The sequence below is a fragment of the Barbus barbus genome (genome assembly GCF_936440315.1).
Source record: "Barbus barbus genome assembly, chromosome: 49".
Lineage (NCBI taxonomy): Eukaryota > Metazoa > Chordata > Actinopteri > Cypriniformes > Cyprinidae > Barbus > Barbus barbus.
The window spans coordinates 6,360,632-6,504,810 of NC_136727.1; the positions used below are offsets into that span (position 1 = coordinate 6,360,632).

Genomic DNA, 144,179 nt, shown 5'->3' on the forward strand with positions numbered 1-144,179 from the left:
CCTTGAAAGTGGTAGTTGCAGTGCTGTCTATGCAGGGTAAGAAAGCTCTCGGATTTCATCAAAACTATCTTACGTTCCAAAGACAAAAAAAGGTCTTACAGGTTTGGAAACGACATGAAGATGAGTAATTAATAATAGAATTTTCATTTTTGCGTAAACTATCCCTTTAAGTCCCTTGCTAAATGATATTTGTTTGTTGTTCTCCTCTTCATTTATCTTCCATTCCCGCTCTTTACACATGCAATTCTTGTTTCCATCCCTCTCTAAACCTGGGTTACTTTCTCACAGTCTCTTCCTGTCCCTGTCTGGCTCTATCTCCAGAGATCTCTCTGCTTCTCTTTCTACATCTTTGTTTTATCTGCTTCTGTTGCTAAGGCTAAAGGGAGACCGAGAGGAGTTAGCTTTCCTCTCGAGCGACTGATCACGTCACAAGTGTGCAGAAATCACACATGATACATAGAGTACCTAAATCAGAGATCCTCAAATCTTGCTCACGAGATCCACTTTCCTGCAGAGTTTAGCTCTAACCCTAATCAAACACACCTGAGCATGCTAATCAATGTCTTAAGGATCAACAGAAAATCACAGGTAGGGGAGTTTGATCAGGGTTGGAGCTAAACTCTGCAGGAAAGTGGATCTCACGAGCCAGATTTGAGAATCCCTGATCTAAATAATACAAACCTCTCTCTAAGGCACTCCATGCACTACATAAGAACATACAAACATAAAACTGCTCTATGCTTGCTACAGTTTTTTAGCATGTTGCTACGCATTATAGTGAATAATCTGTTCTAGCTTGACTTGAATAATGTCAATAATTGACTTGAATAATTCCTTTGGCACTTACTGACTTCTTCAGGTGGTGGTTTGTCTCCTGTGGCGAGCTGGCCCACCCCTACATGTTTGTTTCCTTTCAGCCAGCCTGTTCTTCACACCATTCTAGTTGTGAAAAGGAGCCTTTCGTTCGGTCCATGGCACGGCGATCAATACAGATATGAGGATAAAAGCGCCGAGATGGAATGTTTGAAAACTGGTGAGCCCCGTTCGCGCGAGACAGCTGCATTTACACCAAAACGAGTCTCCCCAGGTAACTGTGACCTGTGAAGTTTGAACTTCAATATGATTTGAATTTTCAATGGATAATTCTAATAGATAACCACAGCACAATTTTACCTCAAAAAACGCAAAAAGGGGGGGGGGGGGGGGGGAATAACTAGCTAATACTGCTAAACTGTTGAAATACTGACTAAAATGTAACAACTAGAACATAGTTGAGCTATAGTCAAGTGAACTATTAAGTGATTTGGAGTTCTACATAAACTACACAAGTCACAAATAATACAAATGAAGTGAATGAAGACTTGCCTCACTGTTGACTGCAGGTTTTAACATTAGCATGTTGCTAAGCTAACAGTTCAATGCCCTAATCAGCATAAAAGCAAGAGAGACATTAGAAAGTTACCTTTTGAAAGCCTACGATTTCTTAAAATTATGTGTTGATTGCATTATAGGACGCACCCTTCGATATGCCCTGCTCCAACTTCCTGTTGCAGTAGGAAATTTAGACCAGTTTGCCCAAGCTGGTAGAACTTCATCTAGGTATAGAACTCATTGGTTTTAGTACAAATAAATGAATATTTAGATCATGGAGAGATGGTAAATATTGTCAAATACACACAAAAGTTGGAACCTATAAATGTTTTCAAATGACAGTTGACAAGATTCAGAAGAACTTCAAACTTCGAGGCATGTTGTGATTGCACAAATTCTTTAATTAAAGGACCAAATTGTACATTTTGACAAGCAGTCAAATGACAAAAAGACAAAACTGCATTTGTACCTATTATCTCTGCTACTTCAGTGTGTTAGAATATTAAAATAAATCCAAATATGACTGATTAAAAAAACAAAAACATGGCAAACCATTGACATGGATGACAATTTCGAAGCAAATAGTAAAACATTTAAATTATGGCACCATGTTCTTTTTATTTAAAGTGTAAAACTTCTTCTTAAAATATACAAACACATAACCTGAAAGTAATTATACAATATTTACTCCAAAAACATCTCTCTTGAAGCCTACATCTTGTGCCGGAAAAAAGTAAAACCTGGTTAGGTTGCAGTGCTCTTTAAAATGGTGCTTACAACAATATGAAGTAACTTTTTTTTTTTTGACTATTTACAAACTCTTTAAACATTTTGTAAATGATTGTCATATTGTTTTCTCATATACTGTATGTGTTAAAGAAATTTGAATCCATAGTCAAGCCAGTGGTACCTCTTATAGCAAAGTAAATACAGTATATATATGTATTTAAAAAAGAAACATAAAAACAAAGAGACTGGCCTGGAAATTCATTTTCTCTGTGACTTCACAATACTATAACATTTAACATTATTATTCATTAAACACCTTGCAGCACCAAATATTCTTTTCTTTTTTTTTTAACTGCTTTACAATATACTCAACACATTCAACAATTTCAGCTTCCAGAATCTCTTTTCATGGACAAAACAAACCTGGTTTTTGAAAAGCATAAGTTCTGGACAGCATGGTCTCGTGTCTAACGCAGAATAATTTGAGTTAACCTTATTAAAAATCATAGTAGATTGTACTAGTTTGCTCCTGCAAAATGTATGATTTTTACTTCAATTGAGACAAATCAAAACAAGTAGTATGAGTTAACCGTGGTAAAACTTTTAATATATTGTACATGTTGGAAAATGTTAAATTTTTACTCCAATTGATTGTTATATTTGTATAAAATGCAAATTTTTTACTGTAATTGAGACAAATCAATCAAATTAAAGGCAATACAACATGTACAAGTCCACTTGCATGTACATATTTTATGCCTTTATCTGATTTAACTGGTTAACAAATTATTACACATTAGTCACAAGACTGGGTTGGTTCTGGATTCACTGTACACATGAACACCTGTATCTAAAAGGTAAGTTGAATTTGATCTAAAATCATCTTTCCAAAATCTAATCTCACAAAATGTAATAGCGAGAAGGGTTCAGATCTGACATCTACAGAAGAGTCTCATTCTTTTTCATACTGCTAAACTGCTTTATTATTGACATCGCACATAAGCATTCTTTCAGTAAACGGAAGGTAACAACCTTGCTTTTTTCCCATAAATAAATATGCATCCCAATCTTCTGTTTATATAAACATTAGTCATTTACTGCGTTTCAGGACAATCAGTTTTGTAAGAGCTATACGTTGCATATGCTCCTACGTGATTTACAGACGTTGCATCGCAAGTCATGCAAACAGTTTTATTAGTAATTTTGAATAAAGCCCAATTAATGGAGACTGTCATCACACATACATACACACAAACGTATCCCGACACGCACCTGTTACAGACGGACCATCTCAAATAGCGATCAACTGCATCTGCCAACTGGAGAAATTTCCCTAAATCTCAAAAAGCATGAATGACACTGAGAGAAATAATCCAAATGTAATTGATACATAATTCATTCATAACTGAATTAATAATATAAATGAGAGTGCTATCACATTATCTTGGGAGGAGTATTCAGCAATTGGTTTGATATTCCAGAGGTCAGTCTGGCTCATTTTAATTAAAATTAATTTATTTAAGTGGATGAGCAAACCTAAAAAAAAAATATTTTTAAAATTATTTTATTTGACAGACTCATGATTAATGGCATCTTTTCAGACAGATCTGTTTTTAGTGTGTTCAGAGGTAGAAACCAGTGGTTTGAGGGTCTGGGGGAGGTGGGAGTGGCTCAGGAAGGGGGTGGGGACTGTTGCCAGGTGTGGCCACTGCATTGCCATTGGGGACCAAGCAACTTCCTGTGTAGGCCACACTAGCGGAGTTGAGTATAAAGCCCGTCTCCATCTGGAAACAAACAAACAAAGAAATGTTAGAAGTATTTATCTAAATGGCTAAAAGTAACAAATATAAATGTTTTGTATAAATATATAAAATATAGATAATATCTTGGCATATTCCTATTCTATTTAACTCCGTCTAATTACATAATTTTATAATTACATACACGTATTTATCTATATCTATATGTATAGACATATTTATATATCTCATATACATATATAAATGGAGACTTTATATGTAAATGTATAGATGTGTGGATATGTGTATGTATATGTACATAAAAAAAAAAATATATATATATATATATACATTTACATTTAGTCATTTGGCAGACGCTTTTATCCAAAGCGACTTACAATTGGGGAATACAAAAAGCGATAAATCTTGAAGAGGCAATCAGACAGAGGAAGTGCTCGTAACATCAAGTCTCAGTCATTGTTCAAATAAGTACAAGCTAGTAAGCGGAGAGAAAGATAGAGGGAAAGAGTTTTTTTTTTTTGGAGTTTAGGATGAAGTCAAGTACTGCCGAAAGAGATGAGTTTTCAGTTGTTGCTTGAAGATTGCCAGGGATCCGGCGTTCCGGATAGGGGTGGGAAGATTATTCCACCAGCCAGGAATGGTGAACGAGAATGTTCTGGAGAGCGATTTTGAGCCTCTCTGTGATGGTACCACAAGGCGTCGCTCACTAGCAGATCTCAGACTTCTGGAGGGGATGTAGGTTCGTAATAGTGAGTGGAAGTAGGAGGGTGCTGAGCCTGTGGTAGTTCTGTACGCAAGCATCAGTGTCTTGAACTTGATGCGAGCTGCCACTGGTAGCCAGTGCAAGGAGATGAAGAGAGGTGTAACATGCGCTCTTTTGGGCTCGTTGAAGATCAGTCGTGCCGCTGCATTCTGTATCATTTGTTGAGGTTTGATTGTGTTTGATGGCAGACCAGCCAGAAGAGCATTGCAGTAGTCCAGTCTAGAAACAACAAGGGCCTGGACAAGAAGTTGCGCAACATGCTCTGTCAGAAAAGGCCTGATCTTTCTGATGTTGTGTAGTGTAAACCTGCAGGATCGAGCAGTCTTTGCAATGTGCTCTTTGAAGGTCAGCTGGTCATCAAAGATTACACCAAGATTTCTGACTGAAGTTGAGGGGGTAATCATTGATGAGCCTAACTGAATCGTGAAGTCATGCTGTAGAGTCGGAGTGGCAGGGAAGACCAGAAGTTCCGTCTTTGCCAGGTTGAGCTGTAGGTGATGTTCTTTCATCCATGCCGAGATGTCCGCCAGGCAGCCTGAGATCCGTGCAGCTACCGTTGGGTCATCTGGTTGAAAAGAGAGATAGAGCTGTGTGTCATCGGCGTAGCAGTGATAGGAGAAGCCATGTGCATGTATGATGGGACCCAGCGATGTAGTGAATGTGGAGAAGAGGAGGGGTCCAAGAACCGATCCCTGAGGAACTCCAGTGACCAGTTGATGTGGTTTGGATACCTCCCCTCCCCAGGCCACCCTGAAGGATCTACCGGTGAGATAGGATTCAAACCAGCGAAGTGGAATCCCAGTGATGCCCAGTGATGAGAGGGTAGACAGGAGAATCTGATGATTGACAGTGTCAAAAGCAGCAGAAAGATCCAGCAGAATGAGGACTGACGATTTGGAATCAGCCTTTGCAGTTCGCAGGGTTTCAGTGACTGAGAGTAGCGCAGTCTCTGTTGAATGGCCACTCCTGAAACCTGACTGTTTAGCATCCAGTTTGTTGTACTGTGAAAGAAACCGTGAGAGCTGGTTGAAGACAACTCGTTGGAGTGTTTTCCCTACGAATGGAAGGAGAGAGACAGGTCTGTAGTTATCTAAAAGAGATGCGTTTAATGTAGGTTTTTTGATCAGTGGGGTTACCTGAGCCTGCTTGAATGCTGTGGGGAAGATGCCTGTGAGGAGAGATGTGTTGATAATGTGTGTGAGTGCCGGTAAGAGTGTGGGAGAGATTGTTTGGAGAAGGTGTGTATATATATTTTGTGAATATTCCTTGCGGGGGGATAGGGTTGCCCTATGCTGGCTGACCCTCCTGAGAGTCCTCGTCCTGACAGCTTGGTGAGATATGCCTGCCTGGAAGGAATTGTTTTTATTCTTTTTTATTTTTTATTAAAATGCTCCCTCGCTGGATTCTGAATACTTTTTTTTTAATTTTTAAAAAATATATAGATAATAATAATTATAACATACAGGATGATTAGCATTGATGATTTTGTTAATGTCAATTAAGAACATGAGGTGCATCCCAAATCGCATACTAATGCACTATTTTATGACGTTTTTTTAGTATAAATAGTGTGAGCAGTGTGTTCATTGAAAAATTCCGAAACTAAATAGTGCACTTTAAATACCTGGATGGTACACTTAAATAACCGTAAAAAAACCAAAGTGTGGAATACTGAACACTTCATGCACTCAACTGTTGCAGCTTTAATTACGTCGCGAAGGGGGAGGGGCTGTCAGACTCCAATTATGAATGACAAAGTAACCTTATATAATTCATACACTACATGGCTGAGTACAGAGTGCTTAAGTACATAGTGTATAAGCATTGTATAGTGTGTTATTTTGGATGCAATTATAATACTTCTGCTAGCCTAGTTTAAAACAGTTTTTGAAAGTCATATAATGTAAATACAGATTAAAAATGATAATCCACAGCGAGCAACAAAGACCTTTCATTAGCATTAGACCAACTTCTCTGCTATTGACCCAAATTAAAGAGCTCACTTATGGTGCTAGCTTATAGAACTAGCACAGCAGTTGCTTATTTAAGCAGGTTAACGGCAGCTGGACTGCAGATGTTGTGTTTGTTGGGGTCAAGTCAAGTCAAGTCAAGTTGAGCTTTATTGTCATTCTGCTACATGTGGGGACATACAGTGGAACGAAATGTAGTGCCTCGCAGGACCACGGTGCTACATAAATACAGACATACAACAATGAAGTAAAGAAACAATATAAACCTATACACAACTAACCTACTGACAGATTTTAACTATAAGTATACTATATATAAATATTTACCCTATACAAACTAAAAAAAATAAAAGATAAAAAATACAAACTATACGAATGCTTCACATAAATACTGTACATGTGCAAAGAGAAACATTTTGAGTCAAGCAGCTGGTTGGGGAACAGCGCAGGATGATTTGTAGTGCATGAGCATGTAAACATACATATATTGCTGAGTCTTTTGTGGGATTGTGTACACGCAGCAGTGCGTGTAAAGTGTCTAGTGCACATAGAGGAGAGTGTGTTACTACAGGTGGTTTGTACAGGCCCACTCACCTGTGTGTAGCACACTTCGAATTGCACAAAAAAGTTCCATACAGTTTTTTCTTTGGTGTGGGGGGTGGTCCATGTTTCAGGAGGTAGGGGTTTGCATGGGGTTTCAGAGGGGGGCGGGGGTTTCAGCTGTTGAGCAGTCTGGCGAAGCGGGCTCTGATGCTCCAGTACCGTCTTCCTGATGGTAGGAGCTGGAAGAGACTGTGGGAGGGATGGGTGGAGTCCTTCACGATGCTGTTGGTTTTGCTGGAGCATCGTGTAAGGAAAATGTCCAGGATGGAGGGGAGAGGGGCACCGATGATCTTTGCAGCTGTGTTCACTGTCCGCTGGAGGGTCTTGCGGTCAGCAGCACTGCAGTTCCCGTACCAGACAGTGATGCAGCTGGTCAGCACACTCTCAATGGTGCCCCTGTAGAATGTGGTGAGGATGGGTGGAGGGAGACTTGCTCTTTTCAGCCGGCGGAGAAAGTGTAGGCGCTGTTGTGCCTTTTTGGAGAGTGACATGTTGTTGGTGGTCCAGGTGATATCCTCTGTGATGTGCACCCCCAGGAATTTAGTGCTGCTGACTCTCTCCACAGTCGAGCTGTCGATGGTCAGTGGGGGGTGGTCAACGGAGTTTCTCCTGAAGTCCATCACAACCTCCTTTGTCTTCCCCACATTGAGGGAGTGGGGAAGACAAAGGACAACTTCCTCTCTGTAGTGCGTTTCATCGTTGTTTCTGATGAGACCTACCACTGTTGTGTCATCAGCAAACTTGATGATGTGGTTGGAGCTGAACTTGGCAGTGCAGTTGTGGGTCAGCAGTGTGAAGAGCAGCGGGGTGAGCACACAGCCTTGTGGGGCACCTGTGCTCAGTATGGTAGTGCTCGAGGTGTTGTGGCCGACACGGACTGACTGAGGTCTTCCGGTTAGAAAGTCCAGGATCCAATTACCAAGGGAATTGTTAAGGCCCAGCAGGTTTAGTTTATTAATGAGCTGTTGTGGGATTATTGTGTTGAATGCCGAGCTGAAGTCAATGAACAGCATTCTAACATAGGAGTCTTTATTTTCTAGGTGGGTAAGAGCCAGGTGGAGGGTGGAGGAAATTGCATCGTCCGTAGAGCGGTTTGGACGGTATGCAAACTGGAGTGGGTCGAGTGTGTTGGGGAGGGTGGTTTTGATGTTGTGCATGACTAACCTCTTAAAGCACTTCATCATGATTGGAGTCAGTGCTATGGGACGGTAGTCATTTAGATAGGACACAGGTGATTTCTTTGGTACCGGTATGATTGTTGTGGATTTGAGACATGTGGGGACGACTGCCTGGGTCAGCGAGGTGTTGAAGATATCTGTAAGCACATCTGTCAGCTGTGCAGCACAGTCTCTCAGAACACGGCCAGGTATGTTGTCAGGACCCGCAGCCTTGCGTAGGTTTATCCTAGATAGCGTCTTCCTTACGTCGGCTGGAGACAGACAGAGTGCCCGGTCGTTGGGAGGTGTGGGCAGTTTTTGTGCAGGTGTGTCATTCTGCATTTCAAACCGTGAATAAAAGTGGTTGAGTGCATCGGGGAGGGATGTGTCATCATCACAGGCCTGTGGCGGGGGCTTGTAGTCATTTAAGGTCTTCACAAGATACATTAAACATGATCATGATCAAAATGTATCTTCACAAGATACATTAACCAGGATCATAATCAGAAACAAAAAACTACTTCCATGCCATTTTTGGAGGTAAACTCATCAAAATAAAGTCCAAACTGCCACATATAATATGCTAATCAAATAGTTTTTTAAAGATTAGCTGGGTAAAAGCTTTAAAAAATGACATCACTTGGCATAATGTCAGTGCATGTTATTTTAACTCCTCATAATTCACTCATTGTTCACATTTGCAGATGATAAGTAAATCCTTGGCTATATCATAAAGCTCCTATAGTTATAGTATATGAAAGTGTAGTGTTAGTATGCATGAGGTAATGTTGATGCTGGATTGTAGGTCATGGCTACTCACGCCTGACTGGGCATTTAAACTCTATTCTCCTTTCAGCTGAGAGCTATGACCCTGAACACATACAACTCAGAAAACTCAAAGCTTAGAATGTAGTGCTGGAATGAATTGTCTCTCTTTTTTCTAACCTTGCCCTTCCATTGATGATTGCCATTCCAATTTTAGTACTATTTCTAACTGTGCCTCCCTCATCTCTTTTTCTTTCAAAAGTTGCTCCAGCACTTTTTGCAAAAGTCACCACCACAATGCCAAGCATAAGTCAAAACAGTCCACCCAAAGTATCTATGATAGTATTTGGAGTCTAGATCTTCAGTCTATGGGATTATGTTTCAGTTGTCTGCCAGGTGAACTGTAATTGTACTCAAAAAGCCACACTATTTGAGATATAATTCATGCCCGTAGCACAAGGGATGAGTTATGCACCAAATTTGTCTTAGCAAGCACTGCTAACCATTTACAGAAAACACAATCCCTACATGTGGAACCACAGCATGGTGCCCTACATGTGGAAAGACAAGATCGTCTGGATAAATGAGTGCAGACAGGGGCCCATGGTCTCTGAATATTGCCTGCTGCATGAGCGGTCCTTTTGTGGAGGCTACTCTTCCTCTATCTCTCGCTCATAGCCTCAGGCTCCCATTTCACAATGGACTAGATGCTACAGTTGGCTGCCATCGGAAAAGCCTGTCTGATGCTGGTGGGTTGACCTGAAAGCTTACACTCTTAAGATGAAGATTATGATCTTAATCACAGTCACCATAATAAATCAACACAGCAGGCAAAGCAAACATCCACCTGTGTGGGGCCCCACAGCGAATCTCTAGAGACTGCCAAGACTTTGTACTGTAGGTCTGTCCACTGTGCATTATGCAATCTCAGCACATTAGCCGTGACCTAAAAGGTCTTGGCCCTGTATACAGAGCACAATTAGAACAGAGTGAGCATTTAGGCCAATGGAAAAAAAGATAGAGAAATATGGAGGGGGTGGAGTGGGCCATATCCAGAATATCTTTTAAACTACACTACTAGACAATCCGGGCTGTTTCAACAGCTCATACACATAAAATCTGAATTTGTGAGGGGTGGTCAAATGGTCCTTATGATTATATGAATTTTTCACGTCACAAATGAAAATTCTGCCATTACTGCACACGCATGTGTGGAAGTCGTGGCCTAATGGTGAGAGAGTCGGACTCCTAATCTAAAGGTTGCGAGTTCGATTCTCAGGTCCGGCAGGGATTGTAGGTGGGGGGAGTGAACGTACAGCACTCTCTCCACCCTCAATACTACGACTGAGGTGCCCTTGAGGAAGGCACCGAACCCTCAGCTGCTTCCCGGGTGCCGCAGCATAAAATGGCTGCCCACTGCTCCGGGTGTGTGTTCACGGTGTGTGTTCACTGCTGTGTGTGCACTTTGGATGGGTAAATGCAGAGCACAAATTCCAAATATGGGTCACCATACTTGGTCGTATCTCACGTCACTTTCACTTTCATGCTTCGTGGTAAACACACGGCAGAGAATGACACGGAAGAGAACAAATTCTTGAATAAAGTTTGTTCATCTTCGGAACACAAATTAAGCAGCACCACAAGCATGCATCGTGGTACTCTCGTGACCAGACGTTCCACTTTCCGGGGACACATTTTGCCCAGGATTTCTAAATTGCCTAAAATAACGATCAAAGTACCACAAGAGTGATTCAAAAGCATAAGGAGCAGTCTGCTCTGCTCTCTATCACCCGGAAAGTGGCACGTCTGGTCACCTTAATCAAAGGCTGACACGGAAGAAAATAAATTGTTGAATAAATTATTTTTTTTTTTGCCCACAAAAAAGTATTCTCGATGTCTTTATTCGCGGCATTTACAATTGTCAACAACAATTGATTGAAGCTGTTTTTGTTTGCAGTGTTACAAATCATCGAGGTTCAGAAAAGAACACAACACTGCAGACAACAGGCATCTAAATGCCACTATTTCTGTGTTTGTGGAGTAAATATATTTTTACATTGTTTTTTAAAAATGCTGGGTAACCAGTGTTTCGTATGCGTTTGGCTAATCAGTGTACACTTACGTAGAACTGTTTTAGACCCTACTCTGGAGTAGGAGCTAATGTAGTTCCCCCAAACAAAGTTCTTAGAACTCAATACGTTCCTAGTTCCTGTGGTGTGAACACGCCAAAAAGCAGGTATCTCCTATGAAAAGTTTCCTCCTTGGCAAAAGCCCCTTTTGATAAAATTTCTAGAGGACAATATTTCTAAGCCTGCAATAAATACCATCTTGACAATGTAAATAAAATAAAAAAGAGGTTTCCCCTAATCCATCCTTGATGGTTGTAGGACAACATTTCTATCAACCAATCAGTTTTTAAGGGTCAAGGGCTTGACACCATTTATATTTTTCCCATATGAGATCAGGATTTGAGGGTGTACTTGGGGTTGTGGATAAGGTTTGGCTGTTATATATTTTGTTGATCCAGGAGCTTGTCCAATTTGGTTAAATCACATTGCGCAACTATATCCTTCCTTAATTCTTACCTTACTGTGGGTGGCGTCATGGGTCAGTTCCGAGCTATAATCTGTCAACGACGGAAGGTTTGAAGGTGGGGCTAATCCCAGGATATGCTCCAGAGAGGAGTTCTGTTTGGTATAGGAGGCATAATAAGTGGGTGTGACCTTTGGCTGCTGCTGCCGTTTCTGATAACTCCGCTGATAGGATGCAGACGAGGCCATGGCTCCCTGAAACTGCCCTATATCCCCAGCTGTACTGATGTTCAACTCCACCCCTGAATTGTCAGTTACATTGTAATCAATATGTGTGCCCACTGTTTGTGTGTGTGCCATCTGGCCATTAGGAAAACAAGGTCCATTTGAGACCAACTGGTTTGTGAAGCATCCATGCTGGGGATCACTGTAGACCCCGTTTGGAGGGGTATCGCTCCCCACAGCTGTTTTTTGTTTATACTGGAAAGGATCAAGCAACCGGTTGTACTGCCATTGCTGTGATTGTTCTTTACTAGTTCTTGTTATCTTGTCACCAAGTTGAGAGTTCAAGTTGGCTTGTTCAGGGACCCAGTGGCCATTGTGTACAGAGTCTGTTGTAGACACCTGAGGTATTGGTGCCTGGATCCAGCTCTCGGTTTTGTGGCAAACTGACTGGCCATTGAGATGTTGCTGCATATTCCGTGAGAGATGAACTATGGGTGTTATCTGTTTTTGTGGCCAGAAAGGAACATGAGGATTAGGCATGGAGGAAGTAATCTGAGAAGCTGACTCGGAAGCAGGACATGGCTCAGGGGGTTCAACAGAATCTAATGCCACAGCAGGGTTTTGAGCATCCGTTGAGTCTTTGATCCGGTTCTCCAGTGAGTCTTGAACGTAGGAAAGGATTTCGTAGTTGGTGAGAAGATCGTTCAGAGATGGGATGTACTCTGGTTCCATCTCTACCTGGATCATCCTCTCATCCAAAAGCAGCAATTCTAGGTCCTCTGCATTGAGTCCAAGGTTTTCCAGGGCACTGAATAGCTCACTGTTGGAGCAGCTTTCCTCATTTTCAAGGGACAGAGAGTCTAATGTTGCCAGTAGTGGGTCAAAACTTGATGGCTCCTGTTTGGAGACTGCAGTTACACCATTCTGCACTGGATTCCAATTTTCATTTTCCACAGAAGAGAGGGTACTAGTCTCTCCTTGCTCACTGAAGAGGCTACTGTGGAATGACATTCTAGGCTCCATAGCAGGCTGGCAAACATAAACAGACTTGTCTTGTCTCATCATGGCTCCCAGCAGAGAACTTGGGTCCAGATTATCCTTTGAACTTTTGTCCACCTTGCTCTTTTTGGTTTTGTTGTTCTTGCTTTTTCCCTGAAGGGTGTCGGGGAAGCCTGGCATGGGGTAGCTGATTTGGTACAGCAGAGCTTCTCCAGTAGCAAAGGTGAATGGTAGATGCATAGATCGCTTCCTCAAATGCTCTCCGCCCTCTTCTTCTCTGAATAAATGGATAAACAACCTTGTCAGCGGATATGTAAAGATTTTCATCAATGTCTTGCTAATTTGCCATGCTATTTAATAGTTAGCATGCTAATAAACGAAATCTATATTTTATGATTTATTAGTGCAGAAATATAAATGAATATTAGCCTTAATATGCTTACACAAGCGGCCTCTGGGTGGCAATGATGTAGTCAGGCTTGCCATTTTTGTAGACGAGTCTAGCGTTAGCTTGTACCCATTTCCAGCGGTTTTCCTTTGTAAGCAATCTAAACACAGTCAGGCCACTTTCTCCAGTCTTGATCACTGCAATAGATAATGCAACAGTTTGTAAACCCAGTTATTAGTTGAAATATAAAGACCAGATTTTTCTGCCTTGTTCCTTTTTTCTGCTATAGGCTGTTGGCTCCATATTGAATTACTGCTTTGACTGGATTTAAGGCTGTAGTTCTACTCCTAACATCAAGGATTTATCAAATCTCCTCCATAATCTTTGGGATTATGGGAAAACATTCCTCCTCCGGTCTCTTCCTCTGTCTGTCTGTCTCCCTTTCTCCACTTTTTAATTCAAAATCTGAATTCACCAAATCCATTCAAGTCCTGCCCATACAATTGATATTATCAGTTGATTTCACTTCCTGTCATAACCTCTATGGATTATCTCCTGTAACCCACTCTGAATAAGAGTACTGTCACTTGTTCAAGCATTTGCCCAATAGCACAGTGCTAATGTCTTTTAGTGTCACTAGTTTATTTTAGAAACAAAGCCTTTGGCAACAATGTCAGCATGCATCAGCAGGAAAACAGCTCATCATAGCTAATTCTTAATCTTCTCGTAATTCAGTCAATCATATTATTAGTTATGTAGCATCTTCAAAATAGCTTCTTTAGCTGGACCTTTTTAAACAGTATTAAATTCCAAAAGGACAAATCTGAAGAAATATGAAAATCTTACTTCTGACATGGTTCTCAGCACAATACAGCATATCAGCTGCATGGATGAACTGGTACCCAGAACCTCGAACTCGCAACTCTGCCTCGGTGTAGCCAAGAACAACTTTACCCCTAAAACACAGGCAAAATCAACATCAGTGATTCTTACACCATTTTCTATTGTACTAATGGAGATATAAACATATGTATACAGTGCATGTTACAAATCTTTCAAAATAAATGTCCATCATTACTTAGCATCACAGGCCATTGGGGTGAAGTCCAACTTGTGTTTGGTTCTGAAAATCATGTTCTTGGTTCGGATTTCCATTATGGAAGGAGGCTGTAGGGGTGTCGCTATGGCCAACAGGGCGAGCTGGGGCGGCATTTGGCCTCCGTCATCCAATCGCCTGTTCTGCCCATGCAGGAATTTCAGACGTCCTTGAAGATTCAAGGCCTTGATGGGGCATAAATAAAAATAAACACTGGAATAGCTCCTATTAAAAAAAAAAGCATAACTTGAAAAATGTCAAAGTGGAATTTAGTTTAGAATAATGTTTCAAATTGTTGCAACTACAACAAAAAAAAGCTAATAAACAAGAATAAGAAAAATATGACACGCAGAACAAACAATCATGTCATAATGCATTTGCATGAAGGACGTACATAACCGACACACGTAATGTATGAACATACACAGCTGCAGCTGATGATTTTGTTGGCGTGCCCTTGGCGAACCACATAATTTGTCTCTGACTCAGTGTGGGCAATAGAGCTCAATTCAGGTCATCTATTAATGAAGGCTATGACCTGTCCAGAATGTGAATGTTTGCTTGTTTGTGATTGGTTAGTCAACCTTAGACTTTTTGCTCTGACTGGTGGAGATTACAACATCTAAAAGTGAGTGTTTTATGTATGTTATCCGTGATTAATTTATTGTCACTTATGAATATGCACAAACATAAAACTACAATGCACATTTTGTGGCTGGAAAGCTCTCTTGACAACCCATTTTTTTTTAAATGTTTCATTTCTGGGTTAGCTGTTCCTTTAGCATAATGCCTGATTTAAAATAGTTCTGCTTATGTACGGCTATACAACAAGTGTCTCAGCAATGACTGTTCGGCAATGACTTCACAAAACATTAATACAGAGATACGCATTCACATATACAAACAGAAAACATTTGTCAAACTGTATTTCATTTGGTGCAAGATAAAAACGGAGCTTTCAGCATGACTTTCCGAGTTGGGGGCGTGTCAATTAAATAATCACGGAGGAAGCTAATTGGCCATAATTATATTTTCATTGTGAACCTCCCAAGAGAACTTAATGGTTGCATTCAAAAACGCCAAGAGGACAACAAACAAAAAATACGTAAATGGAAAAGCGTTGGAAGTTTCTTGTATTTTTAGCTCATGCTAACAAATTTCTCTGGGCACATGGGGAGACCCCTGTTAGCGGTCCGCTCCTGACAAGCTAAGTGTAGTCATGCTATTCTTGAGGGAGATGGATTTGGTAAAGATGGAGTGGAGTGGAGGGGAAAGAAAGTAAAAGAGAGAGACTGAAAAAATAAAGAGCAAGAGTACAGAGCTTTGCACGCATAATTCTTCAAATTAGCTTTAATTTATGCTAACAAGAACCGGTTCTTGCTATTTTGCTCTATTTCTTTTAGGATGAATTAAAACCTGTTCCCCATGACCTTACTGCTCCTTAAAGACGGATTACAGAGGTGTTCCAACAATTCAGTTCTATGTGGATGCCAGAGGCGCAATCCAACACAAAGTTGCGCTAACCTAGATGCTAACTCACACTGTAATTTGGAACATCGTGGCTTAGAGACTTTGAATAGCAAGACATTTTCCATCATACGCATATTAAATTCCAAGAGCACTTCTCAATCAGTCGAAGTACAATGTTCCTGTGTAGGTTTTGAGAGCAAAATGAGAGCTTTAGCTGTTTAACACTGACCAGGAATCCCGAAGAATTGTCTAGGAGGCATCGGAAACGACAGATGAAATTTCTCTCCAGGAAAGAAGAGTTTTCAGGAGGCAGCTGGTCAGGGTTGCACGTCACCAGTGATATACTTGGGGAAGGATCTCCATCTAAGAGAAACAAAAAAGAACTTGAGACTCGGTAGAATGTCTAGACTTTTTCATCCAAGGTTCATCATTGGATTATCCACTAACCACCGTTTCTGTTTTCATCCTTTCTGTTTGCTGTTATTCTTAATTAAAATGGACGTTTTAGTGACAATAACATTTATTTTGCAACTGCAGGAGCTTCCATTAAAGGTCAAACCACCCTCCTCCTCTCAAAAAAACCCCCCAAAAAAACCCTCTCTCCTAACTGTTCTTTTGGTCTTTTATCACGAATTTGTTATGGTTAATCATATTTGTTTATTTGCATCCATTAAGTTCTTTCTAAAAAGTCAATGAAACTAAGTACCTTTCATTTTTAAAGCATGTAATTCATCAGTGTATCAAAACATCAACACTACCACATGGTTATTTAATAAATAAACACTTTTTTGCTAAATGTCTGGCAAAAATAACCCTATATAGTGGTATCATGATATAAAATGAGAAATTTCCTGACCTTGTGGGGACTCTTCTGTCTGCGTACTGGTTGGAGGCGGGTTCAAGGCCCAGTGCAAGTTGCGTCTGAAGGCCTGCTGGTCTTCAGTATGAATGAGTTCGAACACATTTTGATGCATTACATCTGTCTGGGAGACCGAGGGAGAAATGAAGAGGAACATTGTGAGAGAATTAAGTTTAAAGGATGAATAACTTTATGGGATTAAAAAGTGTTTGAACCAACAACAAATATATACACTACCATTCAAAATTTTAGGGTTTGTAAGATGTTCTGTGGTGTTACTGTCTTTTCTGGTAACACCACAGAGCCTATAGTAACTTGCAATATAAAGTCTGTGGTGTTACATCAAAATGACGTAGACATAAGTGGCTGTGTCAACAGTGTTTGATTGAAATCATTTAAAAATCTAAATGTTCTTAAGCTTTCATTTTAATGGATATATGATATTAAACTAATTTTAAATGCATAGCAATATATTTTATTAGAAAAAAACAAACAAGCATTTTTACAAATTCTGCCTCTCATTTGCCACCCCAACTGAAGAATGACTTTTTCAGGATTCTTTGATGAATAGAAATATAATGCATATTTGGTGAATGAAAATACTGTCACACTCATATTTTTCATCATTTTTCTTGTCAATTCTTACATCGTATTCATTGAAAAATCCCATGTCTAACAGCATAAACTTTGACCTGCCATCAAACTCCCTCTTTTTTCGTCTAAACACATTAAACCGAACAAAAGAAGGACATCGTAAGCACATAAAGTAAACAAATATAGTGACGTCTCAGTTGGATACTTCATAAGTAAATTATGATGAATTGGATTACGCCGTGCCAGACTGAATCTCAGAGTAAAGCCTATTTGATTAAGCGCATTCAATTTCTACCGCATTCAAACTGTTGCTCGAGAGACTCTGCAGTATTAATCAGTATTAGGTAGATCTGATGAGCACTTGTGTGTGTGTGTGAGTGTGTGTGTGCGCACTAAGAATAGAGGTGAGAAGCATGGAATGATTATCCAACAGCTGAGTCTGACGTAATATTGATTCTGGGAAAGTGTACGTACAGGGCATACTCATCAATCAGATTAAAACTGTGTCCTGACCACTGAAAACTCATTAAGTCATGCCTGGTTTGCCCATAATTTAAGTAGCCCTACAACAAAATAGCCTATTTGCATCAAGAGCGACGTGACAAGTAGCATTTTTTTTTTAACTCTTTTTAAAAGATAAACATGTTGAAACAAAATCTTCTGAAATGTTTAATTCCAGTCTAAGTATGTTTAGTGAGGAAATATATAGCACCATCCAATCTCATAATTCATATCCCAAAGATAGTGACTGTAATTCAGCTGTATATTGGATTAGTATTAGAACAGTGGCTGTATGATACATATGTGTTTATGTAAGAGACTGTTGAGAAGGATAATTACCTGGTGGAATCCCAAGTAATCCTGGATGGTGTGAGAACAGTAGAAAATGATCCCTTCAGCGGTGACCACCAACACAAAGCCATTGAGAGCCTGTGACCATAAACAATTGAACAAGCAAAGCCAGGAAATAAAAGTATTAGTTTATTAGTCATAAAGAAGGTTATGGAAGGTTACCACAGAATAAAAAAAAAGAGTAACTGCGACTTCTCAATTCTGTTCTCAATTCAATTCAAATCTCAATTCAGAATTGCAAGATGGAAACATAGAACTCTGCCTTTTTTTTTTTAAAGTCAAAATTTATATCTCACAATTTTAAATTATATCTCACAATTCTGACTTTTTCCCCTCAGAATTCTAAAATGAAAATCTTTTAAATAAATCATCATTCATACATGCACACCTGGTCCAAACACATTCAGAAAACATGGCCGAGTAGCAGCGCTTAATATAAATATTTCTGCTTGTTGGTTGGCAGAACAGCCCACACGGGGCTCTCATGGGGCAGGAGGGGGAGGGAGGACGGCAGTCAGGAAGCATTACTATCAAATATGTACCACTGCATCGTTCACAGTCCAGCACACACAACACACACAACACACACAACTATACACAACACACAGAGAGAGAGAGAGAGAGAGAGAATGAAGCAGAGAAACAACAGAGCTAAGATAGATAGATAGATAGATAGATAGATAGATAGATAGATAGATAGATAGATAGATAGATAGATAGATAGGCGGGCACACATATAAGGCGTTTCTCAATGTCAAGGAAGGATCCTCGGAAGCCAGAATTTCGAGGATGCTAAGTCATCGACATCCGTCGAAGGACTGTTCCAATGTCGAGGATCCTCGGAATTTCAACCAAGGATAGAGTCCTTCGTTCGAAAAATATCCCATACACAGGAAAGGATGCATAAGTGTAGCCTTCGCGCTCTTCGCGCGCTAAAATCACCCACAATCCTATGCGCGCAGCTTTGCTATCTTGCTCAAAATGTCGGACGTTAGCGGAGTCGGAGCGGCAACGGGGCAATATGCGTTCAAATGTAAGTATATTTACAAATTACTTAAAAAACATTTTTGTATTAAAAAGTATTACTACCGTATTGATATTATAAATTCTAGAAATTACGTTATTGATAGCTAACTGAACCGGACCTGTCATTTCATTTCACAATTATTAGCCGTCACCGGCATTTCTTTAGTAAATAACTAACTTAGTTAAGTTGTCCAGAGTAAAAGCGGACCGTTTCACTGACGTAATGACGCAATAACGTGCACTTGCTAGCCTGTTCCATTTACGTGTTCTCCGAATGCTTAAGCCTCGCCTAGCCTCTGAAGGAAGTGACTTGGAAGGACCAGTCCTGCCAAGGACGTATCCTTGACATTGAGAAACACCTATAGACAGATCGAAGGAAGGAAGGAAGGAAGGAAAGAAGGAAGGAAGGAAGGAAGGAAAGAAGGAAAGAAAGAAGATAGCAGGAAGAAAAAAGGATGGAGCATGACAGGAAGCAAGAAAGAAATAGACAGGAAGGAAGGAAAGAAAGAAGAGATGGATTGATAGAAAGAAGGAAGGAAGGAAGAAAAAGTGATAAAAGGAAGAAAGGAAGGGCATGACAGGAAGGAAGGAAGAGATAGACAAAGGATGGAAAGAAAGAAAGAAAGAAAGAAAGAAAGAAAGAAATAAAGAAAGAAAGAAAGAAAGAAAGAAAGAAAAAGAAAGAAAGAAAAAGAAAGAAAGATAGATAACAGGAAGGAAGCATGGAGCACAGCAGGAGGGAAGTAAGGAAGAGATGGATTGATGGATGGAAGAAAGGAAGGAACAAAGTAAGTAAGGAAGGAAAGACGAAATAGGAAAGAAAGAAGATGACAGGAAAGAAGAAAGAAATAGACAGCAAGGAAGGAAGGAAGGGAGGAAGGAAGAAAAAGATGGATCAACGGAAGGAAGGAAGAAAGGAAAGAAGGAAAGAAGATAACAAAGGAAGGAAGGAGCATGATGGGAGGGAAGTAAGGAAGAGATGACTGGATGGATAAAAAGAAGGATGGAATAAAAGAATGAAGGAAGAAAGGAAAGAAAAAATAGGAGTAAAGGAAGGAAGGAATAGACATAAAAAAGGAAGCAAGGAAGTAAAAAAGGAAGGATGAAACAGATAGGAATGAAAGATAAAGGATAATAGGGCCAACGGGAATGTGAAAGCATTAGTGAGGAAATGAAAATGTATAGACGTGAGTGGACAGATGGTTCAAACTTCTCAGAACTGCTGTCGCCGGATGTACAGAGCAAAACTTTCAATATAAAAAAAGAGACTACTTTTACCTCTTATTTTATCCTTCCTTTATAATACATGAGAGCTCTATCTGTGCATTATTCATGCCTAAGTGTCTGAAACGAGAACAAGGCCGGGCAGAAATAGCCTCTCCTCTTTTCTCCTCTTCTCCTCCTCGAGGACATCGCTTTAAACGACTCTTTATAATATATACTTATGGCACATGGACACCATCTAAATACACACACACACACACACACACACACACACACACACACACACACACATCTGTTTGTCCTTCTAACCTGTAGTAGTAGCTCTCCCTCATGTAGCCAGCCGTCAACCAAACCTGTTGCTTTTATGTTGTCATGGTTACTGTTGTTTGCCGACAAACCATTGGAGCTGTGGTTTTTCAGAGCAACTGTTGACAGAAAAAAACAACTATAATTAGTAGTTTTTATTAAGTGAAGCATTACTATTACTACTGTATTTGAACAAACCACTTGCAAAGTTGAAAATTTTGAACTTAAGCCGCAAGCAATGGCAGCGGCGCGATGCAACAGACCCACAATTCAGTTCATGATGTCACCCATTCAAAGTAAATGAGAAGTGTTAATGTGTGAATGCACCGTTATAGCTCAAGAGACTTAATGGAGATCTCATTTAAGTATCAACTTCTACCAAAATTCATTACGAGAAATTCACAAATGAGACATTTGTTGACATTCAATAAGAGTTCAGAGATTAATTAACATGGTTAGCATATGGATAGTTCAACTAAAAAGGAAAATTCTGTCATTTAATATTCACCCTCATGTCGTTCCAAACCCTTTGGACCTTTGTTCATCTTCGGGAATTTTTTTTTGATATTTTTGACAAAATCCGAGCGCTTTCTGACCCTGCATAGACATCAACACAACTACCATGTTCAAGGCCCAGAAAGGTAGTAAGGACATAGTTAAAATAGTCCATGTGACATCAGTGGTTCAACCGTAATTTTATGAAGCTACGAAAATACTGTGTGCAAAGAAAACAAAAATAACTTTATTCAACAATTTCTTCTCTTCCATATCAGTCCAAGGTCGAACCATTTCACATGTCCTTACAACCTTTCTGGGCATTGATTGCGTCAGTTGCGTTGCTGTCTATGCAGGACCAGAAAGCTCTCGGATTTCATCAAAATATCTTAATTTGTGTTCTGAAGATGAACGAAGGCCTTGCGCCTTTGGAACGACATGAGGGTGAATTAATGACAGAATATTCATTTTGGGTGAACTATCCCTTTAATATTTGTGTGTGCATTCCTCTGCTTGTAAACAAGCCACAGTGCACAGTACCACTAAGTAATATGTGTAGTGATACTCTTGTGTGAAGACTCACACAGAAGAGAAGAAATTTTTGAATAGAATCATTATTTTTGTTTTCTTTGCACACAAAATGTTTTCTTGTAGCTTCATAATATAATGGTTCAACCACTGATGTCACATGGACTATTTTAACGATTTCTTTACTACGTTTTTGGGCCTTACATGTGGTAGTTGTGTTGCTGTCTATGCAGGGTCAGAAACCTCTTGGATTTGTGTTCCGAAGATGAACGAAGGTCTTACGGGTTTGGAATGAGGGTGAGTAATTAATGATCATTTTCATTTTTGGGTAAACTATCCCTTTAAGTGGTCAAATCTTTGTAGTTATATTGAGATCTCTGACTTTATTACAGATTTTACAGAAACTGAGCAGAATTTGAAACAATGTCGAGAAGTAACATAAGAATTAAACAAAAATCAAACCAAACCAGAGAATCCAACCAAAGTCTCCATTAGTTAAATTATGATATATTCAGTTAAAATACAGTTTAAAATACTCTTCCACTTTGCCACTGGTCAGGCAGACAGATAGCCCCGCCCCAAACTCACGCCATTGGCTGAGCCACTGTTGCTGTGCCAGGCTGGTCGGAATTTTTAAACAAACAGCAGTTTTGAAAGCGCCACAGAAACACATTGTTTTAAGGATCTTAACCTACAAATAGGTAATGTATTACTTATTAAACTTCTTAAAAAAGTATTTTAATATCTAAAAATCACTTCAAATGTAATTTAAGGCACTTCATACTTTCCTCTACTTAAAAAACGCTCAAAACGCGCTCTAAAAATTAGTCTGTGCTGTTTTCGTTTTGGCCAGTAATGGATTTGCTCTGTGTGGCCCTCTCAGGACAAGACAAACTCTGTTGAGCATTAGAGGAGGAACTGACCTACAAATGACAAGGGAAATGGAGAGAGACAGGCCAGGCCAGGAGAACAGGGATATAAAAAGCTTTTTCACTGATAGAGAGAAAGAGAGACAGAAAGACAGCGAGACAGAAAAGGAAAGAGGAAGCACTTTTCACTTGTGAGAACATACGTGGAAAACGCATTTGGGCACGGTGAGAGAAAGGTCACCTCGCACTCGCTCCTAACCGCCTGCCAACAACATAAGCAAATGTATTATATTTTAGTTGCATCTTGTAGCTGATATTAAAACTGTGAAGTGCTCAGTACAGTTTCGAACATTTGTTTGTTGTCATCATCCAAAAAGGTCCACAATAGCTGAACTACTATTTGCGCCAATTATTTCCACAACCATGAACTCACTCAAGCAAATGCCTCTAGATGTCATGAAAACTAGAATTGGATGATTATACGTGGCTCATTTTATTCTCTTTTTATAATTAAAACAAAAATATAATTAAGATAAATAAATCTATATCATTTAAAAAAAATTTGTTTAAAAATAAAGTAAAAATAATTTACATAATTGGTCTGAACCAGTTAATCACTTCATAATAAAGTGGTTCGACCACCACTGCTTCAGTCTTTTTCCCATTTACCATTCAAAATCATCTCAATGTACTCTGTTGTAGCGTGAAATAAGCGTGATCAATATCAGCGTTTACATACGCCACGGTGTCAAACTCATTTAAGTGAAGTGAAGTGAAGTGAAGTGAAGTGACATACTGCCAAGTATGGTGACCCATACTCGGAATTCGTGCTCTGCATTTAACCCATACAACGTGCACACACACAGCAGTGAACACACACACCGTGAACACACACCCGGAGCAGTGCTGCGGCGCCCGGGGAGCAGTTGGGGGTTTGGTGCCTTGCTCAAGGGCACCTCAGTCGTGGTATTGAGGGTGGAGAGAGCGCTGGACATTCACTCCCCCCACCTACAATACCTGCCGGCCCGAGACTCGAACCCGCAACCTTTGGATTATGAGTCCGACTCTCTAACCATTAGGCCACGACTAACCCCAACTCATTGGAGTTCAAAGGCTGTGTAGAAACAAAACATCGCATTGGGGGGGCCACAACAATTTTTCGAAATATTTATGGTTTTTGTTAAACCTCAGTGGCCCCATTGAGAACTCATGCTCTTCTGGAGCGAATAAAGTCCAGAATGAACTTTAAAAGGGTAGTTCACCCAAAAATGAAAATTCTGTCATCACAGAGCTTGTGCAAGACGAGCATTTGAGGTTAGAAGTGTATAAATATAACAAAATGACCAATCATTTCGCTAGATAAGACACTTATTCCTCGACTGGGATTGTTCAGAGCCCTTTCAAGCTGCATTGAAACTGCCATTTGGACCTTAAACCCATTGAGCGCCATTTAAGTCCACTATAAGAGAGAAAGCCTGGAATGTTTTCCTCAAGAACTTTAATTTCTTTGTGACTGAAGAAAGAAAGACATGAACATCTTGGATGACATGGGGGTGAGTAAATTATCAGGAAACTTTTATAGAGGTGAACGTCTTTAATTACTCACCCTCATGTCGTTTCAAACCCGTAAGACCTTTGTTCATCTTCAGAACACAAATTAAGATATTTCTGATGAAATCCGAGAGCTTTCTGACCCTCCATAGACACCAAGGGTACTACCACGATGAAGGCACAGAAACATAGCAAGGACGTCATTAAAGGGGTCCAATTATGCTCTTTTACAAAGTCTTGATTTTGTTTTGGGGATGTACTAGAACATGCTCTCATGCTTGGTGGTTCGAAAAATTCATTATTTTTCACATAATTTACATTTTTATAATACCTCTCTCTCCAGCCTGGCACAAACGGCTCGATTAGTTCTGGGTTTGATGAAGGCCCGCCTTCCAAAAAACGAAATGTGTTATGATTGGTTAGCTGTCCCATGCGTTGTGATTGGCGAACAGCTTAGACGGTGTTTCAGTACTGCCCCGCCCCTTGCCAAAGCAGCAAGTTTGTCAATATTGCCATATCAATTCAGACCCCGAGAATATTGAGGATCACGCAGAAACTTTGCACGCACGGATATTGCAAGACATATTAAAGTGGTAACGTTATTGTTGTTGTTTTTTGGCTAAATCACGTTTTAGATAGGATGTCAACAACAGCTTATAAATAACGGTCCCACTTTATATTAGGTGGCCTTAACTATTATGTACAAAGATGAACAAAGGTCTTATGGGTTTGGAACGACATGAGGGTGAGTAATTAATGACAGAATTTTCATTTTTGGGTTAACTATCCTTTTAAAATTTTGCCCAGGCAGCCGTTTTGATCTAGCGCATTTGAATGTTCACAAGCAATCTTGTTCACAGGGCATAAGCACACTTACCTATATAAAGTAGCTACCTGTCAGTCACGCAAATGTTTTTAGCATAGCATATTTGAGAAGATTAGTCTTTGTTATGACCATAGCAAGCATAGCAGCAGTTAGCGCTGAAAATAGGAGGCTAAGAGCATTTCGGTGCCCCTGACAATCCTTCTTATATGCTTCAAAGAGAGACGGGATGTTTAAGGCCCCTTTCCCATGATCTTTAGCTCCTGTCTCATAGAGCTGGAGACAAAGGGTGAAGGGCCATGGCAAAAATGAGACCCAACTCCACACGCAACCACATATGCATGTATGCCAATGACACTGTGTCATATACACAAACAAATGAGCAACAAAAGCCTGAAAGAACACAAAATCAAAATAATAACAATAAAAAGTGAAGCAAAAATTGCAAATAAAAACAAAGCATAATAATACATAAAATAAATTATAAATAAAAATATTATAATTAAAAATATTTTAAAAGTTAGTTAATTCTTAGCATATTTAAGAAAATACATATTCTTAGTATATTTATATGACCATTACATATTCTTTAAATGGTCTTAAAGGCTTTATTTTCTTAAATGCATTGTTAATGTACGCTATAAGCACTTGAAATTAATATAGCCAAGTGTCATCGTACATCAGGGGCCCGTTCTTCGTACGTCGCTAACTCAGATCGGTGGATTTGATTGTTGACGATTTCGCTTGATCTTGGATCATTTGGTTCTTTGAAGCTCATCCTGGACTTGCTGTCATAGCAACAGGTCCGTAAGCTTAAACCTGCTCGGGAGCAGGTTTATTTCATGTAAACAGGATTAGATTGCATCTTTTTAAGCAGAATTGATACTTAAAATATGTCCCAGCCAACGCTACTTTATTACAAGAGTACCCCACTAGTCCAGGGACAATCATTTAAAATAATAATAATTAAAAGATTTATTAGAAAATAATGTCGTGTTGTCTATAATACTATAGACACAGCCTGTTAAACTCATTGAAAGATTTATTAGTGATGAAATAATTACTTTATAATTGTATTGGAGTCTTACACACATGCTATACAGTCGTGCATTAATTTGAGTGGTCACATATATTATGGGAGTGGCTTGATGGAGCCAGGAGATGCAGATAACTTAATCTCTAAGAAACTTTAATTAATGCTGTCACATAGGAAATCTGCTTCAAATATAAAATTAAATGAATTGGTAATTACAACATTGAAATAAAAATGTAAAGCCTGTATAAATACTAGAATTTTTTTTTTGTAATAAATAAAAAACAATTACAAATAAATTCAAAACAGTGCACATTTCATTTATCTATTATAACATTTACATAGTTTTGTTCGCTTGGCTGTTTCCTTATAAAGGACCAGAAATTTGTCAAGTTTTTGTCAGGTGTCTTTTTTAAAGATATGATGTCATTACTTTGCTGTCTTGCCGCCAGCCAATCGCTGCATTACTGATCGTGGTTTCGAGTATCGATACATCTGCCCTTTCCTAATACGCAAATACGTTTGAAGAACCAAATTAGCCAGAGATCAGTTATCAGGATTAGAAGGAATCTTTCAAATAATCTGCAATAATAAGGAATCTGGAAAATAAGGGAAAATAATAAGGAATCTGGAATCTTTCAAATAATCTCAGATGTAATAAGCGACGTACGAAGAACTGGCCCCAGGTGACAGATGAGTTAGTGATTCCCATCGGAGGGATTGGGAGGGTTTCCGGGCTTGTCCGCATACTCGTGCTGTGGGGTTTTTACTGTGTTTATGTAGCTGTGCCGTTGTGGGTCACTGCACATCATGCCCCTGAGCGTGCAGCATCTCTGGGGACAGAGGCTCTGGAAAACCTGCGCTAAATGTTTTGGCTTGATTTACAGGCAGAGTCAAAACAGCTGAAGGGGAAATATGAATCAAGTACACAGTAAAAAAATTAAAATAAAAGTTCACTCAACAATTTTTTTAGTTTTGCTTTGATTCTAAGTACTTTCAACTTAAAAACTTTAGTTGACATAATAAAATAGTTGACCCAACTACTTATTTCAAGTTACCTGGACTTGAGAAGTTTAGTTGAAATGTGTTAACTTAATTTTTCAGGTTATCTGTACTACAATTTAAGTTCATTAAACTTAATGTGGCATATTTTCTAAACTTGCAATAGCACATTCAACCAAATAAATAACACATTTTGTTCCATATAAATGACTTTATTGTCCCTTGCAAATGACCAAATTTTAAGGACAAATTCTTAAAACATGTTAAAAATCATACAGAGATTCCAGAAATCTGTCTAAATGACATTTCAGTTACCTAGTGTCTAAAACTATTAACACATTGAAAGTGGATTACCATGAAAAAACAAAAAACAAAAACAAAGTCATGCCACTGATGAATGAAAACTTTAAAAACATGCAGAAACCACTTTTTAACTGTAAAATATGTCTTATTAGAAATGCACAACACGATTCTAAATGTTTGTAAATACAAACTAAGAAACAAATTATATAGAAATTACAGAAAGAATTACAGAAAAATAATTTCTCAAATAAATAAGATAATAATAAAAATTTACTTGAAACAAATATACAGAATATATCCCAGGCCCAGAAACGTAGTAAGGACATCGATAAATAGTTCATGTGACATCAGGGGTTCAACCGTAATTTTATGAAGCTACAAGAATACTTTTTGTGCACAAAAAGCTAAAACAAAAATAATGACCTTATTCAACAATTCTTTTCTTCCCTGTCAGTGACCACGACGCATGAATGCAAGTGAATGGCGGCAGATGGTGACGCAGAAGAGTTGTTGAATAAAGTCGTTATTTGTATTCTTTGCGCACAAAAAGTTTTCTCATAGCTCATAAAATTACAGTTGAACCACTGATGCCACATAGACAATTTTATCTATGCCCTCACAACGTAGACTTGCTGTCTATGCAAGGTCAGAAAGCTCTCAGATTTCATCACAAATATCTTAATTTGTGTTCCAAAGATGAACAAAGGTCTTGTGGGTTTGGAACGACATGAGGGTGAATAATTAATGACAGAATTTCGATACAATTGACCATCTTATTCTTATTTCCCGCCTTGAAATATATGCTGGCATCTCTGGAAATGCCTTAAATTGGATTAAGTCGTATCTTTAACATAGAAGTTGTTCTGTTCATATGGGTGAGTGTACATCAGCTTCAGCACCTTTATCATGTGGTATTCCACAAGGCTTTGTATTAGCCCCACTCATCTTCTCTCTTTATATGCTTCCGTTAGGTCAACGGTAAGATTTGCCTGTTTCCTTTTTTAAAATACTTTGTCAGTGACGCGCGAGTCAGACAATTGTATTTACACTGCAATAAATGGCTTACCTGTTTCCACTAAAAATAGCTAAAAGATGTTCAACTTTTCAGCAAAACTATATAAATTTAATTTTATTTGAGTTGTTTAAAACAACTGAAATACTATTTCAGAGGAAAGACTGTAGTCAAGTATATTCTAAAATAGGCTATTTTTCTGAGAACTTTTGTTTTTAGGGATATTTTGATACATTTTAAAACATTCTGGATGATTTTGGCAATAAAAATTAATGTGGCACAAATAGCATTTAGTCCATATCTCATATTTCCTTAACGCCTTGTACCTTTGACGGTGTTAAACATGGTGTCACATGGATGGGAATATGCATGGAAATTATATGCAGATGAGGTTATGCATTGTTGTAAGCTCCATATATGGTGATTTCTGGGAGGAGACGGGGTGGAGATGCACGTACGCACATTCTTCCCCTGACTGGGATTTATAAAGGGGTTTTTGCGCATGCTCCTGGAGTGTCAAATGCAGTACACAACACCACAACGTGTCACAACCCCAGATTACCTAGATTTCTTCTTCTATTACCAGGACCACATCACTGCAGATTGATGGTGCTCACTCTGGTCACCCACAACTGTAATTCCAACAGTCATTTCCTTGATAGTCTCACGTAGCCAGACCTTCAGACCGACGGCTGAAGGTCTGGAATCCATGGCAGCTTTTATTGGCCAAGGCCCGCCCATGAGGCCGTTTGACCGACATATCAAACAACCAATCACAGTTTGTTTCGTTCAGCGTCATGTTTCTGGGTATGGAAATGTTGAAACAATAACAGACTGGAGTATAAAACTCTCAGTACTTTAAAGATTCTATTCCGTGAACTTTAAATATTTCACATACGTTTGAAAATATAGCGTTTAGTTAATCCTGATAAGTGCTCGTCATCACAGTTGTAAACACGACGGCTTTCTTCTTTCGTGAGGGGGTTTGGGATCACGGCAACTGTACTTGGATAAAATAAATGCAGGCTTGGTAAGCAGAAGAGAATTCTTTAAAAAAACATTAAAAATCTTACTGTTCAAAAACTTTTGACTATTAGTGTATGTCTAATGCAACATACTTACGACCGTATATTCATGCAGCATTACAGTGGGTTCCGGTGAGGCACTTCAATAACTAACTTTATTTCAGAAATCTGAAAGAAGAGTTTAACTTCGCCTGAACCAAGCTTGTCAGCAATATCAAAGGCACGCACTCCAAACAAACTGCTCATGCGCTTTGCTTATAACTTGAAGAAAGAGGACAGTTCGAATAGTTATCTTTTTTTCCCCTAATTCATCATCTATGTATAATGCATTTGACGGACGTCTTTTTTTATTATAAATCGCTGTCAAAGTTTAAAGAAGATTTTTAAATTCCCGATGTTTTAATCCATACAGTTGTCCATTGAGCTCCATCTCGCGCTCTGTTTGAATGGTCTCTAACGCAGCACTGGGCTCAAATAATACATATCAAACTGTATTTTTATTGTTCTCCAGATAAGTTCAGCTCAGTACCGCATGGGAGAATATGTATTATAATATTTATGTGGAAAATACTGTGGAACTGCATGTATTTTGAGGCTTCATAGTGCCGTGAAAATAACACTGGCATACAAATAACTAGCAAATATGGCGCTTTAAACCACACTTGTATTTTTCTTAGACAGCATACGTAATTTTACACACATTAAACCAAATAAATACAAATATTTAATAAATTTGTTGATAGAGAAAGTTTCCAAACTTTGTAGCGAAGCTCATCAAGATGGCTGACAAACATCTCGCGATAAGTGACGTTGAGAACGTGACATCGTTATTGAATTGATTCAACACATTTTTTTAAGTTGCGGCGGGGGCTAATACTCTAGTTCAGTCAACTTACAAACCCATTGAGACCGTGAAAACTTAAAATGTTAAGGTGAATGAACAAATTCAGAAGCTGCAAGTTGTGTCAACTTAAAAGATATCATTCAACAACTAAAATGCAAGATCATTTTTTACTTCAAATATCAGAATTACGTTATTAGTAGGAAAAATGAAGAGATGCAATAATTTTAACAAATAAATATTAAAATATTATTAAAAATGCCATTTTTTTAATAAAAAAAAATAAAATGTTAAAAATAAATAAATATAAAGGTTTATATAAATAAACACATAAAATACATTTATATTATTTTAAAACATTTGAATATTTTGTTAAAAACAAAAGAGATAAAATAATTAACAGCAGAATTACTTTTTTAAATGAAATAAAATCTTTATTTACATTATCACATTATTAGTAAATTAAATAAATTACAATAAATTAATTATTAACAAAATATTATATATATATATATATATATATATATATATATATATATATATATATATATATATATATATATATATATATATACACATACATACAGTCATGGCCAAAAATATCGGCACCCTTGGTAAATATGATCAAAGAAGGCTGTGAAAATTAATCTGAATTGTTAATCCTTTTGATCTTTTATCTGAAAAATTCACAAAATTCTAACCTTTCATTGGATAATAAGAATTTAAAATGGGGGGAAATATCATTATGACATAAATGTTTTTCTCAAATACACGTTGAACTCAATTACTGGCACAGTAAAATATCTCTGAAGTATATTCCCATTCATATTCACAATTATGAGCACTCCAGGGTGATTATGAACATGAAATTATCCAGCCATGGCTTCCTGTTTCACAGAAATATAAATAGGAGGGGAAACAAAGCCCAAATTCCCTTAATCATCCATCACAATGAGAAAAAACCAAAGAATATATTTCTGATGTGCAGCAAAAGGTAATTGAGCTTTACAAATTAGTGAAGTGGCTTTAAGAAAAGAACTAGAGCAGTGAAAATTCCCATTTCCACTATCAGGGCAATAATTAAGAGTTTCCAATCAACATAAAATGTTATGAAACTGCCTGGAAGAGGACGTGCGTCTATATCGTCCTAATGCACGGTGAGGAGGAGAGTTTGAGTGGCTAAAGACTCCCCAAGGACCTGGAGAATTGCAGAAAATAATTGAGTCTCGGGGTCAGAAAATCTTTAAAAAAATGTCAAACAGCACCTACATCACCACATGTTGTTCGGGAGGGTTTCAAGAAAAATTCTCTTAGCCATCCAAAAACAAACTCCAGCATATTCAGTTATCAGACACGACTGGAACTTCAAATGGGACTGGCTTCTATGGTCAGATGAAACTAAAAAATGAGCTTTTTAGCAGCAAACACTCAAGATGGGTTTGGTGAACACAGGGATAAAAATTACCTCATGTGTACAATGAAATATACTGCTGTATTTTTGATGTTGTGGGCCTATATTTCTGCTGGAGGTCCTGGACATCTTGTTTAGACACATGGAATTATGGATTCTATCAAATACCAACATAAATAATCAATAAGTGACTGATTCTATTAGAACATGGGCCTTATAATGGGCCATGTTTGGATCTTCCAACCGTACAATAATCCAAGCAAAAACCTCAAAAACAACACAAAAATGGGTCACTGAGCACAAAACCAAGCTTCTGCTATGGCCATTCCAGTCCTCTGACCTGAACCCTGTAGAAAATGAGTGAGGTGAACTGAAGAGAAGAAGCACCAACATGGAGCTGGGAATCGAAAGGGTCTGGAGTGATTCTGGATGAAGGAATGGTCTCTGATCTATTGTCAGGTTTTCTCTAACCTCATCAGGCATTATATGAGAAAATTTAGAGCTGTTAAACTGGCAAATGGAGGTTTCAAAAAGTTTTGAATAAAAGAGTGCCGTTAATTGTGGCCAATGTGTATTAGAGAAAAACATTTATTTCATAATGATATTTCCCCTCATTTTAAATTCTTATTATCCAATGAAAGGTTAGTTTTTTGTGAATTTTTAAATAAAAGATCAAAAGGATTAACAATGCAGATTAATTTTCACAGCCTTCTTTGATCCTATTTACCATAGGTGCCGATATTTTTGGCCATGACTGTATATATATATATATATATATATATATATATATATATATATATATATATATATATATATATATATATATATTTTTTTTTTTTTTTTTTTTTTTTTTTTTTTTTAAATATAATTAAATATAATATATAAGGGAGTAATATATTATATAATATGTAATAATATGTAAGGGAAATATTTAATATAAGTACAACCCGAATTCCGGAAATGTTGGGAGATTTTTTAAATTTGAATAAAATGAAAACTAAAAGACTTTCAAATCACATGAGCCAATATTTTATTCACAATAGAACATAGATAACATAACAAATGTTTAAACTGAGAAATTTTACAATTTTATGCACAAAATGAGCTCATTTCAAATTTAATGCCTGCTACAGGTCTCAAAATAAAAAAAATAGTTGGGATGGGGGCATGTTTACCATGGTATAGGATCTCCTCCTATTTTCAAAACAGTTTGAAGACGTCTGGTTATCGACGTTATGAGTTTCTGGAGTTTTGGTGTAGGAATTTGGTCCCTTTCTTGCCTGATATAGGTTTCCATCTGCTGAAGAGTTCATGGTTGTCTTTGAAGTGCCAAATGTTCTCTATAGGTGAAAGATCTGGACTTCAGGAAGGCCAATTCAGCACCTGGACTCTTCTGCTACGAAGCCATGCTGTTGTAATAGCTGCAGTATGTGGTTTTGCATTGTCCTGCTGAAATACACGTCGTCTGGAGGGGAGCATATGTTGCTCTAAAACCTTTATATACCTTTCAGCATTCATACTGCCTTCCAAAACATGCAACATTGCCCATACCGTATGTACTTATGCACCCCCAGACCATCAGAGATGCTGGCTTTTGAACTGAACGCTGACGACACGCTGGAAGGTCTCCTTCCTCTTTAGCCCGGCGGACACGGCGTCCGTGATTTCCAACAAGAATGTCAAATTTGGACTCGTCTGACCATTGAACATTTTTCCACTTTGAAACAGTCCATTTTAAATGAGCTTTGGCCCACAGGACATGACTGCGCTTCTGGACCATGTTCACATATGGCTTCCTTTTCACAAGATAGAGTTTTAGTTGGCATCTGCAGATGGCCCGGCGGATTGTGTTTACGGACAGTGGTTTCTGGAAGTATTCCTGGGCCCATTTAGTAATGTCAATGACACAATCATGCCGATGAGTGATTTAGTGTTGTCTGAGGGCCCGAAGACCATGGGCATCCAACAAAGGTCTTCGGCCTTGTCCCTTACGCAAGATTTCTCCAGTTTCTCTGAATGTTTTGATGAGGTTATGCACTGTAGATCATGAGATTTGCAAAGCCTTTGCAATTTGACGTTGAGAAATTGTTGTTTTTAAAGTATTCCACAATCGTTTTACACACTCTTTCACAGATTGGAGAGCCTCTGCCCATCTTTACTTCTGAGAGACTCTGCCTCTCTAAGACATCCATTTTATAGCTAGTTGCTAGATGTTCTCTCAGCTGAATCTTTTCAAAAGTTCTTGCTTTTTTAGACCTTTGTTGCTCCCCCCTGCCAACTTTTTTGAGACCTGTAGCAGGCATCAAATTTGAAATGAGCTCATTTATTGGATAAAAGTGGATTTCTCAGTTTAAACATTTGTTATATTCTCTATGTTCATTTGTGAATAAAATATTGGCTTTTAGTCTTTTAGTTTTCATTTTATTCAAATTTAAAAAACATGCCAACATTAATTATTTAATTATTGATGCTAAATTATTAATAAATTAAACCACTAAACCTCTCTCTCTCTCTCTCTCTCTCTCTCTCTCTCTCTCTCTCTCTCTCTCTCTATATATATATATATATATATATATATATATATATATATATATATATATATATATATATATATTTCAAATATCAGCTAATAAATATATATCAGCCATTAACCCTCCATTAACAGGCGTGGCCAAAAAAAAACAAACAACTTTTAATATACAATTACATTTATTCTAATAGCATTCTTTCTTGTTTCTCTTTGTTACAGGTAAAAGACTGTAAAAGAAAGTGCTCTGTCTTTTGTTTCTTGAGGAAGATAAAAGGAGAGAATGAGAATGAAATTAAGAGAAAGAGGCTATGGTGGGTATCAAATATTAACACTCCATCCAAAGCGGCACGTCACGTGTTGATGACATCACGATGGCAGATGTGGGCGTCTGCGAGTGGCCCGAGGGATTGGGAAGATCAGGCAAGATTACTGAGGCCGGCTGAACACAGATTTGAGAGCGACAGCCAGCAAACGATAAAAACATCACAACACACGTCTCTCAGCGCAAACAGATGAACGACTCGCAAAAACAGATGAATGACTCGCAAGTAAAAGAGTCACACTAGCTCTCTTTTTCACTCCCTCCCCCTTCTATCCATCTTTCTTGGCAACATCTCACTCAACTGTGGCTTAAATGTTCGCTAAGACCTTAGCGCTGGCATACAGAGGCCTGCTAAATGCTAAAGGTGCGCTAAACTCACTCATACAGATGCTAAAACAAAACAAAGGCAAAGAACATAAAACTGGGATTGTACAAACATTGCTACCACACGCTATTTCAATCTAAAAATGTTGCTGTTTAGTTTTTAGGATCAGTTTACGCACCTCAGTTTAAGGTTTTGTTGTCCAACACAGTTAGCATGCTAGTAACACTAACAGTCAGGTCTAAAGAGAAACTAGATGTCAAACCGTCAATTATGATAGCATTAGTCTTGCATAATTAATGATTTATTCATGAAGGGGTGAGATTGTGCCAGAGGGCAGAGAAAATGATCTCAGTGACAGGAAGTTATCTTAAAAACAGGAAGAAATGGCTACTGAATCATTAAAGATGGAGATTTAATGGACTCTGATCAGGAGTTATACTTTAAAGCTGCTTTTATGAGTTTTACCCATTGATATTTTTCATTCAGTTTTTTAATCCAGTCTGCTTATTCTTAAATTTTTCTTAATTTTTTTTGCATGATGCCTTCTGAAATATAACTGTAAGTGACAATATTGGATTAGCTTCACAGTATGCGAATCAGTAGGCATTATATATTGAGAAACATATTTATATATGAAGAAAAAGCTGAAAAAAAATTGTGAAACCATTCCAAGGGCAACTGCAATATAAAATATAGAATAATTAAAAATATAAATTAGCCTATCTGTACATTATGATTTGAAATTCAACTGCAATACAACAGCTGTGTAATTGTATAACAACTACATCATTTCAATTAAATATTTTAATCAGTTGATAGCCTTCAAAAAATAAATAAAAATTGCCTAACTAGTCTAGAAGAATTATGCATATAATCAAAGTGCATGAAAAATCCTTTAAATATTTGAATTGGTTAACAACAATAAAATAAAATAAAATAAAAAGAAATTAGCCTAACTAGAAATAAAATAAAAATTCATAAAAACTTAATCCCACCATACCTGCAACAGGTGTGGGGGTCTTTAGCTTGCGATATGTAGAGCAGAATAATTTGTATTTCTGTCCGACAGCTGCACTGCACACTGAACACCAGCGAACAACATCTGTCTCCTTCACTAAACACTGTAGAAATCCAGCTGTAGCCACAACACACACACACATACACACACACACACACACACACACACACACACACACACACAGTTAAAAATCCAGTGTGTACATGTACACGGCGAGTCCCTCCACTGGATGTGCTCCTAATTGTGTGAGTGTGTGTGTTTACAGTGTGTGTGTTTCTCCCTAAAGCAGAAATCTCGTCCACATTCCGATGTATTGTAGTGTGACAGCGGGGCGGCAATGAGCGGAAACACATCAAACAGAGGCAGAGGTCATGACAGGAGCTGCTTATGGATTTTTTACTGCAGTGTAACTGATGTAATTACCCAAGAAAAACAGCAACGCTCTCCTGATTGAAACAAAGCAGTTTGTGGGCTACACTAAAGTTTACTAGGTTGAATTTACTAAGTTTACAAAATGTATTCTATTAAGCAAATGCATCCTAAATACAATCATAAAAAATATTTTTTTTGAAGATAATGTGAGATTTTTTAAATGAATAATTATTTGATTAACCTATATTTTATTTGGTTAACAGCTGTAAAAAATAAAAAAAATAAATAGTAATAATAATATATAAAATAATAGCTTACTATATAATTCACATGTAAGTCCAATTAAATATATTAATAAAATGAAAGCCCTAAAAATAAGAAATAAAACATTATAAATCAATAGTACAGTAATATACAAACTAGAAAAAATTATTAGATTGGTATGCATTCATATCATCATGTGTATATTATCAATATAATCAAATTGTTTTAAACATTTTAATCAACTGATAGTCCTAAAAATGTAATAATAAATAAACTGAATGAAAATGTAAAAAAATAAAATCAATAATATATAATTTAGTATAAATTTACTTTTTTATTGAATTCAATTGACAAGCATTCACAGATGTGTGTATATCATCAATATAATCAGAATTTAAAAAAATGTTTTGATCAATCGAACGGACCTAAAAATAACAATCAATAACATTAGCACAAATTAAATATAATTTTGAATAAATTAGCCTAACTATACATCTATATACTTTTTTATATTTTAATAATAAGAATAATATAAAATTAATACAAAGAACAAAATTGACATAACTAGATTTGTATTAAATTATTGTGCATTCACAAATCTATGTAAAGTGCATCAGTGATATATATATATATATATATATATGTATATATATCACAATTAATTTCTTAAATAAATCTTAATCAATTGCCAGCCCTAAAATAACATAACAATTTTAAAAAAATTAAATAAAATAGAAAAATAAAGTAGAATAAAGATGTAGATGCCAAAGTTTAATAAAATAGTATTAGAGGTTTGTTTTAACCTTAAAATGTTGAGCGTTATGGCAATTTTTCAGCTTTTTCTTCCTGACCAGCACCGTTCACAATAAATAGTTTGGCAGGGTCAAAGAATAAAATAGGTCCAAAAGGTGTCGGTTCCCACTTTGAAACGAGCTGTAAAGATGTGAACCGTTGGTTTTATATGATACATCACAGATGTTAAAGTACTCCAGTAACAAGGTGCAAAAAGAATGTTTTTCATTCCAGCTATCCAACTATTGGGTTCATAAACTTGTATTTGTTGAATTCACCATGGTATCCGACCGAACAGATCAGTTGAAATCTCTTCATCGGCCTTGACCAGGGAGCGTTTAGCTCGTCAAAACAGAGAGATATTCAGTCTGCCTGTCCAAACGAATGGACAATTAAGTTCAGATGTGAATCGTTCCAGACAGGATTTCTGTTATGTGGCAATTCAGCGAATCTGATCCAGTGAATTACATCACAGCTCATATCATTCCTGGAAGAGCAGATGAACAAACAAAACACCACAAATATTCTCAAGAGGAGATCTGTGAATTAGTGAGGTTGTTAGCCTTATAATCTTTTAAGTAACTATGATAAATAGATTTTTTGTAAGGTTTTGCCTGTCAATCATTGTTTTTTCAAGACATTTAGCACTAAATTGTGCCATTCCAGAGGTTATTTTTGATATTATTTCACCAAGGTGGCTGCCATGATCATTAAAGCTAGTCAACGTAGCATGTAGCTTAGCATTAGCGTAACACATAATTCTCTAGCAAGAAACCAGGCTTCAAATGTAATACCAAAAGACAAAGAGAACAGAACTATACACAATATATTTAAAAGGTTCATTATTAAAAACCAAACGACGGCTGTCAAGGAGCCAAACAACAAAAAGCATAGTCTAGCGCTTCAATCCAAAGATGTCTATCCCGAAATTTATATGACTGAGCTTAGGTTTAGCTGTCTTTAGTTGTGCCAAACCAGCTAAAATGACCAGCGCATGAGCTCACATTATGATCGTAACACTAAAGTACCTAATAAAATGAAATTAATGTAAGGACAGTCCAGAGTACAGTTACAGTTTCCCCGCTGTTTTTAAAGTATGAACATGTGGAACGCATTTAAGGAACTGTTTGACCTAAAGGGCTTCTAATTTGCTGGGAAAGATTACATGGACTAGAGAATGGACAATATTATTCATTAAATACACAGATGGAAAAAATTAAATGTACTATTAAGAAAAATTGCTGCTAACATGGTAATAGATTTTTGTTAATAAAAAATTATTATTGGAGTAGGTTTATAAGAAAACACTATTTCAGTTTTCTACTTAAGAATTCATTTTTAATTTGATGTTACTTGACATTTCATGTCATTAATTGTGTGTGAATTGTTTTTTTTTTTTGCAATTTCTGAGTGAAAATGATTTTTACACCAATTTGATTCCATTTACTTATTTTATTATAATTTTTTTAATTTGTAAAACAAATCTTGACAAATTAAAATAGATAATTCAGCATCTGTTAAAATAATTTCACTTTTAGGATTCTTAATACATTTCTTGACATATTCTTTATGAAATCTGAAATTAAAAAGTATACAATAAATAATAAATAAATCAAAATTTAAATACATGATTCAACATCGGTCTAAATAATAATATATATATATATTTTTAAATTTATTTGAAAACATTTCTTGGCAGATTCTTTATGAAATCTTAAATAAAAGTAAATTAATAAATACTTTAACACAAATACTTCAACATCTGTTTCTATATTTTAATAATAATAATAAAATTGATCTCATCTCTGATTAAATAAAGTAACATGGAAAAAATGGTGGAGGACCAAATACTTGATTTTAGTACAAATGTGACAACACAATGTAAGAGATGGCTTTGACATGCTTACACATACCACGCTAAGGCCACAATCAGAGTACAAACTTGGTAAAACGTGTATCCACCATATAAACACAGCTCTGTTAATGTGAAACAGTTTCTTCTAGCGTGTTACAAAGGATTGCTAGAGGTCACAATGTCCTTATTCTCATTCAACAACAGCCTTTCTTGATTAAGAAAAACACATTCATTTTCCTCTAAGCTGATCACGGAGTCCTTCCCACATTTACTAACTCCACCAGCTCTCTCTTTTCTTTTCCTCACCTCATTCAGCCAAGGGTTCAAGAGTTCACTGCTGCCAGACTGTTTTTGCAGGCCCTCTTTCGTTGCTGCCTTGCCCTCCCTATTCTCTCGCTTTTCAAAGGGATTTCGGCTTGAATGTAAGTGGATTAGCTCTGGAGTTGTTCTACCAAAACACTTTCATCTGGCACTACTCGTTTGAGGATCGTTGAGTTTAAACACGAAAGGTGGGAGAGAGACACATGGTGTCATGACTGGTAGAAACAGAGAGAGTCAAACAGGTAGATAGATAGATAGATAGATAGATAGATAGATAGATAGATAGATAGATAGATAGATAGATAGATAGATAGATAGATAGATAGATAGATAGATAGATAGATAGATAGATAGATAGATACTGTAGACAGACAGACAGACACTGTAGACAGACAGACAGACAGATAGATAGATAGATAGATAGATAGATAGATAGATAGATAGATAGATAGATAGATAGATAGATAGATAGATAGATAGATAGATACTGTAGACAGACAGACAGACACTGTAGACAGACAGACAGACAGACAGACAGACAGACCGACAGACAGATAGATAGATAGATAGACAGACAGACAGACAGACAGACAGACAGACAGACAGACAGACAGACAGACAGACAGACAGACAGACAGATAGATAGATAGATAGATAGATAGATAGATAGATAGATAGATACTGTAGACAGACAGACAGACACTGTAGACAGACAGACAGACAGACAGATAGATAGATAGACAGATAGATAGATAGATACTGTAGGTAGACAGACAGACAGACACTGTAGACAGACAGACAGACAGACACTGTAGACAGACAGACAGACAGATAGACAGATAGATAGATACTGTAGGTAGACAGACAGACAGACAGACAGACAGACAGACAGACAGACAGACAGACAGACAGACAGACAGACAGACAGATAGATAGATAGATAGATAGATAGATAGATAGATAGATAGATAGATAGATAGATAGATAGATAGATAGTAAAGGTAAACTCTGGTAAAGTCTATCAAATCCAATTTAAAAGACAAATGAGCTGCTAATTTTTTAACTCTATAACCTCTTAACACCAGGTTGTCAATCAGGCTATTCTGAGTCCTAGGAGAGGTTCAAATCCAGCATCTCTGAACAAACCCAGCTTTGTTTGCTGTTCTTTGTGCAGTTCACCCTTTTAGTAGCTTAAGGGCCCCAAAGGGTCAACACAAGTGTGTTGAACAGTAGAGCGTTTCCTGACACACAAACACTAATCCCAGATAAAGACACACCTAAAAGGCGTCCAGTGCACCACCGTTGTGAAAGGAAAAGGTCACATTTTCTTGAACTGAAGAGGGTCGGTCTAATTCGTCTCTCACCGTGGAGGGAAGTCTGGCTATTGTATGAATGGGGCGCCTAGCAACCGGCGACGGGTGAATACAAAAGGACAATGAGGAAAAAGTGTGCCAATTCAGTCAATTCAAGAGAACTTAGGGCTTGATGTCACGAGACCTTATAAATAACACATTATCACTACAGAAATGACCCTCATAATAAAAAGAGAATTTTTAATAATATCTATCTATAGATATATATGAATAGTACAAATTCATATTATAATATGTTAAATATTATATTAATTATGATTTAATTATTACTATTATATGCCTACATGTGTTTGATTTTAATTAAATTCATGAATTAATCATATGTTTATTTTTAAATCAATTGACAACCCTATGTATTTTTTATATGTCCCACATTTCCTAAAACATTCAAATTTTATATTTGTCCCACATTTCCTAACTAAACGAATTAAATATAAAATTTTACTTTTGAAAAATCAGGATGACATGATGAAAACAAAAAAACGGATGTTTGGAAGTCACTGTTGTATAACTTTCTAGAATTTCTGGTGTTTTTGAGGCAGGGGAAAAAAGCATTTGCTTCTACTGCAGAAACTGCGCAAAGTGTGATATAATCTGCTGTAAAAGCAGGGACAACCAGTCAAGAAGTGATCTTTGCAGTGGATGTTTTGTGGAAAAAGCGATCAGAGGCTGGTTTTGGCAGGGTGGCTGGTGATTAGAGCAGAGCTCTTGTAAAGCAGGATGCTAATTGTGCTAATACACGGACTAGACTGGAATAATGTTTACGCTTAGCAGGGATTTCTGCCTTATTTCAAACATCCCTTTTCATCGTAGCAGATTACTTTAATGAGAAAGAGTGGACAAAACGTCAGTCAGGGAAAATATTTATATTTACAGAGAGAAATAATTTCATAATATCAGCTATTTACTTACTGAACTCGCACAATGACAATTTAAAATATCTACATTTTAAACAAATGAATCAATTAATAACCAAGAAGAAGAAGAAGAAGACAAAGAAGAATTATATATAATAATAATATAATAAATATAAATGTTTTTTATGTTTATATTAATATTAATATATTATATACACTTTTTCAAATAACATTAAATAAAAATTTGACATAAAAATCAGATTTTAATAACATTTTAATATCGAATAATATTATTTGTTGCTAACCTTTTATGCAATCAAATATCCTTAAAACCTCTTTTAAATATGAATGTTAAATATAAAACAATAATAATAATAATATAAATTATTATAAGTTTTAATTTTAATGTATTTAATTATTAAACAAATACATTAAATAATAACCAACAACAACAACATTGATAATAATAATAAAAATCATAATAATTATTATTATTATTAGTTTATGGCCAAAATTATTTGTTAGATCCTATATATAACAAGAATTATAATAAATAAATATAAATATAGGTTTACATTTTTAAATGACTAAGAAATAATAATCATAGTAGTAGTAGTAATATTAATAATAATAATTATTATTATATAAACCTTTTAAATAACATTAAATAATACAAAGATAAAATAATATTAAATAAAACAAAGATATAAAAGACATAAAAATGTTATTTTAATAATAAAATAGTTTAAATAGTTTTAATAATATTATTTTTAAATACGTTTTTACACTCCAATATCATAAAAGTTGGTGAAATTGCCATTTTGAGAATGGGTCCTATTCAGAAATGAAAGGAAAAAAAATGCCCTTAAATTTACACTAAATACTGAGATAGTGTCTATTGAGAGAATATGAACTTGGCATATAAAGTAGAAAATAAATAACAGAAATGCATGATATTGTTCAACTCGAGTCACTACCAAACTCTATTGTATGATGATGATGATCACATTTTGCTCATGCGGCCCCAATAATGGGATTCTGTGTAGACGGAAATGCCACAAAATTAATAAAAACACTTATTTCAGGATATGTTTTCCCTTGACCCGGGCCGGGCCTGATCTCAGATGACGAGAGCAATAGCTAACTGCGTCTGCAATCAGAACCATACGCGTAAATGTGATAATCCCTTTAATACACATACAATCACAGCACTGTTTATGTCTACGTGTATTTTAAGCCAAAAATTAAAACAACACGACATTGTTACGGCATCAAACTAAACAAACCACAGGCATCTGATTCTGTGAAAACATCTCATGACACAATGAATCATTCTAATCAGGGTTTGACTAATGAATGCTGGCAAGACATCCGCGACTTTTTATTGCTGTGTTTAATAAATGTCATAACCATAAGCTTTCCATAAATCAGCAGAAACCTGCCAAGATGGTGTTCACAATCCACTATCCATCATGGCGTAATTAATGCCTCCCTCCTTCATCTCCTTTGCTTTCATATGAGTCAGACTTCCCATGGTGCCTTAGTGAAGGCCTTCTGAGACAAACCGGAGAGAGGCATTTTTTAGAAACAATTTGTGTCTTTTTATACTCCTCGTGGCCAAAATCATACTGATACATTTTTTCTATCATACGACACGGAAACATGTGATTATTTTACAGTTTGCTGGTCTGGCATGCTGAATTCATTCACAAATCAACCAAAAACTGGAGAAATATGTAACATCTGAGCACACCCAAAGCAATTTATTGAGTTATTGTTTTTAAACAACAGAATACAGAATTCCTCTGGAATTAAAAATAGGATTATTTAAAAAATGCTAAGAACCTCGGATGAGGAGAGATAAAGAAATAAACAGAGAGAAAAGCTAAAAAGAAAAAAACACTTTTCAGTGGCTGAAGTTGATCAAAATGAAGAGCTCCTGTGGAGCCATCTGGTACTTAGTCCTAATTCGTAGTTATCCAGCATGCATAGAAAGATTAAGGATTGCCCTGCATTTACCTGATAATACAAATAATCATAAAAAATGGGGTAAAAGATCTTCTAGCTGGAAACCGTAATCCAAATGTGGCCTCTGAATTAGGCTTTCAATTCTATGTCCAATCATTAAAAAAAATCCTTGCTTGCTTTATTTATGTATAACCCATTAGTGGGCAACATTTGTGACCCTGGAGCACAAAACCAGTCTTAAGTCGCTGGAGTATATTTGCAGCAATAGCCAAAAATACATTGTGTGGGTCAAAATTATCGATTTTTCTTTTATGCCAAAAATCATTAGGATATTAAGTAAAGATCATGTTCCATGAAGTTATTTTGTAATTTTGCCACTGTAAATATATAAAACTTAATTTTCGATTAGTAATATGCATAGCTAAGAACTTCATTTGGGCAACTTTATAGGCGATTTTTTTGTACCCTCAGATTCCAGATTTTCAAATAGTTGTATCTCGGCCAAATATTGTCATAGCCTAACAAACATCAATGGAAAGCTTATTTATTCAGCTTTCAGATTATGGATAAATCCCAATGTAGAAAAATGTACCCTTATGACTGGTCTTGTGGTCCAGGGTCACAATTATTTAAAAACAAAGCAAAGATCATCATCGTGTTCTAATAAAAATGTGACTAAATTAAAAATTATTATTAAAATGTATTAATATTCAAATAATTTATTATGCAAAATAAAATGTTTTAGCCTTATATTATAAAATAATATTATATATAGTATATATATCTATTAATTGTATTATATATATATCTATTAATTGTATTATATATATATATATATATATATATATATATATATATATATATATATATATATATATATATATATATATATATATATATATATACACACTAGATACACAGTTGTGTTCAAAATAATAGCAGTCCAACATTACTAACCAGATCAATCACTGTATTTGGTAGAAATTATATTATATTTTACTAGTAGGTGTGGTAGGGTGATAGAAAACCAACAGACCCAACAGTCATGACATGCATGCTATTGATTCTGTGTAACTGAATTCAAAATAATAGCAGTGTGGAGTTTAATTAGAGAGGTAAATCATTCTGTGAAAAAACTGGTGTCAAACAAGTGGCCCTTATTTAAGGACGAAAGCAACATATGTTGTACTGTGCATTTCTCTCTGAAAAACTAAGTAAAATGGGTCTTTCCAGACATTGTTCAAAAGAACAGCGTACTTTGATTAAAAAGTTGATTAGAGAGGGGAAAACATACAGAAGTGCAGAAAATGATAGGCTGCTCAGCTAAAATTATATCAAATGCTTTAAAATGGCAACCAAAGCCAGAAAGATGTGGAAAAAAATAGAAAACTACCATTCGAATGAATCGAAGAATAGCCAAAAAGCCAATGATCAGCTCCAGGGTGATCAGAGAAAGTCTAAAGTTACCTGTGAGTACTGTAACAATTAGAAGACGCCTATGTGAAGCCAAGCTATCAGCAAGAAGCCCCCGCAAAGTCCCATTGTTGAAAAAATTAAGAGGTTACAATTTGCCAAAGAACACATTGACTGGCCTAAAGAGAAATGGCGCAATATTTTGTAGACTGATGAAGCAAGATTGTTCTTTTAGGGTCTAGGGGCCGCAGACAGTTTGTCAGACGACCCCCAAACACTGAATTCAAGCCTCAGCACACTTGAAGACACTGTGGATGTTTCTCATACTAGGTGTTGGGCCTTTTTATCGTATTCCAGGGATCATGCATCAGTTTGAGTACATTAAAATACTTAAAGAGGTTATGTTGCCTTATGCCGAAGAGGAAATGCCCTGGACATGGATGTTTCAACAAGACAACAACCCCAAACACACCAGTAAGCGAGCAGCATCTTGGTTCCAGACCAACAAGATTAACATTATGGAGTGGCCAGCCCAATCTCCAGAACTTAATCCAATAGAAAACTTGTGGGGTGACATCAAAAATGCTGTTTCTGAGGCAAAACCAAGAAATGCAGAGGAAATGTGGTATGTAGTGTAATCGTCCTGGGCTGGAATACCTGTTCACAGGTGCCAGACTCCATGCACTCCAACACAGATGTGAAGCAGTTCTCAGAAAACATGGCTATACAACTAAATGTTAGTTTAGTCATTCACAAAAAAGCTAAATATTCAAGCTTTTTTCTGTTTCTACAGTAAATGTTTGACTTTGTAAAGAAAAATGCTGAGACTGCTATTTTTTTGAACAGCCTAATATTCCTTTTTCTTCACTTTCTGTAAAGTAATAACAAATTTGCTAATTTGTTCTTAATTTTTTGATTTAGAATAGTGCAATGTTCCCAATGCATTTGTGTGTATTGAAGTAAAAGTTATTATAAGGATTTTGAGCTCTTTTTGAACACAACTGTAGTATATATCTATTAATTTTAAATCCATTCATTATTTTTGACTAAAGAAACTTTCAACAATCATCGTGATGTTCTAATAAAAATATAATTAAAGTATGACAAAACAAATTTAAAATGTAAAATAAACTATTTACTTGAATAATAATTACTTAAAATATAAATAATATATATTAGCTATACAATTATAAAACACTATTTAAATTAATATAGTATATATTTATTTACATTTTAAACCCATTATTAGGCAACATTCATCATTTTTTGACAAAAATCAAACAAACAAAAAACATTGTGTGTTGGAATATCCTCGGGATCAAAACAAAACAAAACACAAACGAGTAAAAAAACAAACAACAAACAAACAAAAAACATTGTGTGTTGGAATATCCCCGGGATCAAAACAAAACAAAACACAAACGAGTAAAAAAACAAACAACAAACAAACAAAAAACATTGTGTGTTGGAATATCCCCGGGATCAAACTAAACAAAACAAAAAACATTTGTCCTAAGCATTACTATTCCTAATGCATGAGGCCAACTCACTGCATGAGAAGACAGAAAAAGAGAGAATTAAAGATATAGCCTATATAGTAGACTCCAGCATTTAGCTCAATTTACCAATATTTACAAGCATTTTATTGAAAGCTGGAATCTAATATTCACACGTCAAAGAGCATTTTTTTCGGTTTACTCATAACAAATTATGTTTTATTTACGCATAACAAATTGTTATGTTTCTCTGAAGGATGGAAGAGAGAGGGGAAATGTAACCGCTGGTGCCATGACCCGGAGTTGAAAAATATAAATAGTGACAGAAAGAGGGAGGAAAAAACAACACTAAGAAGTGCACAATGAAGAAGGGCAAGTCTAATTGGGGTCTTGTTTTAGTTGCCGTCCCTCATATAACACTGAAAGCTTCCCGAGGCATTATAAATGCTGCAAACACTGACCTACATTCAGTCGTACAACATCTCTGCCTCCCCAGGGAGGCCTTCAGAAGTTGTTTATGCTGATCCAGAGTCAGTCGCTACAAAAAGGTGAGATCTGAGATCATTTCCATACTAATTTGTACACAGGAAAGTATAAAATAAAACAAAGATAAACAATTTAAAACAAATAAACAAAACAAATTTGTCTTTTTCATCAAAAGTTTATAAATTGCTCCACTTCTGAAACAATTTTCCTTTTCTTGTGACATCACCAAGTCCCTCCCTTCCAACTTTCACATTTTATAATTAATAAATAAAATCTACAATAAAAAATGAAATAAATAATAAAATAAATGCTATATATATTTTTTTGTTGTTGTTGTTGTTTGTTTAATCAGCATTTCTCTTTTAAGAAACTTCCTATCAGATACTGTATGTGATGAAGTTTTCAATGTATAATTTAAATAATGTATTAAATAATAATACATTATTTATAAAACATCAATACATAATTGGTAAATCTATTATCTGATAGTATAAAATAAGTTCTTGATTGTTTATGTAACAATATAAGTTTAAAAATGATAAATAATAAAGTTATTTTATTGCAATTATTATTAAATATATAAATACGATTACTAGCAATTTATGTAAAAATTACGTTCTAATAAAAATTTGACATGATTGTATGCAAAATATGAATCCATTGCATTCACTGGCTAAATAAAATAAGTAAAGAAAAATGTATAATAAAATAATATTTACATAATTATATAAACAAATCAAATATATGAACTATTTTATAATTATAATTTATAATTATAAAATAGTATATATTAAATAAATATTTATTTATTATTTATTTATTTATTTCAAGATAACAACTAATGATTTTAATGTTTAAAAGTAAATCGAATGACAATTCACAATAATGATCCCTGCAGTATCATAAACAACGTTATCATTGATGTTGCAATGACAATAATTGTACAATCCGTCATTGTTATGAAACGACAACACAAGATGATTCATAAGCTCAGCTACTTGCACATAATTCATCAGTCGTTCACCTGAACAGCCATTTTAAACTCCACTTACTTAAATAAACACACCCCTCCATTTGATAAATTCTTTAAGCTCGTTATGTTGAATTATTCATGCTTCAGAGGAGGCCCGCTCCTGCAGTGCAGCGCAGCACGTCCGTCTCCATTCATGAGTCACAGAGACAATGACATATTAATCCAATAACACTGCGGTTACAGACGCAAATTTGCTCAGAGTTTGTTATTTGTTGTCTGAAGGGAAAGAAATAGTAATGCATGCGCTGAAGAACTCGTGGATGTATTGTTATGATGTTTACTTCATAAGCTGGAAGGGAAGGATGGGCAAAAAGAGCTTCGGCCAGAAGCTTTGTGTGTGAATGGAGAAAACGACTGTTAAAGTTCTGACGCCAATGCTTTTCTACACTCAAACCCCAAAAACAAACCAAGGAAACTCCTGGAGGAGACGGAGCAGCACAAATGTGGCACTAACAAGCAAAATAACAAGCTTGAGTATGTAAATATGGGAACATAAATACATATTTAAGAAAAAAGACTATTTACTAACAATATGTTTGTCTGTCTGACTATTTGTTTGTTTATTTATCAGTCTGCTCCCCTGTCAATCTGTTTACCTATTTATTTTTCTGTCCATTTCTTGTTTTTGTGTGTATCTGTTTATTCATCTATATATCAGTTTGTTATCTATCTATCCATCCATCCATCCAATATTGCTTTATTGGCATGACTATAAAAAATACAATATTGCCAAAGCTTGAAATATACAGTATGTTGAGAAATATAATAACAATGAAAGATCAAAATAATAGAATAAAAACATTATAACAATATAAACAGTGTAATAAATAAGAACTTGTGTGAACATTTCATGCCACAGTGTTTATCATATAAACACACACAGGCTGAGGGGTCACTGTGGTGGACAGTAAGGAAACACATAAGGTCAGACATAATATACACACACACACACACACACACACACGTTCACCTGCTGTCTCTCAGACTGTAGCACACACACACACACACACACACACACGTTCACCTGCTGTCTCTCAGACTGTAGCACGCACACGCACACACACACACACACACACACACACACACACGATCACCTGCTGTCTCTCAGGCTGTGGCACATCCACACGTATCTCGCAGCTAGTGCTGCTGTCTGTCCCTCTCCTAGTATTATCTTTAATTGTTCCTCTTCAGTCATGGCTGTAAAGTTCTTTATAATGTTTGGGAATTTGTTGATGTATATGTCTCTGATTGATTTCAATTGGTAACAGTGAAGTAGGAAGTGTGTCTCTGTTTCGGTTTCTTGATGTTCCAGATATATATTTTTAGATATATATTTTTATTTTAATATATATATATAATAATATATATATTTATATTTTAGATGTTTGATAATTTGATTTATTTTGATGTTTGGGGGTCGGTTGGTCGGTCTGTCTGTCTGTCTGTCTGTCTGTCTGTCTATCAGTTTTTCTTTATCCATCCATCCATCTATAGTGTACAACATTGTAGTCTATAAATTAAGGCATATTAAGTTGTTAGGATTTTCAATTGTCTATAGCATAATATGATTTTTCTGTCTAAAATGTATCTAAATAACAGACCGTTCTGCCTGAGGTCACATTATGGCGCGGTGCTAAAACAGTACTGTCTGTCTCAGCTACACACACATCCAGCCACATGGACAAAGACACACCGCGTCCAACAAAGTCATGGACGTGAACATGAACTCACCACTGAAGAAGTTCTTAGCACGCAGATAACTGACACTCAGCCGGAGGATGGAGAGTTTGTCGAGGCTGCCTGTGACCTCCTCTGGAAACGGAAGGAGACTGGCCAACCGGTCCAGCTCAGAGTTCAACCGATCTCGATGACGCTTGGACGGGTTAGACTTCACCCCTTCAGCTGGGGGCTGCTTCACCCTGAGGACATTTCGTAAAAACACATCTTAAGATCGCATTCAACAGTGTTTTTCAAATGCAAGGTCTGTTTGGACAGAATCACGGGTGGCATGAAAATACAGAAGCCACATTCACAAGTCTCGCATTGATTTGCACAGGCTGTTGTTTTTGCTAAATTTACTCAATTGTCAGCTTTCCTTTTCTGCTTGTCATGTTAATAATTTTGCATATTGTTGTGTTTGTGCTGTTCTTGGTCATACTAATAAGCTTCAGTGTTTGATTTTAAGGAAATTTGTGTGAACCTTTGTACAAAATATAAATTTGGGTCACCACCCTAACGTAAAATCAGAGCCCTGATACACACGTCACAGATCCACACACACAGAGCTGTTACGAAACAATTAATCTGTTACTGTAAATATGAATGAAAGATTTTATTATATATAAAAGATATCAGTGTAATTCAAAGATAAATACAAAAAGGAAAAACTGTAACAAAAAAATCACTACAGACACTAAAGCGAATTTAGTCAAATGTAGCTGACATTAGATAAAGAAATATAATGAAAAATATTTAAAAAATTAGTGATTCTGTGATCTAAGAGTATAAAATAAGCTCTGAATGGTTTATGTAAAGATATAGGATTATGATACCTATTTGGTCTACACTTAAAACAAATGACAGGTGGCAAAATTCTATATAATCAAAATTATTTAACAGATACATTTAATTATTAACAATATAAATTCTAGGCGAAATCTAGAAAGCTTACATTAAAAAAACAAACAAAAAAACATTGTGTGCTAATAAAAATGTACGCAAAATATCAGTTTACTGCATTCAAAGTTCAAACTATTATTCAAAACTAGCTTTATAATTACAAAAATATATTTTAAACAATCTAGTATCTGTTTATTTTGAGACATCTAACTCCCATCAAAATATCGTGTTGTAATAAAAAAGTGACTTATAATTTTGCGCAACATAAAACACAAAAAACAATAATTTAAATAAAATATTATGCAAAATAAAATATATTAGCTTTAGAATTATAAAATAATATAATGAATATAATACAATTATATAACATGCTATATACATTATATAAAATTAAATATTTTCCAAGAGGATTGAGGTTCACAACTGAGTTTTAGGGGTTTTAATATAATATAATATAATATAATATAATATAATATAATATAATATAATATAATATAATAGCATGTATTTGTCCTCTGTTTGAAAAGTTTCATTTGATCAAAAACAGAAACGAAAAGGACAAATATAATATCACGATGCACATACATTAAATAATAAATATGGCAGCACAGGGTTCTACTAATAACTGCTGCTTTGATGATCTTAATAACAGTAAATATAAATATTTACTTCACACAGATGGGCCTAAGAGAGAAGATTACACATGCGATTTGGGTTTTGAGTCAGAAACAACAACAAAAACACAAATGATCAATTATAAATCAATAACAGTCTCTCTACACATTCATTACACACACAAACACACATTTATTTTGATAACTTACGTTCTTTGCACTGGTTTTCTTCTTTTTCGTCCTGCATACATGTTTAAGGCGTCTGGACCATCCAGCTCTTCAGTTCCAAAGAATTCAACCCACAATTCACAACAGATGCAATCCCAATCCTTCTACTCAAACAAAAAACTGTACACAAGAAAAAGCAGTTTTCTTGTGCAGGTCATGTGTGTTAAAATTCAAAAATCCCCAAGTATTATAATAAATATAATATAGTATAAACTGTTCAAAAAAAATCCCAACTGCCTCAAAGATGATTTAATACCAGTCTAATAAAATTAAAACGCCAAAATAGCGTTAAAAAGTGTAATTCCTCTTCAAATATACTTCAGCATTCATGTGAGAAGTGACAGCAGGTCTTCTTCATCATATTCCTCATCCTCAGTACTGCTGAGCTTGTATAAACAGCCCTCCAAAGTCACATGTTTGGACAAAACAGTGCATTATAAACTATATTTACACAGAATAAACCAAAACCACAGTCATAATTTGTTCCAGCTTCGTGTGCAATTCATTTTTGTCTGAGCTGCTCCACTAAATCCCCCAACTGCGCGCCCCCGACATCGGCTTGCAGGGCACGCGCAATTGGTTGACCAGGGAACCGGCACAGATTTGCGCAGGAGCGCGCGCAGAGCATCAGAGGCCAAGGCTTAAAGGCAAAGGGGGAAAATCTCCTAGGATACTGGACGTAAGGGTTTATGTCTTCTGTGATTGGTCAACCCACTTCAAAATTACGATTAGGCTACTTGTTTATGAATATTAATAACGAAACGTGACGCCAGAGGATTTTCAGAAAAGCAGACGTCGGCCGGAACGAATCACACTATCGGGATTATGAATATTAATGAGATTATATGCCGGAAGCGAAGGCTACCAAGATTAATATTAATTAGACTTCTGGACACTTCTAACCAATCATGAAGCAGAGGACTTTTTTTTTTTTTTCTTTTTCTTTTTTTTTGACAAAAGTGTGACCCTGGACCAGTCATAAGGATAAATTTTTCGAAATTGAAATTTATACATAATCTGAAATCTGAATAAATAAACTTTCCATTGATGTATGGTTTGTTAGGATAGGACAATATTTGGTCGAGATACAAGTAGGCTATTTGAAAATATGGAATCTGAGGGTGCAAAAAAAATCTAAATATTGAGAAAATCACCTTTAAATTTGTCCAAATGAAGTCCTTAGCCATGCATATTAGGCAACTAATCCAAAATTAAGTTTTGATATATTTACGGTAGCCTATAGGACATTTACAAAATATCTTCATGGAACCCGATCTTTACTTAATATAGGCTAATGATTTATGATTTTATTTTATTTTTTCATTTTGACCCATACCATGTATTTTTGACTATTGCTACAAATATGTTTTGTATAAGAATCATAAGAAATCTATAAGAATTATTTGTAAATTCAATAAAAATCCAAACTAATATTTTTTTTTAAGTAGCCAATTGATAATACGACAAATCCGCAATTCTCAATAACATAATTTATTTTAATATAAATGTTTTAATGGTATGAAAAAACAAAAGTGTATTCACCATTAACCATTTTATTGCAATATTACATGTCTCATGTGTTTGCAAAGAGGGAAAAAAGAACACGGTGAAATCCCGGGGTTAATTTCCTTTTTGCAAGCTTCTGTTATGACATATCATTTCCTGCGCTCTCGGAAGCTTTTTTATATTTGTTATAAGGCTGTTCGACATTTATTGACTATAATGTCTGTACTACATAATGCTTGTTTATGAACCACAGCAAATTCCCTTTTAAAGCATGCAAGCTACTGCCTCTTTCGTACACATTGCACACATCTGTTTTATACGCATGCATTTAAAGGGCAGTAATGAATAAAAGATGATTCGAAAATGATTGCATATCTCCCCAATTTGGTTCTAGGACACCCTATAAAACTGTGGGCGAACACACAAGTAAACCCATATGCAATGTTTATTTCTCTTTCTCTCTCTCTCTCTCTTTTTTAATTTTATTTAGGCTATTTATTGATTGTTTTGCCAATTGAACACGCCGAAAAGACTCGTGTCAGTTTACCTTCCTAAAAGCAGTGGCGAGGCTATAGCCCCATCAGAAACTTATCATCTTAGCCCCGACACAACACATTTTTCAACAAATCACATTTTCAGTGAGGAGTAAGCTAACAGCCTAATCTTTTATTATCCAGTGCATCATGCGGGGCAATAATTTCAGATATGATTAAAAAAACAACAATAAATAAATAAATAAAATAAGATTAAAAAAATCCCTACTTTCTCTCTTTTCTATAGGAGTTCATAAATTATATTATTTTAAGTGTAAGTGTCATATTTGGCAGTTGGCATTAGAAGTTATATTAATAACCACAGGAAAAAAAAAAAAAAAAAGTAAATATCCCAATATAATAAGAGTAAAATATGCCTTTTGCGAAGCTGCAGTATATGTATATATATATATATATAAAACTGATATCTAAAGTTTAGGCGTTCATTATACTTTCTCTCAATTTTAATTAGTATTTTAGCACCCCTCTGAACTGTTAAGCCCCCCATTAGCAACACCAACAAAAAAATCCTGGAGCCGCCACTGCCTAAAAATGCACTTTTATACTAGTTTAGTATTTAAATAGTGTATACTGGCACACATTCAAAATATATACATTAGCGCCCCCATGTGGCTAACATATCTATCTATCTATCTATCTATCTATCTATCTATCTATCTATCTATCTATCTATCTATCTATCTATCTATCTATCTATCTATCTATCTATCTATCTATCTATCTATCTATCTATCCATCCATCCATCCATCCATCCATCCATCCATCCATCCATCCATCCATCCATCCATCCATCCATCCATCCATCCATCCATCCATCCGCATTTACACAGATGTCTTGTAAAATAACCAGTTAAAGCCATTTCGTTGAGTCTTTGACCCCCTTTTAATATTATAAAGATATCAATGAGGGGCACAAAAAACATGAATCATTTGAAAATACAAATACAAAACAAACGAGAGCTATATTTTATATATAGATACACATTATATATATATATATATATATATATATATATATATATATATATATATATATATAATGTAGATGCGTGTGTATATAACCTGTATTTGTGGGACATACACATTTTACAGTTGTGCAGAAGAATGTACAAAATAAGATATAGGGTACACATATAAGCATTTGCAATGCTGGGTGCACAAGCAAAGAAACAAACATACAATGATACAACAAATAAACAAAGATACTGCATTTAGAGAGGCCTCACAAACATGTCGTTATGCAAGAAGCAGGCATCTGAAGTGTTAAGTGCTATTATTTCTTCCAAAGGGATTCGTAGTTTAGTGGTGAAGGGGAGGACGTCCTAAGAAGTGCGTGTATGAATGATTTTTTGGCACTGGGGGATTTCAATGCTGTCAGCGAGGTCAATTGGTCATTTACTGGTGCTTAATCCACTCCTAACCTGTTTTAGTCACTTGAAGGCACAGGAAATGAAAGGTGATTTTCTGGACTACTAAACCTTAACTAATACTTAAGCACCTTAATGAAGTCATGAAACTACTTTCTTAAGTAGATATACAGGATTTAATTTGTAGTAATTATAACTGAAAACTACATTTCAGTAACAAATATCAGATATTTAATACAGTGGTTCTCAACTGGTAGGTCGCAGCCCAAAAATCGGGTCGCAGGTCTGTTTTAATAACCACAACGTGTTTGAAACAATCTTACTGGCTGCAGAAATGAATATTAGTTTAGTTATTTAATATTAAATTAACATTATTATAACATCTTATTAAATTGTGGGCATTTAAGTAAGCAAAGCAAAGCCAAGGAAATATATACAGTATATTTTTTTTTCAATTGTGCGTCATTTTTAATTTCACAAAAAAAGTGTGAAAAACTTTAACTGAGAGTATATAAGATACATAAAATGCCAGCTATGAAATGATCAAAACAAAGGAGCCATTTGGTACATTAATGGCTAATGGCTTTTGTACAATAAACGGCACTGTAAAATCCTGACGCAAAGCCATTTGAGAACCACTGATTTAATATACAGCACTATACAACCTGGTTAGCACATGGCATAGTAAATTTTAAAGCATGAAAACAAACATCAGCGCAAACCAAATCCATCGCTATTATTTGTGAGTAATCAATCTGTCAAGTGATAAACGGATCAATCAGCCAACTGATCATCCATTAACCAACCATCAATCAAACAAACACATCTTCTAGCGATTACTTACCTCCTCTCTTAGCCAGCAAACATCTGGCAATAAAATACAGAACGCTCTTATTTACATTACAACTCCTTCAGCTTTCAGTTCAAACGAAATCAAAGGGGAAAAAGTGGCTAATCTCAGAAAACGAAAGCTGTTTGGAGGCACTTGAGAAGACGGGCAGAAAGTGTCCTGTAACTCTTGAACTGTGAGGCTATGTACAACACTTAGCAAACTAGCATAATCGATTCCGTCCATGCAAACAACAACCAGTTGTTAAAACATTGCTTCTCTGATTCAATTATAGCTGCCATTTAAATTCCTTTCCTCCTCTGCAAGCCACGATCATTTCATCCAAAGAGGGTGAAGACGGGAGGGAAATAAGTGGAATATCCTTTGGGCAGAAAGAAATTAATGCACACAGTGATCCCATTTCAGATGATGAAAGGAAAAGGCTTTGGGTGCATGAGTTTGAGGGTTGTATATATTCAGTTATTATCACACCATACACTGTTCTTACTGCAGGGAGAAAGAATAAATCTCAGAAGCAACAGCGTTTTTCAAAATTAAGGCCTTTTCAAAGAGTTCATTTTGCACAAAACCAATCGGTCATATTTCTATAGCTACAGCATCTCATACAAATATGTTTTGGTATACATACACATTCAAAGTGCTGATACAATCCAATCAAATGGCTTTATATTCTTTCAAAATAAGGCACAAAGGGGCCTACAAACTTTTGCCTGATTCACGAAACTGAATTTCTGTGGAAATCGCATTCAACTTATTTTCTGAATGACATCACATGAAAACATTCTTTACACTGCACTTGTTCTAAACTTTTTGGCTGCTGCTGTATTTCCTGATTGACCAAGAATGAAACTACAGAAGATTAAAGACATTCACTGTGGCCATTGAAAAAAAAAAACAATCAAATTTTCTCTCAACAAACATTTACTCTTGTTTGGGATCCTTCTGGATGACTAGTCTGTTCTGTCTGTACAAGACATTCGATTTGACCTTTCTTCCGGAGGTGGGATATGCTGGCTGCTGTGATTCTCATGGCACACAAAACGATTTAAGAATTCCTAGAATTCTTCTATTTAAGCGTTAACGCAAACAGAGAGCAAGAGGGAAATCAGCAAATTAAAAGTGGACAGATATGGCTCAATGGCATTTCCATAATTTCGATTATATGCATAAAAAAGTACAAAAGACAATTTTTATACAGACAAAAAACAAAACCTACAATAAATGATAAGCGATAACATTCAGATATTGTTGTAATACACATGAAACATACGGTTAACGCAACCATAAAAGCCTGGCAAGAGCAGACGGTTTTTACTCTTAAAAGTGTTGTTGAGAAGATAATGTAGCCTGGGACTATTCATTTTTTCCTTGGGCAACTTTACAGCTTGCAGTGGTGGAGCTTCAGGGAAGTTCTGGGAGAATTTAGCAGTCAACAAATTCAATGATTTGCTCTGAAAGTCCAATGGTGCCACAGAGGCCATCAGTAGAGTACTAATTTCTTTGGAGAAAGTAGGGTACATTGATAAGGTCTACAGATAACCAATTTCACGCACAGTTGGCAAAATAAAAGGGCCTTCTCTGAGACAGACTTTCCCTTTTTGAGTCGAAACTTACCCCAATAAATAGAGTCTTGTGTGCACCTTGAATTTCCTCAGAATCTCATCCCTGCAATTAAAAGTTTCCACCATTGCTTCTGCGTACTTCATAAATGACCTCTAGGCTACCTCACACACACATACAAACAAACACACACTTGCTCACACACCTCTCCTTGCTAATACACTCGCTATTTCACTCTTTTTCCGTGCCAGAATGGCAAAACAAAATAATATCCTTCAGGGATGAAATGACGCACTTAAAAAAAATAATAATATATTTTTCTTTGTGCCACTGCTTATTTCTCATCAGAGAGGGTATGAACAAGTGAATAAGTAGATAAGTGTGGAAAAAATGTGGTAAAATTGCTTTTTAAAGTTCTGTAATGTTTTCAGCCAAGAATGTCTTTAGAAGCAGATGTCTCTCGAGGGACAAAGTTGCTGTATTTATGTTTTTTTCCCTAGAAATAGGTACAGCACTGTTGATGTGTCAGTCACTGTATTGAGTGTGATCTAATAGTCACAGCAATTGCTTTGGTTGTTCTCGGAAAAGTAGGGGGTTTCATTGGCCAGCAAGGGAAAATGGAACGTTCCTTTCTTCTCAAGTGGACGGTTTGCGATCTGTGGAGGGACAAAATTGAAACCATTAAAGGAATGTTTTGACCATTCTGTGGCAATCATGTCATGATATTCATTAAGTTGTGCATGGAAAAGAATTTAAAGCAGAACTCTCTCCATTTTGAACTTTTGCGCCCAGCCTGTGGTTACTGATGCATTGTTTTGATGGCTTCCTATACTATTCAGGGTTTTGACAAAAACTTAACATTACAGCATGACTCTAATGTAGGGATGCACCGATACCGATACTGGTATCGGGTCGATACTGAGCTCATGTACTCGTACTCGTTAAAATGCCCCGATACTAAACGCCGATACCACGCATGTGATCAGTGCCATATTCAGACAAAGAAACACCAACAACAGAAAAACAGACAGCATAATGTAGTTATTAGAGATTAAGGATGTCTAAAAATGTACATGCAATGAATATAATGTTAAACATTCAGTATTAATGCCTGTATAGCTGATGTGAGCAAGCTGATAAGCAAAACACGCTGAGTGGATCCAGCGCGCGGCGGCGCAGATGCGCGAGCTTGTCGAGTGAATATCCCTTTCTCACAGATATCACTGGAAAGTTTGTACTTCGGTCGGAAATGTCAAAAACGAGTAAGTAAAACAATGCACAAGTTACTTAACAGTAGGGAGAGAGAGAGCGATAGAGAGAGCGCGCGCGCGCATTTCTGTGGTGTGATCTTTATTGATGTTCGCTCAGCACGCATCATTTGAATTAAAACTAAATCATAAATATATGACAACATATAGGGGCATTCATTCACTTTAAACATCATTTATTTTTAACCTTAAGCATTGAACACGAGTGAAACACAAGTGAAACTATCAGCCTGTGTGAAATGCGCTAGGCTGTTCTGTACTTGTCCCTGTCATCTGCTCCGGTACACATAAGTGCGCGCGCTGTGCGTGTTTTCCTTGCTTCATGCGTGTTTCTGCAATTATATGGCTTTGAAATCTAAATCGCAGCATGTTTCAGATGAAAAAAAAAAATTCTATATCTGAAAATGATTGATTTATAACGAGTGGTTCCCTGCATAATTACAGCAAAAAGCGTGGTTACAGCACTGAGCCTCTGCAATGGAGCAGCTCTAATGCTATTTAAGATGATGTACCATAGAGCAAATAAATAAATAAAAAATTAACAGTGAAAGTAACAAAACATTGTAAATTACATTTTAATGGGCATAATTAAGTGTGAAAAATAACCGAAGGATATACAGTCAAACCAAAAATTATTCAGAGACCAGATATAATTTTTTTATTTATTTTTTTACTAGTGGGTACAGGACACTACAGTTAATTTAAGTAACTGAGGATAGCAAAATAAAGTAAACTGTGACAATTTATACCCAAAAATTCTTCATACAGTGGACTATCAGTAAAATTGATGCAAAAGTGAGACCAAAAATTATTCAGACCAAATAATGGAAAAAAAAATTAAATTCAGGCTTTCATGAAGCTGGTTGACAGCATGCCCAGGAGACTACAGGCTGCCATTAAGGCTAAGGGTGGGCCGACAAAGTATTGATAGTTGTGTAAATATTGTCATACCAACAGCTGTCTGAATAATTTTGATTGATAGAAAGGTATTATCAAGCTAAATTTGTTCTGACACAGTTTAACTTGGAGTTCTTGTAATATTTTATTAGCATTTTCTAAACTATAGCGAATAAAATGTGAGAAATGTTGAAGGTGTCTGAATAAATTTTGGTTTGACAGTATCTATTTGATAAATGAAGTTAATCAACTAACATTTTACATACTCATTTGTTTTCTTTACCCAATATTTAAAAAATGTACAAATACAATAAAAGTATCGGTATCGGTACTCGGTATCGGCAAGTACCAAAAATGTAGGTATCGGGCGAGTACTGGAAAAAGTGGTATCGGTGCATCCCTACTCTAATGAGCCAGTTCTTTTAATGAACAGTTTTAAAAGACACTGCTTTGTGTAATTTACAGCTCTAACAAAGAGGATATCTTCTTCATATCTAAGCAAAATGGACAATATTACTGAAAAACACCCAAATGAATCAAAATCGAGTTTGTATATCTGAATTGAATTATATCAAGAAATATGACACCCAGTCCTACTCTGAACTGCCCTTGATTGTTCCCTTCCACAAGTTGAAAGAAAACAACTGATCATACTGTAAATTAATTCATCTTGAGAGTCTCTGTCCACCACAAAAAATATATGTTTTTTCTTTACACATGGTGGCAGTACTAACATCCCAACGTGTTGTTTCTCACAAACACTTGTGACTGATGGTAGAGCTGAGATAACCCAACCTGTTAAAAAAGAACTGGATGTGTGATGACACAATGAGCCTGGGGAGAGAACAGGGTAGTTCCGCTATTGTCAACAAAATTCAAGAGTCAATCTAAAAATAGGGAGTGAGCATACACCTGGAGCTTTGATCACTGAAAAAGAGCATGCTAGTTTGAAGTTATAATTATACCATGGATTACATTAATACAGTTTACCTGTGTCTGGCCGTTGCAGGAGAGATACTGCTGAGCAAGTATGCTATCTGGAGTTAACCCAAGTGGGACTTGACAGGCCATAGGGCTGATGTTGGTGTCTTCTTGTGGGATGACCGTCGTGCCCACGACTGACTCGCTAGGACCTCTTTGGTAGAAGCAGGATGCTTGTGTAGGACTCTGGGTTACCAGACCTTTAGCTCTCTGGCAGGATGACACTGAAGATGTCGGATCTGTAGAACCATACTGCATCCCGTTTACTGACGGTTGAGGAGTGCCTGTGAACATGCAGCTGTTGTTGGTCTGATGAGGGCTGTTGTTGATAATCTCTCCTTGCTGAGGATAGATGCTATTTGCAGTTGTCTGGGGCAGGAAACCAGACCCGAATCCTTGTGCGTTTGTGTGCGACATCATTTCTCTTTGGAATTCTGTAACTTGGCTGATGAAGCCCGTCATATTCTGTTGCCCACTGGAAAACGATTTAGAGACCTGCTGAGGCTGTGATTGCTGCCAGCTAGGCAGCCCTGGATTGGCAGTGTTTTGAGTGCGAAGAGAAAACTGTCCTTGTAGTTGGTTAGTTGGGCCAGAGTGCAGTCCTGCATCTTGTACACCTGAAATGTTAGGGGTGCAAGAGTTCAGCAGGTTATCCACCATACTGTTGCTGTTGGACACCCACTGAGGGTTTTGATTAATTGACCCTTGTTGAGGAAGGGAATTCTGGCCGTGGAAGCCCATTGGCTGGGCAGAAGTGCCCTGCAATAGAGGACTTTGAAGAGAGAGTGTCATTGCGTTGTGATGGGCCTGGCTTCCAGTCTGTACGTTTCTCTGGCCACATGGCACCATTCCGTTCTCTTGCATGGCACCTTGCAGACCAAGCCTGACTTGGGCCGGCTGCTGACTCTGCATGGCAAGAGGAGGATTAAACATAATGTTATTATTGTTGGGCATCTTCTGAGTTGTCTGTTCTAGTCCGAATGATTGGACGAATGTGTCGCCAGGTAGAATCTGTGGCCCCATATGTGTGAGCTTCACCATCCCTCTTCCAGGGCTACTGGCATCCACTTGGTCTTGGATGTTCATTGCAATGAATCCACCCTGAACTGGGGATCCACCAAGCATCTCTGCCTGGCAATTGAATGCCTGGTTAGCAGCTAAGTTATTCTGTAACTCCATCTCAGGAAGGCATTCAGGCACCTCGACAAACGGACCATGGTTCTTGTGCTGTTCAGGCAAATGAACACCATTTTCCTTGAAAAGTGCATCCTCGACATAAGAGAGAATATCACTGGTGATGATCTCATTTAGTTCCATATCATTGTTGTGGTTCATCCTGAGCAGAGTGTTCTCCCACTCCTTCAAGTCCGATTCATTCACATCAAACCCCTGAAGGCTGCAAATACTGCTGTCCCCTATAATCTGTTGCAAGGTTTCCATCATGTCCTTTACCACACCTTCCTCCTTTATCCCAGCCACAGTGTTTGGGAGTGACGGCTGCCAGGTGTTCCCAGGGACATTGAGCAGGGCGTGGCTATCCCCGAAAGCCTTGTCAAGGGTAAACTGGGAATTGGGGTCATTGTTCTGGTTGTAGACAGAATGATCTTGTTTCAGCATGCAGCCGAGAAGAGAATCTGGGTCCAGAGATGGAGGTTTGTGCATCTTCTGGCCTTTGCTTGAATTTTGAATGTCAGCGATGTCCAGTGTGGGGCCAGTCTCATACAAGACACCCTCACCAGTGGTGCAGCTAAAGGGTAGCTGCAACTTCCTTTGACGGAGGTGTTCCTCACCCTCCTCATTACTATAAAATACAGATATTATAATAATGAGAGATACGAAGAGATTAGAGCAACAACAACATTATTGCAATGCTGGTTTAACTTACGTTAGTGCTCTTTGTCGAATAATAATGAAGTCTGGTCTTCCTCCTTTATAAACAAGCCTAGCATTGGACTGCACCCAGACCCATGTACCCCCTTTCGTGAGAAGTCTTAAGACAGTTAAACCAGTTTCTCCCGTCTTTATCACTAGGAGAAAGAATAAGAGAAAAAAAACTTCTAGTTTCATGGAGTTCCTAAACAACAAAATGGATGGACATGACTTTGACTTAACAATAAATATCTGGTCAAGATTTGGCATAACTCACTTCTGATATGGTTGTCAGCACAGTGCATCATGTCAGCAGCGTGAATGAACTGATAACCGGAGCCTCTCATACACAGCTCAATCTCAGTGTAGCCAAGAACCATCTTTCCTCTGCAAAATGTGAAACAGATAGGAAAAATGTTAACACTATGTTTGTACCATTTCCCAAAAATGTGTTGGCCCAATCTGAAGTTGCTTTTGCTTCTAAATCAAAGCTACCTTGTGTCAATAGCAGTAGGTGTAAAATCTAGCTTGTGTTTGGTTTGGAAAAGAAGAGTCTTGCTCCTGATCTCCAGGATGGAGGGTGGCTGGAGGGGTGTAGCTATAACAAAAAGAGCCAGCTGAGGGTGGGCCAAGGTCCCATCTTCCACCAACTTTTGCCCATGGAGATATTTCAGCCTCCCCTGGAAGTTCAGGGCCTTAGGGCAAAGGGAAGGACACAAAAGTCATTTTAGCCCCATGAGGGTCCGACACTGAGTGTAAACAATTCACAGCAGATTTATTTATATAGCTGTTCCTGTTAATGCATCGCGTACACAAAAAAAAAAAAAAAAAAAAATCAAACATAGTTGAGTCTAGCTCAAAAGGTTAATCTCAAAATAATTCTAAAATATTGATTCTTGATAGGCATAAAGTTGCAATAGAGGTCTAAGACAGGGGCTTTCAACCTGTTGGGTGGGGGCACGAGCATCTGTTAAACATAAAATTGATTTAAGCCATTTAAGCGCAAGACATCTCAATGCGGTACTCACGCACTGTGATAGATCGTTTCTATGTGCGCCTCGCACAAACAGAAAACTGTCAAATAGCAGGTGAATACCAATGGCTGTCTTCTCGTAAGCACAGTCGGTTATGTCTAAAGTGAACGTAATCAGTAAAGAAAATATCGAATGTACATCAGTATAATGGATCCTTGCATTTCTTATGCTAATAATGTTAATCAAAAAGAGCAAAAGAGAATAATTTGCTGCTCTTTACTAAGTAACATCTGTAGCTTTAATGCATTTGTGTATATGTTAATGTTAATAATTAGTTTTTGTTCATTTGGGGTTTGGGGGTGTGAGTCAAATTAGACGGGGGGGGGGGGGGGGGGGGGGAGGTAGGGGGGTGTGTCCTGAAATGTTGAAAACCCCTGGTCTAGGATGTTTACCAGGAAGCCTGATGAGTTGTCAAGGAGGCACCGGAATCGGCAACAGAAACTTCGTTCCAAGAAGGATGAGTTTTCTGGAGGGACGTGTTGAGGGTTGTAGTTTACCACGTCTCTGGTGATGTCACTGCTGCTTTGAATTGCTGGAGACCGATTGGTTGTGCCAAATAAAAGGGAAAAAAAGTGATGTAATCAGCTGTGAATCACTACCAGTGTTCATTATCCTGGGTTTATACAAGTCTCCATTTTATAAATCCTAATGGATCCTCCCACAGCTGTCTTGTTCTCCACAAACATACTTTCTTGAATCAGCAATAATAACAGCAGAAGTCTGCTCATTCACAAAACATTCAGGGCTGGGCACTGAAGTAAAAGTTGACGACACTTTACCAGAAACTCAATGACCCTACTTAGGCATCACCGTCAAGGATAGAGTTACTACTAACCATCAGATCCTTCGCTACCATCGCATGAAGAGGGATTGAGTGCGAAGTGTAGTTGCCTTCGAAACATTGCCCGATCGTCAGTATGGATGAGCTCGAATACACTTTGATGGACCACATCTGACTGTGAAGACAATAAGAGAGGACATTAAGGATTTTTTTTCGCAGAACATGTTCTGCATCCCCTAATATTCATTCCCATTATAACCTGACTGTGAAATTTGATAAGGGGTTTTCCACGGCCACATTCAAGTTCTGTTGTAATTGTTTATGCCAACCAAATCCTCATTGCATGCAAGGCAAAGGGGTTTATTTTTGTCTTTCTGTCAAGATTAGAGAAGTGATTTTAGGTCAAAAAAAATAAATCTACCTGTTCATAATTCTCAAAAGCATTGTCTTATTTGCAATTTGTGTGTGGTGCTGCTGATGCAGGAGCCAGCGTTCTGTCATGAGCACACATCGAAGACTGACACGGAAGAGAAGAAATTATAGAATAAAGTAATTCATTTTGTTTCTTTGCGCATAAAATGTATTCTCGTAGCTTCATAACATTAAGGTTGAACCACTGATGTCACATGGACTATTTTAACAATATCCTCCTTACTACCTTTCTGGGCCTTGAATTTAGTAGTTGCATTGCTGTCTATGCAGGGTCAGAAAGCTCTCGGATTTCATCAAAAATATCTTAATTTGTGTTCCGACGATGAATGGTCTTATGGGTTTAGATCAATATGAAGGAGAGTAATTAATGACAGAATTTTAGCATGAACTAACCCTTTAACAGACATTATTAATTGTTTGGAGTCTAATTTCTGACTTCTGAACTGATTGGAAAGCAACTGAAAACTTTAGTTTCCTGTGGCTCAGATTTGAATAAGAATGCCTTAAAATTCCCACATTTGCGTCCTCTTGCATAGTTGAAGAGGCGATATCTCTTTAGATGTTAGGCTGTATTTACTGTACATCCAAATGAAGATGCTTCCCTCTAGAGGCTTGGCATAGTAACTGCAGCTTGTCTTGCATTTTGCCTTTCTGCCTGTTTTTTCCTCCTCTCTCTCTCTCTCTCTCTCCTCAGCAGGCCAATGAAAAGAAAGTGTTTGCACTGTCTGTGTGTGTTAATTGCTGCAGGCTGGATGGTGTGGGATGAAAACCAGACAAGGTCCAGAAACCATTCATGACAACTTGAACCAACAAACAGACATTTAAAGGTTAATGAGGACACACAGGCAAGGGAGTAGAAAGACAATATACATATTAATTGCTCTAAAATATGTATACATGTCTCTGATATATTTAAACACATATCTTTGTAAAAACTACATATATATATATATATATATATATATATATATATATATATATATATATATATATATATATATATATATATATATATATATATATATATATATATATATATATAGTATGCACAGATGGATTTAACAGGGCACACAGTGCACAACGTTTCACGCACACAGTGATGTTTGACTAATACAAAACATAGAGGCATTCTTTTATACAATATTATTAAATCTTATGACCTGGACTACATGATAGAAAAAAGTAATTAGTAGAATGCGAATAGTTATTAGTGACTCAAATCACAACAGGTGTTCAGACCGCTGTGGCAGTGGGTATGTATTTATGCATTTATGTGTGCAGGTGGCACAGACCTGCCTGACTGTGTAACCCTGGCTACCTGGACTGGATAGAGAGGGAACGTCACACTCCAGGGAAATTGATTTAGTGAGGAAAAACAGGTACGCAATAACAAGCACAGACTATTTGCATATCAACAAACACACATAGACACCACAGTTCTTATTCACATATCATACAGGTACATATAAATATTCTTTTGGTATGTTCGTACTCTCTGTATTGTAATATTTGTGTGTGCTTAGAGCGAGAATGTATATTTGAGTAGACATTGTGTACTGTATAGCTTACTTGCTATTATTGTCAACTACAGTATTAAGGCTATTGTTAATGGGATCTATACATGCAGTCTATAAACCACAGGAACACACACACACAAGATCTCTAGCTGAACTGGCTGCAGTTCACATACAGACAAACAGGTTTTGCAGGTTTTTTAATGAAGTATCCAAACATTCAATTTGCCTCTCTTTGATGTTCTTTTTCTGAGCTTCTCCTCTTTTATAAACAAAACCAAACTATGTCTGATACGCACATTACAGGCTGAAAGGGTGAAAGAAAAAAACACTTAATGGCTAGGCATTTGCAAATATTAGCTTACATAAATTATGAATAAGCCTTCCAAACAGGACAAGGAAGGAAAGCGATGCTTCGAACAACATGGACTAGTTAAACTATTAAAAGCAAAAAAACAAATCCTCACTAACGCCAAGGTTATTTAACAGTAAACGAACACCTTTCTGAATAAGTAATCGAACCCAGACACCCTCAGCACTTTTTCCACAGCCTACTTTTGGTTACAGAACAGTTCGCTGTTATTGAGGCCCAGAGTATTATCCTTACGATAAGAGAAATTCATAACCGTAGGAAACAGCACGGCATGTTAAACTCTCGCAAAAGCCATTAATCTTCCTCCAGGGTGAGGAAAGTCGAACCAACAAATGACTGAAGAATGATACAAATGTTTCCAGGTGAATGACTCGTCAATAGATTTGACAACTATGCTGGATTTATCAATTGTCAATTAAATGACAAGCATTGTTTGAGGCTGGTATATGAACATCAATTTTCTTGGTAAACTGTACAAAGTACAGAACATTTTGACGTACGACAAGATGACTAATGTTAAAAAAAGCAGAACTTCCTATGGGTGCATTTACACCAGGAAAGTCCGCTAGTTCACTTGCTTTGGTCCGGACCAAATACAATGTTTTTTGTTTGGTGCGGTTCGCTTTCACACTGCCCTTTTTGCAAGCGAACCAGAAATTGTAAACAAAACCACACGTTTGCAAAGGTCATCCATTCATTGGAGAGAAAAACAGGAAGTGCAAACACAGGCTAATCATGGAGATCTTTCGTAGTGCAATGTTCGTGTTTTTATTTGTCTGCACTCACAATATAAAAAAAAACGTGTTTTTGTAAAGTAAAGAAAACAAATAGGATGCGCTTGCCATCTCTGTGTTTAACAGGAATGCTTCACAAAAATGAACCGAAACTTATCAAATATTTTCCTTACAGACACGATGAATATATCTATAGAAAGCTTTAAATGACTACAAAATGAAATAATTAAAATCCAAGACAAAAACTCTTTCATTATGTAATCCGTAAAGATGCATTTATTTCTAAAAGCACGTCCATGATGAGATGGCGAGTCAGGATCATCTATTACATCTTTGCGACACTGACTCGGAAAACACTAGTTCATTAATAAATCATTCAAATATTTCATTACTATTTCCCCCAACACATTCATGGTAAATTTTGCGCCAAGCTTTATCCTATTTCGCTCACGTCACGTTGCTGTGCACTATGGTCACGAAAACTCATTATTTGCATGCATTTTGAAGCATTGTGGTTTAAAAAACAAGTGATTAAAATGCAAATAACAGCACTACATGTGCGAGCTGTCTGTTTCTGCGCGTGATTTCTGCAATTGGGTCGGATCGATTTCGGGTCATATTCACACCTTAAGCGAATCGTACCAGAGTTTGTTTGGAAACAGACCGAGACCACCTCTTCAGCTGAGTCTCGGGATGGTTGTTTGGTGCGCGCCTGAGCGCGATTGCTGTATTCACACTTGCCCAAAAGATCGGCACCAAAGGGAGAAACGAACTTGAGTTCGATTCAATCTAACCAAACAAGACAGGTGTGAATACACCCTAAAAGAAAAGTTTTAAAGCAAACTCACCTGATGGAAGCCCAAGTAGTCCTGTATAGTTGGAGATGCATAAAACACGTAACCTTCGGCGGTGACCGCCAGCACAAAGCCATTGAGGGCCTGAAAATGAAATTAGATAGAATTGTTACTGACAATACTAAAACACATTAACTTATAGATTAACTTATAACATATTTTATGGTTGGAATATTTAATAAAGAAAAACAGAAATGTTTTGGTTTGTTTCATGCTAAACACGGTGTCTGGGATTGTGAATGTAAGACTGTGGATGGGTGGGGATAACGGGGACATTTTTCTTTACATCTTTTTTTTTTTTTTCAGTAAACATCCCATGTAATTAGCCAAGCTTTTGTTAAGGTGTTGAACATGACAACAGACAGGGGGTGAATATTGCCGCTAGTCACGCACAGGAACCAACAGCCCTCAAACAATGGAGAGAGAGAGCAAGAGAGACGGAGACGGAGATGTGGCTAAAAAAGAAACACAATATTTGTAGGTGGAAAGTAACATGTGATATAGTTTACAAAGAAAAGATAACATTGCTCAACAGTGGAGAATGTCGATTGCTCAAACTTAATTCCTTTTCAACGAGCATGACAAGAGCTACAATAAATAAAATGTCAACCAAAATTTATTTCATGAGTTTATGACATGGACGTGTTTTGTTTGAGCGGGTATGGATGATTTCATGGCTGTTGTTTATTTTATCATCTTTCCAGGGAATCAGGAAACATTTATACTTTTACCTGCTATGCACACACACAAACATACTGGGAAATTACCAACTTCTTTGCACAGCCCACAGTGACAGTTTGCATAAATTCATACAAGATGGAGCAAATGAGGGTGTCCAAAAGTGATGGATGATTTAGAAAGTAGACCGATGCTTGGCCACAACTTTTCTTGAGTTGGCAGAAACAGATTTAAGAACCCTGCATATAGCAAAGTGGTCTGACCTAAGACTGAAAAATGGGAAAATGGGAAGAAATCCCAGCAGATGATTTTGTTCACACAAACCTGGGCATTTTAGGTGGGAAATGAGGTACAAGGTGTTTATATAGAATGTACGTAAAAAGTGGGAGATCAGGATAACGATTCCTGGGAATTTGTAAGGAATAAGATCAAGGAATTGGCGCGTTTACATGCATTTTACCTGCAACAACAGTTCCCCTTCTGAGAAACTGACTCCATCCAGACTGGTCGTTGACTGTCCGTTTCCTCCAAATGTCCCTGACCGGTCGTTTATCCATCCATTTCCTCCTGTCTTTTTGACTGTGGCTAAAGGGAAGAAGAGAGGAAAAAGGGCATGGTTACCACCATGAGGGTCATTCTGTGTCAGTTTGATTTAAACCATTGTTTTAAACAATTTTGTTTTAAAACAATTATTTTAGACAGCTTTGAACAAAGTGCAATAATTCATTACTTCAAAATAGTCCATTACCAGGAATAGGACAGGCAAAACGCATAAAATAATTAAATAACTTATCCAGATTTGTACCAAAGATCTTACAGAAATGTAAAAGTAAAATCGGCACCAGTTATTAACTGTGTAAGCTACAACATTTTGCTGAAAAACCTACAAAAACATCACATGGCCAAGGAGCAAGTCACTTCCCTTTCACAGCATATTCTAAAGAACTAGGACTAACACAGCGTTTCCCAATCCCCGCTCTGCGTAGCGCAATCCGTGAGTGAATATCCCAAAGGGGAGGGGGGGGGGAGAGTTGTAAAGAGAGTTTACAAAGACTATGGTTGGTTAGGACTCTGTATAAGCACACGTCATCAACAGTTTCCTCTCCAGATGTCAGAACTTTTTTTTTTTTATTATTTGCCTTCTCGTATGTGTTTGAAAACAAGGGACATTATTGTCAAGTTTACAAGCTGCTAGTCAGTGAAACAAGCTGTTTATTAGCTAAAGATCCTTTCACTGAACATCTGAGTCTTGCCACCTTAGGTTACACAAGCTACAACTTCAACATCACGTCCAAGAGCAACAAAATGTGCAAACATGTTACAATATCAATAAGGAACCATAAGGGTAAACTGTGAGGCAAACTCTGTGGGAAAATAAAAAAATAAACTGAAGTAGGCTTTAAGTAGGTTTTAAATGTGGTAAACGTGAAGAAAATTATGTAAACTAAAGTCAGACGTAACATTTGAGGGAAACTGAAGTAAAATATAAGGTAAGCTCTAAGGTAAACCTGCAAGTATGTAAAGTAATGTAAACTGATGCAAAACCATAGGTAAAATCTCAGGTGAACTAATGTAAAAATATGAGGTAAACATGACCTAAAGTTTGAGAACGTATGGGGTAAAAACCAGTCAACTCTGGGTTAAAAACTGAGGCAAACTGAGCTATAATCTGTGGTGAACTAAAGTAAAATATGAAGCAAAACTGAGGTAGATGTGAATTAGTTTGAGATTAAATGATGTGAAATCAGTGGTAAATTGAGGTAAAATATAAGGTATAAATCTGATGTACAATTTTTGACTAAATGTGGTAAAATATGTGGTAAACAAACTATCAGTAAATGCTGATGTAAACTAAAGACAAACTCTGATATAATCTCTGGAAACCCACTAGCTTTAGGCAAAAGTAATGTGTGTGGAAATGTCTAGCGCTAGGTTAGCGCTGAGCTAACATAAACCAGTGGGTGTGGCTCGCTAAGACATTTCCTCCCTGACTGGTGCAGATTCCGTGCTATTTCTAGACCTTATCAAACACTCTCTATCGCAACCCTTGAAAAAAACAGAAAAGACTGAAGTAAAGAAAGAGAAGCAAGGGAAAGGCGAAGAAGAAGTGGAGGAGGGGAAAGAACGGCGTTTGTCTGCTAGGGACCAAAAATATCATCCCTACAGGACGCAGATGTTGAGAGATTATTTGGCGGGGGGAAAAAGTTGAGGCGAACACAAACCACTTTAAACATGGACTGCTGTTCGGTCTGGCAGTTTAAATTGCAGACGAATGTAAAAAAAATAAAATAATAAATGACAAAAAGGAAGAAAGACAGAGACAATGACAACGTTCTGTAGACGCTCACCACAGATCTTGATGGTGAAGTAAATAGGGGTGTACTACAAACTCTGCCACCACACCAAAGAAATAACTACGGATAGCAAAGAGAGCAAGGGGAAGAACTCTTGATGAGGAAAACAGACCACTTGGCCCCTAGCGCTGTCGCCGCTAGGCTTCTGAAGCTAAAGAGCGCTAACACACACACAAAGTGAGCCAGCTGCTCAGGAGTCTCGTAGTCTACTGACTCAAAACAACTCATTGACAGACCAACACACAATTGTGAGCTATCCAAAATGGGTTTGTGTTTGGTTTCGCCCCTGTTGAACCCTTTCCAATGGTCTGGACACTTCTGGCAAGCATGTCCGTCAAGCATTGGCAGTCTATTGGCTGTGTGGTCCCGTTCTGACTCTGTATTTAAAACTCGAGTCTTTCATAAGCATATCGAGCCTGTTATTAAAAATGGAGGTTGGTGGAACATCTATGTAATCATGATCAACATCTTTTTCGCAGATCACACTGGCCTCCACTGACCTGTTTCCAGAGATGAAAAAAATAATGAAAACGAAGTCCGGCAGGCGAGTGGTCACAATCTCAACACACACACACAAACAGACAAACAGAACCACCAATCAATTGCCGTCTGTTCATCTGCCATTACAGTAATTCAACACACATGGCCCCTCAATGCAACCACGACGTGCTCTTTCCCTTGTGCTCCCTCCTTCTGTCTGCTGTACGTCTTCTTTATACTCTTCAATTTCGTATTGGGCATCTCTTGACTGCAATCTCTAAACCAGTTCTCCACTCGCCGGGTGTAACTGGAGAAAGTGGGAGGTCTGGTGTGGATGGTGATCAGGAACAGGGTGAACTTGTCTATTACGGGTCATTAAACCTACTGAAAGGCCCGTTCTAGGTCCAGATGCCTCCCACATGATGAGATCATCTTTTATCAGCCTCTGATATTTTCTGTTCTGTCCTTTCTTTCAACATAAAACTCTCAGTAATTGTGCTCATATTGGGCCAGTGGTTAATTTTACACAATGATTACAAAATTGGTCCCATTTTTAAAAAGGTTTCTATTTCATTAAAAATTTGCCTTATTAAATTAACTATTATTTATAACTTTTTTTTTTCCTTCTGGGGCCTGGAATTTTGGTCAATATTGATAATTAATCAATATTAATGTGTTTTTGTGCTGGCACCTTGGCTGGTTTAGGCTTGTCATGGATAAATAAATATGACAATATTACCGCCAGTAGGTGGCAGCAAGTCCCTGTTTTAATAAATGACTTACTGAATCATTCAAATCAAACTAGAAAAAAAATTAGAAACTAAAAAAGTGAGGCCATCTGAATGGACCGTTGAATGACTGGCTCACTCGATTCGTTCAAAAACAGATTAATTCACGGAATGAAACACCGTGTTGCTATAGTGCATAGCAACACGGTGTTTATAAAACTAATAGCACATTTGTGCTCGAGTACATGTGCTGATTTACAGAAAAGTATTGCTTGTGCAATTAAAATAAAAACGTAAAAACTCATACATGGGTATTTTTTGTTTAATTGCTGGAATTATAATGGCATTCTAACTGTATTCAAATGGGCTTCATCGCACAGTGAATGTTTATGGACTTTCGAGACGTGTTTTTTATTTTATTTTTTTCAAAAAATGTGGATAATGCCAGCTCTAATGCCGTCTCTCAGTCCCTCACAGTCACACATACGTCAGGAGAATGTCTTTAAATTCTAATCAAGGAAAAATCATACCTTCTGTTGTCTTCTTTTTAAAGAACTTCAAAAGTTGCGCTTGAACCATTTTGCGCTAAAAATGACGAAACATTGCTTCCGCTTGTGCGCAGCTTGGCCAATCGCCGTTATTTAGTTCATAAATGATCACAAGTAGAGAATATTAACATTTAATGTGCATGATAATTTTTACGTAATACACTAAATTGATAATCCAAAGTGGATGGTTAGGGGGCATGGTGGTTTTACAGAGGGGATGCTTTTTGTCATTTTTTTTCACCAGGGGAATGCCACCCCCTCGCATCCCCCCTCAATTCGAGCCCTGCTTATATCCCCTAATTAAGCTAAAACATATAACTTGAAAAATTTCCTAAATTTTTTAACAAAACCGAAAATGGATTTCAGCCAAATATTTTTGGTTGCCAGAATTTTCTATGGAGCACTACCTAGAACATTTGTGGTTTTAACCAATGCATGGGGCCCCTACAGAGTTTTGTACAGATGGGGCCCCAGGTCCCAACATTGCTTAGGGTTCCTAAAATGGTAAACATGCAACTGATTGGATTACTCATTAACTACCATCCATATTTTAGTATTAAATAGAGCAGTAATTGAAAACAATGCCAGAATACAAAGAGTCATTTCAAATGCAGAGCAAGTTTAAAAAACCAAAAAACTAAATTGACAATATATAAAATAATTCGTCGGCAGAGAAGCACTTACTGTTTCAGTCAATGATTTTGGACCTCCAAAACTATTTTGGTTAAAACTGCCATTTAGTTTTTTGCTTTTTCAGTCAAATATCACATCATTGGATTACTCAATAAATATTATCAAGATTTTAGTATCGCAACGGCAACCATAAAACAATTCTAGAATACAACAAATTTGGAGCAAGTTGAGAAAATATTACAAAGCCAAATTTTGTTGACAATGTGTGTCATTCACATAATGTCAGAACCACTACTATTGCTAACACAGCCTGGATTCACTTTCCTGTTTTCGTCTTCATACTCTACAATACTTACAATGCAAACAGCGCAGTGTTTGGGGCTCGTAGCTAAAGGCATTAGCAAATCATCAACACAACACATTCTGCTCTCTCTCTCTCTCTCTCTCTGTCTGGATAGTGTCTGCAGAAAATGAGAAGGGAGGTACACTGTGCGTTCTGAGGGTTCAAGAGAGTGAGAAATGAAGACTGAGAGTGAATGAGCAAGGGAAACCCACTGGACTCTTGTTTGGCCTGTGGTTTAATAACCGCGTGTGCTGAGAATGACTAAATCCTTGACAGCACCTGAAGCCTATTAGTTAACAAACTGGACCACTTCCCAGACGTTTACCAATCATTTTCTTTGCCTCACTTGACACTGTAAATGTTGGGCTACATGAATAATAATCTCTCCTTCTTGGTATCGTTTTTTTCCTTCGCCCCATTTAACAAAATTCATAAATACGTAAACCCTGAAAGAGGGTAAAACTGGACTGCGAAAAAACACAAAAATGGTAAACGCAGAAAGTTTGGCGGCAAATTCTGCTCGCCATTTGCTAGCCGTCGTTTTATACAGAACAAACAGTCTTTGTATGCATGCATAAACACATAGTTAAAGTTAACATGCTCTTGTCAGGTATTAACATTGCTCGATCTGTGTTTTAACAATTCATGGAGATTTCAAGTTTTGCTGTCAAGTTGTTTTATTGAATTTGTATGCGCTACACTCGAACATGACTCTGTCGAGCAAAGTAAACAGTCAATTTTTTTTTTTAATATAGCTGCTCGCAGCACTAGAAGATTTTGTGTGACAGGTATGACTCGTCTTATATTCTGCCAAAATGCGAAGTCTCTGTACACCCTCCCACTGGGATTTTAAAGGCTTTGAAACTCCAGTGTTGAATTGAGCCATTGTTTTCTTCCCCTCCCCGTTGTCAGGAAAACCATGACTCTGACTTTGATTCTCTCTCTGTCTCTGTGGTGGGGGACAGGTTTGGACTTGAAGGAATGAGGATTGTGGTATTGGTGTCTTCCAAGATACCTCTCACTCTCACACACACCATCAGCGATCGCCGCAGTTTCTGTCTCTTGACAGAGTGCCAAACAAGCGCTCTCGTAATGTATTTTCTAACCAGGACTAATTCAAAGTCTATGGGGGGGAATTCATTAACATTGATGCCACTGTTAATGTGCACATCCAAAGTTGCAAAAAAGAGGCATATTGGTGCACAGATGATGCATAGTACAATTCTTGATCTTGAGGGAAAGTTGCTAGGTTTTAAAAGATGTAGAAGACAGCATGTCTGGATATATGACTAGTCATAACGGTTTTTACCATCATTTGATGTATAAATAAATGAAGACAACATTGTACCCAATTTTGATCTGATTTCTGTGGCACATTTAAACATTTAAAAGTGCTTTATTTAAATACTTATAAAGAACGCTTGTTTATTGTGTGTGCATATATATATATATATATATATATATATATATATATATATATATATATATATATATATATATATATATATGAAGTGTTTGGTTCCAAAATGCTATAAATCTATTTTGATTAATTTGAGTAAAAATGTGTTTTGTCAAACTTTCACATAGCATATTTAGGTTATAATAACTTTAAAAAATGCAACAGGACACAGCTGATCACTTAGAAAGACCTGTGAGGCAACTGTCCCAATACTTATGCTCACATCAATGAGTGGGATGAACTCTAAAAGTGCTGTTCTTTTTATTTGGTAAAACATATATGTGTTGAAACGGCTAATAATAAAATGTGACATTCTGTAGTTTATCGTAAAACGATTATTGCGATTAATCATATCCAAAATAAAAAAAACATTCTTTACAAAATATATGTATGCGTACTGTGTATATTTATTATGGTTATTTATTACACGGCTCTCTGGAATGCTCGATTCTGATTGGTCAGTTGAGACATTTGCATGTTCGTTCTTTTCAAATAATAACCGCTCCAAAGTAATAACGCATAGCCGGTACTACTTGTATGTTTAAAATCCCTCCGCGCCAACAAAGATTACCGTTTGGCGTCATCTTGTGACAAACAGAATGTTAGTCACGTGGTACTATATCGTTTCGCGGAAGGATAAAAATGTTAATTTAAAACAAATATGCCAATAAAATGTTTCAAATTCATATTCATGTCCAGTTTTTTTTCCTTATGTGGCAAGTAGCCGTGTAATAAGCGGGATAATGTACAGGCAGCCTGTAGTTATCGCGAAATAAGCCCCTTCAGTGTGATACAAGACCCTCCGCTTCGCGTCGAGTCCTGATCACACTGTCGGAGCTTATTTCGCGATAACTACCGGCTGCCTGTACATTATCCCTTACATAAATACACACACATACAGTATATATTATGAAAATGTTTACATCTATATACAATTATATATTTATATTCTTATATTTTATATAAATATATTTAATATATGAACATTAAACTATTTTATATAAACAATATTTTTCTGAAATATTTACATGCATGTGTTTGTATTTATATATATATAATAAATATACACAGCACACACACATACATTATGTAAACTGAAACTTTTATTTTGGATGCGATTAATCGTTTGACAGCACTATATATATATATATATATATATATATATATATATATATATATATATATATATATATATACACACACATACATACATACACACACATACATACGCACACATAATATATGTATTAGTGTTAAATTGTAAAATAGTTTTATACTGAATATACTGAAGCGCCTGAAGCTCTGCGATAAATTCCGTCTGTTTCCCTAAAGGAATTATGAAAGGTCTGTGTGTGTCCATGTTTGCCTGACCCTGATGTCATCTTGACACAGAATTGATCTGGTTTTTCAAACGCCTGTCACAAGCATTATCACCTTACTGGCCAATAAATCTAGTGATAGTAGTAGTAGTAATGGCATTAACGGCAGTAACGTAACACTATAGCAGTGTTCACAAATATTTTACAGTTGATTAGTATTGTTGTTCTTGTACTGCTCTTTCAACACTCTTTCAACAAAGTATGTTGTCATTCTGTGCATGAAGGGATAAGCAGACAGTGAGAAGTGAGCATGAAAAGAGGCCGAGAGTGAAGCAGGAAGAGCCGTGTAAAAGAGACGGGGTGGAGGGGGATCATGGGACTTGTTGTACAATTGCTTGACTGTTTACATAGCCTGTTTTCTGTCAGGCAAAGGCATTAAACTTGAAATGGGCCTCTTTGTCAGAGAGACCATGTGAGAACGTGGCCTAAATGCGAGGAATTTTTCTGTCAACCGAAGTGTAAATTTTGCCATTGTCATGTCATATTCATTCATTTTAGCACATTTTACTCTGGGATTAAAGAACTGAAATAAATTACATTTATAAAGTATTGTAGTCAATGAACATTTTTGATGACAAAAACAATATAAACAGGTAAAAAAAAAAAAAAAAAATATTATATATATATATATATATATATATATATATATATATATATATATATATATATATATATATATATATATATATATATATATATATATTTTTTTTTTTTTTTTTTTTTTTTTTTATATTACACGGCTCTCTGGAATGCTTGATTCTGATTTGTCAGTTGAGACATTTGCATGTTCGTTCTTTTCAAATAATAACCGCTCCAAAGTAATAACGCATAGCCGGTACTACTTGTATGTTTAAAATCCCTCCGCGCCAACAAAGATTACCGTTTGGCTTCATCTTGTGACAAACAGAATGTTAGTCACGTGGTACTATATCGTTTCGCGGAAGGATAAAAATGTTCATTTAAAACAAATATGCCAATAAAATGTTTCAAATTCATATTCATGTCCAGTTTTTTTTCCTTATGTGGCAAATAGCCGTGTAATAAGCGGGATAATGTACCGCTTCGCGTCGGGTCCTGATCACACTGTCGGAGCTTATTTCGCGATAACTACCGGCTGCCTGTACATTATCCCTTACATATATATATAGTGACGAGTTGGCTGCCTCCCCCCTTATTATCATCATCACCACCCCATCCCGTATTCGCCGCCCTTCACCAGGCTCCCGACGGGAGTGGGTGTGTGAGAGAGGAGGGGCGCTGAAACAGCCAGCGCTGGCGGCGTGTGATGAGGCGCATCCGGTTTTGAATAGAGCCTTATCACCGCCGCTGTTTAAATGCAGAGCACTCCTCTTCCCCGTGCATGCACGCTGGTGTCCTCGTGGGTCCAGGAGGGGAGCGTCGAGAATGGATCGAGTTCCGCACCCGCGAGACGGCTGACGGGCCAGGATGCCGGGCCGTACTATCCCCGGAAGCGCCGCGGGCCAAAGAAGAACGAAGCCGCTAGAAGAAGCCGCCGCCCCTCGCTCCCGGCCCCGAGAGGGGAGCGCGTGCGACCGCCGGACTCCGCCCCTTACCTGGACCCTTCCTTTCAGAACACTGCCTTCCTTCACGAACCCCGCAGCACGACAAGGACACCAGACCCCCCTGTTTATTTTTGGACACTTTAACCCCCTTTGGACACTTTTTTTTATTATCTTGTTTAATAAAAGCCTGACGAGGCCTGACGCCACACCCACTGTGTCTGTCGTTATATAAAATTTTATTAATCAAGGAAGCATTAAATTGATCAAAAGAGACGGTAAAGATATTTACAATTTTACAAAAGATTTCCATTTCAAATAAATGTTAGCCTCTATATTCTTCAAAATATGTATTATGGTTTCCATTAAAACACTAAACACCAAAAAATGGTTTCAACATTATTACTAATTGAGAAAAAAAAAAAAAAAAAAAAGAAGTAAAGACGACTGAAAACACAGGAATAAATCGCATCTTAAAGTACACTGAAATCGGAAATTGTTATTTGAAAATTTTATAATATTTCACAATTACAGTTACTAATATATATATATATATATATATATATATATATATATATATATATATATATATATATATATATATATATATATATATATATATATATATATATATATATATATAGATAGTCTGAATATATTTTATATATATTTTAATTATGCTTTAACTTTAGCATTATTAAATTATTATTTGGTATTATTTTATTTATTAAATATAAAAATCTCATATTTTATTGACTAGATTAACTATGATAAAAAAAAAAAAGTCCACAAAACTCTCAATCACTCCCTCCCACTCCATCCTCTGTGAACGCTCATGGCCATGCAAACAGACTTGACCCCTGACCTCTGGAGACAGAACGAAGTGCAGCGGCGCTATCAGGAGACGTCGCACAGTTTACATTTGGCTGTCATGTTTGTGTACATGGGACTCTGTTCACTGTAACTGCAGCATAATGAAGGGCAGGCTGGGGGTAAACTGACCCAGCGGTCAGAAATCCAGAGGCCTGAGTGATACACCGTTTATGGAGGCATTTCTCAAGCTGTTGATAGTGCGCTATGCAATTAATAACAGTTTTAGATAAACCAGTCGCTAAATAACACAAAACTATGTCAGTGAGATAATTTTTTTTCTTGTCAAAAATTTATGAGAGACTGATTTGCCGTCAACAACGCCTCACTGGAGAAGTGAAATTGGGTGTTTACTTTGACGTCGGAAAAAGCAGAAGCTCAAGAGGACAAAATGTGCGCCGACTGACGTGGTTTCACTGAGGCCGAGACATGTTTGTTTGGGGTCAGGTGGGATACGGTCGGGTGATTCGTTCAGGAGGTCGACAGAGTTAGATTCTGTGTTGAGTATTGAGGGGTGCCAAAACAGAGTCAATGAGGAAATCTGTGTGTGTGAAGAATAAAAAAGGGCGTCATTCTTCCATCCAGAGATCTTAGGGTGACTCAACATTCAGAACGGGAAAACCACATCCTGAGATTTGTTTGCAGCAATTACACTGATAAAGAGACAGCCAGCTGGACAATCACTGTTGTCGAGATGCGGGGACAGAAATAGAGGGCAAACAAGGGTTTTTGTTTCAGTTCTACAAAAAAATAAAATAAAAATAAAACAGGGGCGAGACTTCTGGAAAAAATAATGGATAAGTGACAATTCTGCTGAAAAGAAAAAAAAAGAAAAATTTTATCTTCTTTGAAGGTCCACTTCTATAGCCTGACATTTCAACAAACTATTGCATAGACTTTAAACAAACAAACAAACAAAATTAAAATTAACTGCTAAATGTAAACAAAAATAAACAACAAATCAAAATGACCTTGTTTAAAAAAAAGAACAAAACCAAAACAAACAAACAAACATTTAAAAGGATCTGCTACTTAAATAAAATAACCAAAATATGTATCAAATGTTTTGATGCCTTTACATGAAAAACAAGTAGATCCACTATAATTTTTTAAACAATTAAACAAACAAATCAAAATAAAAACAAACTGCTAAAAGTAAACAAAATTAAATAAAACAAAATGTGTGCATGTAATGTCTTGTTTAAAAACAAAAAGTTAGATCCATGGTTTTAAACAAACAAACAAACTGTTAATAAAATAATAAATTAACATTTTATATATAATAATTCCTAAATGCTTACAAGTCTGTCCTTGTTAAAAAAAACAAACAAACAAAAAAAAACCAGGTAGATCCACAATGTTTTCAACAAATAAATGCAACAAACAAACATGAAAAAAAATACTAATAAATAAAATAAAATAAGTAAATTTTTCCTAAATATTTTCATGTCTTTCCTTGTTGAAAAAATAGGTGGATCCACTTCAAAATTTACTAAGTGACTGTTCGTCCAAGGAAAAGTCCAAATTAATGTTGCCTACTAAAACCATCTGTTTATACAATAATCTAGACAATTTTCCAGCCGATGGGTGTGTAAAGTGGACATGAAAGAATCTCGGCTGTGAGTGTATGAATTTATAGGCGAGCATAACAGGAGGTAAGTTTACATGCGCGTCAGACTCAGTAATGAACGGCCAACATTACACTCAGTGCTGCGAGCCAAAGCCAACATCAAACCAACATAAACGGGTGAGAGAACAAAACAAGGGCAAGCAGCAGCCTGCGCCTCCGAGAGTGAGTGAAAGATGGACAGATATTGGATTGGGATGCGGCCAAGCGCGTATCAGTCCTGGTAACTAAACCCAACAGAAACGCTGCAATCGACGGGTGTTGAGTCGGGTCTTGTTTTTCGCTTTTTTTTTGGCGTGTTATTAATATCTCTCCAGAATTTTTCAGGAACGTCAGATAAGCCGTCGCATTTTTTGCAGCAAACGTTGCCGTTTTTGGCAGGAGTTGAGTCAACCGGACGGCCGTTTTCTACTGTAAATCACCTCATGGCACGAAACAGGGAGAGATAAAAGAGGAGCGCAAGAAAACGCACTTGACCACACGTCGAAATGGAAAATGCGGCTGAAATGCGAACTCTTTTTCTTGGCAGGTTCGCTTGCAGTTTGCTTCCCTGCTGCTCTTAATTACCAAACTCCATATCCTTGTGTAACCAAACCCTTCTCTCCCCGACCCCTTTCCTCTCCCGCCTCGTTCCCTCCCCGTCTATCTGTTCTCCTCCCTCGCTGGGCTGTTCTCCATCCCAAAAACTTCGGCAGCGGCTGCCAGGGTTGAAAGTTCGCACGCTCGCTCCTCACGCAATGCTTGGGCTCTGCTTAGTTCTCACTCAGCACTTTCACACACACACACACTCGCCATCCTGCACCATTCTCAAAAAGCAGTAAATTCCATACTACCACCGCCAACAGACACACACACTTCTTCCAAAGCCCGGTTGCAACCATGCAGCTGCCAGCCAGGTAAACACACACACACACACACGCGCATACACACACAAAGCAGCTCATTGTTGCAGGAGCTGGCCTTCACCTGTTTAATAAAGACATGCTGGGAGAGAGGAGAAAATGAGAGCGGGAAAGGGGAAAAAAGAGCAAATTAGGAGCAGAGGGATAAAAACCGCATCTTATCCTTTCTTCACCTGTCAATAAAAAAAAGCTATTAGCTTTCTCATATTATTGTAATTTCTGTTGGTTTAACTTTACACTACTTACTGAATATTGCTTTTAATTTTATTAAACATTATTTACTTACACCAGTGTTCAATAAACAGATTATTATTATTTTTAAATAATTTAGACTTTTTAAAAATATATTAATTGAAAAATGTATTTTAATACATTTAACAATATAAACAAACAAACATCTCATTTTGTTGGCCTCATTTTATACTACAAATGATAGATGTGCAAAACTATGCATCAACTGCTATAGGAATATTTTACGAAAAAATAATAATTCTGAATCTGTTATCTTAAAACTTGAATGTCTTTCATGGAACAAAAAAAGAGGAATTTTGAAGAACATCCTGTTTTTTGGGGGGGTTTATTATACAGTACTTTTTTTCATAAACACACTTTTTTCTCAATAATAATTAATATTTATAAACCACCTTTCAAAAGTTTGGGGACTTTTTTTATGTTTTTGAAAGAAGTCTGTTATGCTCGCTATTAAGGCTGCATTTATTTGAACAAAAACACAATACAAACAGCAATATTTTAAAATATTATTACAATTTGAATATACTTTAATGGATCATTTATTCCTGTTCTGCAAAGCTGAATTTTCAGTATCATTACTCCAGTCTTCAGTGTCACATGATCCTTCAGAAATCATTCTAACATGCTGATTTGCTGCTCAAGAAACATTTCGTATTATCACTGTTGAAAACAATTGTTAATATTTTTTGTGGAAACCACATTTTGTCAGGATTCTTTGATAAATAGAATGTTCAAAAGAACATTTTGTAGCATTATAAATGTATTAACTGTCACTTTTGATTAATTTAATGCACCCTTGCTTAAAAAGTATTAAAATATTTTTTTTATCAAGTTTCAAAAGTTTTGAACAGTTGTGTTTATGTAAAACAAAATACTGTACATACATGAAAAAAAAAAGATGATGACTCATCCCTAATACAAATCAACAAAATGCAAGAGGAAAACCATGGCAGATATATGTAAATACAAAATATCGAAATTCCGTGAAGTTCAGTAAAGGGCGGATTTTAAGGATTCTCTTTTGGGAAGTTTGGACTAAAATACCCTCATCCGCCCACTCCTCATTCCTGTTTTTTTGCTGATCTATTTCCTGGTACTGCTTTCTGCAGCAACCAAATTCACCCAGGGTTTCTTCAAAAAGCCAAACGATAACTTGAAAACAAACACTACATCAGATTACTATGAAAAAACATGATTGTGTTGTGATTGTACCCTCTCTGAATGACTTCAAATGAGCGTCTTACTTAATAGTTTACTCAACAGCTCAACTGTTGTCACACAATTCATATTTACACAAACCGCAAGTCATTTAGGTACTTTGTTGGAAATCGGTCGCCAAGCAAGTGATGGAATGGTCCAAGTTCCGTTTACCGTAACAACCGTTTCGGAACTACGCCAGAGTGAGAGAAGTCGCTGGCAACCTCCTAAACACATAAACAGTGTTTTTGTTTCATAACAAACTCGCATTTAAAATCAATCCATCCATCTCAGCGAATGAAAACACCCCCTCAAACTGCTCTCGTTTCCTCCCTTGACCTCTCCGTCTAAATAAACTCTTAACACGCAACGCTACTGGCAGTAAAGCCGCTTCTCAGGGGAATCTGCGAAACACCGTCATTCATCAGCGATAGAGAGAGAAAGAAACACACTCGGCCTCTTGTTTCCTAGGCCGAGTTCAATTTACGATACACACATGCACACTGCCGCAAAATGACTGCCGTGGATGTTTTCGCCTGAGAACATGTGTATTTGTGTGTGGGTAAGAATGGTTTGGTTTGGTGGGCCTCAGACTAGTGAAAGCTACCATAGTCAGGATGTAGGCCAACCGCAAAGTTGCAAAGTAGTCTGGATCCCGACACACCCACACAACCAGAGTTCTTCCTAATAATGCAGAACGCTGTGGAAACGCTTCCCAGGAGTCTCTAGAGAGCAGTGGTGACAAATACCGAAACGTCCCGGGTTATTATAGATGAACTAGAGAGATGCAAAACAGTTGCTTGCTAAATATATATATGATATCTTACCATATTCAAAAGATTAAATGTCTTTCACTCCCACTTGTCTTTCATGCCTCATGTCATGCAAATCAGCATTAAAGAGGCATGTAAGGAGAGCAGTGGTGACAAATACCGAAACGTCCCGGGTTATTATAGATGAACTAGAGAGATGCAAAACAGGTTGCTTGGTAAATATATATGATATCTTGCCATATTCAAAAGATTAAATGTCTTTCACTCCCACTTGTCTTTCATGCCTCATGTCATGCAAATCAGCATTAAAGAGGCATGTAAGGTAAAGAAAAAGCATGAAATACATGTCAAAACAGGAGCTGTGATTGTGATTGGATGAACTATGTCTAAAGCTGTAGCAGTTAAAAAATGTTCATAAATAAATGAATAAATAAAAGCTGTTTACTGAAAACTGCTTTTTAATTTTTTGAAAATTGATTAATCTTCAAAAAATGGTATTCATGTAAACATAATATTGGAATAATTATTTAATTTGATTTATTGTATTAAGTTTGAACCATTATATGTAAATAAATAAATGCTTATTAAATGTTTTTTTTTATTGAACAATATTTAGTTACAACCAATATTCAATATAATGTTTTAATTTAATATATTTTCAAAAATGACCTATTTGTTGAATACTAGTGCAAAAAACATGTTCTGTTAAATGTATGTTTCTTTTAAATTTATTAAGCACTTTTATTTACATCAATGTTCAATAAAATAGTATTTTATTTATGGAAAAAAAACAATAAATCTTTTTCTTTATAGATAGTATTCATGTAATAATATTTAATAATTAGTTAATTTCATTTATTGCATTAAAATGTAACCATTATAAGTAAATAAATGAATATTTATTGAATATAGTTTTTATTTATTGAACTTTTAGTTATAACCGATATTCAATATAGATTTAAATTTTTTCTTTAATGCATTGTAATATAAAAATAAATAAATAATAATTTTAGAAAATTACCTATATATTGAATTCTTTTAAATTTGTTTCTTTTACACCACTGTTCAATAAACAGTATTTTATTTATTTATGGAAAACAAATATTCAACAAATCAGTTTTTTTTTAATTTACAAATAACTTTTTTATAAAAGCAAACAATTATTTTTGAACACTGGTGTACATAAATAAACACATTTACTTGCATATAGTAAATTAGTATTTTTTTTTTTTTTATGTAAAACCAATACTGAATAAAGTTGTTTTTTATTTTATTGCATCATTTTGTTTTTACATTATAAATAATTTAATTAATAAATAAATAACTTTCCAAAAATGGCTTTTTATTGAACAATGGTGTTTATAAATAAATAAATGCATTCTGTACATACATACTATTTATTAAACATTTTTTTCTTTATCATACAGATATTGTTGCCGTTTTATAAAAGCAACAAACCACTTGAAGTTGTGCATTATAGTAGTTTCTAATGATCAAAGTTGTACGAAGGCTCCTTTCGAGTGGTAAATCACTGTAATGCGCAGCCCAGAGCGGTTTATTGCTTTAGGAAATATTTGCGCACTCCCACACGTTCACACAAGAAAGAAATGACCAATATTGATGACATCAAAAACTCACAGCCCCATCCTAACCCAAATTTTCCCATCGTGATGTGTTGGTGGTCAAGTACCTGTGAGGTTTTGTTGCCATGGTTACTCGTGTTACCAAATCTAAATGTCAGACTGATACAGGTCATTTCCGGTATCAGTTCGGAAGCTCATGCATGACGTCAGAATTTCGCTGCACAGAAGAGGACGGTTCCTCGAAAAAAGAGCAGGGTGTGGGTTTGCGTTTGATGTGTGTACGTTCAGATGTCACTAGGAATGCACGAGTGAGGTTGCTGATGACACCAAATTGGGCACTGGTTAGCAGAAGTGGAAGTGCCATCGCAGAGAGGGGCAGGAGCCACGTGTGCGGGCACCACCACATTGCGCCCTGCGCTCAAAGTAAAGGCCCAGACCGCAGAGGCTGCTAGGGGCTTCCCCTTGTGTGGCTCGTCACACTTACTGAACCGTTGTGTGCCTGAGTTAACAAATACGGTCACACATACACAGAAAAACACGCCTCTAACAACGGCATAACAACCGCCGCTTCAAAATCCCCTGAGTGATGAAACTAAGGCAAGGAGGGTCGTCATGGCAACACGACACAGTTACCTGTTAAAACAAAACCTCCGGGCAACTAATACACACTCACTCACACCTGCTCATCCTACAGCACAAAGGTTACAGCAGGTTAAAGCACAGTTTCGTTTAGACATTGGGTCAAATTTGAATAAACCAGTTACACGAATCACCGTCTGTGGTAATTTACAAATCTACGATATAGTAAATAACTTCATTTTTGCACATTAAATGTATTTATTTTTAATTATAATGCACGTTAGTGAGTGTAACGTTAAAAATGCAATCAAATAAAAACTAATTTATTAAATACTGGTTTTAAGTAAACTAAACAAACAAACAAACAAAAAACAAACATATAAATGCTATTCATTAAACATTGGTGTAATTAAATAGCCTAATGCTTATTAAATTAAAAAGCAATATTCATTAAATCATTATTCATACCAATGTTCAATACAATCCTGGTTAATCTGAACATTTATTTTATTTTAAAAAGTTGATAAAAAACAATAATTTATTGCATATTTGTTGTAAGAGTACAGGAAGTAAATGGTGTAATAAAGCAAATATATATGTACAAATATATAAGCCTTACATATATCTCCCAACTAATACAGTATATAAAAAGTACTATATTAAAATACATTTCAAGAAATAATATTTCATCGATGTGCCCAAAAAATATAAAATATATTACGCTACTATAAATTGCCAAACTATTCAGCAGTACTTGAAAAGTACTTTAGTTTTGTAAAAATAATGTACAATAATGTATATGATATATATAGTAAAAAATACATCTCAATGTGTAGCACTTTGTCTATATATCCAAAAAGTGTTAATTACAGTAACTTATTCGAATTACATTGAAATGTATTTTTGAACATGTAGTACTTTGTCTATATACCAACAACCCCCCCTCCCCCCACCGAAAAAACATAAAATTATATGACACTTGTAAGTGTTAGTTACATTACGCCAATATGAATTTATAATATACAATACATCTGAGTTATAACATAATATTTCACCTATGTTCCCAAAAAACTTAAAGTAACAAAGTTAATTATAAAACTATAACTCTATACAGTTAACTATTAACATTTACAAAAAAATATATATATTTTGTCTGATAACTGATAACGCCAACATTCTTGACTATGGTGTCAGGTTTTCCTTTGTATTTCCTTTGTTGTTTTGTCTTTGTTTACAGTATCAAAAGCTGCGGTAAACAGAGCGACAGTGTGCATCTGCCGTGTACCTAATGATTCAGCAGCATCTGTTTGTCTGAGGAGCGATAACCGCCACGGGCGCGTTCACACGCCTGCCGTGGCGTGTGGCCTAGTGCACGTGCGCGCACACGCACAAGGAGTTGCGCTGAAATTACAAGGTACAGGCACTCCAACCTGAAAGTAAAATGCAGCTCTATGACATTCTACCGTGGTAAACTACAGAATGGCGTGTGAACTCCTCACGTCGTCAAAACAAGGCCGACCCCTCCCTCGACTCAACTCTCCACATTCCTGGCCTGCGCAAAGGTGTGTGCACTTCCACAAATCATTATGAAACACTACATGTAGTGGGTGTAACAATGTTTACATAAAGGAGAGGATTCGCGTGGAACAATCAGGGTTTAGCTTTCTAGTGAAAGTGAACTGCGATTTTGAGCTTTATTACATGTCTGTTGTTTTCTGTGTTCCAATCAGACTCCACATGCATGCCGTTTTGGAATATCATTACATTGCGGACACGGGATGCTGGCCCTTTAAGATGTCTTTTTTTCTCTCGGTCTGTGGGATCTCGTAAAGCTTCATGCAGGTTTGCACTCTGCAGCTCAGACATTCAAATGTTTGCTGCTTTAAATAAGCACGGCCATGTAAATGTGCGTCTGAGAGGGTGAAGGAGAAATAGAAAGAAAAAAAAGAGATACATAAATCTTAAAGTGCCGCTACACTCACAAGTATACTGTAATAATCTTAAACCCCCTTTGCTTTCTTAATCTGTACACAGCTGTCCTTCATTACAAGTTATTGGGTGGATATTTAAAAGAGTCCTTTTAAAGGGTAAGATAATGAGTCAGAACCAGAAGAAGCAACACAATGCACCTGTTCAGCATAAAAGGAGGCACAAATAGGATGAAAGGTACTCATAGCTCAAGTGCATTATGCTTTTTAATATATATGAAAACACAAATAACGACTTTATTCAACAAATTTCTTTTCTTCTAATAAAGTCATTATTTTTGTTTTCTTTGCGCACTAAAAGTATTCTCGTACCTTTATAAAATTACGGTTGAACCACTGCTGTCACAGGGACTATTTTAACGATGTCTCATTAAACTAATGAGAAGTCGTGGCCTAATGGTTAGAGAGTCGGACTTGTAATCCAAAGGTTGCGGGTTCGAGTCTCGGGCCGGCAGGGATTGTAGGTGGGGGGAGTGCAGCGCTCTCTCCACCCTCAATACCACGACAGAGGTGCCCTTGAGCAAGGCACCGAACCCCAAACTGCTCCCCGGGCGCCGCAGCATAAAATGGCTGCCCACTGCTCCGGGTGTGTGTTCACGGTGTGTGTGTGTTCACTGCTGTGTATGTGCACGTTGGATGGGTTAAATGCAGAGCACGAATTCAGAGTATGGGTCACCATACTTGGCAGTATGTCACTTCACATTTCTTCACATTTTAAAATTCCCTCAGATTTCATAAAAAATATCTTAAAGGTTTTACGGATTCGGAACGACATGAGGGTGAGTAATAAATTCATTTTATTTCATTTAATTTAATTTCCATTTTTTTTGGGTGAACCATCAGTTTAAGTTTACGAAGCATGTAAATTACAAAATGATCAACATGCGCTCTATGGCTCATTGCAGTTTAGTGTACACTACCTGGATATATATTGTTTAGTGTGCACTATATAGTGAGGGAGGACTTTTATGACTAATGTACAGTATCACTGAAGTAAACTGTTTTCTTTCCTGTAGCCATTTCAGGTAACGTCACATCACAGGACAGAAAATAAAATGTGCTTAGTTTTTAGTACAAAATTGCATACATCATGACCCACAATAGACATAAGGTGAATTAGTCTCATAAATTTAAAAATAAACACTTTATTGTATTTTCAAGTTTTAGTTTTTTTTTTTTTTTTCTTTAGGTTGTTTTGTTTTTTTCATTGATGATAGCAAGCTGAGAACGGAAAACACTTATATGCTGTAAAACAAAACAAAATGAAACGGCACATCTGGACGCTACAGATTTCACAGCCATTTCCATTCACAGAGAGAGAGAGCAAGAGCAAGAGCGAGAGAAATTAAAACATGCCAGCTATGCAGAGGGAATATTATCTTAATCTGAAAACATTTAGTTCCAGTAGATGTTGCCTTCAGATTTCCCCTCTCACGCAGGAGCTTTGGGAAGTCCTGTACGTGCCGTCACTCCAATTACCACAGCCAATGGCATGCGAGGACTTGCATAAATGTATTTGTATGCATATTTTTAACCCTCCCTCCATCCCTAAGCTCTTAATGAGAGAACAAGAAAGAAAGAGAGAGATCTTCGCCATTACTCCTAAAGAAACAATCTAAACCCTGCTACCCGCCCTAGCCTGGCTGATCGCTATCTAGCAGCGCCATTGTGTCTGCGCCATGCATATTTTGCTTTGCGTACAGAGGTGGGCGATACAAGAACAGGGTCTCTTTAGAAGCAACCGCGAAGAAAACACAGAAAGTTTTCTTATATATATCGTTGTTTCAGTTGCGATCGTTGCACCGAGAGATGTTGACATACAACAGAAAGTCTGTAAACTACAAGCAAGGCCTCTTTGAGATATAGGGCAGGGCTCTGCGCTTTATTTCTGGCCAAGAGAACGTGACACATATTTCACTGAGTGGCTGTCTGCTTTCGTTTAGGCAACAATAATTGCAGCTTCCAAAAATAAAACGTGTGGCCGTATATTTCGCCTGCTGTTTATATCTGTCCAACAGCTGGTCCTTTATTGTTTCACAAGCTGCTTCAGCTGTTGCCTGAACCGTAGAGAGTGAATAAAGAGAAAAAGATAGCTTAATTAAAAATGGTATGTAGTTGTACGGTATTCTGCAGGCAGCTCGCTCCTGCTTCCAGTCTTTTAAGTTCACCATGATTCTTTGCCTTTCTTCGTGCACGGCTCAGGGTATCCTGTTTACATACCTCAGGCCTGCACATGAAATTGGGTGGCTGCAGCAACCCCCGACCAGACATGTTGGAAAACTGCTCGCACAGGCCTGCCATGCCCTCAGACCAAAAACAGCACAACAATGGCATGGTTTTGTAATTGCAACACAATCGCTGGGAGTGCTTTTTGCCTCTTACTGGATTGAGGTGCCACAAATGACGGGCATGACGGGCACACAAACCTGCTTTAAAGAACAAGGGCAAAATTGCATTAGTGCTGCCGGAAAGAACGGAAAGGGGAGATGCTGTTTCTACAAGTGGTTATGGCGCGTATAGGAATGGGAATCATAAGGAATTTAAACCACTTATGGTTTCGAATCTATTTGCCAAAAACTACACTAGTGCAGCACACCTGCCACTGGGAAGGGAATAGGGGAATGCGGTTCTAACATGCAATTGAGGCGCATGGGTGCATGTAGGAATGGAAATTGAATGGAATTTAATATTTCTGATTTCGATCATACTTGACGAAAACAGCATTTGCACGGTGCAGTTGGCATTACATTAAGACGGAAGGGGAATTATTGTTAGAAGTGCATGGGCGCATGTAGAAACCATTTCCTTTCCCTTCTTTGCGATGAGAACCATAAAGGCATTCAATGTTTCTGATTGCAATTCTAGTTGGCGAAAACTCCATTAGTCTGGCATGCCTGTTATTGGGAAGGGCAAAGGGGAATGTGGTTCCTAAAGTTGAGGTGCATATAGGAATGGGATTTGCATAAAAAATTAGTGCTTATGGCTGAGATTCTACTTGACGAAAACTATACTTGTGTGGCACACCTGCCATTGGGAAGGGAAGAGGGGACTGCAGCTCTTACATGCAGTTGAGGTGCATGGGTGTGTGTAGGAATGGAATGATTTTGTTCATACTTGGCAAAAATAGGATTTTCATGGTACAGTTGCCATTGCAATAAAAAGGAATTATTGTTAAATGTGGCTCAAGTGCATGGGCGCATGTAGAAACCATTTCCTTTCCCTTCTTTGCAATGAGAAGGAATTCAATGTTTATGATTGCAATTCTAGTTGGAGAAAACTGCATTAGTGCATCTTACACCTGGCACTGGGAAAACGGTTCCATTCAGTGACAATGCATTGGTACATGTTGAACTGGTAATTGCATGCAATTTAATGACTAGAAAAAGAAGGGGCCAAATCTGTACCTTTTGTGGTACAACATCTTGTCCCTGGAGCAGTACTCTTAAAAGGACATCTTTGTACCTTTTTTACCCCTAATAGTTACATATTAGTACCTTAAGGGTACCTATTGCTACCCTAAGGGTACTTTCACACCTGTAGATCGATTGCTTTGTTCCGAAACAGGGATTCAAATTATTATAATGTTGCTTTTTATTGCCTGTGCGGTTCGCTTTCACAAGGCAAAGTTTCTAAACGGACCAAAATTGTTAACACAAGTCACGTGCGAGTAAACTTACCTCTCATTGGTCAAAGTTCCATGGTTTATTTTCCGGAATTCCGCTCATGCTGTCATCTGTCAGGATGGAACCAGCTTTGATGGAACTTCAACAGCTTTGAGGGCTTATTGATGTTTTGTTTTTTATAGCGTTATATTAATTTATAAGTTTGAGCAGGACTCCAGGATTCGTCGGGAAAACATTGTTAAAATGCACCTACTACAAAAGCAATAAGGCGGCATTATAAAATGAAACGTGCTTTAATTTAGAATGGCGAAGACCTGCTCACCCATAGACATTGTTTACTGCTTTTCATAGAACTTGCGTAATTACCCATTATACATTGCGATATAGCCTGGTTCGTTGATCCGTTGGATCGGATTGCTTTCTCACTACAAATGAACCGCTCCAGAGTTCGTTTTCAATTGAGCCGAGACCACCTCGTTCAGGCGATTGTTTTGGCACGGATCCGAGCACAATTGCCGTGTTCACATATGCCCAAACAAACCGAGCTAAGGGGGGAAAGGCGCCAGGTTCCGAAACAACGGGCCAGGTGTGAAAGCACCCTAAGGTACTAACATGTATCTATTAGGGGTAAAAAGGTACTTGCTGTGTGAATGGTTGCATTTCTACCTGATGAAAACTCCATTAGTGCGGCACATATAGGAATGGGAATTGTATAAAAATGTAATGCTTATAAATACGATTCTACTTGACAAAAACTGTACTAGTGTGGCACACCTGCTATTGGGAAGGGAAGAGGGGAATGCAGCTCTTAAATGCAGCTGAGGCACAAGGGTGCAAGTAGGAACGGAATTTAACTGAATTGAATTTAACGTATCTGGTTTCGATTGTACTTGCATTTGTATGGTACAGTAGCCACTGCAATAAAAAAGGGACGAAGAATGGTTCCTATATGTGGCTGAAGTGCATGGGCGCATTAAAAAACACTTCCTTTCCTGGAATTATATTTATGGTGGCAATTCTAGTTGACGAAAATTGCATTAGTGCATCGCACCTGCCATTGGGTAGGAAAGTGGGGAAGGCGGTTCCTACATGTTCCTACACGCAACCATAAGCAATAAATATATTACTTATGGTTGCGATTCTACTTGACAAATTAATGTGGCACACCTGCAACTGGGAAGGAAGGAGCGAAACATAACTCCTACATGTGGTGGAGGTACATGGGCGCATGTAGAAAGATGAATTGTAAGCAACTTAACGCTTATAGTTGTGATTCTACTTGATGAAAACTGCATTAGTGCCAAACACCAGGGATTTGCATGTATGAACCTGAAAATTGCAAGAAATTAAACAGCTCTGATTTCATTTTTACTTGAAAATTCTGGTTAAGAATTAAATTAAAATTTTCTTTTGAGATAGCATCAACAAAATGTGAACAAGCTTTTGATTCCTAACTATGGCTGCATGTCTGTTGCAATGCAGCATGCCACTGACGCAATCTTGGTTTGCTTTATTTTTAAAAGAGGTCAAGTTGAAATTTTAAAACTAAAACGGCTGGAGAAAACAGTTTTACCATCTTGCCGTTCGGTGCATACATGCACACCACAGGACATGCATGTGTGCAGATGCCTGGTTTGGGGTTAGAAGTTAACTAGCTGGGCTGAGGTTTTAAGGTGAGGTTTGGGAGAACGCTTCTGGTTTGGGGTTGCTGGTTAATCTCAGTTTCCTTTTTCTCATCAATTTGTACAGAATGACAGAAGTAAATAAACTGTTATTTCTGATGTTCTTGACTTGGCACAGGTATTTAAACGGGTCTAAGGTGTTGATTGAGTCAAGACAGCTTTGTAAAAAATGAACAACTTGCTGCAACACAAAGAATGCCAGAGAAGAACGATGGTAGGCAAGCGTATCATCTATGACCGTGCCTTCAGTTATGAGGAAGATGAACGTTTGAGTGTCAGCTGTTGTCACGGTCTTTACACCGGAACCTTCAACACATAATCAGAATAGCAGGTCCTTTTGGGGCCTGCATATGCAAGTTTGTTTTGTCAGTCAAATCTGTGAGAATATTTAAAGGTTTAACAATAACTTCATTGACAAATAAGAATGAACTGCTGGGTTGGACTGGGGTCAGATGTTTTCCTGGTATAGTCTTGAGTTTCTACTCTTATATCTGGTTGCTCAAGGTTTTGGAGCAATGCTTTAGCAATCATTTACAACATCTTAGCATCGTGGCAACCAAATTTTGCAGGGCAGGGTTTGGGTTAGTTGAAGAAAATGTAATGTTGAACTCAAATCTCGTACACACCCTTCCACTGTTTATTTACAATCTACTTGAATTCAATGTTACACCAAAGAACAGGAAATGATCAGATTACTAAATCTATCCTAGAGAGGCTCTTTGAGTCAGTCAGTGAGTCAGTAACATGCCTCGAGGGTTCAGAAAGGCTACACTGTTTGCCCACGAGTCAAAACCCATAGGTGGCAGAAAAATCAAAGTGCTAAAGACGTTCCATTACTCTATAGCCTCAAATGTAAAGGGTCAAATTCACTAAACAGTTGTGCCAATTTATAACAGAGTTGTGCCGTTATAAAATTAAATAGAGACAACTTTCTATGCAAGTTAGATTGTAATGATAAAGACACATGATGATAAGATTATTTAAAAATAAATAAAAAAAAAAACAGTCAATGGTGTCTTTGTTTAACTAAATGTGTGTGTGTGAGTAGTACTAAGAAAAGGGAAGTTTTGACAGTTCTGCTGTGAGAGTGAAGACAGAAAGAGGACAACGCCAAAATAACACTGTAGCTGAACAAACACACACATGCTTCCAACAATCACACACACACACTCTTGTCTTCAGTCGCTCATACAAGCACTTGTGTACACAAAAACACGCACACGCACACATACACACACCTTTCTCCGCCCACTCGGTCTCTTTGTCTCTGATGAGAAGGTTCACCTAGCTTTATGCTTTCAAAATGTTCACAGTCGCTCCTTCCATGGGCCCCCTAGATAAAGACAGGACGCATACACACTCATACGAACGGCAGCTTCATGCTGACAGACGGGGCTGGCTGAACCCGCTCTCCCTCCCTCCCTTTGGGGGGAACAATCCAAGCCCAGCACAGACACACACATACTCCGCCAGACCTTGAGCAGCCCCCTCTCACTGACAGATCTGCAACAGTGCTCTCACGCAAGCCCTGCCTCCCCTGAGACACTTCACTGCCAACAGAAAACACACATACACACCGAACGTCCTGAGTGCACTCACATACACACACATGCACTTCAAAATTTCCTGCCCGCATATACAACTCACAAGTCTCAGGAACAGACATGCACATGCAGGGATAAATGTGCGCCTAAAAACACACTTTTTACCACAAAAACATAAGCGATACGCTATCTTCGAGTAAATTTCAAGGAAAAACGAGCGTCATCCTAAATGCACCTCTGTAAACAGGAAGTACAGTCTATCTCTTCCTGTGCAGTACAGACGAAAATGCAAAATGATGAAAATTATGTGGTAGAAAGGAGCGGAAGAGAGCTTGAGAGGAAGAGTATAGTGCACCGGGGCGTCCAATGACCTCTCGGGTCCGAGCGAACGGGAAATGGTGTCAAGGTCCAAAGAAAACTGCTCTCACCCACAGGGCTTTCTTTATCTGTCTTGACTTACAATGCTGATATTGTTCTCGCACTCGCATTTTTTCACTTTCTTCCTTCTCGTTAACACCCCTCACACTGGGAGTCTTTTTTTTTTTGGTTTAGGTTTTAGAGTCATTCAACCCTGTAGTCTTTCATTGTTGTTTGCCCCAATGGCGTAGAGGAATGAATAGATATTGGCCATGGCTCCTGGCTTAAGGATGTCTAAGACTTTCAAGACTTCCATTATCTTCACAAGCTTTTTACCCCTTACGTCTCAACACTTTGCTTTGCTCCCAGGGTCCGTTTTGTCTATTGGGAACTATGTAACTAAAAACTAAAACGGGAACCTAAAAGCCTTGGTGATCTGCTACATGTAATGTTGGAGGAAGCAGGTAGGTATGGGGTGGTAATGTGAGAACAGTAAAATCTTCTTGACAATATGCCAGAATGCTTGTCACCTCAGATAAACAGACAGTAAAATCTCCTTGTCAACTTGTTCTGTAAACTTTCATTCAGAACTGCAGGGACGGGGCGTTGACACGTCTGCTAATTTTCCGCTCCCATGATACGAAGGATCACCTCCTGATAAGCTAATGACAAGAAATTGTAAACAAATAGATAGGCTAGGTGTAAAACACAGATATATTATGACAAGAGTCAATAACTCACGTAAACACTGAGCTTTAAATGGTTTACGCAAAACTGATTACAGTTAGCAGATACAGCTTATTGGTTAAGAGCTACACGACAGTTGTACAACAGTTTTCAACAACGCCATTGATGTCTGGCATATTGTTTGACAAAAGTCTTTATGGTACATAAAATCAATGATGGTTATGGATATAGAGCAAACACAGAACAAGGTTATTTTTAGGCCTTGTTGTTCCTACTAATTTTCTGCTCTTGCTAAATGAACAATCACTTCCTGATAAACAATTATACATAGAAAAAAGTAAAGTGGACGTTGCCTAATTTCAAAGTAGCTGAAGTAATGAAACAAGGTCACCACATGCACTTAAAAGGACTAAGCTCAACAAGAGTAATTTCTAGCTGCCTCAGATATGCCGTCAACGCAATTAAGTAACCTGTGTGTCACTCAGGATAAAAGCAACTGATGTCGCCAAGTGATAAGCAAACAAGTAGGCTAATAATTGTACTTTCACCAGCTAGACCCTGTTGGAAAATCTAGTTTGAACTGGAAACTGTTTTGGAACATGCTAGCTGGTCCAAAATCAATGTGATGTCCTTGTTTGACCAGCCACCATGTGTTAAAAACCAGCACAACTGTCCTTAGCTCATCTGTCAATGGTCGAAGGTTGCTTGTACATGCTATAAATGATCAGCTAAAAACCAGTTAGCATGCAACAAAACAAGCTACCAGCTACGCAATTCTTGCAGGACCCTTACAAGGTAAAGATAATATTTGCTTCTCTGTTGCGTTGAAACAGATTTCTTTCAGCAACTCGAGAATCACATCCTTATTTCTGAGAGCTAGGTTTAAAAAAAAATGGAAGGGAACTGGTGAACTTGGACGTCTTGACCATATTTCAGGTCTGAGCCAAAGTGGAAGAGTATCAGGAAACATCTTTTTCCTCTTCAGAAACCCCAGATAATGCTGATCATCCCAACAAAAGACCTCCCCTTCCTTTCCGACTTTCTCTCGGTCTTCCATCCCAGTCGCTCTTTCTGTCCATTCCATGTGGCTTCAATGAGAAGAATCTTAGGCGGATGAGGTGGGTGTTATGTGCATGTTTGCTAAAAGGATCACAGACAGTTGAGTGGAAAGGTAGCATGCAGGTGAGAAGAGGAAGAAAAGTTGTGGATTGATGACTGCAGATGCATGGCAGTCTGACAAACGTTTCCCTTCAGGAAATACGAGGAGAACAGATACTCAACCAACCACTGTGTTGCAACAATCCTGCTATACTGTATACCTCAGAGCTAGTACTGTACTGTTTAGCGCTAGTTTGCTAAACAAATGAAGACGGCTCAAAGTTTTTAAAGACTTCTTTTGCTCTCTCTCCTTCTCTTTCTGAACAAAGAGTACTTCCTGTGTACACAAAATTAAGGAAATTAAGCAACACGTTTAACAGGTTTCCCCTGGTTAGGATGCCAAGTGATCAAACCATGCACGTTCCAACACATGTGTAAACACATCAAAGTTCAGGATTAAGAATCTAAAAAAGTTGTCAAGCTAACCACCTCAGGCCATCACGGCACATCATAAAAACCCCTTAACTTTCAAGAAATTCACCACATGATCATGTGACGTACTGACAAACATTTGAGGTTGAATACATCAGCCTTATGCAAATGTAGAGTGGTTTTACCACTGTCACACTAACTGTAGAAATTTACTATAATAACACTGACTAGAATATGGTATTTTGGGGAATAATATTACACAGATTCTACAGCCCTTAAAAAAAGTAATGTGGTGATAACATGGTACAGTGATAGCAAAACTATGGTACTTTGCTTACTGTGATTGTTATATTGTATTTTATATGGTACTCTATGATACTTCCAAGTAAACCATAATACATGTACAAAATGCCATGGCATTTTGATTGATTTTTTATTGTTTTTGCCTTTAATTTGATAGGACAGGAAAGGACAGGAAATTAAGTGGGAGAGAGAGGGGGATGGGATCGGGAAAGGTCCACGAGCTGGGATTCGAACTTGGGACGCCCGAAGCGCAACGGGGCTGTATGACGACATATTTTGGTCATGTACCATGGAAGTCATGTAGTATCTAAAACAATGGAGTACCTTGTCAAACCCAAACTCATGGGTATCATATTCATTTATATGATATTCTAAGTTACTTCAAATAATTCAATAAACTATACTTTGATAATACATGTCCAAAATATCATGTACCATGACCAATACAATCATGGTGGTACCATAGTACTTTTTTGTTAGCATGTTAAGGATGCTTTAAAAACAGAAAGTACTGTGGTAATACCATTGTATTTTGGACATGTGTCAAGGTAGATCCATTTTTTGGGGGGAAATATTATGAAGTAACTTATAATAACCATATGAATGGGTTTCATTTTTATTTATATGGCATTCCAACTTACTTCAAATATGCCAATATGGTAAACGTAGAAAAAACGTACAACAAATAACAATGTTTAACAGATAGATGGTTACTATGCAAGGCTACTACAGTAAACTTTCATAAGACTGAGGGTTAACCACCCTGCATTTTTTGGTTTAGCCATTTCCTATGCATTACCATTTCACTTAGCAAAAATGACTGATAGCATGAAAATTGTTAGCCACTTCCCTACTAACCTTGGCTCACATCTATTGGAGCAGGCCCAAATGTGCTGTGTAGCATAGTGTTTTAGCAGGAAAACCCATGGAAATCACAGCATGAGGCAAGGAATAGCCACAAGCCAGCAAGGCGCTTAGCCGCTAACATCTGGTGGCAGATCTACACTGACTCTCATGTCTAGTGATTCATACTTGAGTCTCATGCACACTACGAAGAAAACAAGCTCTTTGGTGCTGTGCACAACATACCACACAAGTGAAATTACTGCTCAGGGTCTGCATGATACAGTCTGTTTGAAGAGTGCTACAACCTGGAATTATGTGATTACTCATCACTGCTAGCACATTAATCACTTCTGAAAGATGTCACGGAATAGGGATATCAAAAATGCTTGAACTTTGATACCAAATTGATGTTAAAACTTTAAAAGGGAAGCACAAAAGTTCTAAAAAAAAAAAAAAAAAAAAAAAGTATATAAAGTTTACTAAAAAGTATAAAATAAATTTTGTCTGACATTTTGTCTGACTGAAAGATGTTTTAATTTAAGTAGTATTTTTTTTAATTGAAAAATTAATCTAAAAATGTATAATATGCTTTTATTTATAAACAAAATATTTAACAATATTATTACAATTATTTTACATATTCAACTAATGTTTAAATAAATGTTACAATTATTGGATAAATTAAATTGAATTAATTAAAACATAAATATTTTATATAAATACAAATGTAAACACATTTTAAAATGATTAAGTAAATTCCAAAATATATTACATTTATGTATTCCAACCCAAATTAGTCTTTGTGGTATCAATATTCACGGTGTGGTATCTGCTACTAAAATTTTTGTATAAAGACAACCTAATAACAGAAGACTATTTTCTTCCCCCCTTCGTTTGTTCTTGATCACTGACACATTCATTTATTTCCAATGACTACCAAGGCATTATGGTACCTATATTTCCAACCTTCTCTCTCAAAAGTAAGGTTATGCTGGCTCTTTATCATTCTTGGGCCTGTCTCCACTTGAGTAGCCAAGCTCTGTGTTTTGACTGTGATGATCTTAAAAGTCTTGTGTTGCTGATAGGCATGCTTGTTGATGCTATCGTCACTTCAAGTGTGCACTGCAGCATTCGTTGTTTTCGTGGTATGAGCCTGCGAGTGCCCCATTTTGGATTAGCATGACAGTTTTACTATTTCTCCTTTTTAGTGGGTGTAAAAACAGCGTGCTTTAACCACATGTGGTTGTGACTTGCTAGGCAGACAAAAGGCGAAGAAAAAAGTTGCCATGCTTGCAAGTCATGCTTTAGAAAGATGGGTATATAAACAATGGGCCACAAGAAAGAGATGCTGCAAATTTTAATGATGAAAAAGTTGGTTTCATATTAGCGGGCAACCTGGTTTGCATACGAGTGCTACTGGGTAACAGAGGTTACGTGTGCCAGGATAGAGACAGCATCACCTGAATGAGAATTACCTTAGGCTACATAGATACAAAGAGCATTATTATCATGGTATTTCAGATGAGTGTCTCAGGAACATAGTGATGTCAAGGAGATGTGTGTGAAAAGCACTAGTTTGAGTACTAGGCTGCTTTATCTTGCATATCAGAGTTCATGGTATCATGCTACGTATTGAATCGTGACGTATATACCCCCATACAGAAATATAAAATACCATCTATACTTCTAAATAAGGCAACTATATCTTGTGCTTCCCTAATATGGTTTGTAGGATAAATTTCAAAGATGTATTGCCAAAGTTTAATCAGGCCTGTAGTCCTGCACAACAAAGACATATGCATTTTTCTCTTGAAATAGTACATCAAAGTAACAGGGCGTAATGTAAACCTGTGCATGTATAAGCTCAGAATTGAGACCCCTGCTGGGATTGTTGTTTTCTGGCAAAACTGATGACTAAACGTTCACATCAAAGGGCAAAAAAAGAGAGGCCGACCAAAGCCATCTCTCGCATTCAGAGACACAGCAGGTCAGGTCATCCGGCAGTAAGAAGAACAAAAAATTGAGCAGCTGAAGCGAGGGAGTGAGAGAGGCCATCGTCTTTCCTCTCTCTGTTCTTACTTTCCGAAGCCTCTGGTGTTAGTCTCTACTGACTCATGCCAACACAAATATTGATGTTCCGAGTCCATCTGTCTTGTCTCCCATCAACAAAAAAAGGGCAGGCGAACTCTTCTGACTGAGGACAATAGGAGACAGAACCCCCACCCCCCAAAACAAAGACAAATAAGGGCAGGGAAAACAAAAACTTGGGCAGGACAAGAGTGCATGTTGCTTTCATGGACTTAAAAAATGAAATCAGGTGTTAGCACTGGAAGTCCAAACAGAGTTGACAGGACTTGGGAATACTGAGGTTTAGAAAACACGTAGAAGCATTTTTGTTTCATTTTCTTGGCTGCTCTGCCATTCCGTCTTTCATAAACAAGGAACAAAGGAAAGCAGAAACCAAAATTTTGACAACCTCTCAAATTCCTCAAAGAAAACGCAAGAAACATACTCAGTCAGTTGAAGGTTAAAGAAAGAGAGTTAACACTTTATTTTTACTGCAACAACAATCTGACCTCAATCTATACCTTACAATTAATAAATGAGACGATTCTTGAAGTTTGTCAGATAAAACAGGGTAAGGACCATCTTTCCTCATGCAAGTTTAAAGACTAACCAGCATGGTGCTGCAAAAGATGGTGTTCATGTTCAACATCAACCCAAAACTGCCTCATTATCAAAAGGATGCCACATCTTGTCCCACAGAAAGCCCTTAATTGACCAATCAAGTTTGGATTGAGGAACGATTAGGTAAAGAGTGCCTTGACATCAAGGAGAAGAAGTCTGACTTATTACCACTTCTGAACTCGGACACATTCTAGACACTGTACACATCTGAAGAGGAAGAAGAAAATCTGATAGACAAAGCCACCAAAGGTTCCACCCAAAATAGTCAGACAAACGAGTATGGGGAAAAAGAATAAGGTGTGTTACTGCTTCTTTTAAAGCATAATTTATGAGAGAGACCCCAAGTGGTCTGGAGGTTTCCACTACCTGCAGTGCCCCCATAGCGTGCTGGAAAGCCTCGGGGCTCTGAGCACCAACCCTTCCCTCCCTCAGCCCTACCACCCTCAACCTGCCATCTATTTACCATCAGCAATGTGGTGATCTCTACGAAGATAAGATGCAGAAAATGCAGTTCAGAAAAAAAGAAAGAGAGAGAGAGCCATAGAAATTTCCTGCTAGTACAAGGATGAGGCTAAAAGCTTTGAACAGTGTAGAGGGGCATAGAAACTTGTTTAAACGTTGAAAGGGCAAAGATGAAGAGCAAGAAAGATAGGAAGAATGAACCTTTCTTTCCTGGAATCTTTCTGCCTGTCTCTCTTTCCATCATACTGTGGGCGCCGCAAAAGTAGTTTTGCAGACGACCGATTCATCCCTAAGGTCAAAACCAAGCTAGACCAATGACACACCACATTACACTTCAGACAAGGACCATTCTATGCAGCGACTCCTCCAGAGCTGACCCTCATCAATACACAACGATGCCCTGGCCCCGGTGCATGCTGGGAACGCAGTTCACACAATGTCCCATTTGTGCATCTCACCGTGGGACCGAATCTTGTGGTTTTTCTCAGTGCACCCTTCTAGGTCCTTCCATCTCCAGCCTTGGATGATGGGAGGACACCAACAGAGGATCCATTCTCTGCAAAGGCGGTGTCTGACCTGCTAGAAGCCAGACACAGAGGAATCCGTAGCCCTGGGCACGCCTCTCTCTGTGTTTCACAGCTAGTGACGAAAATAGTCAAGCTAATCAAGGAGTTAATGTACTCCCAGCCTTGATCCAATTAATACTGTTGGGGAGGGATTGAAAATAGCTTGGATTGGGCCAATTCAAGCCTCACAATTGAGGACGATGTTATTTCCTGATATTACAGCAATTATTTGGAAAGTGAAGTATATGTCCCAGTCCCCAGTCCAATGTACATCCTTTTGAAAAAGTAGCAACACAGATCTGAGGCTGAAAACAACAGAGCAATGCCGGAAAGACAGGTAGGATGGGGGCAATGAAGGAAGTAGGCATTTGTCTAGCACCTCTGTTTGGAAATGCCTACCAGATGCTCTCAATGCTCCCCCTTTTTCCTTCGAGCATGTCTGCCACTCATCTTCCTTGCTCGTTCTTTCAAAAGAACCTGTGAAATGACTCTGTCTTACCACAATACCTTGTGTTTCCTGTCTGTCGCAGTTTATTTATACTGCACACACTGCAGCAACACCAAACATTGTCTGCTTGAAGGGCCTCGTGGTGCCCTAGTTTCTCTGCTTCACACATGTGGTAACTAGCGACGTTGTACACAAACAAATTCATAGAGATACGTTTTATTTGATCTCTTTTGTCTCCAGTCTTTTGAGAGCGACAAGTGCTCTGTGAATCTTGTGGGCAGGTCAAAAATAACCTGTCTTCTTTTGGACTGTCTGCTTCACGCTTAGCTCTCGTTTCCTGTGCTGTCTTGTTCCCGCTCGCTCTTATACTCTCCCCCAAATGCCTGTTTCTAATTGTTGCTATTTTAGTAGAACAATAAAAGGAAGCTTAGCTGGGGGCAGCAGGCTGGCGCATTTGGGGTTTTGTTGAGCCTTTGGTGGTCTGTTTGTTTGGAGGCCCGATTTCAAATGAAAAACGTAAAAGGGAGGTGGAGGAGAGGGGAAAGACTTGATGAATTTCCACACAATGCACGGCTAGTTCCTCAGAGGAAAAGGAAGTTCGAGTCTGGCAGTGAAATGATGACAGGTCATAGACCTTTGAGATGATACTGGCTAAGACCTTCTGTCCTGCAAAAACATAATTTCGACCCATCTCTAAACTGTGTTATTAGGGAGTCTCTCAAATGCCCATCCAGACTGGACAAGTTCCCTGCCAATTGTCTGTCTGTGTGTTTGTTCGGACAGGCTCAGCATGACAGAACAAGGTGGGGGGTCCAGGACAGTGCCAGGAACTCCATGTTGTCTGATTCAGCACTCTTTATGCCAAACTTTGCCTGTTTTTCTTCGTTGCCCACAGATGGTGCCAAGATGACTCCCAAAATATTTCTCATAAGGCCCTTTGTCTTTTCACAATGGAATTCTATGCATACACTTCATAGCTGCCACACTTACTCAGCAAGGAGTTCAAGAAAAGACACATGCTTGCTGCCACTATCATGTTCAAAAAGCGAGATAACAGAGTTAAAGATAAAGAACATCTGACCTGTGACTGGGTACGAGAACAAAAGTGTGTAAAAGTCTTTTTAAACAATGGACATGTTTGCTGTAATTATTTGCACAAGAAAAGAAACCACCTTCGGTAATTATGGCAGCAAAATATAATACTATATCCAGATATTGTGTTAAATACGCAAAGGTCATGTAAAGACACATGGGCAAAGTACATGAGGGCAAGGCCTAAGTCTTGTCATATAATCATCTAGAAATGATAACAAAGTACAGCAACCCATGCCCTCTGGGCTATTTTCATCCTGTGTACGTGTTAAGTGAAGTCAAATCAAAATCTATACTTGACAAGTAGATAAGCCTGTCAATTGTTATGAAGTCTTAATAGCTACATCTCACCAAATCTTTTTGTCCTCTGGAAAATATCCTGTTCTCAATCTACTGTTTTATTTTCTCAGTAAAAAATTCTAAATCAGTGAAAGACACTGATATTTAACCCCTTCGCACGTGAGTTTAAAATATTCTAGCTGAGCCCCCAGGGTGAGTTTTTTTTTTTTGCTTGTCATGTGACACACTGCAGTCACAATAGCCTGTACATGGATTGTTTTTATTTTGTTTTTCCTTTTTTATTTCAAAATATTCACAAACATGCTCACTATATTATGAAATATCTGATATTCCGATTCTGAAATATGTGCAAGTAAGTGTATTTGGTAGTTCAAACACTTGTTAGTTGATCTGTACCGGGTGATGGGTGCCGTCATATTAGCTGGCGCTGAATCCGAGCTGTGGGATTAACAACATGTAAATTCATCCTCTCCTCCCGAAACACATTAAAGTAAGTCTCCAGGAAACTGGGAGAACAGCAGAGTAAACTTTAAAGATATCTACACAATCGGTATATGATATCAATTAAACTTGTCGTCAGATTATATTTGTAAGGATCATTATTGTTGCTTCCATAGACATCAGCGCTGTAAATGTATGGTTTTGCTAGTACTTAAGTGTATTTAAATGTCTGAAACCTAAAATAAGCACCGGTCTGATCGTACATGCCAAAGGGTTAATTTAAATTTTACTGCAAAACAAGTAATTTAATATACAACAATAGTCTGTCTTCAAGACCACTTCACATTCCTGACTACAATTCTGAATCCATCACTGACAAACACAACAATACTACATATGAATTTCTATAGAAAATAAAAACTCCAGTATCTCTAAGACAGGCATTATGGATGTTTTTTTATTCTGGGAACTATGAATTTTTCTTTCCGTTGAGAGGTTTCCCCTCTATATTATTCTTAGAAACTTGATTAATTCCATGAGAAGATCTTATTTCACTTCTTGCAAGGTCATGTTGGCATGTTTTTCTTAGACTTTTCTAAAGACACACAAACAAACAAGCATTTATTGGCTAAAGATCTGAAACTCTCAGAGAAACTGATCCTGAACTCACAAATATCTATGTTATTTACGAAACCTTTTAGCCAGCAGAAAGTAAAATGAAAGAAAAACCAAGCCCAATTTATGATGTCAAGAAAGTTAAGCAAGTTAAGGACCCCAAATCCAGACTTGCATGTGATCTTTCAGCTCCCTTGCAAATTTCTAGAGATAATAAACATGTCAGCTGAGGTCACAAGTTTCTAGCGTATTATTCATGTGACATGGACCTTATGGTAAACTGTGCAAACAAATTCAGTAGAACTTGAGATGCTACATAAATGAATAAAGATAAAACACCATTAGGACTGAGACTGAATCATAATTCAGAGAAGCATTTTCAAAACCATCAGTCATTTAGCTGAGGGTGATATGTGGCAGTGTAAAAGAAGCCACTTCCTCTGTTCCTTCATTCTGGTAGAATGGACTTCAACGATCGCGACAGTGAACTTGAGAAATTAAACAATTTAACTCAAATTTACTGGGAGGCAATGATTAATCAGTGACCGTTTAGCACTCTGAGTGGGAGTTTAGCAGTTACTCTGACTTAGCTGTGATACTTGCACGTGGCAACATGAGTTTCAATCCCACTTGTGACATCTCCTGATCTTGTTCCCCCTTCTCCACATCATTTCCTGTCCTCTCTTACTTGCTTACAGTTAGTTAACGCAGTAATACCATTAATAGCACTGGCCCAACAATATGTAAAAATATGAACTTGACAAAGGCTGAAAAAAAAAAAAAAAAACCGACCATGGTATAAATGCAAAAAACAGCAAAAGTTATCACAGAGATGAAAACCGAAACTCTAAAAATAAGTTGTGATCTCACCATTGAAGAAGCTCTTGACCTTCAGGTATCCAACACTGAGTCGAAGCACCGACAGTTTGTCCAGCCGTGCACGGACATCTTCTGAGAAGGGTAGAAGGTTGGTCAGCTTGTCCAATTCGCTGTTCAGCCGGTCTCTGTGCCGCTTGGAGGGGTTGGATTTCACACCATCAGTTGGTGGTGGTTTGGGTCTGGAAGAAGAAATCGATGAAAAAAATTGGGTTACACTGCTTGTTACAGACTGTGATAAGCCCATAATGCTTGTAAGTCTTGTGGCGTCTAGTTATTTAAATATCTTATGGAATTCAGCTGGCCTTAATGGAAAATGTCCACAATGAAGAATTTAAGAAGAGGAGATACTGCAAAGAATGATTGTCTGTGTATATTACACAAATAATAAAAACTATTCAGAACTGGCTTACCATTGTTTTGGTAGAAAGCAACCTATAAATACGTATAAACTGAGGTTCAAGCATTCTTTAGAGCTTGGAGTGTGATATGTGAACTTGGTCATTTTGGTAACTGCAAAATGTCTTGCTCACATCGGCTCTTGTTGTACACTCGTTGGTGAAATGTAAAATTGAGGCTTTTTCTGTTTGGAAAAACAAAAACTCACCAGATGCACTACATTATCTGGTCTACACTAAATGATTTTGTTGTTTTACTTTTTCATTTATTGTGAATGCTGAAAAAAACCCCAAAGCAAACTAAATGACGATGGGGTTTCACGGTATGTGATGCTTGGAAGTTACAGAGTTTAGATTTATAAGCTCTGAACTGAATTATTGAAATCTTAAGAGGGCTTTTCTCCTGCATGCTTGCAGCATTACATAGATGTCTGAAAGGTCTTTGCTTATCAGAGAACGGTTAATCATTGCTGTAGACAGCCTTGCATAGAGTTGCACAAGTTTCTGTTTTCATAACAAATCTGCTCTCCAGATTCATATTAATTCATAAAATAGCACTGCAACAAAGCCGTCTGCCAAGAAAACCGAGTTGATGTTTATGCTCACCAAGAGTTTTAAATGCCAAATCAGAAATATAAAAAACAGTGTTTTACTGTTTAAGTACTAAAACAACTGTCTGCTCTCTGACATAAAATCCATTATCTAAGCTTGAGGACTGTTACTGGAATCACGACCATCAAAACTATGACTGTAACTCAACCTCGAACTGCCTTTTCATTGCCTGCCAGCCCAGAAGACTAAGAGCGGTAACTCTAGCCATCCGAGTCGGACCCTAATTATGTTTTCCCAGAAAGTAAAACTAACCTCCGAAAAAAGAGCCTGCGGGGACAAAAGAGCGCTTTCAGCCCCTTCCTTTCCCTTCGGCCCTGAGCTCCAGATCTCTAGAATGACACGAAGGAGCTCGTCATTGTTGGCGTTGCATTGATTCACCTACTATTTCATTTCTCAGGAGATTCCGTTCATCTGAACGGCCTTCGATGGTGATCTCTGAGCTAGATGTATCACTCAATTTACAGTCAAATCTGGCTCAAATGCTTTCAGCATGAAACTTCATCCTCCATCCTGTTAGGTGTGTCTTGAGAGTTTTTTTTTTTTTTTTATTGATCTCCAAATGGTTATTTTTCAGGGCTAACTGTCCATGGATAATACATTACAAATAATGTTTAAATGCATCTTTTTAATATAAATTGACAATCACTTATTTGGAATGTTTTGGTTTTAATTTGGCTGTCAATTGTGCTGCAAGGAGTTACATTATATATATATAATACACACATATTATTGCAAATTAAAAGCCAATATAAAATATTTAAGTTTTGAAAAATAATAAAAATAATAAATAAAAAAAATACTAAAATATTAAGATTTTTTTTTGATATTGACATTTATGTTCAAAATAAATAAATACAATTTGAACATTTGACCTGAAAGGCCCATATAGAAGTTATTCCAATTTTTCTAAGAATAATGGACATGGACATAATTTTATAAAAAAAGAAAAAATTTCAGCAAAATATTTTTTTTTTATAAACATTGGTATGGAAAAACAAGACAAAATAAATCATTAATAATAATAACAAAATGTTTACATTTGCCTTGTACATACGTAAATAGCAATTTTTATGTTTAAAAACATCTACTAAAACATAGAAAAATGTATTTCTGCTAAAAACAACGCACACATTTAATTAAAAGTTGCCGTCATTCCAGTGACAACATTTCCAGAGCAATTAAATATATTTTTGAGTCCTCTTTTAAACAATTTAACAAAATGAAAAACACATGGAGACAATAAAGCAAGGTCATAGAGGTCTTTGTGGGTCCATCACGATGGTCAAATATTCTTTTAAAGCCCAGCCTCACAATGAAGTCTCTTGTGCGTAACCACCAACTAAGCATAACTTCCTACTGAAAGTTTTCATTGTTTTCAGCTTCGTGTTAATGGATGTTCATGTTTGCAATTACCAATATGGTGGCTTTGTTCTATTGATCTATTGTCCATGATTATTTGCTTGGAAAGTCCTATAGCGGGAAATTGAACTTCGACTTTCATCCTGAATTACATCTGTTTCAGTGATCGGATCTCTGATCATGTGGACCTCCCAACATTTACTGTGGTCACTGAGGTTGGCAAAGGATTTTTTTTGTATTGAAGACATCAGTACAGAGGGAACATCTGAAATATCTCATTCTTTCTTCTATCCTCTAGTGTACAAGTGTTTCGGACCAATCACATGAGGTATGACATCATGACTGTTTTGCTCCTGCAAGTCCCAACATGCAACAGGGTTTCTCATGCTGCCTGGAATACACCGAGGACCATCTGAAGACTCATCTCTTTGTTCTTCCTGTGTCGCATTCTTTTAATGCACATTTCTAGGCGCATTTCGCTCCCCCTTTGCTTCTTTTCTATACATACAACTGATTCCTTCTTTTCCCTCTCTTTCCTTTTAAATTTGGCACTCATCCTGAAAACTCTACCACTGGAAAGACGGTTTTAAAACGTTTGCAGTCACTGTTGCACAACAGCTTTTTTTTTTTTGCATGTGTTGCGTTGCTTGAAAGGTTTACTGAGGATATGGAGAAAGAACAATCTGAAAGCATTTGGCAATCTAGCTTGAGAATTTTTTTTACTACAAATCCCATGGTACATTCCTGCAAATCCCTGTCTTGGTTTTCCACATCCATGTTACAGTAGGGAAAGTTGTGTGTTGATACACCAGTCAAATGTTTGGACCAACTTTTCATTCTTTATTATGACTATTACTGTATTGTACATATATCAGAATAATAATAGTCTTTATAAAATACCATAAATTTAGCATGATAATTATGTAGCCGTATGCATGCATGCCTAAATAATAATTAGAACACAAATAAATTAATTGATTTTGAAGATCATGAAAAAGTCAGTCAAGCATGTCCAAACTTTTGTAGTGTAGTGTTTTTAGCTCAATCTGGTGCCTATCCAGTTGCCAAACTCCTTTTGCATGGAAACATGAAAACAGGGTAACACTTTAGAATAGGGAACACTTATTCACTATTAATTACGACTTTTCCCTCAATAAATTCCTAATTTGCTGCTTATTAATAGTTAGTAAGTTAGCTGTTAAATTTAGGCATTGGGTAGGATTAGGGATGTAGAATAAGGTCATGTAGAATAAGGCATTAATATGTGCTTAATTACTACTAATAAATGGCTAATATTCTAGTAATATGCATGCTAATAAGCAACTAGTTAAGAGACCCTAAAATAAAAAGTGTTACCGAAAACAGTTCTAAGATCAGAAAAAAGGGCGAATTCAGCCAATAGTGGTTGTTTTCCACTTGATAACCTCAGCTGAAGCTTAGCCACATCTGGTTTGAATCAAAAACCCAAGTTGGAGAAAAAAAGAACAGAGCTAAAATTGGCTCCAATGGCATGCATTCAATGCATCACACTGCACCAGCCACTGTAACTTAGAAGGTCAGTTAGGGATGCACAATATATTACTTATTCATAATATTTGGCAACTACAGTACATTTCTCAAAGATCATGTCATTATACTATACTGTGTTTAAAAATGTTAATATTTTGATAGCATCTATAATTTAAACGTTAACAGATTTAAAATTATATTCAAATAGTAAATTTATTTTAAACTGCAAATTGAAATAGTTGCTTTAATAATTACATATTTGTTCAAATAAAAACTTTTCTAGCTATATCACCTGGTTCTAAGGTCAGCGGGTACGAGTCACTGTGGCAAACTTTATCTGACCGAGCGGAGACACATCAGCATCATTATCGAGTGTCTGCTTTCCTCATACCTTCCTCGAGACAAGATTTGTGGGTATTTGAAGTGACGGACAGGCCGAAACTCTAGTCTGCGAGGGAGGGACGCTCTGCACTGGTGCTGACCCAAATTTCTTTCAGCACACATCAAAGTCTAGTATCAGTGTACCTGAGCTCCTCCGCCAGAAATACCCATCTCAAAGGCTCAGCGCAGTAAACATGCCTTTTCTAAGGCGCTCTGTCAGGGTGCAAACTGCCTTAAATCACAACTGGAGGTGGGACTGTCATGTGAGCAATAAACAAACCAGTTGATATTTATTCAGGCAAATCTGTATTTAAATAATGATGTAGTCAATAGACAGTTTAAATTACAGCTAATAACCCCTACTGACTTTAGAGTTCAGGTCCATTTTCCAATTTGGTTGTACTTAAAGGCATAATTTTGCCCAATTAAAACTTATCTTAAACGGGATTATTCACCTGAAATATTTACAATCAGTTACAGTCTACTCACCAGTATGAATATCTTTCTTCTGTCAAATATGTTTTAAAACAGTTTCTTTTCTTCTAAAAAAGATATTTTATTATTTATACAATGAAAGTAAGTGGGGTTGAACAACATACTAAGACGCCAATGACTTTCATTGTATGGCCAAAAAAGGTGAAACATTCTTCAAAATATCTTCTTTCTGGGTTCCACAGAAGAACGACCATCATACAATTTTCATTCTGGAACAACTGTTGTTTTAAATAGTCTCAACAAGACTGTATACAGCAGAAACTACTTTAGACACTTAAAACAGAAGTGGGGTTAACAGCAGTGCTATAAAAGAACTATTTTTGGTTCCCCAAAGAACCCTTCAATAAACAGTTCTTAAAAGAACCATTTTTCTTAGTGCAAAGAATATTCTAATAATCTAAAGAACTTTTTCCTCTATGAAAAACCTTTTGTGGAATGGAAAGGTTCCATGGATGTGAAAGGTTCTTTATGGAACCACTTTGTTCATTTAAAAGGATAGTCATCACAATTATCACCAGTAAAGTATGGAGTACCACAAGGATCTGTCCTAGGTCCTCTGCTATTTTCAATATACATGTTGCCTCTTGGTAATATTACTAGAAAATACGGGATTAGTTTTCATTGTTATGCTGATGATACTCAACTATATATATCAACAAGACCAGATGAAACTTCTAAACTATCTAAGCTAATAGATTGAGTAAAAAATGTAAAACATTGGATGACCAATAATTTCCTCCTTTTAAATTCAGATTAAATACTAAATACTTATTGGACCAAAAAATAGTACACAGAATCTCTTGGATTACAATTTGCAACTAGATGGATGCACTGTTACGTCCTCTAAAGTCAAAAATCTGGGTGTTATATTAGACAGCAACTTGTCCTTTGAAAATCATATTTCCCATGTTACAAAAACAGCATTCTTCCATCTTAGAAACATTGCCAAACTTCGAAACATGCTACCCGTTTCTGATGCAGAAAAGCTAGTTCATGCATTCATGACCTCTAGACTGGACTATTGTAATGCACTGCTAGGTGGTTGTCCTGCATCTTCAATAAACAAGCTACAGATAGTCCAAAATACAGCGGCTAGAGTTCTGACCAGGTCAAGAAAATATGATCATATTACTCCAATTTTACAGTCTCTGCACTGGCTACCTATTCAGTTCCGTATCATTGACAAAATATTATTACTTGCCTATAAGGCCCTAAATGGTTTAGCTCCTGCGTACCTAACTTGTCTTCTACCACGCTACAATCCAACCCGCTCTCTAAGGTCGCAAAACTCTGGACTTTTGGTAGTACCTAGGATAGCAAAGTCCACTAAAGGAGGTAGAGCTTTTTCACATTTGGCTCCCAAACTCTGGAATAGCCTTCCTGATAACGTTCGGGGTTCAGACACACTCTCTCCGTTTAAATCTAGACACATTTTTGTCAAGCATTCACATAATGCATCTTATAATCTTGTACTGCAGTTATATCTGATCAAATGTACATTATTATTATTCTTTAGCTTGGGTTGAACAAATCATTTTTGATTAGATGGAACAGCAGCTATGCTAATTATATCTCTATTTGTTTCTCTGTTTCTAGGAATGACAGAAGCTTCAGTCTGGATCCAACCCTTAAATGATCTGAGATGACCGAACACCTGAGAAAAGATAATGCCAACCCCTGAGAGGACTTCAGAGGATGCCAAAGCTCAGACAACATACAGAATTACCAAATTAAGGTTCTGCAATATATAAATATATTGTGGAAAAATAAATCCCTGTAGAGCTGCTTTGCAACGATTTGTATCGTAAAAAGCGCTATACAAATAAACTTGAATTGAATTGAACCATCAATGCCAGTAAAGAACCTTTATTAACAAGAGTGTAGATTCAGGTCCATTTGCTCAGTGACACAAACAAAAATAAAAAAATTACCTTGCAGTTTGAAGAAAACGTACATATTGGCATATACCACCACAAACACTGGAATATTTACAACTATCTATTTTCTTTTTAAGGCATATGTTACATGTCAGTATTTTCTGTATTACTTCTAACAATTTCAATGTCATGCTGATTTTCCCAAATCATAGTGAGATGCTGAAAACTTCCATTTGAAGTTCCAACTGCAAGAGGGTGAGGTTAGCCAGTCCGTTATTTGTGCCTATGTTTTTGATATTCAACTTTTAGGAGAAATATTTGTACACTACCGTTCAAAAGTTAGAGGTCTGGAAATGTTTTCCTTTAAGAAAATGATTTCATTCAGCAAGGCTGCATTACTTTTCCTGACAATGCCAAAGTCATGCTGACTTTCTCAACCCGCAGTTGAGATGCTGAAAACTTCCAGTTGAAGTTCTAACTGTTCTAACAGAAGGGTAAGGTTAGCCGGTTCATTACTTGCGCCTATGTTTTTGTTTTCACATAGATTAGAAGTGAGGAAATCTTGACAAGGTTCTTTAGAGAGAGAGGTTCTACTGTTCTACAGCATTCCAACTTCCAGCTATGGCAGTGTGAAGCCAGGAGTCTGGTTACACTCCCTCTCAATACCCTCTTTGTGTCAGTCGCAGTCTTTGGCTGCTCCAGCGCCTTGCCACCCTACTGGCTCGTTTGGGTGTCTATCAGCATGCTAAAACATACACCCTGCAGTTCAAGCTCCAGTAAGAAGCTATTCTGAAGTGTGGCCATACCGTGCAAAGGTCGTCCATCTCCTGCTCCAATGACGACTGTAATATACACATAACCCAGTGGGTGGGCCTGACGGGGCTGTCAACAGGTATGGGGTTCTGCGCCACTGCACTCTTATGGGACAGTTTGCAGGCCAAATATACTGAGTGGACATCAAATTATCACACAAATCCCTCCTGTCCATCAACTTATGTGATATAAACCAGTAATAAACCCTTAAACCTAAAACAAAATGCCTAAGAAATAAACAGTCACACTTTACATTAGTGTTCATGTTGCAGGATTACTTGAGTATACTGTGAAAATGTGCAGCTGGTACCCTAAAGAGCCATTTTGACCTGATCTAGAAGCTGAAATGCACAATAAAGTATGCTATATTCTCTATGTATAATGCATTTTTTCAAGTTTTATTTATTTTTTGGCTGAAACCTTGTTTATTTATGTCCTGCCCCTATCTAAATAAACCAATAAAATTCAGACACTTTCATTAAAATAACGAAGTGTAGTAAAAAAAGAAAGTCATATTAATTGGCCAAACTGGCAGACTAACAAAAGTTTCAATCACCTTGTCAACTGGAATCACACAATTTTGTTTTAGTTAATTTTAAGTAAAAACAAGGTAAAGTGATAATTTTAATGTGAGCAATTTTGTGGACATTAAATTGAATCATTTATATCGACCGATTTCCATTTTTTTTAAATAACAATATTGAAATATATAGGCTAAATTTATAAAATATTTGTATGTTTGCATCTGAAAATTGATATGCAATTTTTTTTAAATATTTTGACAATATTAATCATAAAATGTAGCAGTATGGATACTTTAATAATAAAAATAACAACAAACATATCACTAGTTGTTGTGCGATAGAAACGGAAACGCAAATGTATTTTATGCTTTGCTCTTACATATGCAGCTGCAACTATTAAAATAACAGCATATACTTATTGGTAACCTGCTAAAAAATTATAGATAAAAAAATATCTACCTCTAATTGTATATCGCCATTATATCAACCAGTTGCCACCTTTCTGCCTAAATAGTGCCACTGGGGGAAAAAATAAAAAATTCATTACTACCAATATTATATAATATGCTTGATATGACCATTTGATCATATTTAGATCACCTGACAAACTGCTTTTACAGTGTACTTAAAAAGAAACTACTGTGGATCTGCTTTGTTAGCATCCCTATATGTGCAATATGTGTAACATGAACACTGTAAATGTAAAGATAAAGAGAATCAAAGTTATTGTTCAAGAAGTGACACAAATCCATGTTTCAGCGCAACAGAAGTTATGCACAGAACTAAATCAGATGCATTAAGCATATCCTGTTACCATAAAGTCATTCTCTTCAAGACAACTGCATTTTTCCCCAACCAAACTATCTGCAAAATCATGAAAGTAGAGCATCAGCAAGCTCCTACAACAACTCAGAGGCGTGCTTTGGCTTTTCAGCCAGTTCCACCACAGTTGCATAAGAGTTTGCGTGACTTAAAAATATGTTAATTTGAGGAGGGCGAAAAAAAAGCAAAAAGTTAAAAAACAAAAAAAAAAAACCTGTGTTCTCAAGATGCGTAAAAGACTATATCAGATTACAATAACATACTCCCCCCGGCTCACCCCTCCCTTGTGTAAGTATCGCGTGAGAGCGCCGCCAACTCTCAACTTGATTATGATTAATACAAGAGTACTATATCCATGCCAGACCCAGAACTATACACACCAAGCCTGAATCTTAAGGTGTCCCGACGGATACAGATCTGGGTCAAATTCAGATTTTCTTTTGTTTGTGATGCAGCAAACACATTGTTTTCATCATTATACAAAAACTTTGTTTCAAATTTTTGCCAATAATTGTCACTTTTGCTCAGTTCTGTGACTCAACTGTCTTGTGGCAGAAAACAAACTGGATGTGACTTTTGACACACCACTTTGATTTTACATTACATAAATTACACTTAAATGTTACATTTTAGTTTGTTATTACAGCAAATGAAACTTTCCCGAGATTCATAGGAAAGTCAATAATTATAGGGAGTCATTTTGCAGACCAAAACATTAGTTCATAAGCTTAATTATATATTATGTGAAGCGTTTCATATCACCTTTTCTATATGAAAACGTAGACAATTCCAATTTCATATATATATATATACACCTTCAAACACAGATTAGAACGTTCTGTACAGCAAATGACACACTGTACCATTTGCTGAATGGAACGCGCTCCATTCTGTTACAGTGAAACATTACATACCCGTTCGAACATTTGTTACATTGTATAAATAACCTTGCTGCGCGAGACGCGAGCGCGGTTTGAACTTGAACGTGAGAGTTCCCACAAAAACTTACATTTTCTGAACGGGCTTCTTCCGTTTCTTGACCGCATATATACCGATACCCCCCGACATGGTTGTCTGGTGTCTCTGAGAAGTGTTTAAAATATGACTAGCGTGTAAAATCCCCTCAGTTTCCTTTAAATGTCGATTGAAAGTGTGCGTTATTCAGGTAAATCCTCTCACATATACACAAACAAGAGGAGAATATGTCCAGTCCAGCTGCGATTCCTGTCGGCGTCGGTTCTTTAGACCGAAAGCAGCTTAAAATGAAGACGAAAAGTTTTCATCCTCCGCGGCGAATGGCAATGGCGTGAGCTGTGCAAATTTTCCTTCTTCCTTTTTTGTTTTTTTTTCGAGCTGTCATTCTCTAGTGGCTCCAAACTGCGCTTGCAGGCACCGGACTGGCTGAGAGTTCTGAGCGTCGACCAATCAGAAGCGCGAGAGAGCTAGGCAGGTACGCTGGACGCTTTGTGATTGGTTGGAAAAGTTTTCAGGAAATCATAAACACAGGAGCGTTCTTAAGGTGGACTGGAGAAAAGCAGCATTGCACCCTCACTCGGCTGCACATTGGCACACTTGCAGCGTTGTTCGGTCTATAAAGTTATTTTAATTACATTTATTTCCGATTTCTTCAAAAATATGTTCAAACTTGCATTAACAAACAACATTTAGTGGAGTATTACTAATATAATTAGTGGTCATCTACTGTAATCACATAAAACAGCCATGATTTATTGCTTTTGATGTGTGTTTCTCCATAGTTTTTGTAGTTACTGTTACTGTTGTTATAGGCCTATAAGTGTTTGCACACTTAAGCCACACCTAAAATGTCTGAATGTCATGGCATCACATAACAAAATATCAAAACAAATTACTTTTATTTTTAAAGGCAGTACAAAAGTACCTTTCAAGCAAAACATTTGTTTCTAGTTTATAATCATAAGCATAATATATATATATATATATATATATATATATATATATATATATATATATATATATGAAGACAAACAGTAGCTATAGTGACACTTACTGGTTGTGAAACACTCTGAATGACGTTCATAGCTGAAGAGATGAACTACACCAGTGTGACCTTGAGGGGAACTGACTTCATACATCCCTTAAAATCACCTTGGGACCAGCTGATTGCAAGTAATTGCAAAAATGGCTGGGAAAACTCTAGCAGTATAAGTTTGCAAATTTTATTATCTAACACAATGACATTTAAACATTTTTTTGTGAAGCTCAAGTGTTCAAATGCTTTTTGGCACTGTTTTTTCCCCCCTTGATGCTGAAGTGGGAATTAAATCGTAGACTATTCAGGAAGATATTAATCTGCTGTTTCGCTGCGTAGGACAGAAATGACATGTGAGTGACTGTTAGTGGAAAGATTCAGTCACACAAACACTGTGGTTCTTGCCTTGTTGCCACTTGTCTAGGATGTTCTGAGTGGTCCAAGTCCTTCCCTCAATGTAAGTCTAAGGGATTTTTTACAAAAGTAATAAAACATCTTTCTTCAACAAACAGACTATTTGAGGTATCATTCATCAGTTTGTAGCAAAAACGCACAGGACGGGTTAAGAGCCAGAGTTTAATTCACACCACATCAGATATAATTAGGCTGAACATGTTAAATTAAACCTCATGCTGTCCTAGCTGTAAACTACAACGTACACAGCTATAAGTGTAATCTGTCAGTTTAGGTAAGCAGATAGGATGAGCCTCAAGGCCTGTTTTCCCCACACGATTTCCCTGCTTTCTAATAGCTTGCTCCTTGTGTGTGTGTGTGTGTGTGTGTGTGTGTGTGTGTGTGGGGGGGGGGGGGGGGGTGTTTTGCAGACGTGCCGGTAATGGTGTCTTCAGTCACACTCTACAAGTCAGGTTTCTATCTTCATCTCAGGTATTGTTTTATAGCCCACAGTTTATATAACTAAGAAACAGGAAATGCACACAGACACTTATGTAAACGGAAAAAAGATTTAAATCAATAAACTGGCAAATTTTCAACAATTTCAAAGTTAAACAATGCCCCTCACTGAAATCAAGGCCTGAAACTATATGAACAACGGCCAAAAATGTAAAAGCACGTGCAAAGCATAAACAGGTCTAAAATTTGTAGCATTATTATTGTTAAAGCTTAAATTTTAGGAAACGTGCTGTCATTTTTATAATCGATGAGACTTAGCCTACATCTGGTGGACAATAAAACCAAGCAATGTCTACAGTAGAAACCAGAAAAATCAGAGAAACCACCTAGAACACCTTAAAACAACCAGAGCCGTTGAGAACACCTTTAGCAGAGTCTTCGCAATCATAATAGTGAGTTCAACATGGGCAAGCATTACTAAAATCTAGTTGTTTGTGTAAATTAATCGCCAGTGTTTTTGTCTGCTAATATGGAAATTAAATCCCAGTGTGCCGCTTTTGTGTAAATATTAGCCTCCTTTCAATGTTTCCCCATGAAAACACCGGTGCAGCACGACGGCTCTTTGCCAGCATGTGTGGGAGGTTTTCAGGCATTGCTTATTAGGTTCATGCGGTCTGTGCATGTTCACACACAATGACAAAGCGGTTTTGTGTTCCAGAAGGCGCCGTATCGGACCCTCCGTACACAGTTTACTCTGCTGCAATTTGTCAGCGTGGTGTTTGAAAGTCATGCAGTGAGAGGGAAAATAGAGACTCAAATGGACCCGGTATAAATCTTCCAAGACAGTGGGTGATTTTCAGGAACGATAGCCGTATTCAAACATTCAGAGGGTAACTTTTATGGCCCGATGTTGAATAAATGCAAATGCAGACTATTGAATAAATAAGCAATTTAGTAAATGCGAGTAAATAATTGAGTAATTTAATAAGCAAATAGGTCTCTTTGGGTGTACAGTAAATTAACGTCAAAAGATATCCCAAAATTTGCCATGGTAACTACAGTATAGTTTCTACCCATACTTAGGGTAATGGATCTGAACAATGTCCTTACCCAAAGCATTAAACATAAGGAAATTCATAGAAGAACCACTCCGAGATGCCATAGAATAACCTTTTTTTTTGGTTCCCCCAAAGAACCTTTTAGTAAAAAGTTCTTAAAAGAACTATCTTTCTTTGTATGATGAACATTTTCAAATTTAAATAACCTTTTTCTACTATAAAGAACCTTTTGTGGAATGGAGAGGTTCCATGGATGTTAAAGAACCACCAGAGGCAAAAATATCAATGGTAACTAATCAACATCTCTGCTTTAATCCTAAATTTGCAAGTTCATGGCCACCCATGTGTGCGAGGGGTGTCTATGTATTTGTTTACTAGTAATCTTACCAAATAAGACATGTCTATGTTAACTAATAAGCTGTGAATGTGTTTATCATTCATCTGGAAGTGATTCCAATTATATAGTTCCTTTATATAGTTATTGTTAAAGTTGTGGTGTGGACTTCCTTATTCTTAAACATTTAGAATGATTATTAAACCTTTATAGTTATTGGCAAGAACAGGCCTTAGTTACAGAGTTAACCATTTTAATATAACTTATTTTCTGTCTCATACAGTATGAACAGCTGCGAAACGTATCGTCCAAACACACAATTGACGTCACCTCAAACATTTATCCTCCTTCGTAAAGTGTCTCTCCTCTCGAGGTTTAATGTTGACATTCAGGCCATGATTTGGTTACCCTGCAAACACACACATACACACACTCATGGGCATTCACAGAACTACACAAACACACACCCTTGGACAACATCACAAAAGCATCGGTCACACTCCAGTGAGTCACCTTCAAATAAAACAGCTGGGCCAGTGAAACCAACCCTGAGAAAAGACGTGTGGTCTATTTACAGAAGTGATAGCATGAGAATATAAACACAGAGACATCATTAGGAAAACGCTCCCCTCGGATGGTTATATAAACATTTGACCCTCAAATTGGTTGCTGAGGTGCAGTAGATTATGTATCTCATTTCAAATGAATGCTTACTGTATACACCTTATTAGCCTCCACATGACGACATCTGAAATGCAAGTTGCAAATTACTCCAGTTGATACAAAAAAAAAGTGTGGTTTAAACTGATAAATAATCCCCCGTCCACCATCTCTTTGCGACTAGATAAAGATATACAGGTAAGAACTCAAAATGACAAAATGACAAGGTAATGTAACTATTTATTTCACAATTCTAACTTTTTCCACACGTTTCCGAGTTTACATCTCAAAATACGTTTTTTTTTTCTTTCCCACAGAATTGCGAGTTCTAAAGTTTTTTTTTTTTTTCTCTGAAAAAGACTATTCTTTTCATTTTCTTGCAAGATATAATATCAAGAGACATGTCAAGATACAAACTTTACGTACTTTTTCCTCTCATAATTCAGCATTTTTTTCTGGCAAGCGCACAGTGGTGTAATGTAACGAAGGAATACTACTTCGTTACAGTACTTAAGTATTTTTTGGGAGTATCTGTGCTTTACTTGAGTTTTCATATTTCAGCCAACTTTTACTTTTACTCCACTACATTTCCTAATTAAAATGGATACTTTTACTCCGATACATTTCCCCGATTCGTTACTTACTACAAAATAGTCAAAAGTCGGAAGAACACAGACTGCAGGAATGTGCAAAGAAGTGCTCACACAACCGGTGATAATTTCAGTTTCCAGGCAATTCGAGTCGGGGGTCTGCGAAATACAGCATATCTTCTGCGATAATATGGGAAGTGTTGTTGTATGATGTGCGACCTGACATTATCAAGTAGGCTAACTTATATTACCAAATCACACACAGAGTGCACGCACGTTGATTTATTAAAATTCCAGGCATTCTATTGTAGATGGCAAAAATGCTTCTGCATGCTTTTTATATTTATATAATTTAATATATTTAACTTAATCTATATGACACAAATAGTACCGTTTTTTATGCAGTTATCAGCATGATAACACATTTAATAATCATTTTATACAAGTTCAGCATAATTGGTTACATTTTAGACATAATGTTGCTTGTTTTTGCTCAATTTTGCCAACGAAAGTAGTTCCAAACAAAGCTCACAGCACTGTTTTCCGTCTCTGAGCAATGGACGGTGTTTACTTATTGATTGAATCAGCCGTTTGAATGAATCGGTTGAATCTCAATGACTCACTCATTAACAGATACAGGCTTCCAACTACTGGCAGTTTTATTTTCACACTATTTTTTTCACGTCTTAAATTATTTCAAATATCAGTATTCAACGTTTTATGTTAAAAAAATAAATAAAAAAACAACAACAACAAAACATTTGGTCTATTCATGCATCTGTAAATGCAGTTTGAATGCATCCATGTCCCATCGAGCTACATTAAACTGTGTAAATGCATCTAAATGCTAAAGCCACTAAGTACCTGATGAAGTGCTTCTTGTTCTTACCCAAAAATACAAAAATGGAAAAAAAGTTAAAACTGAACACAATCTTGCTACTCAAGCTGTATATGAACATTTTATATATTTATTTGCTTCTTTTCCATTTTGCATTTACTTTTACTTTCAATACTTATGTGCGTGCGTTTAAGATAAAATAAAATACTTTTTGTACTTAACTACAATAAACATCACATACCTTAAGAAGTAATATTCTAAACGGTAACTTAAACTTCTACCAAAGTCATTTTCTGGTAAGATATCTGTACTTTTATCTGTACTTTTATGGCTTTCAGGTAGCCTACACACACTGCAATTTCATTATATCTCAAAATATCTCACATAGACTTTTCTTCTCAGGACTGCGAGTTTATATCACATTATAGACTTTTTAGATTTTTCGTAGCGTCAGTGAATTTTGGATTTAAGTGGGGAAGTAACTATTAAACTAACGGATATATTTCTAATTTGCTTATTTCCATGGCTTTTTTGATGGCTTAATAATGGAAAACTAATCGGTTCTCTAGCTCTTGTCCACTATGCCAAGATTTTAAAAACAAAAACTGAACGTTGCCCATTAATGAATTTTGCATTTAAATCAAACCTCACGAAAGTCATAGATTGGCTGATCTTTGAAATCCTTTTAGCAAGCATTTCCTAAGAGAAATGTCAAACCTGTTGGAACATTTAGGTTCTTATAAATACACTTTATGTTTACTAACCCGTGCACCTCGGGGCCCCAGTGTGAGAGTTGAAGTAATAGGTACTATTACATTTACAGAAACTTTAAATAGTGTGGACTGTGCACTTATATGGCATGATGTAAACTGTTTCTTTGTAATTACAGCAGTTTTTAATTATAATCAGATAATGCTGCCCAATGCACTCACAAAGCTGACTAATAATAAGGACACCTTGTTTAATTGAGAGCTAAAACAAACCTTAAGGCTTTCCCGTTCTGCCTGGCTGATTTGGCAAAATGCCGATTTTACACCACAAGGCTTGTCTACCAGGAAACATTTGGCTGGCGGTCGCTCGCCAAACAAGGTACGTTTACAACAGTGGCTCCAAATAAACAGCCATTGGCCAGCGCAAGGAAAATATGTGCAGTTTCTGAAAGGAAATGTAGTCTTGTGTTACCATAGAGGCGGTTTTGCTTAATTACAAACAAAACCAGCAACCAGTTAAATTGCTGTTTATGATGTGCCACCCTCCTGATTCTGCTCAAATGACTATTTGTTAGGGAAAAAAAGACATAAAAACAGTTAATAATTGTTGCCATTAAGTCCAGCAGATCTGGAATTGAAGTCTGGCATGTGCTGCAGAAGATCGAAATGAGTTTTGGGCTCTTGCTTTTGTTTGTGACTGGTTTTCATAGTTTATCCAAAATGCTTATTCATTTACTTACCCCGTGTTCTTCTAAACTTGTTGGACAAAAGGAGATATTTTGAAGAATATCCTAACCATACTTTTCTATACAGGGCTGTCAAGTGCCAAAAAACACCATAAAAATATGTAGTGCCTAAGCAAGCACCACTGCTAATATACTTTTTAACCATTAGATAAAAGAGCAGTTATGTGTATGTACAAGCTTCATCACACATGTAAAAGATCATGCAAAACATATTTTTTTAAGGAGCACCACACTTTTCCACCCTACCATATGTGCTGTCTTAAAACTGTGACGAATTACAGCCTTTACAACTGTAAAAAGACAGAAAGTGTGTATATTTGACCACACTGTGTGAAAACGTGGTGCCTGTTTTCACTTTTAAACCACAGCTCCAGATTGTCCCGAAATCTCCCATGAGACGATTTTCACTCACAACAAAATGTTTACAAATGGCAATATGGTATTCAGAAATTCACAACAAACAACAAGAGTAGAAGTCACAACCAAACACTTGCTCTTCCATTCCAGCATTTTTAAGGTTCGATTTAAAGGTTTCTCACCAGAAAACATCCTGTAGACATAGTACAGTTTTTTTTTTTTTTTTGTGTAAAGTGCATATTTGTGATATGGATCACAGTTTAAGGTGTAAATCACTTAAAAGGGCATTTTTTGTGATTTATGTTCCTTCAAATGCCCACATTAACAAAACACCTACTATTTTCCTGTAGGTACAAGGACAATAAAGCTTTTACCAGTGAAAAGATAAACGCTGTGGGTGATTTTGAGTCATATTTGCATGACTATTTGAGTTGTCTAAGTCTGGAGTTGTCAGGTAAAACTTCGCAGTCTATAGAGGTGGGTAAAGAAAACTTGATGCCTTAGTTCTTTACATGAAGAAGTATCGCTTTGTAAGCAACTGTCAATCAAGCTAGCAACAGCGTTTAAAAAAACAATGTTTTTTTTCAATGCTATTTGAGGGTTATCAACATAGTTTTGATTTCTCTTTGGTGTCCTTTCAGTTTTAGTCAAATTAATGGGTCTATCTTAGCTATAAACTAGTTTAATTGGAAATACTCACACTTGTTTGAACATGCAGCATCATGCCAAGCGCTCTATGTTGAAATCGCAACAGAACGCATGCTTCACAGATCAAGACGCTCGATAGTGCTGCTCAGTCCAATAAATCTCTCTTAGATAAACAAACGTCATCTGACACATTAAAAAAAGGAAAAGGATAAAACAGGCAAGAGATAATTAGAGACAGGTAAATCACCTCAGTAAATTGCTGAACTGTCATTATGGAAAGCAGCTAGTATGATTAGCCTATGTATACTCAGCTTTTTCAATGGAAGAAATCGAATTAGAATGAGCAAAGTATGGTAAATATTTGTTTGGAATATTTAGGAAGTTTATCTCATGTAGGTCTAATAAAACTATTACCATTCATCTCAGTGAATCTCTGGATCCTACAAGAACTAAAGGAAAAATAAGGATATAAGAAAATGAGGAAAAATCTAAGTTCCATTTAATGCTTTTAAAAGTCATTCAATAAATATTTGCACACTGACCAGAAAAGGCTAACGGGGTCATGCTAATTAGCTAAACTTTGAACACTAGCTAAAGTTGTCTGATAAAGATTAAGATCAAAACAGACACCAAATTGAATGGCTCCATCTACTGGCTAACAATATAACCTATGTGTGTCTTTAAAAAAGGAAACAATTTTGACTTAGTTTTGACATTTGATTATATAGGGTGTATATTTGTCAGTTTGCCAGTTTGTCTCTTTCACTTCACTTCTGTTTTGTTTTTTCTGTGAGTGTGTACTTTGATCTGTCTGTACTGTATGCTGTGTAGTCAAAGACAGTTAACTAAAACAGACAAGGTTTTTTTTTGTCAGCCTATCCGTCCTGTCAGACTTAATCGAATCTCTTTATTCAAAATGAATAAACTTCATTTTTTCTACAGCTTTATCCACAACCAATTTACTACTTAGGAAAAGAAGTTTGTTTGCATGAGTTAGCTTTGCTAGCTTTATCATATTTGACTAAATTTTTCTCACAGTGAAAACACCACAACACTTACGAAAATTAACCATTGTTTTACTACGACCATAGTTACTATAGTTAAACCACAAATGGTAACCACAAATTAGCCATGGTTTTGCTACACAACTCATCATTTAACCATGGTATTTGTTGTGAAACTGTGGTTATACATGGTTATACAAAAAATAAATAAAAAACTTTAATACACTTTTATCATGGTTAATTTTTGTAAGGAAAATGGGCCAAATATGATATGTCTGAAAGTATCTTTCAGTTTTAGTTTTTAGTATGCTAACACACTAATTAGTATGATGATTAAAGCCTTTAAATATATATCAAAACTAAAAACACAGGAAAAAAAATCTAGATAAACTAGTAGCATTCTGTTTAAAAAAAGTGATTATACTCTGAAACATTTGAGCACTAATGTGCCTATGTGAAGTATTGCATGACTCATGAGTTGTAGGGCGTCTTTAGTGATTTCAGCTGCTGGGAAAACACAGCTGCAAAATAGACATGCCTCATATTTATGATTGGTAGCCAGTGTTGGGGAAAGTTACTTTTAAAAGTAATGCATTACAATATTGCGTTACTCCCTAAAAAAGTAACTAATTACGTTACTTAGCTACTTTTTATGGAAAGTAATGCATTACGTTACTTTTGCGTTACTTTTTAAATATGAGCAGGGCTTGATTGTTTTTAATACAAGAACTTCTAATTATAGCAAATCTAAAAGCCCTTTCACACCAAAAAGTGTAATGAATAAACCTCAGGCTGAAGGAAAAGTAAATTCACGTCTGTAAAGTAGAACGCAGGAGAAGGCAATAACGCTCTTCGGCAATAAAAAAACAATGAAGCACAATTGTTAGTTTATCTAAAGTCATTTTTGCTTATTATTATGGTTGAACTGGATCATCAAGGTCAGCAGCAAAGACATTGGTTAATAAAATGGGATTAGATACATTTGTGTTGTTTAACATATTTAATTATTGCAGTTTGCATCATATTCTGAGTTTGCATTTCACTGTTTTAATTCATTTTGATGAATACTAAATCTGTTTTTTGCGAGTGGGATGAATTAATGCACATTCACATTTAGTCTAGAACTACAGTAACAGCATGTTCACACAACGCACTGTCAGTCAATAAATGGGAAAAAAAGTAACTCTTTTGAAAAAATAACTCAGATATTTTCTTGTAAATTAAAAAGTAATACGTTACTTTACTAGTTACTTGAAAAAAGTAATATTATTACGTAACTCACGTTACTTGTAAAGCGTTACCCCCAACACTGTTGGTAGCAATGTCAAAAGTTTCAAGAGCATTTTTCACTCGTTTATCATTGAAATATGGGGATGAATATTAAATTAGAATGATCGAGATTGTGCAACGCACACTCACACGCGGAGACTCATACCAGCTGTCTTAAGTGTTTTAAGTCTCTGAAGATGGTCAGTTGTCTTGGTAGATTTGTGGCAGATGTTTGAGGTTAAAATAAGTCATAGATTATATCCCGTTCTCACTGTGTGGGAAGGACAGACAAAGTACCAAGACTAAGGTCAGTGTGCAAAGTTTAATCTATAGTTAGCAATGTTTGCTATGCCATGCTAAGACATGCATTACTGATTATTATTGCTCATGCTTGCTTTTAGTGATTTAAACAAATCCCTACTGAACTTTTGTGAGTAAGTAATCCACAAAGCACATAGTGTAGTAATGCACTCAATAAAATTCAGAAAACAATAACCTTATAGCAACACCCCAGCAACCTACAACAGCCTAGCATCATGGTGGACGCCACTCAGATTTTCTTCAAAAACAGTAAAACAAGATCATTCTCTCTCATGGATGAATCATGCATGGCGGTTGGCTGCTCCGCACCCTCGTAGGGGTGAAATGAACATTTCAAAGACAAATCTGTCCAGTTCCTCCCCTCATTTTATAAACGAGGGATTATTACCGTCCAGGGTTTTGGAGCAATCAGGAGTTATGTCTGCTGTCAACGGACAAAAGAGTTGTGTTCTGTTTGTAGACCTTCCAGAGTTGGGATTTCAATCATCCCGTCTGAAATGATTGGTTTTTCCTTCTCTCCAGAGCCTATTCCTCATTGTCAATTCTCTTAAATAGCTTGAAATCTTGACGCCTCCACATATTTACATTAGAGTCATGCGGTCTTGGGAGAGGTTGGACAATGATTGGACTGTGTTTTTGGGTACAAATATCTGTGACCAATAATGAAAATGAATCTGTTTTGCATCTTTGATAATAAACTATATTGTATTATAAGAAGAGATCTCGGAAATTAGGCAAGGTTTGGCTCGGTTGGTACTTGTATGGGATCCCTGTGACCCTACCAAGGAGAATTGGTTTGTAAAATGGTTGGATGGATTATAAGTATAACAATGTGTGTGAAAAGTTGAAAAAAAATCAACATGAATTTCAGAAGGTCTTAATATTGATGACTCTTTGGCCAGGTGTGTTTAATACAAAGTGTGGTTGCATCTGTTGTGTGCTTAAGGTGTGGGATTGACAAGTACATTGTTCGTTCAGGTGGGAGTGAGTGTGACTGCCGGGTGTTTTCATTGTGAATTCGCTGTGAGAGTGCCGATCATCATCGCAGTGGCTGAAAGCAATAATTCTGTTATCTCATTAGTTTTCAGTTGCTTAAACTGTATAATGAGAAATTACACATTGCAATAGCGAGAAAGAGAGTGAAGGGAGATGTCTTTTCAGGCCTACCATTAAAAAAAAAAATTAAAGATCTCATGGAAACGTATGTATACTGGTGCATCTCAATAAATTAGAATGTCGTGAAAAAGTAATTTTTTTCTTGTAAAAGTTAAACTTTCATATATTTTAGATCCATTACATGTAAAGTAAAACATTTCAAAAGTTTTTTTTTGTTTTAATTCTGATGATTAGGGCTTACAGCTGATGAAAGTCAAAAATCAGTATCTCAAAATATTAGAATATTTACATTTGCTGTGGAGAAAAAGAACTGGAGAAAAAGAAGTGGAGAGGCACAGAATCCATGTTGCTTGAAGTCCAGTGTTAAATTTCCACAGTCAGTGATGATTTGGGCTGCCATGTCATCTGCTGGTGTTGGTCCACTGTGTTTTCTGAAGTCCACAGTCAATATAGCTATCTACCAGGAAATTTTAGAGCACTTCATGCTTCCTCCTGCTGACACGCTTTATGGAGATGCTGGTCTCATTTTCCAGCAGGACTTGGCACCTGCCCACACTGCCAAAGGTACCAAAAGCTGGTTCAATGACCAGGGTGTTACTGTGCTTGACTGGCCAACAAACTCGCCTGACCTGAACCCCATAGAGAATCTATGGGGTATTGTCAAGAGGAAGATGAGAGACACCAGACCCAACAATGCAGATGACCCGAAGGCCGCTATCAAAGCAACCTGGGCATCCATACCACCTCAGCAGTGCCACAAACTGATCAACTCCATGCCACGCCGAATTGAGGCAGTAATTAAAGCAAAAGGAGCCCCTACCAAGTATTGAGTACATATACAGTAAATGAACATGCTTTCCAGAAGGCCAACAATTCACTAAAAATGTTTTTTTATTGGTCTTATGAAGTGTTCTAATTTGTTGAGATAGTGAATTGGTGGCTTTTTGTTAAACGTGAGCCTAAATCATCACAATTAAAAGAACCAAAGACTTAAACTACTTCAGTCTGTGTGCATTGAATTTATTTAATACACGAGTTTCAGAATTTGAGTTGAATTACTGAAATAAATGAACCTTTCCCTTTTGGAGTATGCGGTTGAGTTCAGCCAGCTCGCCGTTTGAACTCACTGCTCTGGATTGGGGCTAACTAACTTAGTTAAGTTATAGTTTAAGATTTAATATATGACGGACTGGATGTTGTGGATGTGATTTGCATGTGTAACACATAGGGTTACTATTGTAAACTAAAAATAAATCTAAAATTAAAACTATTAGAAACATTTTGTTAGTTGAAATAAAGTAACATACATAGTAGATGAAGAACTTTAAACAACATTACTAAAGTTGCCTTTGATTACATGTCACTAAACTGTTTTACATGTGTGACAGGGAGGCTTGGCTAATTAAGCAAGAAACAGTGTAGTTTGATTTTCTAAGTGCAGTTCTACGAGTAACTCCTGCATATTAGGAGTAGCTTTTAGCTTAGCAAGCTACAGTTTCAATGTAGCTTCTCCAAAATTGGTATATTTGAGCAGAAGGCCATCATCATCTCATAAACTGAAAGACAAAACAGAGTATAAATAAATTGGCAGGAGTTCTCCGTCTCGCTCTCTCTTTCCCCCTAGTGATTTGATACTATGTATTTAGCATCTGTTTCCAGAACTTGCTATTTTCCCCTCTTTATTTTAGCTCAGGTCTTTAGAGCTGTACTCATTTTGGTTAATGTATTCTAGCGCCAGCTGCCTCTGGTGCCAAACCTTAACAGAGCCTCTGTACAGAATTCCCACATGTTTAGTTCTCACAAAATCATGTGAAATGATGTAGCAATGCGCTGCTTAGATCTCTATCAGGAGGATACAAATCTTGACTTATCACTGGAATCATATGGATAATGGATGCTTGAACTTCGACCAGAAACATACTCTACACATTATGCGAATTCAGACACAAATGCTTTGCCAATTCGCTGGAAGCATGCAGTCACATTGCACTAAATCAGGCCACTAAATCAGGACTATATCCAAAATGCCCCTCCCACATACCCTTATATAGAGCTATATTTGAGTGGACACCCATTTGTAGAAGTCTTCGAAACCATAGTGGACACTACCATGTGCATTTCTTCAATCTTAAAGTGCACCTCAATAATGAGTGTACAACCAAGCTAACCACTATAGGGGCTTTCACACTTTCTAGAACTATTGGCAGAAGTACACGCTTTTTGGTGTGTTTGCAACGCAGGAACCAGGAATGGATTTAGTTTTAGGAACTCCCTTTGGAAGAACTAAATTAGCTCCTACTTCAGTCTATAATAGTACTATAGGAACTAGTCGAGACCAACTCATTCAGTCCAAGAGCGTATTTTCAGGAGCATTTGTACTCAGCCCTGACTTTAACTTGAAGAGTTCAGATGCAGAACCCTCTAAATCCATCAGACTTCTTTTCTTTTAAATGAGCATTTTTGTTATCAGGCTCTTATGATCAGGTTCAGTAGTTTCATTTTAAAGGTAATGATAAGGTAATTAGTTAGTGAATAACATAACTTTTTTTTTTCAAAAATATCACTTTAGACAAATCATTGGTTTTTAACAAGTTAGATTTTCTTTTGCATCAAAACCAGCTAAATTCATTTGTGCTTTTTTTTTGCAAAAACCTCTAAATCCACCTCTTTGGGATAAGACAGTAAATAGTTGAAAAATCACTAAAAATACAACTAGAAACCCTGTCTGAATACAGGTAAAAATCCCCCAAAAATATATTAAAAACAAAACAAAAAGAAAAGATTCACACAGTATAACCACAATGGCACAAAATGGCAGCATATTTATTTTAACAACAAAAAACAGACGTTACACAAACAACCCAACATTAAAAATGCATTAAAAATACATACATCTGGCATAACATCCATATGAGACAGAAGAATGGCATCTTGTTTGACTTAGTCGTTAGTGAAATAGAGCTGTTGTTTGATGTATAATAAATCAGATTCCTTCAAAATAACGGCACTGCACGAAAAAACTGTTATGAATGCATGCTACACTTGCGACCGAGCCATTTCACCTGTATCTACTTTCTTTTGCCTTATAACGGGCAGAATTTTGAGGTAAATAACGTTTTCTTCTGCTGTTCAATGTAAGTAGGACAGGCTCATCCATTTTATCGTACTCCAGCTTTTATGTTAAAAATCTCAATCTGAATCTAAAACGATCTCCACAGAAAAACCGGCTCCTCAGCGCGCCGCTATTGAAACTGCTCAAAATCATATGATTCGATTCGCACCTTCGGATTGGTTCTCTGAACATAGCGGCTTTTGCTGCCAAAGGGAAGTGGCGTTTAGAGGCTTTTGCCAACAAACCGATATTTCTGAATGGGCTGATGCTGGGATTTAGAGGATTTGAAGCAAAAATATTTGTTGAACGTCTACTATGTGCTGTAAGAATTCGCTCAATGTCATTATCTCATTTTTGACGGAGGTGGCGTTTAGTGGCTTTTGCATCTGAACTCTTCACTTGGACTAGAATAAGCTGGTCTCGACTAGTTATGGAAAATATGGTCTTGGTCTTAGACTCAGACTTGAGGTCTTGTCCGGACTTGAGTACTACAAAACTGGTGCAGTATATTATTAGCATGAACTTTTCTTGTCCTATTTTTTTGTTTTCTCTTTCAGATCTTGACTTGTCATAGAAAATATGGTCTTGGACTTTGACTTGGGTCCTATAACCCTGGAATCCATTTAACAAACACATGGAAACAAAATAGCCCTCAGAATAACAAACAAACCTCTAAACGCTACAAATGTACAATGTTCTTGCGTTGCGGTTGTTTTACCAATAATCTGATTGTCAAAGCAAGAATTGTATCCTCTTGTTCGCTATGGGTATTAAACCATCCTAAATTGTTGTATCCAAGATTGAACACAACAAGCACTAGGAGTCTTTGTTGAGTTGTCCTGCCAACACAAATGTTTTGACAAACTTAAACAACTTTGTCAGTTGCTAGGTTTCTATTCATACTGAATAGCCCCCCCCCCCGTGAAATTTCATTGGTCTATCCTGCTTCTCATAACTCTACATTAAATAACTTTTGATTCTCTGTGATTGTGTCACATTTTTACATTGCCACTGGAAGCTGTTTGTATTGTGCCTGGTTAGGACAATGTTAGTTTAAAAGAATGAGAGTTGTTGCTTGGCTTGGCCATGGTCTGCATGAATGTCCAAATATGCAATTTCAAGCTTTTTTCTAATGCAACATTGGCTTTAACGTTGGGTTTTGCGGTGCTTGTAAACACAAGCACATGCACACAATCATCAACACACCCACCCAAACGCAAACCCAAGCACCTTTCCCCATCTCCTAGTACACTCTGTGTGTTTTTATGCCTTCGTCCATTGTTTTACTCTATTTTCACCCTCCTTCCCCTCATTCTGTTGGCGGGGAGCCACTGCCAGACTCTGTGGCTCTGTGGTTTGGTTGGAAAGGGCTCGTTCTCTCGCTCTCTCTGTTCCTCTCTGTCTGGCATAGGTGCAGTGCTGGGCCTCTGCGTCTGCAGCAGACACACAAACACGCTCACACGGCTCCCTTCGCACGCGAGGTGCCGTGTGGGCCGTGGTCTCAGACATTCTCAGGTGGTGACTTGAGGAGAGAGCGTCTACATCCACAGGGCTCATGGGAAAATGGGCTGGCCTGTTCCTTTTTGGAGGTCTTGTAGAAATAAAGGAGGGTTCCTTTCCTCTCTCCCTCTCTCTCTCTCTCAATAGTATTCGCTCACTCTTGTTTCTCTCTTTCAGTCCACTCTTGGCTGTTTTGGGCTGCCGATCATCTGGTGCTGATTACAGCCCTGCCTCTCTTGTTAACATGAGCGATGGGCTGATGAAGCCCCCTCTCTCGTTTTGCTCTCATTTCGTCTCATCTCTTGTACTGTATTTCTTCTAGTCTATTCCTCTATTGTCTCATCTCATCTCCTTCTCTGTCCACAGTCTCTCTCTTTTCATCTCTTCTTTGTTTCTCTCTGATTTTATATTTTCGTCTCTTTTCGTATCTTATCTTATCTTGTCTCTTCTGTTTTTATCTGTCATTTAATCTAGTCTCATCTGTCCTCTATTTCTTTCTGAACTGTTTCTTCCTCATTTGTCTCATTTTAGCTCAGCTCAGTTCATCTCCTATTTTTTTGCTCTTGCCTGGTTCATTCTAATCTATCTTTCTATCATTTATTATTTTCATCCCTTCTGATTCTCCCATCTATCTCTCTATCATTTAGGGTGCTTTCACATCTGGCCCGGAACCTGGTGTTTCTCCCCTTAGCTCGGTTCGTTTGGGCATATGTGAACGCGGCAATAACGCTTGGATCTGTGCCAAAACAATCAGTCTGAGATCGTCTGAACGAGGTGGTCTCGGCTTGATTGAAAATGAACTCTGGAGCGGTTCAGTTGTAGTGAGAAAGCAATCTGATCCAACGGACCAATGAACCAGGCTATATCACAATGTATTATGGGTAATTACATAAGTTCTGTGAAAAGCAGTAGACGATGTCTATGGGTGAGCACGTCTTCGCCATTCAAAATCAAAGCGCGCCTTTTCATTTGACTATGCCGTCTTATTGCTCTTCCTAGTAGGTGCATTTTAACAATGTTTTCCCGATGAATCCTGAACTCCTGCTCAAAATGATAAATTGATAAAACAACAACAAACCCTCGAAGCTGTTGTAGTTGCATCTGATGGATGACAGCTATGAGCGGAATTTCTGAAAATAAACCGTGGAACTTTGACCAATGAGAGGACAGTTTACTCGCACATGACTTGTATTAACAATTTTGGTCCGTTTAGAAACTTTACCGTGTGAAAGCGAAGCACCAAAGCAATCGATCTACAGGTGTGAAAGCACCCTCAGTCTCATCTCATCTGGTTTTCTCTCATCTTTTCTCTAATGTTTCATTCTTATTTCTTTCTTTCTCATTTTGTTTGTTTCATTCACGTCTTTCTCATCTGCTTGCTGTTTCTCATGTTGTCTCACTTACCCTTTTTCTGTCTTATTTTGTAAAATCTTTGTCTAACTCTGTCCCTTCATTTTGTCTCAAACTTTGTGTCTCGTCTCATCTCTTCTCTATTTTTCTCTGGACTACTTGTCTTTTATTTTGTTTTGTCTCACCTAATCTGGTCTCGTATATTTTTTTCATCTCATTCTGTTAGTTGTCTCAACTCCTCTGTTTATCCCATTTATCTCTCTATCATCTCATCTGATTCTATCGTGTTTCTCTCATGGCTTTCCACCTCATTTTGTCTACTGTTTTTCTATTCTTTTCTCTCATTTTCGCATTAGGTTCTTTTTCATCTATTTATTTATTTAGTCTTTTCTCATCTCTCTCCTGATTGTTACATTTTGTCTCATATTATCTCACTTGTCTCTTTTCCTGTTTCTCGTTCATCTTGTCTCATCTTCTCTCTTTTGTTTTCTTGACAGTTTCTCCCTCACCAGTTTCTCCACCTCAACTCATCTTGTCTTTTCTGTTCTTCTCACTTGCCTCATTTTATTTATCTCAGTTTTCCCTCCTGTTTTATCTCATCCCATCTCATTTCAACTGACCTCCTCTATGTCTCTCTCAACTGTTTTGCTCTCAATTCATCTCCTGTTGTCTTGTCTCTTCTGTTTCTCCTCTCTTTTTAAGCTTCAAACCACCACAGAAAACCGAGCCTCTGTTTCCCATGGAGTGAGTAATCCCTCTCCCTGTCTGTGGCCAACAACTGTGAATCACATATTTATCTGCGGGAACCCATTTCAAGCTGAAAGTCTGAGTTGCAAAGAAAGGCCTCTCAGGCCCGCTGGACTCCAGAATGCCCTCCATGAACCTCAACAAACCAAGATCACTGCAGTGAAAGTCCAAATAGAAGTGGGCCAAAAGTTGAGGCTGTGTCTGTATGCTCTCGTGAATGAGACATTTTGGCCATTTTAGGGTCAAGAATGTTGATTTAATCTTGAAAATGTGTGTTATTTTGAGTGGCAGTGAAGTTGCTAACCATTATGCACAATTATGCAACCATTTCTCATTTTTAGGGGGTTCAAGCACACACTGTGCACTGTTTTTGAGCTGCGGTGCTCTCTTTCCACAATTAGAGCCGTCAATCTCTGTTTCCTGCCAAATCCGCTTTATTACTTCCCTCAAAACTGTCCAAAATCCCAGTGCTTCACGTACCAAGGTCAGCTTTTGATTCTCGCCTCGGAAATTGTCTTGACAGAACGTGCGAAGGAGCATCTGAATTCATTCTTCTTCGTTTCCTGCAGAGGAAATTTTTGATTTGGCGGTGGTGACTGCTGGCTCTCTCTGTGCATTTCCAGAGTGTCATTAGCGTAAGATTAGGATGTATTTTTGCTGGAAAGTCAACTAGGTTTTCACTCTGCATTCTGCAGTACACCTGCTGAGTTAACCACAGAGATACCCATATGTTGAGTAATGTAAAATCATAATATGAAATGCTAATCAACCATCACATCCCAAGAAAAAGTCATTGCCCAAGTGATTTTGCTCTTTCTCTATCAAAAAACCCTTTCACTTTTGTTCCACAAGTGGGAACATTTGAAGGATAGGAAGTGGAATACAGTGAATTGGATTTCTGAATTGGATTGACTTGAAATGGGCAGGCAGTACTAAAGACTGGATTTGAAAAACAAACTGGAATTGCGTGCAGTGGGAACAAGTGGGAAGTTATTGGCCTGAATAAGCTGTAAGGTGGACCAGATTAAAATCACGCCAGCTGTGTAGCATCCGTAAAATCCCCTTTACTGTAATTATTCAGGCATTTTCTCTCTTTCCATTTCCCTTTTTCACAGCTATCCTCTCACTAAATTAGAACGAGCTTGGGGCGGAGAGGATTTTAAAAGATGGTTGGGAATGAAGAAGTATGGCAGCACGACCAAGATCCAAGATCCTATTCCCTAAAATAGTTTGGATGCAGAAGAATAGGGTTGAAATTCCATTCCATTAAATCATTGCCTCCATAAAAGGGGAATGTTTTTGTGATCAATTAGGACAGTTTGTGATATAAGTGATGAATATAATGCATATGCATTAGTCTTAACTCTTAAATGTGGTTTCAGTGTTTTGATTGGCCAAAGATGGTGGAATTTTAATGGCTTACACCCAAGTAAAATAAAACCTGCTAATTAAGAGAGAAAAAAATGTGCCTCAATAATGTAGTTAAAAACTAATAATAATCTTAATTTAGGAGCAAATATTGGATTAGGAGTAAAAAATACTGCGATTAGAAGAATTAATCAGCATATCTTGAAATATATATTTTTTTTATCAATTGGCAGCTGCAGAAAAATACTGAAAAGATGTCTATGAAGGGTAGAATGTTTTATGGTCATATTTGTTGCTCTCCACATTAGGTTGTTGCAGGCTTTTTTATCAGGGCGTCTCAAGATGGTGCGATTCCTCACACCGTCTGACAGATTAAAGCTGACATTTATTGAATTGGGTCTTTGCTCTCTTGGTGGCCCCTGACGTTAAAAGACCCCTTAGTTGGTTAAATACTGTGCCAGGGGATGGGGTCAAATGTTTTTTCTTTTACCCAATGTCAATTTTAAAGTACTTTATTGGAATGATTGTTTTACAGACAACAACAGCAAAAAATACATTCCAGTGTTTTGTTTCAAAATATGACCCCCCCCCCCCCCCCCCAGCTTTTGATGAATCTGCCAGTTTTACTTTGTCTCAAGCATACTGGTGTGTGTGAACAACATCCATGTGTTTGACCGACTTCTTTCCATACCTGTGAAATACACTCAAAGTAACTCCCCGAACATGTGCACAGACTGAATAACAGCATAAATCAAAGCCTACTGTTGAACCACATGGTAAAACCAGAGAAACATGACTCATAGTAGCCATTTTTTAACTTTTAAATTTGTGGTTGTATATTGTAAATGTTACACATGAGCTGTCTGTTGTTAAACTCAAAACATAAGATTTCCATCAAATACTGATCGCCGTGAATAACAACACTCAAAAGAAATTTCTTGTATATAAATCTGTATCAAATACGGTGAGACATAAAAATAGATAAAGACAAAGAATGATTGTTTGGCCCAAAATATATAAGGTTGTTTGAAGGTGATCCAGGACAGATCCCTTTATCTGCCGCCCAAAAATGCAGTGCTGGACTCACATTTACACTATGAATATGTGCACACAATGCACAATAAGAACTTGCTCAAAATAGAAGCATCAGTGTGTGTCGTAATATTGTGAACATTTGAGAGCACAACAGATGGGTCTCTGCTGACTTGTGCAATTAAGAGATGTGTTTAAAGCTATTAAAGTGGAGTTTGATGACAAAATTACCTTCTGGAGCAAGAAAAAATAAATATGGTATTTGATAAAGGGGCTATAAATGAGGCAAACAGCTATGTTCATTAGACAGCTGTTATATGCTTGCGTGTTGTCATTTCTTGCATTTGAGTTAAAGAGAAAGGCAGACGGATAGAAAAAGAGAGAGGTGCCAACTAAACAGAAGGCATGGATTAACTCCTTACTGGTAATATTAGCAATTAACCACTGCTAATATATAAACTGCTAAGTGCAAAATTGCTAACATTAGCAACACACTATAGTATTGCTAATATAAACATACAAATGTTAATATAAATAATTCACCACTGCTAATAATACCAATACAGTACTGCTAATATATCAAATTGTATAATTGCTAATAGCCACAAAACATTGCTAATGTTCACAATAAACTAGCAATAAATCAACACACCACCATATTGGTAATATAAAACAATATGTTGTGCTGTGTCAAAATTTTAACAGTTTGTTTTCTGAAACACTGAGATGCACTGTAGCAGTCAAATTAGCAATTACTAGCAACTTCATAGAAAAGTACTAAAAATGCCTCAAAATATATTAGTGACCATCTAGCAACCCTTACGAAAATTATCCAGGATTTTACTACAAATACTACAAATTGCTACACTAACCAAAGTTTAACCATGGTATTTGTAGTAAAACTGGGGTTATACAAATAGTAATCAATACCGCAAAAAACATGATTACTACACTTTTACTATAATAAATGGTTAATTTTCAAAAGGGAAGACCCAAGAAATCACATATACAGTAACATTCAAGAAACCACCACAACAAGCTAAAAAAAAATACCTTAGCATCAATGTCCTAGCAATCAATCACCCATAATACCCTAGCAAACACTTAGCAATGCACTAAATATGCTAAATACTAACCAAGTTATAGCAACCACGCATAACACCATAGCAAAAACATAACAACATTTTGAAAATCAATTAAAAGACCACAATAACCATCTAGCAGCTAATCACAAAACCCTAGCAACCATGTAGCAAAGTGCTAAAAATGACTCAATATATATTAGCAACTAAGCAACAATGTAGCAATCACATAGCAAACAAGCTACTTAGAATATCTTAGCATCTGCTTAGCAGCATCTTAGCAACCAGCCGGAACACCATAGCAAACAAATGGCAATGTGCCAAATACCAGTCAACTTGGCAACTTCATAACATACTCCATACATATATCATACCCTAGCATCCTGCTCACTTCCTGTCTAGCACCCTCTCTCTGAACCCATCAGTGCCTCTCTCTGTTCCTGCCTTCACCTCATTTTGGCTGTCTCTCTGTCTCTCAATATCTCCATGACCTTTCCCTCTACCTGTCAGTCATGCCCAACTTTCCCCTTTTCCCCCGCTTTCTCCTGATTCATCTCTTCCACTTCTCAGCACTTTGAATTTGACCTTCTCTCTTGCTAGGCCATTCTTTACACGTCGGTTTAAGGCTAACCCTCATTTCCTCACTCATTCCATCACCGTAATCTCTTCCGAAGTACCCAACAACCTCAAGCTCGTATAGCTTTCTTACTCACAAGGTCGATCCTGTACCTTCAGACCTGAATTGCCCCTTTCAACCTCACCTTTACCTGCCTCATAATGAGAAGCAGATCTGTGTCTCAAATCTGTTTGATGTCTACTGTAGCTGTTCATTTTGAAGCTCGGCACGGAGAGTGGAACCTGAGGACAAGACAACCTATTTCAAGCCCTTGAACACCGCCCAAGGCAACTCAACCACCAGACACACCGCTTTCAGGCTTTTCCAAAATCCCGGCTTCAGTGTTGTTCAGTTTTGAAGATCTCTACGTCAACAGCTGTCATTTTATAGCCTTAAAACCTAGAACAATCCTGAAAGAAAAAAAAACAGCATCATCCAATATCTGTCCCTACCATGCTTGACCTGAAAGAGCATTCTGATCAAGTTCTATACCAAATAAGGCCCACTGAACACTTTACAATTTTTTCCATCCTTCATGACTGTTGCATGCCAGATTGTATGATGTGACCCTATAGTAAGATCTTGATATGGTACATATCAAAGCAGACTTTATGACATCATCAATCTTTTACGACAAAACATATACACGTTAAAGGATTAATTCACTCCAGAATTAAAATGTCCTGATAATTTACTCACCCCCATGTCATCCAAGATATTGTCTTTCTTTCTTCAGTCGAAAAGAAATGAAGGTTTCTGAGGAAAACATTCCAGGATTTTTCTCCATATGGTGGACTTTAATGGGAGCCACTGGGTTGAAGGGTTGAAGTTTCAATGCAGCTTCAAAGGGCTTGACACAATCTCAGCCGAGGAATAAGGGTCTTATCTAACAAAACAATTAGTCATTTTCTATAAGAATAAATATTTTTTTTAACCACAAATGCTGGTCTTGCACTTTCTCGGTGATGCTTGACCACACATTACGTAATCACTTTGGAAAGACCAAGTTTTTTCCTAACGGAAGAAATCTTTTAGGTTTCAAAAGATTTAACATCCATGAACTGACCATTTTAAACAATAAACTGACACTGACTGACTATAAACTGACTGATATTTATGTGTCATTCTACATACAACAACTTTCGGCTACGTCACGCGTGACGTTTCCAACGTGACTACGTAATGCGTGAAGATGTGGACATGCGTTTTGTGGTTAAAAAGTTTATAAATTCTTTTTTTTTTAGAAAATGACAGATCGTTTCGTTAGATAATACTCTTATTCCTCAGCTGGGATCATGTAGAGCCCTTTGAAGCTACATTGAAACTTAACCTGTTGGTCCCGTTGGAGTCTACTATGTGAAAAAAAAAAAAAAGAAAATCCTGGAATGTTTTCCTCAAAAACCTTAATTTCTTTTCGACTGAAGAAAGAAAGACATGAACATCTTGGATGACATGGGGGTGAGTAAATTATCAATCTTGACATCCCCATTGAAGCATTTCCTGCCATAATAACCGATATGCGATCTCCTGATCAATCCCCAGCTGGGAGCTGTAAAAAACGGTCAGATAAGATAGAAATTGATTTTAATGATCTTTTAGCACAGGGACTTCAACGTTTCCAGGATGAGAAGGTCAAGAAACAGAAGAAGGAGGAACGGAAAGAGCGGACCTAAAAGGGAACTTGAGGACCAAAAGATCTTCTTCAAAATGAGAGCAATTATGAAGTTAATGAGGAAACAATAATTGGTGAATAAAAGAATAATGAACTTAATGAGGGAAATACTGAATTTGTATGATTTTTCAGCTGAATTGCAAATGGTAACAAATGAACTAGAGACAATAGAACTTCAAAGTCCCATCATAGACATGTAAATGCTAGATGCTATAACAAGAACGTATGTGCTGTATATTTAAGAGCACGAATATTGATTGCTTTGTGATTACAATTGTTATTTGATTATTTTGCTTGAGAGCGGTCGAAACTAGGAGATGCATTTTGCAACCTGTTTGCAAAATAGAATTTCTAGCAGAAACCGAGACTTAAGGTGTTACTCGCACCTGCCAGAGGTGTGATATAGTGGTTTAGACAAGTGTATACAAGATTCACATATGTTTTCTAAGGTGTTGCCGTTTTCCTTATAGTTTAAAATAGCGATATGCATGCTTGCTGTCTGTAGATGTTATAATTTTTTTCTGTTGAACTGCCTTGTGTCCGACCCTGCCTTGTGCGGCTTTTGTAAGCGAAGGTTACATTTCCTGCCTGCACAAGTAGAGGAGGCAAAACACAGGCAGGGGGAGAAGAGGGGAAATTGATGGGAGGTTTTGTTATGTGATTAATGCAAATGATATGCAAGGCTATAAAATGCTGAAACAATGAATGTACGTGGCCGACATTCGTGGTGAGGATTTTACTCACTGTTATTTTTGTTATTTGCTTATGAGTTATTGTTTTTAATAAAATGAAACCATTGTGTTGGTGATTCATTAACCCTTTTAAACAAGTCTCTGAGTGATTAATAAATAATAACTAGTTATCAGAACCTGAATAAAATCCTTATTACGAGTTCCAAGAGGCCCGAACTTGACTGAGCCATGACGGACACCGGGGGAAAGGACAGGAGACTTCTGCCAATAGCAACTCAGCAGAAAGTTGATTATATATCTGTTGATAATTATCTATTTATGAGTATGGTAGACGAGAATCAGGGGTTTTAGGCCTTTAATCCGGTATATCAAATACAACACCATTGATATGAAAAATTTAAATGATTGGAGAGTCACGTGACGTACTCATGAACCTAGTCGCACTCGAGTAGAGCTCCGTACGTTTGGCCTCTTTTTGTTTTAAGTTTTATTAATCGGTGGTGCTTTACCTGATGGCATGCAGTCGTAAACATCAGTTGTTGTCTCCGTCGGCTTCTCCGATAAAAAAAAAATCCAAGCCACCGAATGCGAGCAATAGATGGCGAACACTGTTACACACTTTGAGGACATTCTAAGAACCGAGTTGACGGCGATGCGGAACGAGTTTCACATGTCAGTTGTTCAGTCGCTATGCTCTAAACTGGATCTTCTTACATGGGAGATGAGAGAACAAAAGAAAGTTGTCGCAGATCACGATAGGCGCGTGCCGCGCTCAAGCAACATGTTGTGGACTTACAGGATCGCAATAGGTGCAGCAATCTGCGTCTGGTCGGATTGCCTGAAGGTTCCGAAAAGGACGACCCTATGGGCTTTTTGAAAAGATCGCTACCGATGTGGCTCCCGTCTCTGGCGGGCAAAAAGATTGAAGTGGAGCGAGTGCATCGCGTGTGCACAAGGCTCTCCTCAGATCGCGCTAAACCAAGGGTTTTCATCTTTAAACTGCTGCGGTACACGGACAGGGAGCTCATTCTGCGGGCCGCCAGACTTCATGCCCCGGTGAAAACTTCAGACGGAGCAACGCTGTCTTTCTTTCCAGATTTTTCTCCGGTCACCGCAAAAAGAAGAAGTGCATTTGCACCAATTAGGAAGGAGATGAGAGACGCTGGCATCCAGAATTTTCTCCTTTATCCTGCCACGCTGAAGGTTATTCTCAATCAAAATCTAAAATGCTACACTTCCCAGAAGAAGCAAGATATTTTCTCAGATCCCATTCATCCACCAACTCTCAGTAAACTCCAGCTGGACATTTGCTGTCTAATCGGAGAAGAGATGCTCTAAATGGTTGGGTGTCTGTGTCTTTCACTATTCACTTTAATGTTCACTTAATTCATAGTTCATTGTGCATACAGTATCACTTACTGATTATTATATTTTATTTGTTTTAGTTGTATTCTTTTTCTCTCTTCTCTTCTCTTTTTTATTTTTATTTTATTTATTCATAAAAAAAAAAAAAAAGAAATACTACCTAGTCAATATGTGACTATGGGGCCAAATGTTGGTGCTACAGTAATGTGCATGTTTTTGTTGACGCCATGGACCATATTAAGGGGTGCTGGCAGATCAAGGTTTGATCTGCCATAGTTCATGGGAATGTGTTTGTTTTTTTTGACTGGTAATGGGGAGGGTGGGGGGTGGTTTAATGGTAGACTCAACTGGTTTTATTTTCAAACTTATTATATTAGTAAGTATTTAGTATTTTGTCTTATTATGCAGTAATTCTGTTTGATGCCTATGGCTGACCTTAATATTTTGAGTTGTAATATTAATGGGCTAAATGGCCCTCACAAACGTACAGGTTTTCCGGATTTTGTGCGAAGAAGAAAGATTGATATAGTGTTAGTTCAAGAATCCCATTTGAAAGAGGAGGATATACGCAGGTGTAATAATACGTTTTATGAAGTGGTATCTCACTCGTCTTCGGATACTAAAACCAAGGGTGTCCTAATATTGGTGCGGAGGACTTTATATATTACTATTTTAGAGAAAGGTTGTGATACAAATGGTAGAATAACACATATAAAAACAATAGTGGAGAATAGGAATATTGTATTTCTCTCAGTTTATGCCCCTTGTACTCCTGACCCTACTTTTTTCTCTGTTTTGTCAACATATCTCTTGAAGTTTTCAGATTTTGAAATTGTATTGGGTGCAGATACGAATTCTGTAATGTTGCATATCCTAGATAGATCTGGACCAAAGGAATCAAACTCTCAAGCTTTGTGTTCTGACAAACTTCGGCAATGTGTAACCTCATCCTCGTTGGTGGACAGTTGGTGTTTATTAAAACCTTCTGCTAAGTCTTTCACTTTCTTTTCTGCTACTCATAAATCCTATTCTCGAATTGACAATATTTTCATTTTTACTTCTTTATCTTCAGCTGTTCGTGATGCCGATATCTGTTCCTTATCTCTGTCAGATCATGATGGAAATTTGTGCAGATTATCTTTGATCCCTCGGCCATCTCGTGCCACTAGATGGCAATTTATTGTCACAGGATAAAAACTTTTGCAGTTAATTCAGAAATAAATTTGCTGAGTTTATTGAAATTAACCAAGGTTCAGTGGATGATCGTCAAGTTAGATATGATACATTTTTCAGTTACTCAAGGCTCATTTCACCCATCCATTAATATAGCTGTTATTTCTCTCTTGTTAAAAAAAGATAAAGATCCGACTTCCTGTCCTAGTTACCAGCCACTTTCTTTGATAGGGACTGATGTTAAATTATATGCTAAAGTACTATCTCGTCGTCTAGAGAAATTTATGAATAGGCTAGTTCTTCATGACCAAACAGGATTCATTAAATCTCGCTCAGATAACTTACGAAGGTTATATCATATTATTAATTCAAAGAATAGTTTGTCCTCTCCTTGCGCAGTATTATCTCTAGATGCGATGAAAGCTTTTGACCAGCTAGAATGGAACTATTTATGGGCGGTTCTACAGCATCTGGATCTAGGATCGAGTTTCATAAATATGATAAAAGTTCTGTATGCCAATCCAGCAGCCACTGTTCTCAAAGGTGCTGTTCACTCTAACCCATTCTTTATACATTGAGATACTCATCAGGGTTGTCCGCTGTCTCCTCTGTTATTTGCCCTATCCTTGGAACCCTTAGCTCAAGCGGTCTGGCAATCTGAAACTATTTCTCCCATAAATATACAGAATGCTCATCATCATATTTCTTTGTTTTCTGATGATATCTTATTGTTTTTGGAGAAGCCGTCACATTCTATTCCTCGTGTGCTGAATTTATTTGACAATTTTGGATCTCTCTCAGGGTTTAAAATTAATTGGAGTAAGTCATGCTTACTTCCCCTCAATTCTAAAATTGATTCCATGTCCCTTTCTATCTCTATTCCATTGGTTCAAAACTTTAAGTAATTGGGGATAAATGTTTTTCCTTCCCTGCAGGAAATCATCTCAAAACACTGTAATGGTGTTCTAGCCAAAGTATCCTCAGATTTGGAAAATTGGTCTTGTCTTCCTACTTCTTTTCAGGCCCGATAATATCGGTGATTAAAATGAATGTTCTCCCACGTATTCATTTATTTTCTTCCATGATTCCTCTCGCTCCACCGGTTGGCTATTGGAATAAACTAGATGCATGTGTTTCACGGTATACCTTACTGACTACCTTACAACGATGT

The 144,179-nt window shown here is 37.2% G+C and overlaps 2 protein-coding genes across 2 annotated transcripts; both read right to left on the minus strand.

The window, feature by feature from the left end:
* Window positions 1-1,753: 1,753 nt before the first annotated feature.
* On the minus strand, window positions 1,754-52,016 carry LOC306867546 (aryl hydrocarbon receptor-like). Its single transcript, XM_079413273.1, has 11 exons — window positions 51,450-52,016; window positions 49,738-49,925; window positions 20,692-20,807; window positions 18,121-18,210; window positions 16,684-16,810; window positions 16,057-16,190; window positions 14,340-14,542; window positions 14,108-14,217; window positions 13,317-13,458; window positions 11,704-13,150; window positions 1,754-3,884 (listed from the first exon to the last, which is right to left on the minus strand). Exons 1-11 carry the CDS (start codon window positions 51,488-51,490, stop codon window positions 3,723-3,725), a joined length of 2,760 nt encoding a protein of 919 aa, XP_079269399.1. The 5' UTR covers window positions 51,491-52,016; the 3' UTR covers window positions 1,754-3,722.
* A 3,336-nt stretch (window positions 52,017-55,352) lies between these two features.
* Window positions 55,353-116,124, minus strand: LOC306867543 (aryl hydrocarbon receptor-like). The gene is made up of 11 exons (XM_079413267.1): window positions 115,795-116,124; window positions 105,990-106,177; window positions 69,181-69,305; window positions 68,037-68,126; window positions 64,190-64,310; window positions 63,747-63,886; window positions 62,816-63,015; window positions 62,598-62,707; window positions 62,337-62,478; window positions 60,461-62,252; window positions 55,353-57,961 (listed from the first exon to the last, which is right to left on the minus strand). Exons 1-11 carry the CDS (start codon window positions 115,851-115,853, stop codon window positions 57,854-57,856), a joined length of 3,075 nt encoding a protein of 1,024 aa, XP_079269393.1. The 5' UTR covers window positions 115,854-116,124; the 3' UTR covers window positions 55,353-57,853.
* Between the last annotated feature and the right edge of the window lie 28,055 nt (window positions 116,125-144,179).

Excerpts from the sequence above, each read along its gene's own strand:
- LOC306867546 (XM_079413273.1), bottom strand. The coding sequence starts at position 51,490 with ATGTATGCAGGACGAAAAAGAAGAAAACCAGTGCAAAGAAC. Across the intron at positions 13,459-14,107 it reads TGCTGAGAACCATGTCAGAA|TGATCAAGACTGGAGAAAGT; the intron begins GTAAGATTTTCA and ends TATCTATTGCAG. Across the intron at positions 13,151-13,316 it reads GCCACCCAGAGGCCGCTTGT|AGAAGAAGAGGGCGGAGAGC; the intron begins GTAAGCATATTA and ends CCATTTATTCAG.
- LOC306867543 (XM_079413267.1), bottom strand. The coding sequence starts at position 115,853 with ATGTCGGGGGGTATCGGTATATATGCGGTCAAGAAACGGAAGAAGCCC. Across the intron at positions 62,479-62,597 it reads TGCTGACAACCATATCAGAA|TGATAAAGACGGGAGAAACT; the intron begins GTGAGTTATGCC and ends TCTTTCTCCTAG. Across the intron at positions 57,962-60,460 it reads CCTGCAACGGCCAGACACAG|ATCGCAAACCGTCCACTTGA; the intron begins GTAAACTGTATT and ends GTCCCTCCACAG.